This window comes from Aedes albopictus, chromosome 2 (genome assembly GCF_035046485.1).
Source record: "Aedes albopictus strain Foshan chromosome 2, AalbF5, whole genome shotgun sequence".
NCBI classification, from domain to species: domain Eukaryota; kingdom Metazoa; phylum Arthropoda; class Insecta; order Diptera; family Culicidae; genus Aedes; species Aedes albopictus.
The window spans coordinates 165,490,800-165,611,445 of record NC_085137.1 but is presented as its reverse complement, the minus strand read 5'-3'; the positions used below and the strand labels follow the sequence as shown (position 1 = coordinate 165,611,445).

Genomic DNA, 120,646 nt, shown 5'->3' with positions numbered 1-120,646 from the left:
GCTCTGTGCTACATCGGATGCAACCGTGGAGCAGCTGTTGCATTGATGACCCTGGGTATTACCTCGATAGGTGGTATGTTCTGCGGCTTCCTGTCCAACCACATCGATATTGCACCAAACTATGCTGGAACACTGATGGCTATCACCAACACTGCTGCGACACTGCCTGGCATTACCGTGCCCATCTTTGTCGGCCAGATCACCCATGGAAACGTAAGTATTTATGAGATATAGCTATTCATCGCGGCCCAGATAACTAGAACCCGTCTACAAGTTAGAGATTCCCAATCACTATAGGCGTGTAACACGGTTGTCTGTGATCCTATAATGATTACTTCAGCTAGTAACCTAACCTAAAACCTATTCTTTACAGCAAACGATCGGAGCCTGGCGTGTCATCTTCTTCGTGACGATCGGCCTCTACATCATCGAGATCTTCGGCTACACCTTCTTGGGCTCTGGAGAAGAACAACCGTGGAACAAGGGTGACAAGACCAATAATGGTGCCGTTGAAAATGGTGAGGCGGAAGCTACACCACTCAATACAAAGGAAACGAAACCCAGCTACACAAACCAAGAAGAGTAAAATGTGCTGCTCAGCTCAGAGGGCACGGAAACGAACCGACCCAGTGAATCAACCCACATGACAAGGGGATGGCATCACCATGTCAGGGTGATGTCAAAAAAGCGACAAAAACGATATCAAAGCTCTTGTTTCTTACTTGAGATTTTTCTTAACTTTTACTGCGAAACAAACTTCAATTTTAGAGTTACTTATTTTTGCGACAACTATGGTACTTTTACATATAAATACTTACTATATATACAAGAGGGAAAGTCAATTTTACTTAAGTTTCTCAAATAACAAGCAAAGATTTTTTAACAGAATATGTTTTGTTTTGAAATTTTAACTTATCAACAAAGAGGAAACCCATACCGCCGATCGATCCAAATGCTGCCATATGCAAACTTTCATATAAAACAGAAAAAAAATAACTTAAAACAGAAAACTCTGATGGACTTACAACCTTCGGCTGAACGGTCAGATCCCTCTAAAAACCTACTTTAGGAACCAAGCAATTAAAAGTTACTTGAAGAGACTTTCTATGAGCTAAATTGCAAGCATTTAGTTAAACAAATTAATAATCAATCAAAGAAATCTGTATAATGGGGAAAAAACATGTTAGGTAATACTACTAGGCGCACCTATGAAATGCTTTAACTGAGGAAAGGATATTTAAATGTTAGCGTAACACTGCAAAAGTATAATAAACACAATTAAGGGGGGAGCAAATATAAAAGCCAAAATCGATCAGAATCAAAAACGTACAAGGAAACGGTCTTATAGTCTCGAAACCGCGTTGAAATTCCGATCTCGGAGCATAAATAGGTGGTTTGCTCAAACGCTTTCTTTTTATTTTAGCCTAGAAAAAGATTTTGCGTTGCAACATTTTCGTTATGAAGTGTGAATTGATATCAATTACGCTAATATGTGTCGACGAATTCAAAACTGACTCCATAAAGAAAAACAAGTTAATTGATAAAGAATGCACTAAGATAAATTGAAAGAAAGCGATTGAGTTTCACGGGAAGATAAACAAAAAATTAAAAAACAAGCAAAAAATTGAAATGAAAAATGTAAAGCTGCTTAAGTGTAAGGAATAGTAGATTAAGCTCGAAAAATAAAAACAAATGAAACCCATAAAAAAAGAGAAGAGTAAAAACAATTGCATGAACCACGTTGTTATACCGTATATGAAGATACATTTATCAACCCAAATTCGTCAATAAAGTAAAATCTGAAAGCGGTTGTTTATTTTAATCTAAAAAGTATCCCAACAAACACTATTTAAGGAACTAGGTAAATGATCGGAAGTCGAAACTGTAACATTTCTCAATCAGTTGCTGAAAACCAGAATATTTGCCTCCACATCCATACTGTCGAAACATAGTGCAAGTGATCATGAGGAGAATCCTTGGCTTAATTTTTGTAGGCATCCTTTAAGAAATCCTCGCAGAAAATTATTCATTTTCAGTCCTGAGCACCCATGGTGGTGCAGAGGGCCGAATGGATCATTGAAGCCGACTTTTCCGCTACTCACCGCATCAAAACAAAAGCGCCACAGTATATGGACGGTAACACAGTGACAGCAATCGAGTTACGTCAAACACCCAAGGCTACGGTGGCGCTATCTGTTCATTTCATAGCGGCCGTTTTAGTTATTTTAGTGATCCATTGAAAGATCTCCATGCTGGGCAACTGCCCATCATTGCTTTGACCTGTGGTCAGGTCAGGGACTAACTGCTGCTCAGTTAGTAGCGGTTAGCGACGATTAGTAACGGATAAATGCAAACTTTCCGGTAAGAAAAGGATATGTCATTCCCCTTGGGTCAGGTCAAACTTCTGTCGACTTTCTTCATTTCTTGGTTGAAGCTGCACCACCTTGAGTCGCTGGGCCTGCCTTTGCTACGATATCCTGCTGGGTTCCAATCTAACACTTGCTTGCAGATTCCGTTTCCACCCCTACGTAGAGTGTGGCTGCTGTCGGATTCAGATATCGATGATGGAGATCCTCGTTGGAGCCACCATGGACGAATTATATACTGCAGGCATCTCTTGATGAAAATCTGCAAGAGTCTTTTCCACTGATACTGTCGGGCCGCCACCAAACCGGACTTCGCACAATCAAATCGCGACGCGACCCAACTCGCGACGTTTTTTAATCATGTCAAAAGTAGTGCACATCCTTCCCGTTGTTGTCAGCAACACAGCGCACTAGATGCGAAACAGTTGCGACACTAGTGAAACGAGAAAATGGCAATTTATGATTGAATGTCTGTCTTGATTCCAACCGGATAGACAATACATAGGTACCAGGTTTCACTGGCGTACAGCAGCACAGATTTCATGGAAGGTAATGCATGTGATCTGTCCCGTGAGCAATGCAGTTCAGACTTTAAACATGTTGAATTCAAAGCTCCCATATGTTCATTACAATCCTTGGCGCAAAACTAGAGTGCTGTCAAATTTTCAGCCATTTACCTGTTTTGCGGATGACATGGATATTATTGCTATACGGACAGAAAAGCGTTCACACTGAAACTGAAATAACGTTTGTTGAATTTACACATCGAAATTCTTTCGAAAATATTTGAAGCCCAGCTGTCAAAAGGTGATTTAAAAAAATCTGTTTGAAATTGATTTTAGGTTCCAAAATAAAGTTTTAAAATTCAATAAAAACCATAGTGGTTCAGATAAAGGTGCTCTTTCGTATAAAACCAAAAAATCAATACATTTTTCTAAATTTAAAAACCCAATTGGATTGTAAAAGCCACAATATTTAACATGAAATCAAGCAGAGTATTTTGATGCAAATTTCTTACTGATAAATCCCTCGGTCACTTCTGTCAAACCAAGCAGAATGTTATGTTTTGCAAAGCAAAGGTTATACTTTGCAAAATTTAATGCTAGAAAAAGGATAATTTTCAAGATATACAAAAGCTATTGTTAAACAAAAGGTTTAATTGAAAATTACTTCTAATTAGTGCGACATACAAGGTAAGGCAATTAAGAAAAGTTGTAAATTTGATTAATCAGGACTTCTCTGTTAGAATCTTTTTTCTTTTTTTTTTAATATAAATAATAACATCCCAGAGAAAAAACAAGCATGTTATTTTCCAATGAATATATCAATGAAAGTAAAAGAAAACTATTTTTGAATGCTTACACTATCAGTGCTTCTACCACCAAGTCCAAAAGTTTTTCAACCACACACAGGGTGGCCACACCGACTTTTTCCCGCATTGATTTTCAATTTTCCTGACTTATTTTTATATAGGGAATCGCGCCACTTGGGCGGTGGCTTCTATATTCGTCTGTTTCCCACTATAAATCAGTCAAATTTGAACCAATTGACACAACTTTTGGAATGTGGTGAGATAGGTATACAGTAATGTTCCGATTTTATCACGGCCTCCGCGCGTCAGTCCATCATTTTCCATTCATTTGACGTTACATTTGAGAGTAAGTATTTCCCCTCTTCTTTAAGATGAATGTTGAAGGCGTGTTTTGCAACGTTCAAAATATTAAAAATGCGTATAGATTTTGTAGAATATTTAAAAGAATTTTAAAAAATAGGCGTGATAAAATCGGAACAATACTGTAGTACCTACCCGTGTACAACATTTCAAGTCAATTGGTTCAAAATTGACTGAGTTATAGTGGAAAACAGACGAATATAGAAGCCATCGCCCAAGTGGCGCGATACCCTACCTGTGGTCCATGTAAAAAATCCAACATCCATGTGGAGCATGTAAAACATCCAAGAATCCAAACTTTAAAGTGGATCTGTAAAACTTACTAAAACATTTACAGTAGGGGGATTCACTTAATAGCGTAAACCGCTTATTAAAGATTATTCGCAATTTTGTGCAACATTTCAAGTAACAGAAAATCATGGCTTACGCAGCCGTTTAAATTGTTTAGTGAGTCCCCTTAGTGTCATTGTGATACTGTGACAATTTTGCAATATTTTGGAGATGTTAACATAAAAAAAAACATGTAACATAGACTTGAAATTTGTATCTTATTCTGGATGTCGTGTAACGTGAAACTATACTTGAAAATATTGTGTTGGAATTCCCAAAAGATCTTAGTTAACTCCTTAAGAAATCCTTGATGAAGTTCCAATAAAAATGTAGTCGACTAACTGAAATACTCTTTGGTGAATTCTTTATAGGAGTTCAAATCTGTTTATAAAACAAATAAGTTCTGTTCTATACGAGCACTAGCAATGAATTCCTTAGCGGAAATTTTCTCAAAAATTTTGCAATTAGCAGGGCTGTTACAGGTGGCGCGGATTTTGCGTTTTTCGCGGTTTTTGCGTTTCGCGCGGATTTCGCGCGTTTTTACTCATTTTGGCGCGGTTTTTGCGGAAATGGTTTTCAAATGCACTTTGCACTTACATTAAATACTTAGACATGGAGCTCAACCAAGAGCTCAATACAATCAGAAAAAAAAGAACATTTTCAAAATGGAGTTATGGAATTCAGTGATTGAGTAAAAATAATGGTTATAGTCCCTAGCTTGGAGTGCTAAATAAGTTGCACTGCACTAAACGTTAAATTAGTGAAAACAGAGAAGTTCCTCTTATGTACCTCTTGAATTCATTTCTGTCTTAATCCCGAGATTAATTTTGGCTAAAATTTTGAATAGAATTCAAATTTTGGACAGAAATATATAATGTCGGAGGTTCGAGAAAACACTGAATCATGGTAAGATAGGGTAAATGTACCAATAGTGGTGCTATTAGTAGCTCCTTGTAGTAAAATAATTGAATAAAATTGATAATACCCCAAAATAAAAATTCTGAAAACGTTAATCGGTAGTTTTTCACTTGAATTTGCTAGGAAAAATGTAAAAACCATTGTTTATTTAAGTTTTTGCTAATAAATTACTTGTACCAACTATAGGTACGCGGTTCCTATTATGGAGGTAAAATTTAACATTGGTTCCTATAGTGGCGCATCCCATTGAATTCTTATGGGATCCACCACTATAGGAACACTACCACCACTATAGGTGCAAAGGAGCAAAAAATTTAAGGAAAATAATTGTTTAAAATAGGTTTTTCGGCAAATCCTGAACACAAAACTGAATTAATGTTAATAATTAGTTATGATGCATCTATTAAAAATGTCATTTGCAAGCTTTTTGTTCGAAATAGTGCTAAATTGGCACTACCACCACTATTGGTACTACCTCCACTAAGGGAGCTTTTACCCTATCTGAAATAAATACTAGAGTTTCTTGGTGATCCTGAAACTTGATTTTTTGCGGAATTTGCACAAAAGAGATCACCGGAAATTTTGGATAAACATTTGGTTAAATTTTATAGTTAAATTTAATGGAATGACGTAAAGAAAATAATTGGTTTTGTAGACTGTGTGTCGTGAGAAATCAAAGTACAGTAGACGTTCGATAAGTGCAACATGTTTACGTTTCAGTTACCGAATGAAATTCGCTAACTGCAACGACTGACAGCCGTCAAATAGTTGTCAAATGCTGTTGGACGCAGCCAGAATGCACTCAAAAACATCGCAATGCAGCTGTAGTGCATCTGATAAACATCGCAACTCTGTTGACGTTTCGTTTTTGACAGATAGCGGTGCGATAACTGCAAAATTGTTGCACTTAGCGGACTTGCAGTTAAAAAGCATTGCAGTTAAACCGTTTGCACCGAGCGAACGTCTACTGTAAATGGTTTTATGACAAAGTATGTCGTTAAATTTCCGCAGTTCTTGAGAAAAGATACATGCAAGACGTCTTGAAGAGTTTTATGATTGCTTTCTTAGAGAACTCTAAGGAAAAATCTTAGGAAAAATGCTGGATAGAATATCAATCATAAGAAATTTGTAGATTTTATAACATGCAGGATTTTTTTGATTTATTATGAATGAGTTTCAGAGTAGTGCTATTGATGAAATTCCTAAATCTTTTGGAACTTAAACTGTTGTTGTTATGGTAAACTTTATCTTTGATTTCTAATCGGAGCATTCGTTGAGAGGAGAGTTGCGGGTACAGTTAATAGAAAGTTTTCTTGGTAGATTTTTTTTTGAGATTTTTTTCTTGAAGATTGATTGATTGATTTGTCTTTATAAAAGAGACTTTCATCCTTTCTTGAAGAATGGAAAATACTTGGAAACTTGAAGCTTTTATCTCTCTTAGATATAAAATTTATTGGTGCTTCATTTTATCAATTAAATTACGCTAGAATCAATTACTCTTCACAATCACAAAAAAAGTTTCACAATCTTCACAAAATAAATTTCTGTAAAAAATAATCCATGAATTCTTCGAAAAAAAATCTGAGAATTTTCTTACAATACTCTCGAACGATCTTTTGAAACTTACCACAAAATTAATTTCAGAATTTCTACCATAATGTTGGTTATAAGGATTGGCAAAAATGCTCCTTTTTCGGAACTATTTCTGGGAAGGAAATCCGGTTCTCGTAAAAAAAGTAATCACCCTGATTGACAAGTAATCAAAGACCTATTGATCCAAAACATTTTATTTATTCCAATTGAAAAAAAAACTAGCCTACCGTCGTGCGGGGCTTCTTTTTACACTTGTTCATGATTGTTCAACTTTATGACATTATAACTCCCAGAGTAGTGGATGGATTTCCACATTTTTTACACATAATAATTGTGAGTATGTATGTAGGATGTATGCAAAATTTGAACTAAATCCATCAATAAACAAAAAAGTTGTTCATACACCAATCGGGCACATTTCATATAGAACCAGATGGGGGCTACTTTGGACATTTTTATCTAAAACAAAATTGCATTTCAAATTCCAGGTTTATATAGAAAACTACTTTGTACCAATACTGTAGTATACTATATCAGACATGATATCAATAAATTTATGCGTTTGAAGATGGTTCCGTGCTACCTTTGGTATTATGAGCAGCGTGATATTGCTATATAAATAGCATGAAAAAAAGGACCATCAATCCTTTATTTGGGTGAAATGATCATTTATAATGTATAATGATACAAATAATCGATTGTATATGCTACGTTGATATATTTTGAATGAATTGATCAACCCTTTGAAATTTATGAACTGTAGAAACAATGCTTACAGACTAAATGTTCTGATACGTTATGTATATTTTATTGATTTATTCGATGTATTTTAGCGTCCTCCCAAGCAATAAACGGTCTGTTTGAAAAATAATTTCAACCAAATGGAGGGAAAACTATTGCTTCGTAATAGTCCCAAAGACATCAAACAGATTTGAACCATATTTCGAATTCAAAAAATCCATATTCGAAAGTGTCCAAAGTAGCCCAGCTTTTCAAAAGTAACCCCGCACGACGGTACTTGCAACATTTTTAAACTCTTGGTTGATGTAGAAGCTGCATTTCATGTCATTGATTAATAATAGTTAAAAATCAGTTCTAACATAAGCAATGATCTTCAGCTGGAGTGCAACAAAAGTCATGAATAGTTGAAAAATTCTGGATTTTTATGAGTTTGAGTCATCAAAACCATATATTTTTGTACTGGTGCGGATTTGATAACTTCGGCGCGGATTTCAAATGGCTTGGCACGGATTTTGCGGTTTCCAAATCGGCACTTTTGTAACAGCCCTGAATTAGGTATCTGGGGATTTTACAAGATTTTCAACTCATAAACAATTTAAATTTTGACATTTCTGCATTGCATTAATTTGTAAGGCTTTTTTTAATATTTCAGGAAAAAACGATATTCTGGGCTTACTTTCTATCTAATCCCATTTTTGAAGAACTCATTTGGAAGCTTGTGAATAATGTTTGATGGAAACTGATGCTTAGAGTGTACGTACATCTTAAAAAATGAGTGTAGAATTGATGATGATTAACCTGGGCTTGTTAGGGGAATATCTGTAAATAAAAGAAAATCGGGTTAAGTACGGTTCCTTTGAATTCCACTAAGAATTTGCATCCTTTGACAGATACGTATTTCGACCTCAACTGTAAGGTCGTCTTCAGTGTCTTGTACTTGACTCAAAGACAAGTACAAGACACTGAAGACGACCTTACAGTTGAGGTCGAAATACGTATCTGTCAAAGGATGCAAATTCTTAGTGGAATTCAAAGGAACCGTACTTAACCCGATTTTCTTTTATTTGAGTGTAGAATTAGCATTTCAGTTAAAATACACGTTAATAAAAATAAAAATAAAATCTTAAAAACAATGTCCAATTTCTCTTGGAGTTTAAAGTGAATCTAGTACAGCCGGTGAGTAGCATTCAAACCTTTGGATTAAATCATCAGACATACCTACAAGATGGGCTTATAATTATTTCCGTATAAGAGGTGTTCTTCTTACTTTTGACATTCACGATTTCAGGACAATGTTTCGTCAGCAAAACTTGTAGAACCCCCAGAAAGACATAAAGCAACCTTCACAATGCAACCTTTACAATGTTCATGTCTGTCCTAAAAAAATCAAGCTAGAAGCTTTTCATGTTTTCCATTGATTACACCAGGAATTCCTTCAGGAGGCAAGCCATACATTGAAAGATTTAATAAAAAAAATCAAGAGAATCCTGTCTTCTGGTTTTTAATTTGTTATTTTGCTTCCGTTTTGATGCCAGTAATTGCAAGGATTCTAGGTATCTATTTGTGAATTTATCCAGTAATTCTACAAAATGTTACACAGAAAACACTTAAACATAATTCCATAAAAAATCTACCAGAAACTTTTCCGAGCAGACTGAATTATTGATGCTTTTAGTAATTACAGTAGACGTTCGCTCGGTGCAAACGGTTTAACTGCAACGCTTTTTAACTGCAAGTCCGCTAAGTGCAACAATTTTGCAGTTATCGCACCGCTATCTGTCAAAAACGAACGTCAACAGAATTGCGATGTTTTTCAGATGCACTACTGCAGCATTGCGACGTTTTAGAGTGCATTCTGGCTGCGTCCAACAGCAATTGACAACTGTTTGACGGCTGTCAGTCGTTGCAGTTAGCGAATTTCATTCGGTAACTGAAACGTAAACATGTTGCACTTAACAAACGTCTACTGTATTAAAAAAAAAATGAAATGTCACTATACGAAATTGTTATCATTTTGGTGATTGCAGGGAGCTTTTCTATGAATTCATTCTGAAATTTTTAGAAATACCGTTAAAAACTCCTACAAAGCAAAAATTTCTGGGGTTTTCAGCTAAAATAAATTTCCTTAGTTTTTCTTGGCAGTAGACAGTCGAAACACTGCAAACTATGTGATTCCTCGATTAAATATACAGTAGACGTTCGCTCGGTGCAAACGGTTTAACTGCAATGCTTTTTAACTGCAAGTCCGCTAAGTGCAACAATTTTGCAGTTATCGCACCGCTATCTGTCAAAAACGAAACGTCAACAGAGTTGCGATGTTTATCAGATGCACTACAGCTGCATTGCGATGTTTTTGAGTGCATTCTGGCTGCGTCCAACAGCATTTGACAACTGTTTGACGGCTGTCAGTCGTTGCAGTTAGCGAATTTCATTCGGTAACTGAAACGTAAACATGTTGCACTTATCGAACGTCTACTGTACTAGAACTGGATTTCCCACAAATAGCTTTTGGAGATATTCTGTGGAAAATCATTGAAAGAATAGACCATTCCAGTCAAAAATTTTTATGTGCTCTACGGCTTTCCGACAATTTATTGAGCAAACTTTCCCAAAGAACTCATATGTTTTGAAGCCTCTAACTATTGAAAAACATTGAAAAACCTGCGAAGTAGCACTTTAGCCCTATCCAGCAATTTATGAGCGGTAATGGCCGCCACAATCATGCTCACTTTCTGGTAGGGATAAGCCGATCTGACGTTTGGCTTGTGTCGTTTGGCAGCTGGTCGATAAGATCGATCATAAAACTTATCGATCAGCTGTCAAACGACACAAGCCAAACGTCATATCGACTTATCCCTACCAGAAAGTGAGCAGGATTGTGGCGGCCATTACCGCTTGTGAATTGCTGGATAGTCTCCTATAATATATTTTTTCGCAAAACCCGATGAACCCCTATCTCCCCTACACGGAGAAACAAAAGTACCCAAAAGTGAGTTCAATCCACCCAACTTCGAGGTTGCGTGCGGGAAGCCAATTTTGAGTTGATGGAGTTGATGTTGAGGTAGGTAGTTTGCATTTAGGCGTATTCGGCAAAAGTACCTAAGTCGAAGTTTTTTTTACTCAACCGTCAGTTAAATTTACACAACTTTCGGTTCTATGTCACTTACTCAATTTTGGCTTCCCGCATCGAACTCTCAAAGTTGGGTTGTTTTGCTATTCACTCTTTGACAACAACAAAGAGAGCGAATGAAAGAGGATGCAAAAAAGAACTCAAAAGTGAGTTTAAAAATACTCAAATTTGGGTTTTCTTGTTTTTCAGTGTACGGCTTTCTCGGAGAGATGCGGAGAATTTTCAATCAGCTGGCTGTCAAAAATGACGTTTGATATTTTTTGTTTTGATCTGCCGGTCTGACCATAAAAAAAGATAAAAACTAGTCCTTTAGCCAGTCGCACATTCGAGTGTGGAACGTTTTCGCGAGCGGAACGGTCTGAGCGCGTGCTATCAAAACTCGTTATTTTTTGGGATTGTGTCGTGTTTTTGGATAGACATCCACGTGCGGAGTGTTGTGAGAAATAATTTCAATTATCGTGTGAAGAAAATAACTACTGATCGACATTGTGAACTGTTGTAAAAGAAAATCCAAGAGAAAAAGTGCTGTTGAAGAGAAAAAACATGGCGACTGGAGGAGGCGGCGGAAAAGACCAAAGTGAAATCGACGGAAACAAAATGGCGGACGATTCAGCACCTGAATCGTTCATGTACACGGCTAGGGATGCTGCACCATATCGTGTATACGTCGAAATAATTGACAACACGAAGCGTATCAACAAGTTTTCGGTGGGTTCGGTGCTGCGAAAGCTCGAAAAATACCGAAACCAGATCACGGAGCTGAAATACCTCGGACGGAGCAAAATCATTGTGTTCTTCAACTCATGGGTGAAGGCAAACCTCCTGGTAGGCGAAACTGTACTGGCGGAGAAAGGCTACAAGGCGTACATCCCTCGGCACCTGGTTTGCATTACCGGCGTGATTGGTGGCATTCCAACGGACATCGAAATGGAGGAGATCGAACAGGACTACGAATGTGCATATCCAGTAGTGAATCTGTACAGACTCAACAGATGGGATCGTGAGAAAGGAAATAAGGTCGCTTCAAACCGAGTCAGCGTAACATTCCGGGCAAGCAACTTGCCAGAAAAGATGAAGGTGTTCGGATCGTCGGTTAAAGTACAGCCGTATGTCCGAAGATTCGTGTTCTGCAACAACTGTCACCGCTTCGGCCACAGGGAGGAAAGCTGCAAATCCAAAAAGCGATGCGGCAAGTATGCACGCATACACGAGGAGGCTGAGGACCACTGCCCGAATGAAGTGAAATGTCTGCATTGTCGAAAATCGGATCACCGAACCACGGACCCAAGCTGCCCTTCCCGACAGCGAGAGATAAGCATCAAAACAATGATGTCGAAGAAGAACCTGATCTACGTGGAGGCGAGAGAGCTCATCGCTCCGCTTCCGATTCAAAATCAGTACGACGTTTTGGCTGACATCGCCGAATTCCCTGCACTACCGAATACGTTTGCAAGAATGACGGCTGGTCGATTCACAACGCGAAGCAATCAACCACAGCAGCAACGGAACGTCACTATCAACAAACCAGAAGAACGACAGCTGGGCGCTATCAAGAAACCAGCGAATGACTTGTCAGGCGGAGCAAAGAAGATGAAAATTGATGAGGAACGTCAGCATCTGATCAAGGATCGGAATGCGGAAAGAACATCCAGAGGAAGCGGACTGGAAAACCGACATGCTGTTAGCGAGCGAGAAAGATGGGACAACATCATCAAGAAAGCAAACGCTGATGCACTGGAAACGGCGAACCGCAACGTTCGGGGGGAACTCGCGAACTTCTACGCAGCTCTGATCCAATGCTCTGGGGTCACAAAAGAACTACAGGAAAAGATAAATGAATGCTCCAAAAAATATCTAAATCTTGAAAGTATAATACAGTAGACGTTCGCTCGGTGCAAACGGTTTAACTGCAACGCTTTTTAACTGCAAGTCCGCTAAGTGCAACAATTTTGCAGTTATCGCACCGCTATCTGTCAAAAACGAACGTCAACAGAGTTGCGATGTTTTTCAGATGCACTACCATAGACTAATTTCAAGACCTCGATGTACAGTAGACGTTCGCTCGGTGCAAACGGTTTAACTGCAACGCTTTTTAACTGCAAGTCCGCTAAGTGCAACAATTTTGCAGTTATCGCACCGCTATCTGTCAAAAACGAACGTCAACAGAATTGCGATGTTTTTCAGATGCACTACTGCAGCATTGCGACGTTTTAGAGTGCATTCTGGCTGCGTCCAACAGCAATTGACAACTGTTTGACGGCTGTCAGTCGTTGCAGTTAGCGAATTTCATTCGGTAACTGAAACGTAAACATGTTGCACTTAACGAACGTCTACTGTACTACAATTTACGTGTACGTATTAGCATGTACACGCACACAATCATGTTTTAATGTTACTGTGAATCGTTGAGGGCGTTCCAACCATGTCACCTGCGACAGGGTGGGAGCTGGCTGTCTTGTTATTAGCCGTCTTCGGTTTAACTTTACAACAAATATAAACTGCTTGAGCATTGTATGGGCAATATTGTTCGTGCAGTTGAAAATCGTAATTTTTGACACGCGAAAATCGATTTTTCTCCTAAACCGTGTGTCGGACGTACGTCGGGCACAGTGCGCTGGATAGAGTGCCAGGTCCGCTGTCCAGCGCACTACGTCCGACGTTAGGTTTCACGTATGGACTTTGAGAAAATTCGATTGTCGGGTGTGGGGAAACTTCGGGTTTCAACCGCGACGACAATATTTTCCCATTGTGCATCGTGTTCTCCTTGGAGCACCCTAATAATTTTTCAAACGATACGAACGCAGCCAAACAAACATACCCATTACCATTACTGGCAGTCTTGCTTTCCAATTGGAAATATATTCACCTCATTTCGCGACTACGAAGGTAAAAGAGATTCCAACTCTTTGTCGCTCTAATGAAAAACCTCGTAAAGAACTGTCAGAATGTGCGTGAAAAAAAAAGCAAAAAATATTTCCCTCTCGTTTTTTCTCACGTAAACCTTCACGCACATAAGCCATTTTACGAGACGTTTCGGATCAGCTGATCGCTCATTTCATGAATGAAAATTTGACAGGAGGTTGCGCCCAAGCCCGTGAGTGTTAATATCAATATCAACACTGTTGTCGTTTCGTAAAATAGACTATTCGACAACTTCGTAAGTCGCGATTAGTTTTCTTGTTTTGATCACCGCCGTTCTCCTCTCGTTTCGGCGCACGTGTGTTGTGATGGTTTGTGTCCGAATGCCGGCACGCGCAGTGGATATTTTTTTGTTATATAAAATTAAAGAACAATAATCAGAATAAAATTGTTACAATGCTACGTTCCAAAAGAGTGCTTCTATTCCTCATTAGATCAAAGCACAGCAAGACACATTGGGTAAGTTTATAATTAATTGGTTTAATTTCAAATTCCATTCAAAATTTTCCACCTTTCTCAGTCACAAGCTCAAAAGAAGCAATTCACCAAAGACCGCGCTTTGGAGAACTTTGACGATTTCTACGGCCAGGTTTTCGGAAAGCAATGGAAAAGTATCCGCGTGGCACTGCTAACGGAACACAAGTACATGGCCCTGGTAAATCAGTTCGGAGACAACGAAAAGACGACGGCATTCCTCCAGGCGGACGGGGCGATTAATTTGCGGGACATTTACAATGCTAAGAAGCAGTACCTGACGCAGGATGATGGCAAGATGTTCTCGAAGGATAAGATTTTCAAACTAGAGCAGAAGATTGAAGCGTTTGCCGAGAGTCAGCAGAGGCAGGAATTGGAGAAGTTGTACAAGGAGGATGTGCCTGATTTGGACGAAAGGGTGAAAGCGTCAAGTGAATCGAATGAAGAATTTGTAGATTATAAAAAATCTTTGAATCGGACCCTTCGTGATGATGCCGAGATGGACTTTCAACGTTTGATAGATCCGGAAGTGGGAACGGCCGGATTGCACGAGTTCATTCCGGCCACTAAACTGAAAGGAATGGAGGATTTTGTTTCCGAGTCGGACCACTACAAGTACTACAACAATAGCGCAGATTTCCCCGTTTCGATTGAAATGGAGCACGATTTCGAAATACCGGAAAACTTGCAAATATATTCCTATGAACGGGGCAACGTTTCCGATTTCCGTCCGCCGCGGAGCTGCTCGACCGGAGTGCTCTCGCACTTTCTGATGGACGGGGCATCGGTGCTTCCGGCTTTGGCGCTGGACGTTCAACCCGGAGATCGTGTTCTGGACGCTTGTGCTGCTCCCGGGGGCAAATCTCTGCTGATGCTGCAAACTCTTCGGCCGGGAACTCTGGTGTGCAATGATCTTCAGGAAAGCCGAGTGAACAGAATCAACAAACTGATGAATAGCTATTTTTACAATTTTCGAGAGACCATCCAGAAGCAGCGCTGTTTCGTCACCCAACAGGACGCTCGGGACATCAAGGAGTACGAGATGTACGACCGGATTCTGGTGGACGTCCCCTGCACGACTGATCGGCACTCGGTCATGGAGAACGACAACAACATCTTCAAGGCGAGTCGGGTGAAGGAACGATTGCGGCTGCCGGAACTGCAGGCCGGCATTTTAGCGAACTGTTTAAAACTTTTGAGGCCCGGTGGATCGTTGGTTTACTCGACGTGCAGTTTGAGTCCGGTGCAGAACGACGGAGTGGTGCACATGGCACTTAGTAACGTGTTCAACGATACGGGGATGACTGTGACTGTCAGGTGAGTTTGCCTAAATTTCTTACTCATAAAGTGGTGCATTACAAGCAGAATATTGTACCATTTTAGGGACCTGAGCCTAGTGATGCAACCATTCTCGGATATGTACAAATTCGCCTATCCGAATACATTGAAATACGGCCAACTGGTGTTGCCATATCTGCCGGCAAATTTCGGACCAATGTATTTCTGCAAATTAGTACGTAATAGTTAGTGACTTGGAAGGTAGGATTGTAAAATTTTGGTAAAACCATGTTGTATACTGCAGTATATATTGCATTTGAGGAAAGTTAGCCATGTCTTCATCATAGCATATCACAGGCCTGTTTTAAAGCTGTCTCCATTAGGTACTATAGTCTTACTGGTCAAACATGTGAATCGAGATCTTTTATTAGCCCCATCAGCCCTCACTCACCGATCATTGTTCTAGTAAAACACTGATTACCTATCGCTCCTGTTTTCTATGACTTTTGCAATGCAGATCAGCAAACTATTCGTCTTGACCTGTGTCCACTGGCTAGGTCAAATTTCTGTCGACTTCATTTATTTCTTTGTTGAGGATGCGCCTGCATGAGCCTCTGGGCCTGCCTGAGTTCCAATCTAACGCTTGCTTGCACATTTCGTTTCCGCCCCTGCGTAGAATGTGATCGACCACTTCCGCTCTGAATTTCAGTCCTATCGGCTTGTGTGATGACATCATCGATAGAGCTCCACGTTGGGGATCCAATTGTGATGCCACATGCACGAATTATATACCGCAGGCTTCTATTGATAAAGACCTGCAGCCGTTGAATGTTCTCCACTGATACAAACCAGGTTTCACTGGTGTACAGCAGCACAGCAACGATCAATCTTTGTAGACTTATGCAAAATGGTACAGCCCAAGTGGCGTTAGTCAAAGAACCTTACTTTCGTAAGGCAGGGTGGCCACTCAATTTTAGTTTTGGCATTCCCGTCTTTTTCCCGGTTTTCCCGGTATAATTTTTCAACTTTTCCCGGTTTTTTTTAAAGTGGAAATTTTTGGAGTATGTAACACCCAACTCTTGTTTTACGTAAAAATTGGAACAATGTAAAAAAATCCACTAAAATTATACATTTAACTAGTAAATACTAATACTTTTTCTCAATAAACCATATTAATGAACGATTACAGTTGAAAATAATTAACTGTTTTAGCACTGTCTTGCAACAACGTTCTAAATGGTGATAAGATTGTTTAAGCTTTTCTTCTACGTGAATTCTAACTTGCTTTTCACACTGCAATGAAGTACTCTACCCTCTTCGTCTTTCAAGAATGAACACCAACCAATGATTATAAATATTCTTTGGCAATGTTAGGTCACGCCCAGGGTTACGCCACAGAAGTTCAGCTTATTGGACGCAGCTTAATTTCCTCTAATTTCCCCTAATAAAACGGGGATAAAAAAAAACGTAAACGTAAACGCTGAAACCAAGTGTAATGCTGAGCAAATATGTTTTACTAAACTGCAGAATTTATGCTTATAAAACATTTTACATCAATCATTTTACATCAGATATGGAGTAATTAGAATAATATGCAATCAAGCGAGTCGATTTTAGGATCTTACAGTGTGACAGTGTGAGTAAAGTACTGTCCACGTACATACTGTAGCTCCTAACACTCATATTTTTTTTTTCTGTTGGAAGTGTATCGAAGAAATTTTTTTGAGGATACGATCTTGTTGAAGATAAGGTGAATATTTTCGTGGCATCGTAAAGTGAAAGTTGAGCAGAAAAACTTGGCTGGTACTTACGCTGCTTCTGAATACTTAAATTTTACTTGAACACCTTCCAGATATTTAAGTCTTTAAACGAGCCGAAATAAATTTATCTAATTTTAAATATCGATTCTAATCTGAAAACAATTTTGGACTAAAGACGTAGTCACGTGCTTGCTTCCAGAAATATATGAAGTAAAAATCTAATATTTCTTACGACTTTAAGTAGTCAAAAAAGCGTACCCGAAAAAAACCTGACCAACATTGGATTTTTTGATAATGGTTCCACTATTTAAACAAGTAGTTAGTAGTTAATCCAAAACAAATGGGGTTATAATAATATTCTGAAAACTATTACATCTAATTCCGTTTGTCTCAAGTAAAACTTTTTCGTTGATTCCAAAATTTTTGGCCAATTTAGAATGAGTTTTGTTCGAGCACTTTTTTTTCGGAAACGCATTTCTTGACATAGAAATAGTTGTTCTAAATATATTCACACATTCGGTAAGAACATAGCAAAATTTCAAGAATAGCAAGATTGTGCAGAATCTAAATCAATAATTTGAATTTAGCTGTTTGCTGATGACACTGGCTTTGTTGTATCCCATCTAGACCCAACAGTTGTCATGGACAAATTGCAACAAGCTCAACAGGCCCTCGAATCGTACCAGCAGCAGTGGAAAATTAGGATTAACCCCAACAAAACCCAGGCCATGTTCTTCACCAGGAAGCGCAGTCCAAGAAACCTACCTCAACGTGAAATCAGAGCTAACGGACAGTCGATTCCCTGGTCCGAAGCTGTGCAATACCTTGGTGCTACGCTTGACCAAAAATGAACTTTTCTCAGCATATCTCGAGCAGCCTGAAAAAGTGCGCCAAACTCACAAAAACATTGTATCCCTTGGTCAATCGTCGATCGACGCTCGATATACGAACGAAGCTGCTCTAGTATAAAACAGTTTTCCGGCCTACACTAACATACGCCTTCCAAGCATGGCACACTTGCGCTCAAACCCATCGCATGAAAATTCAACGCAAACAGAATCGTCTTCTTAAAATGATGATGAACCTGGAATTCTTACGACTATAATTTCAAAACCCCAAAATGTAGCTCAAATCACTACTGTCAGGACAATCCATCTCAGTGCGTAACTAAATGCAACAACGTGTAATAGGATAAGAATTGAAATAAACTTAATTGAATTGAATTGAATTTGAATTTAGCTTGCTTACATATACAGAATATCTATAAGTTGTATAAAATTCAAATATGTTCACCAAATTTCTCTCAACAATAATTTTCCCGGTAATCATCTCAAATTCCCGGCTTTTTCCCGCTTTTTTCCCGGTCGTTCTGAATTCCCGTCTTTTTCCCGGTTTTCCCGTTTTTCCCGGTTCGGTGGCCACCCTGGTAAGGGGAATTTCTATCTAGGAAACCTTGTGAATTCGGTGTTTGCTACTTTCAGTAAAAATGAAATGGCAAACTCACGTGTCATGCCTCGAGCATGTGTGCTTGTCAACAACGCAATCGTTGCTACACTCATCTCTGAACTAACTACCAGAGATGTATGTGCTATCACTGTGTGGAGCGGACCTGGTGTGGTGGTTAGAACACAAAACTATCACGCCGAGGACCTGGGATCGAATCCCACTCCCGACATCAGAAGGCCTGCTCCAGAGGCACGTTATCCTCCATTTGGGACATTTGTGCCATTAAAAACAGGAAATACGTCTATTGCAGAGGCGCCTCGTCCACATGTTCGACCTGTTCTTGGAACGGGTATAGGCTGAGAATAAAACTCGTAAAAAAATCTTTAAGAAGATATACCAAAATATATAATAAACTAAATTTAAAACTCCCACCGCACATACCCCATAACAACTTGCACACAAGGCGCAAACATCGTTCCTGGTTTATGAAGAACGAAAGACGACTCCAAGCCATCCACCGGCAGAAACCTGAGACGAGACTCGCGAAGAGGAAAAAAAGCAACGTCAAGTGCAGCCCAACTGAGCTGTCAGTTGTAGCCCGTTTACCTAAAACGAGGAAAATATTGCTATCCGAGATAAATTCTGAAGCCAAAATTCACTCCGAGCAGCATTTTCTTCTCCTGTACTGTCAAAAATAAATTGAAAACAAAATATTCCAATGATTACTTTGCTTGGCGATTGTTGGCGATGCAAAATTTCACCTCAACATGATTTTGTGCGTGAATGGGATTCAGTCACACTGCATGTGAGCTGATGCGGTCACGTACGTGTTTGAACCACCAGCCCAAAACATAATGTCAACACAGATAGGAAGAAGAAAAACCCAAATTAATCCACCTAGTGGTGATAGTGCCTTTCTCGTCGAACATGTTCTCACAATCTTTCCGACAACGTAAGTCAAAGTGTTTCTGAATCCGAATATTTTTATAGAAAAGCAAGCATTTTATCAAAGACATCTTTGAATTGAATTAAAACTTATTAATTGCACATAGTCCGGCGTTATGTTCAACGTATAAGCAGGGCTGAAAAATATCAGACTTCTCAGTTGACTGCTTGAGCACTTTGTTGAGTACCTTCACTAACACTGGAGGCTGATCAATATCAAGACGATACTAACAAGCTAAGCTATAACTCTTTACACAATCACAGATCACAAATTTTTTTTCTGAACATTTGGGCTATATCTTATTGACCGTTGAAAACAAAAGCGATAGGTAGTGAGTATAGTGCGACGTCTGTTTGTATGTGGGTTTAATTTGTAAGATTTTGTTCTCTTACACATATTTATCGCTTGCATTGTTTTTATTTATTTCGTAGTTCCGGCGAAGCACCAAACGCTGGTTGTGCAACCCTACCGGTCTGTAATGTGGTGTGAGCCTATTTTCTAGTTAACCGTTCCTCGGGTTATTCAAAAAGCCGTGATGTAATATGTTGCATGGTACATTTGGTTACTTTCGATGCGGTACCGGAACAGGTTCCGGAGCACACCTGGTCTCCCAAATATAGTCTGAACCCGAGCAGAGGAAAAAAGCTCAATAATAGCATATTTTGATATGGAGAACAAAAAGTGACATTTGTTTGTTTGAGATAAGAGGTAAAAGTACTGAAAATAATATCTCAATTTTACTCCTGGAACATCATCATCATAGCAGATTTAGCTCTTGGTAAGATCTAACCAATAGCAGTGAGCTATTTGATTGATCTTCAAATATCATATTTTGCTATTGGTTAGATGGTTCAAGAACAAATTTTTGCTATTTTTGTCAGTACTTTTACCTCTTATCTCAAACAAACCAATATCACATTTTGATTGTCAGTACTTGAACTCTGCCCGGGAAACTATTTCATTGCTAACGTTCATTAGGTTACCCAAAAAAAAAACACGATTTGATTTATCTCATGCATGGGTGGGTATAGATCACTTTTACATTTGACCACTTCCAGTGGGACACCCAGAACTGGTTTCGGGACACTACCGTGTGTCTAAAATATGGTCTTACGAATCGATCATCGTGTATTTAAAAAAGCTGCTATTTGATGTACTGTCAAACACTTATTTGTGCATTTCGCCAGTTCCGGCGAGACACTCGAAAGTGGTTCCGGTACACTACCGGTAGTCTTAAAGTGGCCTGAGACTTTTCTTGCGTTCTGCGCGTCATCGAAAAAGCCGATATTTAATGCGCGGTTTGCATGCGTTTGGTTCCGTTCTACATTTGACCACTTCCGGCGGAGCACCTGGAACCGGTTTCGGCACAGTATTGGCTTTCCAAAGTGTGGTCTATGATTGTTTCTCTTGTTAACTTTTCATCAGGTTACCAAAACAGCTATTTATGGGATTGGTTCTCCTTTACATTTGATCACTTCCGATGGGGCACCCTTAATCGGTGAGGAATATTACCGGTTGTTCCAAATATGGCCGGAACCTTTTTTTTTGCCAATCAAGATACCTAAAAATCCGCGATTTGATTTGTCGCATGGGTTTGGTTCACTTTTTTGTTTGGCCATTTCCGGCGGTACACCCGGAACCGGTTCCGGATCACTACCGGTTCAGATACATATGGTCTGAGAATATTTTCCTGCTGACTGTTCATCAGGATCTGAAACCGGTTCCGGAACACTACTGGTTCCGATATGTTCTGAGAATGCTTTCCTGCTTACTGTTCATCAGGTTATCGAAACAGCCGCGGTTTGATATGTCGCATGCATGGGTTTTGTGCACTTTTATGTTTGGCCACTTCCGGCGGTACACCCGGAACCGGTTCCGGGACACTACCGGTTTAGATATGGTCTGAGAATATTTTCCTGCTTACCTTTCATCAGGATGTCAAAAAAAGCCACTTTTTGATATGTCGCATGCATGGGTTTGGTTAACTTTTATACTTGGCCACCTCCAGCGGGGCATCTAGAACCGGTTCCGGAATACTACCGGTTCCAATATGGTCTGAGAATGTATTCCTTCTTACTGTTCATCAGGGTTTCGAAAAAGCTGCGGTTTGATATGCCGCATGCATGGGTTTAGTGCACTTTTATGTTTGGCCACTTCCGGCGGGACACCCGGAATCGGTTCCGGGACACTACCGGTTCAGATATGGTCTGAGACCATTTTTCTGCTTACCGTTCATCAAGTTATCGAAAATGCCGTAGTTTGATGTGTCGCATGGATGGGTTTGTAGCGTTTTCATATCTGGCCCCTTCCTGGGGTACCGATCCGGAACACCTAAATGGCCATAACTCCGGAACGGCTGGACTGATCTGAACCATTTTCAATAGGAAACAATGGGACCAGATTCCCCGTCGAATGAACCGTCGGTCATTAAAATCGGTTCAGGTTTACTGCCAAAAAGTGATGTGAGTTTTTTTTTGTACACACACATACACACATACACACACACATACATACACACACACATACATACACACAGACATCACCTCAATTCGTCGAGCTGAGTTGATTGGTATATGTGACTCGACCCTCCGGGCCTTCTATCGAAAAGTCATTTTTGGAGTGAACATATAGCCTTTCCAGTACACTTAGTGTACGAGAAAGGCAAAAAATAACAAAGTGGAGAAAAAGAAGACCGTCTTCGCGAGTCTCGTCTCAGGCAGAAACCATATAGACGAGTGCACCGATGAACTGAATTCATCGCGGCCCGAGAATTTTGACACTAGAGCGGGGTCGCTTCCAATCAGAAGTGAAAGATTTCCAATCAGAATTGAACAATTCTGATTGGGAACGACCCCGCTGTAGTGTCAAAATTCTCGGACCGCGATGAATTCAGTTCATCGGTGCACTCGTCTATAACAAGAGCATGCGAGAGCCAGCCTTGCGCAGCTCTCTCTTGCTCGACTCTTCGAAACTACATGCCACCGGTTCCCGGATTCATGCGAACGATGGATGCTGTTCCCAAACCAACAGTTTTCTCCCTTTTTTTGCCTCCGAATGGCAGTGTTCATTCGAATTCATTTCACTTTACTCTGTCGCTCATACGTTCCCTACTCGTCTAGAACCAGCAGCAGCGTTGTCAACGTTTCTTTCCATGTTTCACTTCCCACCTGCTTCTCACGCGTACACGCACGCTAAGCGCATTCGACTAAAGTCTTTAAAATCATGTTGAAAATTTACAGTTTTAGAGTGCTAAAAAAATGTATGTTGTATCGTTGTTGGGAATTAAAGGATTATTTAACAATATCTAAAAAAAATGGAATAACGAACATTGATTGCACAGTATTTAAATACTTTGCCAGCTATGCTTATCGATCAGGTTCTCAAATGTGTGTAAATGATTGTTAGCATGCTGCTCGGTATACTCTTTAGAGAAAAAAGCGATGGATACCAGAGGCACACAGCTAAACGCAAAGAGCTTCTTCAGTGGAAAGTTTACATGTGTGTAGCAAAACCAGGAATGAATGAAAGCTTACTGTGGCTTCTCGGTTTGTCGTTCTACGTAGGCTGAGAACAACTTGCGCAGCTAGAGCATATATTCTGGCACACCCAATGTTGTGCGCGCTTGTTATGCATTACATCCAGCGCGGATGGAGCTGGGGGGGGGGGGGGGGGAGGATGCCGAATGTGCTCTAGCTCGTTGGCAACGGTTTCCAAATTTTAACTTCGAGGCCATGATACGAGCTAAAACAATTTATGGAGGTGGAAATTTCGAACATTTGCGGACATGATTGAAAAAAAAAACAACTATCGTCGGTGTGTCAATAACGTTAGAAAATAACTTCCACCGAAAATGGATTTTTCTAAAAGTCTATGTGAGATACCAAACTTCGGAAGTCGCTCTAAGGCGCATCTGAATGCGAATCGCATCATTATTTGTGATAAAAATGTGGAAGATATTTTTCAGAAAATGGTTAACAAACAAGAAGATAAAAATCAGCTTATATTAAAAACCACAATAATAAAACCAAAAAAAAATCTAGCAAGCATAGTATCAAATAACTCTATAACTCTAATGTGTTTTCATTTAGTAAAAATCTGTAGAACAGGTCAGTCTGCTAGTCACGAGACGCCTCTGGTCTATTGTTCGGTTTATTTACCGCATGATGAACCATCCCCTACGGATGCTTTCAAACAAGTCATCGCATACTGTACTTCAAAAGGCCTTCCGCTAATTGTGCTAATGCTCACCATATCATCTGGGGCAGCTCAGACATTAACTTGAGAGGCTCCAGTTTGATGGAGTACTTAAGTAGTACAGATCTTGCATTACTTAACATAGGCAACCGTCAAACCTTCATGGTATCTGCTAGAGAGGAAGTGTTAGATATAACGCTTTGCTCTAGCAGAATTAGTCACGAGCTGACCAATTGGCAAGTGTCAGATGAAGAATCTTTATCTGACCATCGCTACATCTTTTTTGAACATTTAAATGTTACTTCGCAAACATTGCGTTTCAGGAATCCTCGGTCAACAAACTGGGATCTTTATACTGATTTGGTTGCAGCCAAATTTCATGGATATTCACCATCCATTGACACTCCAAGTGATTTAGATGATGCCGTTGATACTACAACGACCTTCATCATGGAAGCTTTTGAAGAAGCATGCCCTCTACGGTCTGTGAAGATCACAAGAGGAACCCCTTGGTGGAACTCTGATCTGGCGAAACTCAGGAAACAATGTAGAAAGAGTTGGAACAGACGACGTTCGGCTGGTTCGGAGGCTTTCAGGTCGGCTCGCAAGGCCTACAGGAAAGCTCTCCGGTCTGCTGAACGATCCGGCTGGAAAAACCTTTGTACAAATGTTTCCAGTTTGAGTGAAGTCAGTCGGTTAAACAAAATCCTTGCGAAATCTAAGGATTTCCGGGTGAACGAACTTCGTTTGCCAAATGGCGATCTGACTTCCTCTGATGAGGAAGTTCTGGAATGCTTATTCAGCACACACTTCCCTGGATGTGTGGATATTACATCTTCGGATGAACCTGATGTCTTTTCTTGTAGTTATGATTCTTTAGCTTCGGCTCGGAGTATTGTAACTATAGAATCGATTGAGTGGGCTCTTAATAGCTTTGCTCCTTTCAAATCTCCTGGGGCAGATGGGATTTATCCTATTTTGCTTCAGAAGGGATTTGATTATTTCAAACATGTTTTGAAACAACTACTTGTTTGCAGTTTTGCTACAGGGTATATTCCCAAATCATGGAGGGATATTACTGTAAAGTTTATTCCGAAAGTGGGTCGTGCGTCGTATGAAGAAGCAAAGAGTTTCAGACCTATCAGTTTGACCTCTTTTCTTCTGAAATGCTTAGAACGCATTGTGGATCATCACATCCGTGATGTTCATCTGGCCAACGTGCCTCTTCATGTGAACCAACATGCCTACCAATCTGGTAAGTCCACTGTGACTCTTTTACACAAGTTTGTTTACGATATCGAGAAAGCATTCGCTCAAAAGCAATCTTGTTTGGGTGTTTTCTTAGATATCGAGGGTGCCTTTGACAACGTGCCTTTCGATGCCATATTGGAAGCCGCACGGAGTCATGGTATATCTCCAATGATTTCCAATTGGATTCACCAAATGCTCAAAAACCGATATCTCTTCTCGACATTGCGTCTAGCAGGGATTAGGAAATTGAGTGTTTGTGGATGCCCCCAAGGGGGAGTCTTATCACCGCTTTTGTGGAATCTCGTAGCAGATACGCTATTGAGGCAACTCAATAATAGCGGTTTTCCTACTTATGGTTTTGCCGACGACTACCTAACATTGTTAGTTGGTATGTGCATCAGCACCCTTTTCGACCTGATGCAAAACGCCCTTCAGGTAGTTGAGGGTTGGTGTCGCCAATATGGCCTTTCGGTTAATCCGAGTAAAACATCTATTGTTCTTTTCACGGAAAGGCGAAACCGTAATGGCGTTCGACCTTTGCGTCTCTTTGATTCTGAAATCGATGTGACTGAACAGGTAAAGTACGTTGGAGTCATTCTTGATTCCAAGCTTTCCTGGACACCTCACATTGAGTTCAGAATCAAGAAAGCTTGTATGGCCTTCGGGCAATGCCGGCGTACTTTTGGTACAACTTGGGGTCTAAAACCCAAGTATATCAAATGGATTTACACAACTGTGGTTCGGCCAATATTGGCTTATGGATGTCTTGTGTGGTGGCAAAAGGGTGAAGTGAGAACGGTCCAATCAAAATTAGGCCATCTCCAAAGGATGTGCTTAATGGCGATGTCTGGAGCATTCTCTTCAACTCCCACGGCAGCGCTCGAAGTTCTCTTTGACGTTACCCCACTACACATTCATCTCAAACAAGAAGCCCTTTCTTGCACTTAACGGTTACGGGTACTCGGTCTACTAGAGGAAACTCCTGTGAACCGCACATCAACACACACCTCGTTGTTTCCACTTTTAGTGAATTGGGACAAAATTGTCCTTGCTCCAAGTGATCTTACAATTGCTTGTAATTTTCCATATAGGACATTTTCCACGAATTTCCCTTCCCGGGAAGAATGGACATCTGGTTATCTGGAAAGAAGTATTTCAGATGGCATCGTATGTTACACTGATGGCTCCCTTCTCGAAGGTCGAGCAGGTGCTGGTGTTTATTCTCGTGAGCTAAGGCTGTATCAGTCTTACTCACTTGGTAGACACTGCACCGTTTTTCAGGCCGAAATCTTTGCTCTTATGTGCGGAGTGCAATCAGCACTTCAGCAGCACGTAATGGGCAAAGTAATATACTTCTGTTCAGATAGCCAGGCTGCTATAAAAGCACTTGCTTCGGCCAACTCCAGGTCGAAGATAGTTATCGCTTGTCGAACTCAAATCGAGGAGCTGAACTCAGCAAACGCTGTTCACCTTGTATGGGTACCTGGTCATTCTTCCATCGCTGGAAATGAATTGGCTGATGAGTTAGCTCGCTCTGGAGCATCACATGACTTCATTGGCCCTGAGCCAGCTATTCCGATATCGAAGTGTTGGTTTAAGCTTCAGATTCACACCTGGGCTGTCACTCAACACAGACAATATTGGAATAGTTTGGAGTCATGTCGTCAAACCAAATTGTATAGTGCTGAGCCATCTCTACGGGTGGCGAAGTATCTAACTAATCTGTCTAAGCAGAATTGCAGCATGCTGGTCAAAGCATTGACTGGCCACTGCCGACTCAGCTATCATATGGCGAATATTCAGCAAGTTGATTCATTTGCCTGTGATAGCTGTGAATCCGATTATGGAACTTCGTATCATTTGATATGTAACTGTCCAGTTTTCGCGCAACTGCGTTTCCGAGTATTCGGTAAACACTTATTAAGTGAAACTGACTTCAGAAACCTGAATCTTCAGGACATTCTGTTGTTCTTAACCCGCTGTGATAAAGAGCTATAGGCTCTCTTTCGCTTTATGCGTTATTACAGTGCCCTTTTCAGGGCGCTGTTTGAACCCATTGTGGTACGCTCGTGCGTTAGTACCCTCTTCCAGGGTATTTTTTCCTATTTCCCTACCTGTCCATATCCCCATCCAAATCCTTTTTCCTTCCTTTTCCCTCAGGTAGATGATGAAATAGGCTGTTATTTTGGCGATGGCACAAATGTCCCAAATGGAGGATAACGTGCCTCTGGAGCCGGCCTTCTGATACCTGATACCTGCATACCATCTACGGCGGAGAGCAGATGGAAGACGGAAATTGGAGAAAACGAATGAACCACGAACTGCATTGATTACTGAGGGGACCAACCATCGTCAACACCGCGAAAATCGGGAGGCCACGGTGGACGGGTCACGTCATCAGGATGACCCGACTAAACTGGTTCTCGATTTGCGGCGCCTTCGTAGAGTGTGGAACTGGAGACACACAGCCATGGACCGAGTGGAATGGAGACAATTTCTATGTACAAGCAGAGATCACTCAGGCCTTCTTAGTCTGACCGGTAAGGTAAGTTCTGCAAACTAGTTCGTAAAAATAGTACCCGAAACTTACCAAAATTATGATAGTAGACTTGTTTTCATCATTAGTAACAAACAGTTCCTTACGCTAGTATAAACTGTTTCACGACTTCATCTTCTTTTTCTTCGGCTTGGCCGCAATCGGAGCAGGTGCTTTGAATACAGTGCTGTAAAAGATAAAGATCTAGTATAAGCAAAAATGTCCAAACTTCTATCAGCCCTTTTAAACTTACTGGCAAGTGGTACAAATGGGACTAAATTTGCAGAAAATGGAAAGACACACCGAGCACACGTAGCCGATGTCGATCAGCTCCCGGTGGCAGAAGCAAGCCGCTCGATAGTCTACTTTCACCGGTGGCGGAAGCACCAGTTTGCATCTCGTCAGCGGCTCCGGCAGAAAGACCCACTGAAATATAATAGGTAATTTTAAAGGAGGCTTTTAAACTTAATTTGCTCGTAAGCTACCGACCAGCAAATACTGCAGGAAGCCATCCAGTTGCGGCAGCTTAAGGTACTGTCCCCCGGTGATGTCACATCCCTGCTGTAGCAAACTAAGTGGTTTGTCCAGCGCACAAACGTCCAGCGTGACGTTTTGCTTCTGTGCGGTGAAAAATACGTTCATGTAGGTCATGTATTGCGAGGCGCACTCGTTGCTTCCCGTCACGACCAGTATCCGAGAGTTGATCTTCACCCCCGCGGGTTTATTGCGATTTACCTGGAAGAAAGGCGAAATTTAAGTGGGCGAACGTGTTGAGTTTGTTTCACTTGAAAATACCCTTGCAATGTAGCACAATGCCATTGCCATACTTCCGGCCAGCAGCGACTCCGTTGGGACACTTAACCGTGGAGCTTCGCCAATCACTTTGGCCAGCTTCTGCTTGATGGTTTTCTCGACCAGCGTAAACGCTTCGTACTGCCCGTCAACCTGCCGGATGTCCAGTGGCTTTCCCGGTGTTGGATAAAGGAATTCTCTGAAAATAACCAATACTTAGTAAAAGTTCCCCAAACCAGATGGTCCAGAGTCCGGCACTTACGTGGCATGATGATGGCACGCCAGGACGGCCAGTTTGTTCTGAGCCTTCTGCATCAGATGGGCATTGGCGAAGGCCACGATCGAGTCCAGGCATTGGGTCAAGTGATGAGGGTTTTCACGGATGATTCGCTGGGACGGGTTCGTGTCCATCACAATCACCAGCAGGCTGGCGTCTTTGTTTTCTGAAAAGTTATTGGGTATTTTAAACGTTTCTTAACAATGTTTCAGCAAAATTACCTTCCATTTTCAGCGCTGTCCGATGTTCGATAGAATCTGATGCAGTCGTTGTTTATAAATCTTTTTGCGATTTGTTTTTTGACAGCCGATGGCCAGTCGCGGCTTCGTGCGATTATTCACCATATTCACCACACCCTATCTCAAAGAATTTCATTATAAGAACGCAGCCGTGCAATTTTTGGAATTTTAATTGATATGCCAGCACTGCTCAGAGAAAAACACCAAAAAAGTCAAAAAAGCGTTGTCAATCGTAAACAAGTGGCTGGCGCCCGGCAGGACTTATTTAAAATTTGTTATTGCTTATCCAGAGAAATCTTCCAACCTGGCGGAGTGAAGAAGACAAAGAAGACCTGTTCCGCAAACGTCAAACTGCTGCACACTTCAAAAAGTATGCACACAACCTTGGAACAAAAATAAATAGTTGAGAATCTAAATTATGTTTAATGGCGTACAGCTGCATACTAAAGTGCTAAAACTACACCTAATATAGTTTAGAAATAAGTTACATGTTGTGACAGCAATTGCGACTACATAAACCATAAATGAAACAATTTTCATTATTTTGGAATTTTATGGCAACCAAGTGAGTGAGAGCTTTTTAGCGTGAACCGAGCACTTTTGACGTTTGCGGAACGACTGCGGCGGTCGAAACCACCGCAACCCCGTTGGATTTTTTCTATTTTACCGCAGTAATATTATACTGCCGTGAATCGCAAGTCAGTCCCATCTGCATTTTGGGCAAAAATGAGTTAATGATCGTTTTCGAGCTTTCTTCGGATGATCTTTCAGCTGCTTACAAAAAAATATATAGTTTGTTCAGTAAAATTGAAAAACAACACCAAGTCAGATTGTCCCATTATGAAATGTAATCGCAAGTCAGTCCCATTACGAACTTGTGTACCCTCTAGTGCAAAACCTAACACTATTTTAGCCAGTTTTATATTTTTCCCTGTAACGTTTTCACGCTTAAAATAATATGTGAAAATTTCATGATGATCGCAGAAGTTTTCAATTCATGGCGATTTTTGAGAATTTCACATGGAAATCGAATTTGAAAACTTCAGAGGCCATTTTCTCAATGCCTACTTTTTACATATGGGACTGACTTGCGATTCACGGCAGTATACAATTTACTAGTTTTCCTCAACTAAAAAGTGTAGTGTTTTGCTAATTGATTCATAACATTATTAAATCATAAATATCCAGTTTGTTCTTTGTGAATAATGAATATATCGACTGATTTTGGGCCCGATTCCGGTGGTCGCGTGAAGGTAAGCTTTCAGACAAAATGTAAACAACAGATATCGCACCCTCAGTCTTGTCCGTTTTCCCCGTAGGGTCTAACGATCGTGAAGCCTCTAGTGTACGGCAATGTAGCACGTTCCTTTGGCAAAAAGCGTGAAGAGGATGGCCACACCCATCAGTGGACGGTGTACGTGAAGCCCTACCACAACGAGGACATGTCCACCTACGTGAAAAAGATTCACTTCAAACTGCACGAAAGTTACGCCAATCCGAACCGGGTCGTCACGAAACCTCCCTTCGAAGTGACCGAAACCGGATGGGGTGAGTTTGAAATCGTGATCAAAATCCACTTTCACGATCCGACGGAGCGACCCGTGACAATGTATCACATCCTCAAGCTGTTTCAGTCGCCGATTCTAGACGGGGAGGTCAGCCATCAGCTGGAAGGGAAGAAGGAGCTGGTGTCGGAGCAGTACGAAGAGATTGTATTCCAGGAGCCTACCCAGTTGATGCAGCAGCTGCTGACCAACGTGCAGCCGGTCACGGGCGGCTCGTGGAAGCACGATACTGATTGTAAGTACCTAGTACATACCAATCAAATTTTGCAAAGCACGATCTGTGGTAATGGTCTAAAAACAAACTTACGAGGAAAGTAAATTGCGTTCCATTCCATGCCTATCCACTATGTACTTCCGAGCGTTCAGATGATAATTTTTATGGTCCTCCTCCTCAAAGCAGAAATGATACTTTTTGATTTGAAGCCATATGCAAACCAAGTCTTCAGAAAAGTTGTAAGGCATTATTATTAGCTTAACTTCGTACCCTCCCCGTGGATATTCGATCTGGTCGCGATGGGATCGATGGCTTAACGCATTAGCACATTGAGCGCAAGTTTGTCCGCTTCCGCATGAGTTTTAAGCTAGAGCTAGGGATAAATCTGGTTTACGCGTTTTGCAGAGATGAAGAAATCGGCCAAAAGTGCTAATGGGGATCAGAGGAGTATCCGCAATGAATTTATCACAATTTTCTAAGTCATGTCATGTTCCAGTTTCAGATAGACCTAATTTGGGATCATTGACCCTAACATAACGTAAAAGTGGGTGTGGGAGGTCTCTGCGTTACAGTCATCACTCGTGATTTGCATAAAACAATCTAGGCAATGATGCTAGAATAGAAAAAAAAGCATGTAGTTGAGCCTTGACGGCTGTTCGAGCCCGTATGAAGTAGATCATCAATATTAACTTCTTTTCTTGAAGAGACAAGCCAGCCAAGGGCTGAAAGTCTCTATAATAAAGATAAATCAAATCAATTATTTTCATGATCTGCCTAGATAGCTGTGTAAGTAGTATCGGTAGCGGTTGTCTCAATTGGCTAAGAATAACACCCGCCTGTTCCGGTGGTAAGAGTCCACTAAGCAGGTGACCCCAATTCATGATGTGATGCGGCTCTATGCTTAGGCACGGAATGAATGGCTAGGGGGTCTAATAAAAACCTAACGGAGCCTTATGTACAGCATTTTGCCCTTTCTGCGCTAACCGGATCAATGGTGCAGTGGAACTTGTGTTTCTCCGAGACAATCAGCTGCTCTTCTTTAGTCTCAAACTTAAGGCTAAATAAGGGCGGGATTATGAAGATGTTGTTGATTAGTTTACACTCATATGGTTTCGTATTATGCAATTTACATAGTGTATTCTGTGCATCCTTGCTTTTGGTGTTTTCCAATCGATTCCGATCTGGTTTTATAGCTGCTGTACCTTGCTGTACTGTGATTGTGAAGAGATTAATCTTGTGTAGTTTGGGTAGTGACTACGGTTAGGATAGCTCAGATTAATCTTCAGCATAAAGGAACATCAACGATCAATCTTTGTAGACTTATGCAAAATGGTACAACCCAAATGGCCTTAGTCCAAGAAACTTACTTTCGTAAGAGGAATTTCTATCTAGGAAACCTAGCGAACGCGGTGTTTGCTACTTTCAGTATAATTGAAATGGCAAACTCGCGTGTCATGCCTCAAGCCTGTGTGTTTGTCAACGATGCAATCGTTGCTATACTCGTCCCGGAATAAACCACCAAAGATGTATGTGCTGTCACTGTTGGAAACCTCAACAGGAAATATGTACGTCTATGGTTCGGTTTTGTTGAGAACCACTGAACAATCTCTCAACTCTCGCCGCTCTGCTTGCTCGCCGATGGCATTTCAATATGCGATCAGTTGAAGCACAAAGGCAGACATTAGATTTAGAAGTTCTGTAACCGTCATTGTATATACGTGTCGCGTCAATGTAATGTAGTTTTCATGTTCAATAAAGTTACGTTTTTAATGTTTTATGTTTACACCTGGAGTTATCATTACACTACAATGTGTCTCGGCCACCCCGAACTCCAGGATGTAACAGTGGCGACGAGAAATTCGTACCCGTGCGTGCAGTGAGGAATCGCGACGCGTTTATTTCACCGCGGAGGAGAAGATGGACGGCACAATGAACTTCGTGTGGAGCGATCAAGTCCAGCTCCAGCATCAAGCGGGTCAGTGGGTACATCCGCCGGTTCTTGAATCAACACACAAGAACCAACACGCATCATCATCAATTCCGTCTTCTTCATCATGTCAACCCGCGAACATTCAACCTCATCAGCACCATCATCACTATCAACTGTCGACTGGATTCAATGGGCCATTCAGCAGTCCGCCATTGTGTTATACGCAGCCAACAGTGGTACAAGAAACACCACTGCCACCTTCGACCGTCCAGTTTCCACCCGGTCAGAAGCAGTCGGAACAGTCCCTCCAGCAGATACGAGAAGCCAGTGAAAGGTACTTTGAAAGTAAAGTGACCAGATATATTTTGCACTGATGCGGGACACAGTTTTACACAAATTTTTGAATGATTCAGTGATTTCTCTACAGTGATTCAGTATTTTCTAAAAAACTGAATATTAAAATACAAGTTGCGGGCGTAACAATTAGAAAAGCTTAAATACCTACTTGTTAAATTTTCGAAAAATATTGATATTTTAATGAATTCGATTAACATGTTTATCAAATATAGATTATGCAAAACGAATCCTCAAATTGAAAAAAAAAACATTAATGCAAGACAACTTGACAAGATATTTTAAGGACAAACTTATTGGTAGAATCCCTACATTTCCACCATAATGGCCGACTTTCGACCTACTCATGATTTCAGGCACACTAATTTCGTGAAAAACAAAGACAACTCTTCCTATTTGAAGTGTTTTTCAAGTGAACAAGGTCAAAACAAAAATTGTGCTGTCGTCAGACGTTTATTTTTTTGGATTTGTGCATGTTGAACTACGATCCCAAGTCTTTTGTCCTTAAAATATAAGTTAGATATTGTACAACCAAAATTCCTCTAAAGATCTCTTCAAGAATTATTTTAGAGATCCTTGTGAATGAATTTACATCTCTTTTAGATTTCCTGAAATTCATCATTTAAAATTTTAAGAGAATTCTTTCGTAATGCCTGATTTTGTCGTCTTTTTTTGGCTCTCTTTGGGATATTTCGGCTTCGAAAAACTAGTGACACACATTGAAAGAAATTACTGGAGAAAATTTAGGAAAGAGTTTGTAACATTTAACCCTTCAGCGCGCGCGCTGTTGTAAAAAGTACAACACTACCAAAAAACCTCGTTTTTCGTATACAGCGCGAGCGCGGTGTAGTTTCGATTGCTTGATGGCGCGCGTCCTGGAAGGTTAAAGGAATCCCTTGATTATTTCTGAAAATCCCCAGGAATATCTGTTGACGGGAATCCTGGAGAAACCTTAAAAATGTATACAAATCCATGCAAAAGAATTTCTAGTGAAAACTTTGGAAAAACAATATTGAGGATTATTTTCAGGTATTCCTAGATGAATAATTGGAGGAGTTTCCGAAAAAAAAACCCTTAAAAAACAGGGAAAATCCTGTAGGAATTGAAAATACCATGTTTAATAAAATCGTGAAGGGACTGTAGCAAGTAATTTTTTAAAAACTTCAACAATGTTCTTCGAGAATTTTCCCTGACAGACATTTTTTTCAGTATTTCGCTGAAAGATTCGTATGTAACGCAATTGCACTTTTCAGGCATCACTCCAAAAATTCTGAAAATAATTCATTTAAATTTTCCTTTTAAAATTCATGCTTGCTTTAGAAGTTCTACTATTTTTTCCACGAATCCAGCAGCATTTAGCATGCTTCTTTTAGGACATTATCTGACGGGACGTTGATTCATGATGAAAAGTTTATTTTTCCTTTTTTGTAATTTAGATTTTTTTCGAAGTTTGCATTTAAAAAGAACAAAAGCAGTTGAAGATATTAGTTAGATGTATCTGTCAAGACAAAATATTTTAGCGATTGTTGAAATCCGGGACATTTCCGGGACACTTTACAATACGGGACGACTAGCTTGAATCCGGGACTGTCCCGCACAATCCGGGACGACTGGTCACTTTATTTGAAAGTATGCAACAACTGCTGCAGCTTCAGTATCAACATACCATGGAATCAATAAATCAGCAATTCCATTTGTTTTCGCTGTATTGGAGTACCCGGCAACAACCACATAATTCCCAACCGCCCATCTCGACCGTCGAATTAGTGCAAGATTCATCTCCACATCAAGAATCAGTCCAACACACTATCGGCGCTACGGTTGTATGTGAACAACAACCTTCAATGGACCAGCTGATAGTTCCCGCGCCGACGACGGTGACGACGGTTTATCGTGCTCAACAGCAGCAGCAGCAGCAGCAGCAAAAAGAAGGATCGAACATTTCTAATGCCGTACCTACACCCGGCGGCAGCAGTGAAAACGAATTAGAATACGTTTTGCAGAGCCCACCAGCAGCAGAGGTGTGCAATTCATTCAACGTTGGATCACGTCAGGAAGCAGATATTATTTTCGATCAGCGTCAACCGATCAACACCAAATGTATCGTCCTCGAGTTTGATGCCGCTACAGTTGAATCTATCATTAGCTTTCACCAAATTAATCCAAAATTCATTCAACACCTTTTGGATCGGTATGGGCATCCCATGGACTCAACGAGTGAACGTGCATCGGTTTCCAGTGATGTCTTCGTGTGGTTGATTAACCATGGTGGATTCAAAGTCAAATTGCGTGTGTGCACCACAACCCTCGATAACACGATCACCGGCCACAGCATCAACACTGTCCGCCATCATCGCTCTTCCAACGTCCGAAGACCGCTGCAATGGAAACACCGTCAACGATTCAGCGGGGGAGATGTTGAGAACCACTGAACAATCTCTCAACTCTCGCCGCTCTGCTTGCTCGCCGATGGCATTTCAATATGCGATCGGTTGAAGCACAAAGGCATACATTAGATTTAGAAGTTCTGTAACCGTCATTGTATATACGTGTCGCGTCAATGTAATGTAGTTTTCATGTTCAATAAAGTTACGTTTTTAATGTTTTATGTTTACACCTGGAGTTATCATTACACTACAATGTGTCTCGGCCACCCCGAACTCCAGGATGTAACAGGTTTATTTACCGCATGACGAACCATCTCCTACGGATGCTTCCAAACAAGTCAATGCATACTGCAACCATATCATCTGGGGCAGCCCAAACATTAACTTGAGAGGCTCAAGTTTGATGGAATAATTTAAGTAGTACGGATCCTGGATTACTTAACATAGGCAACCGCCCAATCTACATGGTATCTGCTAGAGATGAAGTGTTAGACATTAGAGCAACATTAGACAACAGATTAGTCACGAGTTGACCAATTGTCATGTGCCAGATGAAGAATTTTTATCTGATCATCGTTACATCTTTTTAGAACACTTGAACTTTACTTCGCAAACTTTACGTTTCAGGATTCCCCGGTCAACAAACTGGGATCTGGTTTGTTGCAGCCAAATTTCATGGATACTCACCATCCATTGACACTCCAAGTGATTTAGATGATACCGTTGATATTACAAAGGCCTTCATCATGGAAGCCTTTGGAGAAGCCTGCCCTCAGCGGTCTGTGACGACAAGAGGAACCACTTGGTAGAACTCTGATCTGGCGAAGCTCAGGAAACAATGTATAAAGAGTAGGAACAGACGACGGCTAGTTCGGAGGCTTTCAGGCCGGCTCGCAAGGCCTACAGGAAAGCTCTCCGATCTACTGAACGATCCGGCTGGAAAAAAACTTTCCAGTTTGAGTGAAGTCAGTAGATTGAACAAAATCCTTGCAAAATCTTTTTCAAGTGAACGAACTTCGTTTGCCAAATGGTGATTTCACTGCCTCTGATGAGGAAGTTTTGGAATGTTTATTCAGTACACACTTCCCAGGATTTGTGGGTGTTACATCTTTGGATGTATCTGATGTCCTTTCTTGTAGTTATGATTCTTTAGCTTCGGCTCGGAATATCATAACTTTGGAATCGATTGAATGGGCACTAAATAGCTTTGCTCGTTTCAAATCTCCTGGTGCAGATGGGATTTATCCTATTTTGCTTCAGAAAGGATTTGATCATTTCAAACATATTTTGAAACAACTATTTGTTTGCAGTTTTGCTACAGCGTATATTTCCAAATCCTGACGGGATATTATTGTTAAGTTTATTCCGAAAGTGGGTCGCGCGTCGTATGAAGAAGCAAAGAGCTTCAGACCTATCAGTTTGACCTCTTTTCTTCTGAAATGCTTAGAACGCATAGTCGATCATCACATCCGTGATTTTCATCTGGCCAATGTGGTTCTTCATGTGAACCAACATGTTTACCAATCTGGAAAGTCCACTGTGACTCTTTTACACAAAGTTGTTCACGATATCGTGAAGGCATTCGCTCAAAAACAATCCTGCTTGGGTGTTTTTTAGATAACGAGGGTGCCTTTGACAATGTGCCTTTCGATCAGTGGCGTCTCGTAACCTCACATTTTACCTGTTCAACGACCCTAAAACTTGCATTTGCGGAGAGTACAGGATCAGGATCAAGTTGAAAATGGACGGAAACGACTATTCTCGACATTTTCTACAAACTAAAAGCCAATTTGTTGAGAAAATTCAAGAATTTACATTCGTTGAACAGGTAGATATGAGGCTAGGGAATCGCCACTGCTTTCGATGCCATATTGGAAGCCGCACGATGTCATAGTATATCTCCAATGATTTCCAATTGGATTCACCAAATGCTCAAAAACCGACATCTCTTCGCGACATTGCGCCAAGTGGCGATTAGGAAATTGAGTGTTTGTGGATGCCCCCAAGGGGGAGTCTTATCACTACTTTTGTGGAATTTCGTAGCAGATACACTATTGAGGCTATTCAATAATAGAGGTTTTCCTACTTATGGTTTTGCCGACGACTACCTTAAATTGTTAAGTCTAGTACGCATCTGGTAAGAAAAGCACTCCAGAAAAAATCCCTCTAATTACCAAAGAAATTTTGACATCTGATTAGTATGGGAAGAAATGTCACTTTTCCTTGAGGAATAATTGAACGGAATATTTTTCCGCAAGGAAAAGTGACAGCTCCATTTGATTGGCCCGGCAGGCGTTACGAGCGTTGCACAATTTTCATTTCTTTCCAGCTGCGGACCGCTCAAGAAATTTTAACAGCGAAATCATTTCTTGACCGTTCCTTGGCCTATCTTTTTCCACAGTACTTATCAGGTGCGTACTACCCTTTAGTTGGTATGTGCATCAGCAGTGCTTTTCGACCTGATACAAAGCGCTCTTCAGATAGTTGAGGGTTGGTGTCGCCAATATGGCCTTTCGTTAAATCCGAGTAAAACAACTATTGTTCTTTTCACGGAAAAGCAAAACCGTAATGGCCTTCGACCTTTGCGTCTCTTTGATTTTGAAATCGATGTGACTGAACAGGTAAAGTACGTTGGAGTCATTCTTGATTCCAAGCTTTCCTGGACACCTCATGTTGAGTTCAGAATCAAAAAAGCTTGTATGGCCTTCGGGCAATGTCGGCGAACCTTTGGTTCAACTTGGGGTCTAAAACCAAAGTATATTAAATGGACTGACACAACTGTTGTTCGACCAATATTGACCTATGCTGCCCCTCTTCGCATGTCAGTCCCATGTTGTTTTTCGAGGTGCCTACGTTTTGCACTATAACTTCAATTGTTTTCAAAAAATGTATTCAAATCATCCATAAACTTTTCGTGGCACATTGAGCTGTGAAATGAGGGGAGAAAAACGGCTAATTTATTATGAATGAGCTCGTGAGAGACAAAAATATCCCTGTCTAAGAGTGATGGGATTGACGATGGCTTATCAAGCGTCGTCAAATAGTCGAAATCGATTTTAATAGTTTGTACTTGATTCGTTTGCAGGTTTTGCAATTTTTTGTCTTTTTAGTTCTTGATAAGTAAGATAGATTAAATATAGTAATGAAAATTAGTAAAATAGTTAATTGAATAGTGTTTAAAAATAGTTCGGTTAAGTGTTATCGCATAATTTCATTAAATTAAACTACAATCAAATCCTAGTTATCATATCATTGCCTATTGCATTATATTTATACGCTTGATTTGCCGTGCCTCCAGCATATGTTTAGTCGCTGTCGCATGATCTAACAACAGTTGACTACGCGCAGTGCTGGGGGAACCGACAGGGCTCACTACCAGCCTATACTAACCCTCTATTTACTAACAAGGCTGGGAAGCTAACAATCACTCATTGCACTGTTTAATTCAAACAGTGGCAGTCACAATTTTAGCGGCTGTGATCTGCTGTAGTTTATCATAAGTAGGTGTTATAGTAAGTACCAGTAGTAGTAGAAGTAGTAGTACATAGTAGTTAATACTAACAAGTAGATTGGTGCTATTCTATTTCATTTCCCTGAAACTATTTCTATTTTAACTAAGCATAAACTCAGGAGTGGATAGCATGACGACATTGATTGGAGAAGGGTCCAACTTTATTATGTAATGCAAAAGTGAGTGTGGGAGGTATAACTGCATTACACACACCGTGACATCACCTAATTCCGGTCACTTTTTTTCGGTTCCTAGTTCCGTTCACGCCATCCAAAGAAATGGGGTGAGCGGAATTGGGAGCCGAGGGGGAGTGATTGGGGTTGGGTGATGTCACATGTATTTTCTAGTTTAGACAGGGCAGGGTGATAACAAACTCGCGTTAGAGAATTTATAATTTAGATGTTGAATGCTATTCTCTCAAGAGGCTTGTTGGTGAAGGAAAAAAAACTAATAAAACCCGGGTAGACGTGAATATCATAATCAAATCTAAAAACGATCAAATTTTGATGTCATATCTTAATATGATATTGATAAGATATTCAAAAAGTTGACAAATATCTGATCAATATCTCATCGTGATATGATTTCAAAATTAGTACTTAATTTGATTTTTGGAGAGCCTTGTGCAACCCGCTGTATAAATGTCGAAATTTCTCAACATTGCGTATGAAAACTATTTTAAGTTTTCAACTTTCATTATGCGCCGTGCCCAAATAACGTAACGCTTCAGGAGATAGGGGTTTAATAAAGTACATAACTCTTCAGGGGAATGGGGAAAATAGCCTAGCGTTACGACCCATACAAAAATATTGGAGTTATCATACAATAACACATTATGGAGGCCGTCAGATTCTAATGAATCAACCACCGAGTTCAAAAATGTCGAATTTAGCGTTACGTTATAAATAGATGTTCCCTTATGTCCACCACAAACTTTACAAACGAGCACTGGGACAAAACATACCGCTGCAGCGACCAGCTTTTTGAGTTTCAACCAACAAATTGCGTCGTGAGTCAGCCTTGAGTATACGAGCAGACGACATTCGTGACGACTACGATCTCCTGAATGTTTCTAAAGCTTTTCTGGGCGACAGTTCACAATAGGGCACGTTCAGTGTAGTAGTAGATTTTAAGCTGATATTTTGATGGCTAGAAGGTAAATTCTCCGTTTCTGCAACGAAATTTTGTAAAAAGTGTTGATATTATGATTCATTGTCTTATTTAATATTGTTAGAACAAAACTTTGGGGAAAACTTTGTTGCAAGAAATGGAGAAAACAATAACACAGTTACCCAAAGTACCGCTCAAATAGCATTAAATTAGGCAAGGAATCATGATAGCCACGCTTTTTGCGTCACTTCATTGCAGAAATGAAGAATTTACTTTCTCACCATACAAAAATTCAGCTTGTTACGGCAATCTAGTTCTTCACTGATTGCGTCCTATTGGTGGAAGTTCGTCCTGTTTTAGGCGCGAAATAAACCAAACATGTTTCTACACATGTCGTTTTTAAAATTTGGATCACTAGATTTGATAACAATTCAGAGAATATGCATAAAATGTGATATCATCTAGAGAAATGTGCTCTCTTAGTTTAGAAAAAATATGCAATTCCTGATTGAGCTTTAATTCATTTTTATTTTCCATACTATTGCTTCAGTTTGCAAATTTTGGGCGAAAGCTGTATTATTATTATGCAATAGAACATTTATCATTGAGAAATCTGAAAAATACAGCTTAAGATCAAAATTAGCTCTTCACATTTCCATCTGCAACATCCAGAAATCGAAAGATCTGAAAATTACTGCTCAAGATCAAAATCAGTTCTTTCACACATTAATCTATAACATCCGAAAATTGTAAGATCTGAAAACTACTATTCAAGATCAAAATTAGTTCTTTCACACACTCATCTACAACATGGCGGGACCAAACCAACACAGCTACTGTGAGTCGCAAATACCTTAGAAAACGTAGAACATGATGCTCTTGTTATATCCTATTTTCAGATATGAGTCGTAGTGCAGTGGTAATGTCACTGCTCATAAATCACAAGGTCATAAGTTCGATTCTGGTCGCGGCCATTTTTATTTTTTTTTACTCTAATACATCTGTCAGATCATTTTATGATATTGGTCAGATGTGCTACAGCCCAGATACCCCCAGATATTAGTCTGATCTTATAATATCAAAATGAGATATTATCATGTTCTTCCTCATACTAGTTTTTGATCTTATTTTTGAACTTTTATCTCTTATGTCAAACAAAGCAATAGCTAATTATGATCTTGAGTACTTCACTGAGGAATATCAAATGATGTTTTTGTTTTGATTTTTACTTCTACTCGGGAAGTAGATTCCAAAACACTTTTTAATCTTTGCTGCTTTGTTGTACCTATATGAATGACCTTATTAGCTAATTGTTGATCAACAACGGTAATCTTTTCCTTATAAATGTTACAAAAAAAAAACAGAGATCCAGAAGTTATCACACTTAATCTGCATGAATAATCTCTAATATTGCATTCTTAACTCTCTTTTTTCCCTTTCTGATCATGGTACGCCGAGGATCTAACCGGATAAGCGAAGAATTCTCTTCGAAAACGGACGTAATAGGTTGAGTATAAAACAATAAGCACTCTTCAATTGGGTAAGTCAAACAACACAAAACAGCACGAAAAGGTTTCAGGCGATGATAGATCGATTAGGTTCTCAGCGCTGTCTGCAAAGCAAAGCAAAGATGTCCGTACACATCGTGGTTGCTGCTCCGTGATTGACCGGAGTAGTCGGGGTTTGCTACCAGTGAATAAGAGGCTTGGGACTTGGGAGTTTAACATTTGAAAGTCGATAACGGCGTCCTTGTGGTCGGCGGTAGGGGAAGAGAGTGTTGGTTCGGCAACCATTGCTACTGGAAGCCGTGGAGTCTACGGCGTACCCACAGCTGTCTCGCGAGGTAATGTTTGTTGGTGTGTCGGGTGAGGTGCGGATCTTGGAACCATGGTAGGTGATATGACTCACTAGGCGGGGATATACGGGAAATACGCGTCGCGGTCTCTGTTACAAGCGATTTGTTTTGTCCCGCGCATCTTGTGTAGTGGTTCCGCGCGTTATAAAGGCGAACGCGATCGATTGCTGTACGATAGTTACTCCATTATAGAAGCGATGCATGCACAGCAAAGAACAACACGATAATAAACTAAACACCCGCGCATCTATTGTCTGTTTTTTCCGCGCGCGACAATGGCGAACGCGATCGATTAGGCTACGATGCTCACCACATAGAAGCGATACAGGTACAGCAGGGAGCAACACAATAATAAACGCATAACACCCGCGCATCTATTATTTTCGTTTCCACGCGAGACAGCGGCGAACGCGATCGATTATGCTGCGATATTCATCACATACAGGAGCGAAGGACGCACAGCAGGAAATAACAATACAATACAGTACACAAATTGATAATAAAACGCAATATGTACTCTCGATTAGCTTCTCAGCGCGGTTCGGCATACAAAAACACATAGAGAAACGGCAACAATGGGAAACTTTTATTAAAACTATTTTTGTTCAACGCAGGCCAAAACAGTGTCGACTTGGGCCACGATATGCCTACGTACTTCTGTGTGTTGAAACAAAAATAGAGGCTCATAGAAGCAAACGTAGGGAAAGGGTGCGGTGTTAGAACATAAGCACAGTGTGCTACCGCCGTAATCACTATGAAAAAAAAAAAATGAGCTCGTGAGAGACAAAAATATGATTCGCATTAGAAACAACATGGGACTGACATGCCAAGAGGGGCAGTATGGATGTCTTGTGTGGTGGCAAAAGGGCGAAGTGAGAACGATCCAATCAAAATTAGACCATCTCCAAAGGATGTGATTAATGCAGATGTCTGGAGCGTTCTCTTCAGCTCCTATGACAGCGCTCGAAGTTCTATTTGACGTTTCCCCACTACACATTCATCTCAAACCAGAAGCACTTTCTTGTACTTACCGTCTATGGGTACTCGGTTTAAATACTAGACGAAACTCCTGTTAACTGCAGCTCAACACAAACCTCGTTGTTTCCACTTTTGGTGAATTGGGACAAAATTATCCTTGTTCCAAGTGACCTTACAATTGCATGTAATTTCCCATATAGGACATTTTCCACGAAATTCCCTTCCCAGGAATTGCGGCGTCTATGGTAGAAGAATATTATTAGAAAAAAAATCAGTATCGCTAAGTCACCCAGCAAATGAAAGCTAAGAGTTTATTCTTTCATTTGATGCTATGCGCAAAATATTCCGTCGGGGGTCATTTTCCCATACAAATTTTGAGTAAAAAATGAGTATTTATGGAAAATTTGTTCTAGACATCACGAAAAAAATTAAAATTGTTCTGGACAGAACATCTCCCTCTTAGTACCAAATGAAAGAAAAGACCCTGAGGTTTCATTTGGTGGATGACTTAGGGATACTGATTTTTTTTCGATAATGTTTTTTTTTTTATCACAGATACCGAGGGGAAAAGTGGACATCTGGTTGTCTAGAAAGTAGTGTTTTAGACAGCATCGTAGGTTACACTGATGGCTCCTTTCGAAGGTCGAGCAGGTGCTAGTATCTAATCTCGTGAGCTAAGGCTACATCAGCCTTACTCTCCGGTTAGCCTAGTGGCCAATCCGGAGACGGCGGGTTCGATTCCTGTTCCAGTCGGAAAATTTGTCTTTTCACGACTCCCTGGGCATAGTGTATCATTGTACTTGCCTCACAATATACAAATTCATGGAATGGCAGGCAAAGAATGCCCTTCAATTAATAACTGTGGAAGTGCTCAAAGAAAACTATGTTGAAGCGAGGCAGGCCAAGTCCCAGTGGGGACGTAGAGCCATACAGAAGAAGAAGTAGCCTTACTCACTTGTTAGATGCTGCACTGTTTTTCAGGCCAAAGTCTTTGCTCTTATGTGCGAGTTCAATCAGCACTTCAGCAGCACGTAATGGGCAAAGCCAAATACTTCTGTTCAGCAAGGATGGGAACACTCACTGGCAAAGAGTTACACTCACTTGCTTTTTTCCAGTGGCGTCGCGTAACCTCACTTTTTACCTGTGCACCGACCCTAAAACTTGCAATTGCAGGGGATTTATGATCAAAATCTAAATAGAGATGAGTGAAAGCAGTCATTCTCGTCATTTCCTAATTATTACAAGCAAATTTGTTCAAATAATTCAAGCATTTATACTTGGTGCACAGGTAAAAAGTGAGGTTACGCGACGCCACTGCTATTTTCTCATCTCAGAAGCGTGCAATCATGAAACGATGTATGGACGACTTTTGCCTTGCGGTTTTATCTAAAAGTTTGCCGAATAGAGTAGGGGTCGTACACGCATACCTAAGGCGAGAGGAAGCTGTGAAGGCAACTCTCCACGAGGTGAATGTGAATTACAGTGGAGATGCGCTTTCACAGCTCTGTCACGACTTTTTTATGTGTGTGCGACCCCTGCTCTATTCGACAAAGTTTTAGACAAAACCACAAGTCGTCCACACATCGTTTCTTGATTGCACGCTTCTGAGATGAGAAAATAGCAAGTGAGTGTAACTCTTTGCAAGTGAGTGTTCCCATCCCTGCTGTTCAGATAGTCAGGCTGCTATAAAAGCACTTGCTTCGGCCAACTCTACACGCTAAGAAAAAGTTACTCTAAAATGAGTAAGATTCACACAAAACTGAGCTAAACTGGAACAGCTCAAAAAATGAGTAAATTGCATTTCCAGCGATAGCACTGGCCCAAGTGCAAAAATCCAACTGGTTTAAGCCGTATAATATTCTTCGCATCATCAAGAATATTATACGGCTTAAACTGATGAGATTTTCGCACTTGGGCCAGCGCTATCGCTGGAAAAAAAATTTACTCAATTTTGAGTTGTCCCACTTTAGCTCGAAAATGAGTGAATTTTCTGACCGTGTAGGTCAAAGTTAATTTTCGCTTGTCGAATTCAAATCGAGGAGCTGTGTTCACTCTGCATAGGTACTTGACCATTCTTTCTTGTAGTTCTCATTTTTTTCGTGTTTCACATTCCTATTCGTGAAGTGAGATTTTCTAAATCCAGCCCTGGTTATAATCGCATTAACATTTCAAAAGGGCGTAACTGCTTTTGCAACCAACGGTTTCTCACTGAGCTGTGATTCGTAATGCATTGATCTAACACAATTTACATCCATTAAACAAAATATGAGTAACTTTTCTTTTTATTTGTGCGAGTGGATTGCTCGGGAGGGATGAGGTACGATCCATAGCTTTGTGAGACGACATTGTTGTTATAGCAGTTACGTTCTTTTGAAATGTTGTGTTTTTTATGCAATGTACAATTTTAGCTTCGAGTTCAATTTCAACCCCTATTTAATTATACAGGTTAAAACATGCTTGCTTCTACGCCGTTCCTAACGATGCTGAGATACGTAAGACAATGTTACTCTCCTCGTAAATTTGCATTCCCAACAATTGTTAAATGATCTAATCTGATGGTAAATCAATAAACGATTCTCGTCTTTTTTTCCTTCTTCTTTTTTTACAGTCGAAGAGAAAAAGGTTCAATCGTTGGAAAACATAATCGAGACCAAAGCGAAGGTCAAATCGGAGATCACACTGCTGAAAGACAAACTGAAGCTTGCCCGAGAAACCATAACCAAGTTCAAAGCGGAAATCGCCAAAGTTCAAGGACAGCAACCGGCCAGCTGAATAAGATCTGTAAGTATTTTTTCTTACTTTAAACTATTGTAATCTACATTAAATAATCGTACATGTACTCCCGATGGTGCTTATAAATCTGCCTAAAACACTCCGATCTTTCCATGATAAGGAGTGTATCGGAAATTAACTATAAACATTCAGGATGCTCTATCTCGAAGCATGTTTGGTCTTATCATTTCGGTGTTCTATCAAATCTTCACAATACAGTCAAGTTTAGAACAGCCTGAAAAAATTTGAAAAATGTTTAACCCTTTCTTTCCCACAAAGTTTTTTGACATTTAAAAATAGATAAAATGGTTTCTGAACAAATCACCAGAACAAAAGATGTATAGTTTTACTCCAAAATATCGTTAGAAATGAAAAATTTGATTTTTGTGGTGGATCACCTGTGATCCTGTTGGCCGACCACCGAAATGAGGAACTCTCGCTCAACCGCAAAAGAAATACTACACGAAATAGTGATAGGAAAGATTGTATATTGAAGTTTCTTGTGAAACGGTTCTCTTAATACTAAAAGCTAAACATAAACAAATCACAACATACACTCGGATGTGTCTTCATTCGCTAATGGCAGTGCTGCCAGTTTATCTAAATGTAAGGCGATCACTGCACACTCAACACTCCTCCTCAGTGTGAGCCCTGTCTTTTACATTTTCTTCCGTTGTCAACACATACAACGCATTCTACAATACTCATTAAAATTTGGTCACATTTCTCGCTTCCACATGCCTCCTCCTATTCTGGAAATCTTTCTAAATAACTTCTTGACAAAACGTACGGATACAGTTTATTGAATAACGTATAACCCATTCTGTTTCTTGCCTACCACTGTGATACTACCTTCTTTCTTAATAACACATACATTTGAGCTAAATTGCACACTAAAGCCCTTTTCCGCAATTCTGCGTACGGACAACAAATTTCTAGCCAAACCGGGTACAAAAAACACTTTTTCAATCTTGACCATATTTTGTGTTCCGTCTTTCTTGGTAACTTTTAGCATTCCTGTACCTACAGCTGTAGCCGAGATATTTCGCCCATCAGCCAGAACGATCTTCTTGTCACAAGCTACTAGTCCTTTCAACAGTTCAGCCTTTCCAGTCAGGTGCATAGTGCATCCAGAGTCCAAACACCACTCTTCTTCTTTGATCTTATTCGCACTCTGTTCACGTCCTCCAGTCGCAGCAAAACAAATATTCCGCTCATCATGAATCTGCTGCCGTGTCTTGCGCGCCATCGACACTTTTGCTTCTTCTTCGTCCTCTTCGTCGCTCACATGAAGTTTTGGGCAGTCCCGCCAAAAATGTCCCAATTGTTGGCAACAGTAACACTTCTTCTTACGCTTCTCATTTTTATCATAGCTTTCACCTTTTGTACGAGCTCCCCGGCCACGAACAGCTGCTTTCAATGCCTTATCATCGGCCATGTCCGAATCCATATTTTCGCTCTTCCGTTTCCACTCGTCCAGCAGCTTACCCTTCACATAGTCCTGTTTCAGCTCTTCTACTGGACGACTCTCCAACGCTGTAATGAGAGCATCGTAGCTTGCAGGAAGACTTGACAGAATGATGGCCACTATCCAGTGCTCCTGTAGCCCCTCGCCTAAAGCCACTAGCCGGTGCACTAACTCTGCTACTTCCATCAAATGCTGGGCCATGTTTCCGCCTTCCGCCAGCTTCAACGAACAGAGCTTCCGGAAAACGTAAATTTTGTTCGTGAGAGAACCGCGCTCATGATATCCTTTCAACGAATTCCACATATCATATGCCGTGGCAGCACCCATCACATGGCACAGCTGATCGTTGTCCAACGCCAAACCGATCGTAGCCCTTGCTTTACCATCTCTCGTTGTCCATCCGGCGGGGGGCTCAGCTGGCTTTTGCGTCGTCACCACTTCAAACAAATCATCTTTTACCAGCAGCAACTCCATTCGAAACTTCCAACTTGCCCAGTTGAAGTTATTTAACCGTTCGAATTGGATTTTCGCCTCCGCCATTCTGTTGTTAAACAGGGATTCCTCCAACGGTCAACGCGAATATCACTATTTTCTTTTCGATTCACTGCAGTTTCCTCTCACTCGCGCCGCGCCACTGGGCCCATTACCTGTTGGCCGACCACCGAAATGAGGAACTCTCGCTCAACCGCAAAAGAAATACTACACGAAATAGTGATAGGAAAGATTGTATATTGAAGTTTCTTGTGAAACGGTTCTCTTAATACTAAAAGCTAAACATAAACAAATCACAACATACACTCGGATGTGTCTTCATTCGCTAATGGCAGTGCTGCATTGGGAAGATGGATGCACTGAAGGCACATATATAAATTTTGTTTTTTTTTTGTATATTGTTTTTTTTTAACTAGGGTGCGGGCACCGGTTTTGGCCAGTCTAAGGGAAATCATTTTTATAAAAATAACCAATAATCCAATGAAAACTACCAATGTGTTAAATAAAAGGCTTCGATCTATACTTTATTAGAAAAATGCAAAAATCAAGCTAATACTTGATTTTAGTATTAAAAGTGGCACTGGCCAAAATAGAAGTCTTGCCGCAGTTTTGGCCATATTCTTAGCTTTGGTTTCTATTTTGGCCAATCACGTGTATTTCTTATGGGAGTGGCCAAATTAGAAGCACCCTGGCCAAAATAGATATATGGGAGCTGATTTTTTAAGAAAAAATGTTTTTTCTTTCAGTTTTTAATCAAAATGTATGGTTTTAACAGCTGCAATCATATTATTATATTAGAATCTACTAGTAAAAAATAAATTTATGCCAATTTAGATCGTTACAGCCTGAATACCGCACTATGGCCAAAACTCCGGGCTGGCCAAAACTGAAGCTTCTACCCTATATATTTATAAATCGTATATTTCACCTTGAATTTATCTCGAGATTCTTATCAAGCCCTTCGGTAAAAATTAATGAAACTTGTGGGACTTCTTGCAGTTATCATAAGTAGTTAGGTATTTGGACATGGTCCTCTTCGAATCTATGGCTTCTCTCCTCGTACCATATAAACCTTCCTGGATTCATATGCGACTTATTGCCGGCGCTAAATAGATTACATTATATGGAATAATGACATTTTTACATGAAACACTATTAATAATGGAAAATGTCTTGAATGTAAACAAACATGGTAACAAGGAACAGATTAGATCAGGAAGGATAAAAATGTCGTTTTGTTCCCAATGGATCACTGATGATCCACATGTTTGTTCATAAAATTAGTGTTTTCTCGTCAACTTGTTTGTGAAACGGTATTTTATTGTGCTAATATACATATTGTAGGGCATGCTAGTATTTTTTTCCAATGAAAATAATGTTCATGTTTCGGAATATTGGATATTCAAATTTTGTTTGAATTAAAATAGAAAAAATACCGACTTTCGCTAAATGATTTAGCTCTAGAACAAAAACGAGCAGAGAAATTTTGACCAAACTTGGCATAATAGTTCATTAAACGTATACAAACATCTGACGAAAAAATGGAAATGATCTAACTTATCCTGTATTTGTATGAACAGTGGAAATTAGTGGATCACCTGTGCTACCATGGGAAAGAAAGGGTTAACATTATTGAAAATATTGTAGAATGAATACATCTCACAAATTAAAGTTTTGGACAAATTGTTGTTTTTTAAAAATTTTTCAGCGTTTCAATAACCTATAGCGAATAAAACTTGTACGGCGAAAAATCCAAAAAATATTAATTATTGTTAGCAGTTATGTACACATAACATATCACCGAACACCAACTTAAAAAACAAATATTTATGATCGAAAAACCCTCAACATTTAAAAAATGACCTGTCCTAAAAAACACTAATTTTTTGTCGAACTTTGACAGTCTGTTTTAAATATCTTCAAAGGTTATACAATTCCGTTCTCTACTAAAGCTACCTCGTCGTTGAGTTTAAAAACATTTCCAATTAAAAAAAAAAATGAATCATCAATTTGATGTATTTTTTATTTGCGTAATCGTGCTTTGAATAAGCATCAAAAAATAGGGTCCCTGAAAAATTACCTTTTTTCATTTTTAAGAATTGCGCTAAAATGGAGTCGAATTTTTTCTTGAAAATTTTTTTTTACCTATATTATGAGCAATCTGGGAAAGAATATAGGGGAAATTACCTATTCTCGGCCGTTTTGTTCTCTTCGTCTTTGGGGTTTTATTGAAACCTATTGAACTCAGACTTGGTCTCAAATCCTTCCCAACTAAGCTGAATTATATGGCCAAGTTTCAGGCAATTTGGCTCACAAAAAACCCCCCATGACGAAGAGAACAAACCTGCCGATAATACCCATTGTCACCCTATTTGCGCTAAAATATTTTCAAAAATCAAAAAAATTTCCATTTTTTCCGCAATTTCAAATTTTTAAGAGGTGTCCAAAATTTCAAGATCATGGGTTTAAACTTTAAGATTGATGACCATGTAAAATAATTATTTTTACAAAAGCAAAAGTGCCATTCCTTTTTCTGAGGATTTATTTAGTACCTCGAAAAATAAAATTATTTATAACTTGAATAAATTATTTTTTAGGATGTTTTGAACATATATAGTTAATTTCCGATACAGTCCTTACACCGTTTGTTGAGTAAATAATATGCTTGACTTCCCAAATTGAAGTTGTTGGAGTGGATTAACGATCGTTGTGGTACATACATTCCCTTTCTTTGGAAGTGACGCTGAAACTTTATTTAAAAATAATCTGATTTATTGCATCATTTTTAATTCACATTAAAATTATAAACATCCAGTTTTATCACAATTGCTTACAACTAAGTTTTGAGTTTTTTTTTGTATTTTGTAATTTTGTATGCAGTAAGTATGTGTTTATTTTTGTATTTTTGTTTTAATCATTAAAAAAACAATTACTCTCTATCTTATTGATAAGATAAGCTCAAAAGCTGATAATTGTCCTCCTTCAGTTGGAACAAATTGCAGTCCTGCTCCATCCGTTGGCAGTGTTGAGATTTGGCACTGTGAAGAATTCTTGCGATTGATCATCCTCAAATGAAACCTGTCGATAGATGAAGGACACATATGAATTACATAGTTACAATTTTTTAAATTTACTTTATAAAACCTACCCAAGTATTCTGCAGTAGTTCCCGATGGTCTTTGGAGCAAATCTCCGCAGTCAAATCCGAATTGAAATCGATCAGTAAACTCTTACTGTCGGTCTCGTCTCTGCTTTTACTACTACTGCTGCTACTGCCACTGCCACTATCAGCCGATCGACTAGAACCATTCAGTTTGACCAGCTCTTTGCGCTTCCGGTCCGCCTGGAACTGCTTGTTTTGCCAGATTTGATAAGCGCGTTCAAAACTGCGAGCCACTGTCAGCGTAACGGTTTGAGCCATTTTGCGCTTCTGGCACAAGAAGGCATAGCAAATCAGAGGGCCGTCGAATTCCACCTCTTCGGCGTCCTTGCGGAAACACATCTCTTTCACTTCCGTTTCCGGATTGTGTACGGTACCGACGAAAGCAAACACGTGATCATGTGCTGCATCCGCTGAACAATAGGAAATGTTGTAAATGGACACCTGCAGCAGGGTTTCCCCGGTGGTAAGGTCTATCATTTCGATGCCTTTCGGTGAGATGGATAGGGTCACGCGCTGAAGTTTTTTATTTCCTGTAGAAAGATAAAGAAAGCATAATTACCGTTTAGAAAATAACACTTCACCGTCTACAACCAGGAGTTGTACAGACTGAACAAACACTAACATTAGGCAACAGACAGCACATATAACACCCATTGACCCAGTGTAAAATTTTCCGTTTGACGAAAAGTTTTTCCTGACTAAAGCGGGAATCGAACCCACACTCCTAGGATTACGAAACGCCTATACGACTAACTCCCTAGCCACATGGTCACAAAGTCCCTGTTTACGGACGAAGCGGTAAGGATGGCGTTTGCGTACGTCAGATCCATTTTTTGTCTGTATTGGTGAGAGGAGACTTCCAGCCCGAACAGATCCCATTGAGATCAGTAGCCTGTGCCCAGCAACTCCTATCCCTACCACCAAGTGACACCGGCCGAACTGTGAGCATCCTCAGAGAAGATCGGGCAACCAACCCCGGTGGGAACTTTGGTCGCAGGCTGACAGGGAAGGGGGGGGGGGGGGTTTGCTTTGCAAACCTGAGCGTCTGTTCTTCAAAAGGAGTGGCTCACAACAGCGTCTGATCCCCATGTTAGGAGCGCGTGATCAACTTCCGAGTGCCAGGAAAGGGCTCTAAAGCAACTGTGCACTATGGTCCTCCAGAAAGTAGAGGGTTGGTGTCAGGCCCTACGAGCTAGCCGTAAGAAAACCAAAGCAACAGAATAATACGAACCGAGACCAACAGTAACGACCCCAGCGAACAAAAAGGACTTGTGATTGGAAACTTGGTACGTGAAACTACAGATCTCTCAACTTCATTGGGAGCACCCGCATACTCGTTGATCTACTGAAGACACGCGCGTTCAGGATCGTAGCGCAGGAGGTGTGATGGACAGGATCCAATGAGCGAACGTTTAGAGGCAATCATACCATCTACCAGAGCTGCGGCAACACACGCGAGCTGAGAACAGCTTTCATCGTGATAGCCTCCCTTATCGTCACACCTGGAGATCACCACAGCAGACGGAATCGCAAATCGATCACGTTCTGATTGACGGAGGGTACTTCTCCGACATTATCGACGTCAGGACCTATCGTGGCGCCAACATCAATGAGCGAACCCTTCTGTCAAATCAGCGTAGACGCGAACCTCTTCCTATATGAACACACGGGGGTTTGGGATCAAGCTATCAAACCAACGTGAACCGTTATAGAGGTGGCGATAGTGTTCGGCTATTTTTCATCATGGCGTCGCGGACAACAAATTTGAATTTGTTTGTTCTAGCCAAGGTTCTAGCTGTCACGTCGATTCGTCGGTGGTCAAACTGCGCCTAAAACTCTCCGTCATCAACAATGTACGGTACCGGCGACCGCCACGGTACAATGTAGAGCGACTAAAACAATCGGATGTCGCCTCAACATACGCACAGAATCTCGAGGCCGCGTAGCCAGACGAGTGCGAGCTCGATGAGGCCCCTCTCGAGGACTACTTTAGTACAATGAAGGCAGTAATCAACGAAGCAAACGAGAGCACCATCGGCTACGTGGAACGGAATCGTGCAGAACGGTTTTGGAGGAGAAGAACGCAGCGCGGGCAGTAATGCTGCAGCAAAGGACCCAACAGAACTTGGAACGTTACAAACAAAAGCGGAAACAGCAGACCCGCCTCTTTCGGGAGAAAAAGCGCCGCCTGGAAGAAGCGGAGTGCGAAGAAATGGAAATGCTGTGCCGTTCCCAAAAAAACACAGAAGTTCTACCAGAAGCTCAACGCATCCCGCAACGGCTTCGTGCCGCGACCCGAAGCACTTTAATCAGCACCTGAATGGCGTGGAAAACGTGGGCATGGAAGGCTACGACTACGCCAGTGCAGCGGAGGCCGGAAATGAACCAACTCCCACGCTGAGGGATGTTAATGATGCCATTCATCAGCTAAAACCAACAAAGTAGCTGGTAAGGATGGTATCGCAACTGAACTCATCAAAATGGGCCCAGAAGAGTTGGCCACCTGTCTGTACCGGTTGGTAGTCAGGATCTGGGAAACCGACCAGCTACCGGGGGAGTGAAAAGAAGGGATAATCTGCCCCATTCACAAGAAAGGTGACCATTTGGTATGTGAGAACTTCAAAGCGATCACTATTTTGAATGCTGCCTTACAAAGTACTATCCCAGATCATCTTCCGTCGTCTGTCACCTAAAACGAATGAGTTCGTTGGAAGTTATCAAGCCGGCTTCATCGACGGCCGGTCGATAACGGACCAGATCTTTACCGTACGGCAAATCCTCTAGAAATGCCGTGAATAGCTGGTCCCAACGCATCACATATTCATCGACTTCAAAGCGGCTTTAGACAGTATCGACCGGGCAGAGCTATGGAGCATCATGCACGAAAATGGCTGTTTTGGGAAGCTGACTAGACTGATTAACCCTTGAGCAGTATTTTCGAGCGACGCGTGCTAAGAATGATCTTCCGCGGTGTGCAGGAGAACGGTGTGTGGTGGAGAAGGATGAATCACGAGCTCGCTGCACTTCAGGGTGAACCCAGCATCAAGAAGGTGGCCAAAGCTGCAAGGATATAGTGGGCAGGGCATGTTGCAAGAATGCCGAATAACAACCCTGCAAAGTTGGTGTTCGCTACTGATCCGGTTGGCACATGTCCGTAAGGCTTCCGTGCAATCTTCCCTTCAGCGCAACATTCGCAGGTCCGGAAAACATTTCTTGATAGCCACGCTTTTGCCAATCCTTCACGAGCAACCCACAGAATAGCGTTCGGATCACGGTGTCCTAGCTTGCGATGTCAAGAATGGATGCAGTCTTTCATGCGGTGAACAGCCTTCATGCTTCGCTCGGCGCTAGTCTCCAGTTGATACAGTCCATTTTTCTTCTTTGCAACTGTTGCTACCACGCCACGCCTCCGCATCGAATCACGTAGCCTCGGGTTTTCTCAAACGTAAATTCGGCTCCCTTGTTTACGAGGCTCCCAGAACGGGAATCAAATTGAGTTCCAAATCCGGTACATAGTAGACATCGCTGAGGGTGGTCTCTCTTGCTGATCTCCGTTCTCATCGTAACAGAACAAGTGACCGGAACCGACATCTGTCTCGTTGCCATCAGCCAGAGTGATTACCACGCCCATGGTTTGCTTCAGTTCATCGAAGAATGTTCAGTTGCAACACATATTCGAGACAGAAACTCTGTGTTGAAACATTTGGCAAGTATTGTCTATCCGGTTGGTATCAGGACAGACATTCAGTCAAAAATTGCCATTTTCTTGGTCTTGTCGCAACTTTTTCACAACTCTTGCGCTGTGTTGCTAATGACAAGGAGATAGATGCGCACTACTTCCGAAATGATTCAGAAAACGTCGCGAGTCAGGTCGCGTTGCAACTCAGTTGTGCGACGTCCGATTTGGTGGCGGCCCGACAATAATAAACATCGTTTGCTAATTCAATACTGCATAGCCGTTTTTATTGATACATACACGGTAAAAATTCTGCACGCTCGCTTCAAGGAAAAAATCCTTCAATTTGCCCAATTTGTCCAAAGTGAAAAGCTTCGGATGATGATGAGTGCTTGGGCTTGAAATTAAATATAGATGGCAGGTGCACATTGGTCGGACTCCATACAAAGGGGCGGCCAAAACTCCCAAAAAACGATCACATTCGTTTGAAACTTTATTTCTCCTTATAACAAAGTTAATGTATTGTAGTTTTATGATTCTTAATTAAAAGCATACCAGCTTTTGTATTTCAATGACATTTTCACTGTCAAAGTGGCCTAAGTTATAAAATTGAAAAATGAATCATTCGAAAAAAGTAAAATATTAATATTTTGAGAATGGAATATATGATTTATGTTATCCAGCATATGAAAGATTATTGTTGGGCAGTTTGAATGCACGTAAAGTGCAAAATTAATATGTCACAAAACGTTTCAAATTTTCATATATTGTACCTTGGGAATTTTGGTAATTTTTCAGTTAATCGCCGCAATTTCGAATAGTACATCTTAAACATCATGCTTAGGGTTGCATAAAAACGTTTAAATATTTTGCAGAAAATTGCAATTTTTCAAATTAGAGCTTTTTAAAATAGGCATGTTTTTTCATATATTTTACGTTATTTTTCCATTTTTGACTGAAATAAAATCTATCTTCCCACATTTTTACACGTTTTGAAAAAAACTTGATTGGATTTGATCGAAAGTTGATCAAATAGGGAATCGCGCTACTTGGGCGGTGGCTTCTATATTCGTCTGTTTTCCACTATAACTCAGTCAATCTTGAACCAATTGACACAATTCTTGGAATGCGGTGAGATAGGTATAGTATCTACCCGTGTACAAAATTTCAAGTCAATCGGTTCAAAATTGACCGAGTTACAGTGGAAAACAGACGAAAATAACAGACGAAGAAAACCACCGCCCAAGTAGCGCGATACCCTAATTGAATTCAAATTGATTTTCCAACAAAAAACGCAAACAATGTGAGGTTTACTGACTCATACCGTTTTTAAAATTATTGAAGTTAGGTAATTTTTGAATACCCCTTTTAAAACACCAAAAATACTATATAACATATGGGACTGTTCATAAACCACGTAGACCAAAATTAGGCCATCTCAGGACCCCCCCCCTCCCCCTTGTAGACTTTTGTCCATACAAAAATTTTGAAATTTGTTTGGAGAGTAGACTTTGGCTAGACCCCCCTCCCCCCAAAAAGTGAACGGTCCCAATCTAGGCAACCTATAACTTCGATTAAACACATAAAAAGAGTTTTGACCGAACTCCATTGTTCGCGCAACACTACAATATATACAATTACCCTACTGAGTACCTCACACCCATTGTAATACACATCACACACAACTAGCAGTCTAATAAACAGTATCAAGTATGCCTCCGCCATGGCTGGACGGGAAATAACTGTCGTTTCATTTATTCAACCACAACGTAGGAAATATCCCTGTCCGGTGTACCAACATAATTGCCAAAACCTACGGTTTTCAATCGAGAAATTGTACATTGGCGAGGGCAACACATACAGGTACAGAAATGGATGCAGAATATCACCAACAGATGTAAAACAATTCCAGCTGCTTTGAAGCTATTGTAGACTGATGCATTGTGTCTTCTCTTTGCAATATGCGGATAAACGCGATGAAAATACGGCAAACGAACAAGAATCCGAGAATCGCACTCGCCATTTCATGAGATCATGTTCCTTGACCAGAACTGTCCGTAGTTCGAGGCGAGTCAAGAACGTACATGATCGGCCAGATGGCTACCTAGATGGGCCACACCACCGTAGCTGGGAGTCGAACTGGTTGCTTGCTGTTGACGGCGTATCTAACATCACTTTTTCACTATCATCACTTGCTTTGAAGATGCTGCAGGCTACATTGCAATTGAAATTTAACCCAAAAGATCGCGTTATTGGTCACGGCACCAATTATGTTGGCACACCGGCCAGGGATATTTCCTACGTTGTGGTTGAATAAATGAAACGACAGTTATTTCCCGTCCAGCCATGGCGGAGGCATACTTGATACTGTTTATTAGACTGCTAGTTGTGTGTGATGTGTATTACAATGGGTGTGAGGTACTCAGTAGGGTAATTGTATATATTGTAGTGTTGCGCGAACATCCATCTTTTTCCGACCATTGTGAGGTGGTAGAAAGTGTTTTTATTTGATTCGCACCTGTCCAAAAGCAATGATGCAAATTATCACCTCACGAATGCTCATTCAACTTATCTACTGTATTTTTATCGCTTGCGATTGAATCACACTGCTCAGCAATGACCAGAGGCAAAGAGGTGGCAAAACGAACATGATGTAACTCACAAACGATTTTGCACACATCTGTCAGTGCCGCCACATTGACCAATCCAAATTCCTGTGTGGTAGTGGTTTGTTTTCAGATTTCTCGTGTTAATCTATCTGTAAGAACTTTGTAAACATCTTTTGTTCTCACGTATATGGATAGGCTTGCAGTAGGTTTCGTGAGACTTTTTTTTGTCAACTCAATAGAGATAAGTGACATTTCAACACACGAACACTAGCGCAAATTTTTCCTCACACAAAAGTGCACGCCGATTGAAAGGCTACTCAGATTGCATATGCAAATATTACCCAATCGATTTGGGTAAAACGGGTAAATAATGATAAAACTAACGTCCGGGGCAAGAGTGCAAATATTTTCCTCGCAGTTTCACAACTACATCTACAAAAAAGGCACGCATACATTTGAACGTGATTACCTCTATGCTCACCCGAACAGCCGAACAACACCAAATGGGTTGGTTTTAGAAGCTACGGCACGAACGCTCGACACGCACACAGAAGCAACATTCGCGTGTACCGACACCACACCAATAACGTTTCCAGCCTACGATGCTTTGCGATAAGCTGATCGAAAAGCATCGAAAGCGATGAAAAGACAGGCTTGGCTGTAACACAACAGCTCAACGGCGAAAAGGAGCAGCCAACAATGCTGATCAGCGTCGAGTCTGTTCGTGTGCTATTCGTACGGGAGGTCGGTTTGATAAAGCGAGGAAGGGTGAAAACGTATTGGTTATCGAAAGCGAATCGCATCATTTCGCGAATGTTTTCATCAAATAGCAAGCTTGTCCAACAGATGTGAAGTAGTGTAGTGGTAGAACAAATGATCATGACTTGAAATCAAAACTTTTTCAATAACGAGTTGAAGTGAAGTTCCATTAATATTGAAGAGGCATTGGATCTTCTTTTCCAATTGATATTCATTTGATATCGAATGTATTGAACAATAATGCGAATCCAAATGCCAATCAGTTTATATCAGCGTGCAGAATTTTTACCGTGTATGCAGTTGAAACGATAGTAGGCCTCCACTAGATGATTATTTTTACATCGTAAAAGTGGTTCAGAGTATCATGGTGAGTCCGTCTTATCTCCAGGGGTGTAAGGTCCTACCCTCTACGCCCACCCAAACATGCTTACCTGCGCGCCATCTACTGTTGGTACTAATTTGTTAACATCTTTTGTTCAATGGTTTTATAAACATCAAGAGAAACACAAACATCCGTGTTTTTCTCTCGATTTAGATGCTTATGATCAGTGCTTTCGGTAATTATCGAACTTTCTTGAGTCATAGTGTTAAATTATCCTCTCATTTGAGAAAAATAATCGACCAGGGAGTTTTCAATTTATAGCCGATTTTCGCACTCCAAACAAAGCAACAACAAAAACAAGCGAGGCTAATATTTCATAATGGTAAAAACAGAACACTGATTTTTTCGGAATGGAATTTTTCAATCTAATATGCTGAATATAACAATCTTTATGTTCAAATCACATACTGAGTTGCTTTTAGCATGGTAAAACGGTATTAAATTCAGTTTTGCAATCGAAAATAGAACTTTTATTGTTTGGTAGTTACGTCTTTTTACTGGTTCTAAAACATGTTAGAGGGTAGGCGGAATTTGTCCCCAGTTGACAGTCAACTTACACCCCTGCTTATCTCACCTTAAGTTCGCTAGTAATGGAAAGTTGGACTTAAGCTGACTTGTAGTGTCACTTATAGTAAAGAGAAGATGCGTAACCAATACCCAGGCACTATATATGTATTTAATAAAAAAAAAGAAAATTATTGGCATACGTTATTCGTAGAACTTGTAGCAAACAAGTATAGCTTTCAATTTGTGCCGAAAGAATTAAGTTTTGACAAGTTTTAGTGTAATTATGATTAGTTGAAGTTCAAAAATAGTCGCAAAACACAAAATTGATTTGATGCTTCTTTTAATATCAATGGATTTGGCTGAAATTTTGACCGGTTACTTTAGGATGCCAATCAAATATGGGGGTGGACTTGAGAATCAGAGAACATTTTTGAAAAGGTGGACAGGCCTAGTATTTGTGTGTTTCCCATATCCCGCAGCTTCGAGCATATCTCGTAGATAACCAGAACTGTCTCGGAATGTATAGCACTACTGTTTGTGAAGTTGCCAACGATCCTCCTGTATCTGACAAATGGATATTACGAGCTGAACTGCGACATCAAGATCATCGGAGTTTACATAGGATGCACCTTCATCCCACTCTGGAGCTCGAGCACATCGATAAGACGGCGTTCATACGTGTAGTTGGGGCAGTGTGATCTCTTATCGGAAACAGAAAATTTTAGGGTAGCAATCCAAGACCGTGTAATTGCGACGGAGGGGATCCATTGCAGTACACGTCGTGATAGACCGTCGTAGGAAGTACAATTCAGTTGGAGAAACGATCGAGCATGTCGTTGCTGTCAAGTGTTAGCTGGTCCTGCCAACCTCAACCATCACTGCAATGTAGACAAGATTGTACTTTATCAGCTTGCTATAAAGTATTTATAACATGGTGGACAAATTTGTACTTTACTACTAGTACTAGTCGGATCCGGTTCTGCAAAATAGTTGCATGAAGTTCTACTAGAATCGAGAGAACAATATGATCGTACGTCCTTATTCATGGCCACCAGCACGACATTGTGATTTACGATAAAAGGATCAAGCTGTTAACCCTCACCGATGTCGCTGTACCTAGATTATAATGCTCAATCAACATTTACTGAGACAATAACGATCGAAATTGTCCCAAAATTATTAGTAAGATCCCCAGATGGAATGGAATTGAACAATGGCCTGAAGAGCATTCAAAACGGGGTGTCCTTTGAAGCTGAATCCCTATAAAACAACTCTTACCTTTCGCAGCAGTGATGATCTTCTTCACCGCCTCCGCCGTGGAGTTCTCCGAACGGGGTGTCGCTATCGTCGTGTTACCCAAATACTTCACACTGTAGGTGATCGCCTCGCCAAAGCCATCCTCCAGCTCTTCGTGGTTGTCCGAAAAGTCCCGGATGTTGTTGGCGAGTGCCAGCTCCTCGCACAGCTCTAGAAACCAGAGAGAACAAGATCGAACGATGCATTATAATCTCACCTTTTAGTGTGGCAATTGATATCAGAATCAGAAATTGTTTTGCATGTGCAACCGAACGCTCGCTACGCCTAGTTATCATTCGAATTGGAAAACACTTCAATCGAGTCAAAGCGTGCTGCCGCTCGCTCTCGACATGGTTTCCTTCGGACATAGACGGGGCGCCCTCTTAAGATAAGCATGGCTGCTGCACTTTGCTGCAGCAGTAGGCAGATACCTGGGAGCTGCAATGCATTGATTGCCGTTCGGCAGTTATGAAATGGACCACGCCTGGCCGGCGTTGTCGACCGGTTGGTGTCGGATGGTTGATAGAGAATAATTATTTTTAATAATAGCTGATCGCAGAACTGCACGGCCCGGTGGTAACAGTAAGGACAAGCAGTTTCAAACGATATCGTTGTGTATATTGAAATGAATATGTAAACAGATTGATATTGCATGCTGGAGTAAGTGTGCCACGGTTGACCTCCGCCAGGATAGGACCGGTGATAATTCATGACTTGCTTCGGGTTATCATAGTACGAGGCAGGGCACCTTTCCAGAATCAGTGTGATATGGTGTTCATTTCATTGAGGAGAATTATCAAATAAAATTAATTTCAATTAATAACAACCAGTGATAAGTGTGTATAACCTAGATCCTGAAATCAATCTCTTAATTGATACCTGAGCTAAGAATTCAAAGCTGAAGAGTTTATAAGTAAAACAATCAAAGTTTGGTAACCGAACATCCGTCTCGCAATATTTTCGTCATCAAAAAGATGCAAATTAACATACTGAGAAAGTTTTTAGAATTTCAGAACCCGAGCAGGAATGAATAACTGACTCATAACTGGAGCATACCAAAGTCAGGTATCATACCAAGGCATTGTATTGGTCGGTTATCCAGGTTTTGAAAATAATTTATTTTGATATTTTATAGGTATTAATAAAATACCTCAACGAGTTATTGGTTTGGTGTTGAGGACTGCTCGAGGTATTATTCAATTATGGAAGTTTTAAAGAAATTGCGTGTACTGTAGAGCGGACCTGGTGGGATGTTTAGGACACATGGCTGTCACGCCGAGGACCTTGGATCGAATTCCATTCTCTAAAAGCTCTCAAAATGTGGGTTCTTCGATTCTTCCTTCGGAAGGGAAGTAGGGTCGTGGGCCCCAAGATAAACTAGCCACACATTGAAAATCTCGTTATGTGACCGACAGGCGACAGGGTACCCGGGTACCCAGCACCCATTTGAAATACACGGTGTAGAAAAAATCAAAAAGTTTGTCGGACACATAATTAAGATATAGCGCATCGCTTATATTAAATTTCTTACATATGACTTACAGTTATGTTCCGTTTTTATTCCGTCGGGAGTACCGAAAATCATCTAATTTGGTCTTGCATATCGTATAGAAAATGTGGTGCCTGAACATCCTGTAGCCATTACACTTCGCTGAAGGAACTCCTGAAGGATTCATAGGAATGATCCCTAAGAAAATCTCAAGATAAGTGCCTGAAGAAATCATGGAGTATTCTTAGATAGAGTCTCGGAAGAAATTCTTGACGGAATCCCAAGCCAAATCTAGGAAGAAATCCTGAGAAGAATCTTTGAAGCAATCCCGAAAGGATTCCTGGAAAAATTATTAAACGAATCTCAGAAGGATTCTCTGAAAACAAAGATCGGGAGAAACTCCTGGTGGACATCTGGGTGATCGGGGGAAACATCACTGAATAAATCCCTGGAAGAATCCAGGAGAAATCCCCGAAGGAATCCCTTAATGAAACTCGGAAAGAATACCGATACCTGACAAAATCCTGAGAAAAATTCCTAAAGAAATCTAGGGGAAATGAAATGAATGAAGGAATCCCTAAAAGAATCTCGGGAGGGATCGTTGAAGGAAACCGAGAAGAATCAATGAAAGAATCCTGGGTGGATTCAATAAAATAATTTTTGGAGTAATTCCGTAGATCCTGAACGGGATCTATAAGGAAAGCCCGGGAAAATTCCCGAAGGAATCTCGGGAGAAAACCCAGGAAAAAAATTAAGGGATCTTGGCAGAAAGTCCTGAAAAAATCCTTAAAAGAATATTTGAGTAATTCCTGAAAGAATCCCATAAGGAGTCTCTTTGAACATCCTGGAGGAACCTCTAAAAGAATCTTGAGAGAAATCTCTAATAAGAGAATCTTGAAGGAATCTCTGAAGAATTCCCGAGAAAAACACCTGAGTGAATAAATGAAGGAATACCTGGAGGAATCCCTGAAGGAATACCAAGAGAAATCACGGAAGGAATCCCGACAGGAGTTCCTGAAGAAATCCCAGGAGAAGGAATCCCGGAATTCCTAAAGGATACATGCAAATGAATATCGAAGGAATCTTGGCAAGAATCTGTACTGCAAACCTGGGAAAAATGAATGATGTAATCTAGGAAACGTTCAATGAACGAATCCTGGGAGGAATTCCTGGGGGAATCCTGAAAGGAATCGCTGGAAGAACCCCATTAGAATTATCAAAAGAATACTTTGGGAGAATCCCGAAGGAATCCCTGATGCAATCTAGCAAATAATCCATGAAAGAATTCTGAGAGGCATCCCGGGATAAATCTCGACAGGAATCAATGAAGGAACCTCAGCAGGAATCGCTGATGAAATGCAGAGAATTATTCCTGAAGGAATTCCGGGGGAATCAATTACGAACTGCCCGGGAAGAATTTCTAACGGAACTCCAGAAGAAAAAAATCCTGGAGGAATCCTTGACCATAGAAGAATGCACGCTCCAGCGATGCGATTGGGTGGTTTTGAAATCCTAAGAGGTTTGGCTGGTTTTTGTTCAGTAACACACACATCCAATCCTTCTGGTAATTTGGTCGGTAATTCGTCACCCGTATAGTTTTCCGCGTGTGAAATAATGTGTTCCGCATGGATTCGAAGAATCAAAAATTAATGAATCCCTTCCCATTTAATTAAAAAAAAATTTCCCTATAGATCAAACAGATTTTTTATTCCTTTTATTTGATAGACAAAACTCTTTACTTTATCTCGTAAAACCTTTCCAGTGCCTCCCAGTGGTAATTCGTCGCGAAAGATGACTCCCCCTCTCAGATGTTTGTAATCTGGAAGTTGTTCATTGATCGTCGTCATTATTTGTTCCTCTGTTAGTCGGGATCCTTTATCCCTTACAACTACCGCGGTTAACAGATCTGATGCCTCCCAGTCTTCCTCTGGTACTCCCACGACACAAGCATACTTGACCCCTTCTATCGTCTCAATTACGCATTCCACACTACCCGGAATCACCAACTGGTTCCTGTAACTCAGCAAATCCTTCTTTCTTTCGCTCATGTGGAAATAATGCATCTCATCGAAATAGCCGCAGTCTCCCGTTCGTAGCCATCCGTCGTCCGTGATCAGGTTCTTCATTGCTTCCGGTTCGTCGAAGTATCCCAGGAACGGCTCACTCTTTTTCACCTGTAGCTCACCATGCTCTCCAACGTCCAGCGGTTTACCCGTTCCATCGACTATTCTCGCCTGAACTTGCTGCGCTATTTGACCACTTGCCCCAGGTCTACGCCCGGTTGCATCATGCAATATCATACCGCATTCCGATAGGCCGTACACATTCATGGTTCTGCCATTCGGTAGGATGGATTCTATCTTATCTCTGAGTGAGTCTGATGGTAGACTCCCAAAAACAACCCACGCTTGAATGCTGAAAAAATCTGCGTTGGCGCATCGTGGATGACAGAGAACTGATTTGCTGTAACTGGGTTGCAGAAGAACTGTTCTTATAGGGTACCTGGCCAGCAGATCGAAGAACTTATCCTCATTGAAGGCGCTTCTAGTGAAAAGTCTCGGCGTGCCATTAACAATACAGCTATAGAGATTACCGAAGCCCGTTCCCCAGGACAATGGTGAAAAGTGAAACATAATTCCTCTGTTGACCTGTAAATAGGCATTGCTCCACGTGACGACTTGGGCATGCGATAGTCGAACTCCTTTCGGCATACTGGTAGTTCCGGAAGTGCTTAAAATAACCGCTACAGTTGATCTGGCATCTCCCAAATAGGGGGCTCTGAATGTGTACTCTTTCCCGGTTTGCTCCAGAAGCGTTTCGAACTTTAGCACATCTGGCCTTTCGCTTTCCAGCACAAATATCATTGGTTCTTCCGTTACATCATTCTTACAAGCATTCACCAAATCTCCGTAATTCGCCTCATCACAAAACACCACCTTCGGTTGGTACTTCTTCACGGAATGCTTCACTTCGTCCAGCACGAAATAAATCGGCATTAGCACGAATTGTGCTCCGATCGCCACCAAAGCCAAAACCAACGGAAACACGTTCTCACTATTGCGACAGGCTACCACCACCATTTCTCCTTTTTTCAAGCCATAATGCACCTGCAAGTTCTGCACGATACGAATAGCACGGAGCCGGAATTCCTCGCAGGTCAATTCCCGTCCCGTGTCTCCGTCAATCTGAGTAACCCTCTCGGGAGTGCGTTCCAACATGTTGAACATAATTTGTCCAATGCTGATCTGCGGATTGAACAGCGGAGGTTGCACTGGGCCGTGCCATACTCTTGCGACCGGGTCGTACCGTGACATCGTTTTGATAATTCAAGCGACAAACTGAACTCCGATCAGACGGCGCATAAGTGGTTTATATAGCAGCGTTTATCTCTGCTTGGAAGTGTTGATTTAGAACAGTGTTTCTTGAATGACTGGTTTGTGAGCCACTGTTGCTGGCGAAAGACTTGATGTTTGCAGACATGGTTGAATTATGGCGTAGATCAAAAACATTAGATCTAAATCATGAGGTAAGAATATTGGCTTGTTTATTGGTGTTTAGATTATTTGTCCTGCATCTACGGTCCAAGTCAATTCTAAGTAATATATTTGTGTGTTGCCTAGTTTGCCCATATGCACATGAACTGCCTCTTGGACTTTCAAAATATCACTGTATCTGCAATTCAAAAACAATAAACTTCAAGGTTAACACTAGAAGCTCAATGTTTTCGAGTCTTAGTTAATCTACCCTAACTAGAGTGTACAAGTAGTCTTGAGATCGATTCAAAGCCCAAACTTCTTTCAATCATGCCATACATTTGATGGGCATCAAATGTGGACCAAAGGTTTATACCATTTCTCCTTTACATACTGCTTATAATTGATAACCACTGTCATCTTCGCTTGTGGTGCACTGAGACTGCGAGAAATTATATGTGTTATTATCGTAAATAACAGAAGATGATGCCAGTGCAAAGTTGATTGCACTATTTACTGCTGGTCTTGGTAGACCGTATACGTAAATATTCCACGAAGTACCTAAGATATTGCTATCAGAGCGATGAATTTAGCGAAGAAAAATTCAATTACACTTATTTTACGTTAGGGTTGTATCAGCCAAAGCAGTAAACGCAACACAAACTAACGAAAAATCTCACCGTTCAGCGAATACTAACGGATTCGTTTAGATTGTAAAGTGAACAGAGAACGTTGGAATGGCCCCGTGGCCGGAGTTATTCCGGTAAGTCACTAGGTTAGATTCTTATAAAAGGGCTGTTCTTGCGTACACAGCGTGTTTTCAATATGACCCAGATAGGCACGATGAACATGCACTACGCCATCGTGGTACACAAAACCTAACAAAACAAAGTAGAAATATGTTAATTTCTACAAGAGTCGCCATAAAACACTGGATTGTTAAATCAAACAGAATTTCACATGGATTTCAGAAGGGTTAAATTCTCTCTATGTACAGGGGATAGACTAAATGATCGGGACAGGCAAAATTTTTACTTTTCAAACAATGGTCAACTTGCTGTTACTATTCGAAAAGGTCATCAAAAATTCATCAAATTTTTACTGTAAGTTGGTCAACTAGTTTTCTATCAATCGTCCAAAATTGGGAAAATTCTACATGAAATTAAAGAGATTCTAGTAAAAGCCGTAATTGTCCGATAGCCAACTTTGAGATGTTATATCTCCGGATTTGATGAGTCGAATGTAATGAAATTTTGAGCATTCACGACTTATATAAACAACTTTGAAAAACGTTTGACTTAACTTAAAATTGTTTATACGAAAAAAAGTTATATCGATTTAATTTTTTTTTTAAGTTAATTGGACTATTTTTAACATGCATCCTATAATTTGTCTCAATTTCATATCGGATATTTTGTTACTTCCTTTCAAGACATATCTATTCTCAAGTCAATTTGAGAGAATATAACTGAACCCCCCATGACGAAGAGAACAAAATTGCCGAAAATATGTAAGTTCCCCTATATCTTGAATTTTGAAGCGATGTTGAATTTTTGGCTATTTAGGCGTTTTATTAGAAAAAATAATCTAATCGCTATAATGTTCTCACGGTGCCCCCACAGACCGTTATTATAAAATAAAAATGTCCATCAAAACTAAGTTCAGGGATCGATTCCTGGTACCATTCTGCATCTCTGGGCAAATTTTTAAAATAATCCCTAGGAGGAATATCGAGAAATCTCGATTTGATGTTTTATACTGAGAAATTTTAAAGAAATCCATGCTCAGATTGGACAATATTGCTTAAATACCTACAAAAATTTCCCAAAGTGTTCAAAGTTGTTTCAAACCAGTATATATTTATTAACGTTACTTCAATTACATATTTACTACTTACCCAATTCAGTTAACTGATTAAACTGACTTAAGAATGTTATGCAAAGCCATACACTAGTTTTAACGAACGCACTAGATTTTTTTCATCATTGTTCCATAAACAAATTTTACTTCCAAATGTTATACATTAAACTTTCCCCAACTCTACAACATGTTTGCAATTTGCATTCCAATTTTCATAGCGATATTAGCGTTCTCTGTGGAGTTATGGCAAAAAATGTGAAACAGTGTTGAAAAATATTTTTCCTACAATTTTCTACTGAGTTGATTAGGTGCGTTGTGGTATATACGATATACGATCTTCAAAATCAGAATCATTTCTCAGTTTTCTTAAAATAAATAACGCTTTCAGTCACAATAGTTATAAACAAAATTGTTCTTTTTTTCGATATTGCTAAGCATTTTGAACAGGGGCGCTCAGTGTTTAGTATTATATTGTTCCTTGCTGTAAATGCATCGCTCCTATATGAGGCGAGTATTGACTTATAATCGATCCGATGACCGTAAGGACGTGGCCAGCGCCGTCATTGACTTTCAAATGTTGAACTCTCGAATTATGCACATTAAGAATGATTAGCTAGTCCCAAGCCTAACACACATTGGTACTCTGTGCAACTTCGATTGCTCTGGTCAATAACGGAGTAGCAAATACGATGTGTACGGTTATCTTCGAATTTAATTTCTTTGAAATTGCCTAAAATTTTTAACATTTTTTTGAATGAAAAGTGCTACACATTCTTGCACATGAACACTAGAAAATCACTGAGAAATAAGTGTTAAATAAAGATCTAATAGTACACCAATTTTGGAACAACAGGAAACTACGACGTATAATTAGTAATTACATATTTAATACGTTGTTGTGGATTCATGTCGAAGTAGAGTAACATCTTCCAAATGATATTTCCTTACAAACTAGGATACCGTGATTTCGGGTGAAATTGATCACTTTTCGTAGTTTTTGGCGAAAATTTTTTAAACAGTTACCGATATGGTTAAATTTAATGCTTCAAAACAAGTACGACCATGGTTTTCATCAGTCAACGAGGTTAAAAATTCTACTGCAAATCATTTTATTACAAAAAATAACATTTGAAGTAAAAAATCTGATATTTTAATTTCGGGGTGAAATTGATCAGTCAGTGAAATGTTTTTGTATGTTCTGAAAATAATTTTTCCTTCTGAATTAACCACTCCGGAATGCGAAAATCTATGCCAAATTTCTACAAGTCTACTAAACTTTTATTTATTTAAGTTTTTAGTTTAATAAATCTTAGGAAAACGCCTGAAAGTATGCAATTTCCGTACTATATATGTTATAACTTCCGAAAAAGTACCTATTTTTTGCATTAATTTCAATATTTGTAGAACTTTTAATGACAAAATCAGGTTAAGCGAACATTTGGCAGCTAGAAACATTCATTCGAATATTAATTACATTAGTGATACAGCTACGGTAACAAAAGTTTGAAAGTGTCTTTGAAATTCGCCTGACAGGCAGTTTCAGAAAATATTGATTTTTAAACAAAAAATATGTGTCTAATTGACTGTAAAACATGTAAACTCATCATTCAATAACTCTTGAGCCAGATGATGAACATTTTTACAAATTGTTTTAAGCTTAAAGCGTTATTTTTAACAAATAAAAAAAGTCCTCTCGTCGATCAATTTCACCCCACCGATCAATTTCACCCGAAATCACGGTACCACTCGTAAACATTTGGCGCTATTTCTATGCAAGTTGGCTACATTTTTGAAAGAATATGATTTACGCGAAGAGAAATACGATGCAACTGATTTTCAATTCGTACCCAACTTAAAAATTAATATTTATTTTTTCAAAATCACTTAGGTTTTCCATACATTTGGTTGATTATATACAGTCGAGACTCCTGTTAAACACTGCCACCCACTTTATGCCCACCGCAGTTTCTCAACTGTCTTACATCCAATTCAGCTGATTTTTTAGTGCGACTAGTGCTTACTATATACTCGCATCATATACAAAAAATGAACTAAATTGGTTAGAGGACAGCCTGGGAAACGCAATGGGCGTAAAATGGGTGGCAGTGTTACGTTTTAATTTATGTGTCAGTTGAACAACTCATCAATTGTAATGAAAACTAGTATTGTACTCGTAATTCTGAAAAAAAAAACAAGTTTTGTAATTGTTCCGCGCGCTGCCATTGGAAAACCCCTGTCATCATTCTATCATCAGCCCGATCGGCCGCGTGGTCTGGATACAATTACACTCACAGCGGTACGACGTCTACGATCAAACACCGATCGAGATCAGCCTGTATTGATCAAGGGATGAGTGACTCCTGCTACCTGATCACCTAGTGTGGCGCTTACAACATCGGTAATAGCAATTATACGTTGGAACGCGTTAAATTGGGAGTAGGGAGAAAGAGCATGAGCACCATCGACGTGCTAACCGGTCTCGGCGATCGCGATCGTCACTTGGGGGTAGCTCGGTGCCTCCAACGAGTGAGCATGTCGTTGGGGAGTTCAGTTCAAGCTGGACAAGGCAAGAGTTAACTTGAAAAATCCCGTGACATACTACACTCGCACGGTAGTTGCTACGAATATCGAAGATTGTGTGCTGAAGAGATTTGCCGTAGTCCCCGAAGGATGGAATGGGACGTCGAGAACCCGTTCGCCAAACGGACAGTCGCTGCCCGAGGAAAGCTGGAGGAAAGGTCTTTGACAAAGTGGTGACCACGCGGTTAGATACGGGAAATAGGGAAATTGGCGAAACCACGAAGAAGAATGTTAGGAGAGCCAAGAAGGTTGAATGGAGGGATCTGGATGCGCCTCTAGAGACTAGAAAAGTGTAATTAGAAGATGAAATAAAAAAATGATTAAAAGCAGTTCTTGCCTTTAGCCTATTCTTAGTAGAGAGCTTCACCAAAATTCGTTACAGCAGCTTCTAATAGAAGACCCGACTGTATATTGATATTTTGATTGGTTTTATCTCAACGGAGCACAGAGGCACACCACAACGCACTTAATCGACTCAGTAGAAAATCATAGAAAAAAAAATATTTCAACACTTTTTCACATTTATTGCCATAACTCCACAGTGAACGCTGATATCGCTATGAAAATTGGAGTGCAAATTGTAAACTTGCAGTAGAATTGGGGAAAATTATAATGTATAATACTGGGATGTAAAATATGTTCATAAAACAATGGGAAAAAAATCAAATTTTTAATGCTTACGTGAAAACCGATGCATGGCTTAGCATAACATACTTAAGTCAGTTTAATCAGTTAACTGAGTTGGGTTAGTAGTAAATATGTATAATTGAAGTAACGTTAATAAATATATACTGGTTTGAAACAACTTTGAACACTTTGGAAAATTTTTGTAGGTATTTAAGCAATATTGTCCAATCTGAACATGGATTTCTTTAAAATTTCTCAGTATAAAACATCAAATCGAGATTTCTCGATATTCCTCCTAGGGATTATTTTAAAAATTTGCCCAGAGATGCAGAATGGTACCAGGAATCGATCCCTGAACTTAGTTTTGATGGACATTTTTATTTTATAATAACGGTCTGTGGGGGCACCGTGGTTCTTCCATGCTAACAATTTTAAGTTAGGCCAACAGTTTTTTGAATTTCATTATAAGTCATTATAAGTCATAAACACTCAAAATTTCATTACATTCAGTTCATTGAATCCGGAGATATAACAGTTCAAAGTTGGCTATCGATTAATTAAGCTTTTTACCAGAATCTTTCTTACTTCATGTAGAATAGCCCGATCTTTCCCAAACTTGGACCATTGATAGACAACTAGCTGACCAACTTACAGTAAAAATTTGGCAAACATTACAGCTAGTTAACCATTTTTTGAAAAGTGAAAATTTTGCCTGTCCCGATCATTTTGTCTAACCCCCTGTAAGTCCATTAAAACTAACTAACCATGAAATTTGTTTGTAAACAGTCTTAGATCGTCTATGAACTACCGGGTGTGGCCACCGAACCGAATATACGGAGAAATCTACTTCTAACTATATTCTCAAATCCGTATGTTCAAATCCGTAATCCATTTTTTTTGTGGCCTCAAATAATGACTTAAGCGGTATGGCATCTTAGAGAAAAAAAATGTTCTGCGTACTAAATTCTTTATTTTGAGATTATCACCTACAGTCGGTGACAAAAGTTAGTAATCGAATGCTGATTTCCATACAAAATGCTCAAGTTTGGAACCTTGTATCTTAGTTTACAGTGACCCAATTGAGCTGATTTTTTGACCACAATCTATAAATAACGTAAACTTTTGTTTGACAGGATTTCATTCCATTCCGACTGGGAGTAAAAAAGTATCAGAGGTTGGTACGGAGATAAAAGTAAGTATCCAAAGGAGTTTTCAATTATGTTAGGTCAAGTACAAGACACTGAAGACGACCTTACAGTTGAGGTCGAAATACGTATCTGTCAAAGGATGCAAATTCTTAGTGGAATTCAAAGGAACAGTACTTAACCCGATTTTCTTTTTATTTATGTTAGGTTACTTACTTTTGTCTTTGAACCACCCTCTGAAACTGATCACAATCCGGAACGCAATGAAACCCCGTCAAACGAAAATTCACGTAATTTGTTGATCGTGGTAAAAAAATTAGCTCAATTGCACCACTCTTCACTGAGATACAATATTCCAAACTAGAGCATTTTGTATAGAAAAAAGGGCATTCGATTATTGACTTTTGTCACCGATTATATGTGATTGATCTACCTAGAAGTAAGATAGAAATTCACTTTTTTCATAACTGAAGGTAGAGTATTGGTGTCTTTTGCAAACTTGTAACAAATGTATTGGTGAAAAGTGTACTGTTACTGTTACAAATTGAGCAAATACAATTCGGAATTAGGAATTTTGCCTCAATTTTAATGAAGGATCCCTAAGATATTTTTTATTTACGATCTCTCAAACACGCTGAAAAATCTACGGTAAAATTAATCATATTTGACGTAAAGTCAAAAGGAATTTGACATTGTTTTGGCCATAATGAGAATGCTTGATTGTTTTTACAATCCTGTATTGTTGTTCCTCAATCGGAAATCTTTTTGAAATAACAAAAGTTTCAGGCTTTTGACATGGTTGTTAGGTTTGACATCTACAATATTATGGTAGATTCAAAAATAGTTTTCTTTTACTTTCAATAATATATTCATTGGAAAACAACATGCTTGTTTTTTCTCTGGTTTAATATTATTTATATTGAAAAAAAAAAGAAAATAAAAGATGCCCACAGAAAAATCAGGGAACTTCCTGATTACAACAGCTTTCCATAACTTGAAAATTATACCTTCTCCAGCATTTACAAAGTTGTAAATGCTTTACAAAGCAAAACATTCTGCCTGGTTTGACAGAAGTGACCGAGAGATTTTTCAGTAAAACATTCGCATCAAAATACTTTTTTTTTAATTCTTAATCACTTAATCTAATTTACAGCTCTATTGTCCACGGGGGCACTACGTGAGCAATTTCTATTGACAGCTGCACTTACATTTTGTACAGCGCCTAGATTCTATGCTACTTTATCGAACTGGTTGCCTTTCTGCTGCTTTCACTTTTTCTACTTTATATCTAGTAGAATCATAGGCGCCAACTTAGGGGGGGCAAGCATGGGAAAATCGAAAAATCAGTAAAAATCGTCAAATATTGGGGGGGCAAAACCATGCTTGCCCCCCCAATATTTGACGATTTTTACTGATTTTTCGACTTTCCCATACAAAAAATCAGAAAAACCAGGCTTTGCCCCCCCAATAATTTGACCAAGTTGGCGCGTCTGAGTAGAATGATGAGCACAAGGATGATGATGGATGGCCGTTGTTCCTTTCCAGTTCGATTGGGGGTCCATTATGAGTAGCAGTTCGCCGATGTCCAGGTATCCGGGTCCGTTTGAGCGATGGGGCTCAGAAGAGGGTCATTGTCAGTTGCTCTCGGGGGAAAAGCAACTGACAAAAAATTGCAAGTGCCGGGAATCAAACCCATTACTTTCCGCATATGAAGCGAACGTGTGACCAACTACGCCACGGGCCCCGGCTCAAAATACTTTGATTTCATGTTAAATATTGTGGTTTTTACATTCCTCTTCGACGCCGAGGGAATGATCAGTTAAATTGATTTAGAAACAAAGTAGAAATATGTTAATTTCTACAAGAGTCGCCATAAACCACTGGATTGTTAAATCAAACAGAATTTCACATGGATTTCCAATTAGCAAATCTGTTTGAAACTATATGAATTCGCATAGTTCTAAAATAATTTCAATGTTTAAATTCAACAAACGTTATTTTAGTTTCAATGTGAACGTTTTTCTGTCAGTGTAGCAGTAACGCGTTTTGTTATGAATAATATCGTTACAGAACCCATCGGGATCCATGCATCTTTTGAAATCTTGATGATACTTTTAAGATATTTCCCTTGAATTAAGAACTTCAAGTCTACGTTTGTAACGACATTATTTCTCCCTTTTTAAGAAAGACCTTTTATAATCAATCATATTCACCAAATTGATCAACAGTAAAAGACAGTAAAATCTTTTGGGGTGTACAAAGTTTTCGGGAATCATTCAAAATGTATTGCTGCAAAGCCAGTGTTCATGAACCTCTTGAAATCTCAAGCATCATTCCAAGACACTTTATATGTATCTCACTAATCTGGAGTTCTTTCATCTACAACAAGCCTGATATCATGCCTCGCTTCGCCGTAACTTAACCTTGACTTCACGTTTTCTACATTTAGAGCTCAAAAGGCTAAATTTTGGCATGATATCATGCCGCATGTATTCTGAATCATGACGAAAATGTATGAAATCATATCCTTTATTGGTGAAACTAGTATTTGATTTTTTTATGATTTTGGTTCGATGGGCAAATAGCGGAAAATATAATCATAATCATAATCATGACGAACATTTAGGAAGTCATAAGCCTCATTTATGAAACTTGTGCTTATCATTTATGATTTCTTATTGATGTTTGTACTTTTAAATTTATGATTGTAACCGCTTCTAATTTCGATTACTGTTGATTAATTCTTAAGGAATGCCGTGTTTTTTTTATATCTTCCCTCTATTCTAATGATTTGCTTTGCGATTTCAATGATGAAAATTTCGATTTCGCATTGATGTGGCTAAAAACAATCAGATTATGCACTTCAAGTGAGCAAACACAGGATTAGTTACTAGTGAAGTAGAACATGAGATCTTAGTAGCAATAGCTGATATTTTCACCCCATTCAGTTCATCCTTACGTTCTTCTTCTTCTTTATGGCTCTCTCTTTAAGTCCCAGTGGGGACGATGCCCAGGGAGTCAAGAAAATTTTCCCGACCGGAACGGGAATCGAACCCGCCGTCTTCGGATTGGAGATCTATAGCCTTAACCACTAGACTAACTGGAGACCCTTACGTCCGATTTCTCAATTAATTTTAAATGGTCCGAAAGGAATTCAGATCCACAAAACCGTGATTAAAATTAGGGACCGTCATGTTAAATGAATCAAAATATCTTTTCCGTCAATTTTAAATTTTATATATAAAACAAAAGCACTTCTCCTGCAGATGTTATTCAATTAGATTTTTTCTTCACACTACTGTTTTGGAAACTTTGCATCACAAACATATTGTTAGTAATAAGTTTAGAGTTTTGAGATTTTTACACTTCTTAAGTAGAAATAATACTTTCTTGTCATATTGCGAAACACCGTCGATCAGACCGGGCATGAAAAATAAATTGCTTCACAGATTTGTGTAATAAGTAGAAAGCTCGCACCCGCATGTTTTGAAATTGACGGTGCTTCATGGTTTCATTACTCACCGACATGGTTCAATGACTCAGAATCATGATGTTTGATAAATAGATTTGTTTGTCCATGACTTTTTTTTATTAAAAGTGTGAGATATTTATGATAATTTTCGTTTACGCCATGACATCAGAAATACGGTAATGAGCTAGGTAGTGAGTATGTGTAAACTCAATGGCGTAAGGAGTGGGTAGGGCAGGTAGATTATGTTCTTTATATAAAAATGCTGGATAGGACATTCCATATATTGTCCTACGCATGTTTTTAGAGAAACTCAAAGAAAGTTATTATTATACAGAGGATAGACAAAATGACCGGAACAGGCAAAATTATTACTTCTCAAAAAATGGTCAATTAGTTTTGAAAAGTGCATCAAACAATCTCAAACTTCCACTGTAAGTTGATCAACTGGCTCCATTGATTGATTGATTTTTTTACCCTTTGTCTTTATTATAGAGATTTTTAGCCCTTGAACTGGTTCAATGCATTTTTCGTACCCACGTGATCGCGCCTCTGTGTAGACTAGACTAGACTAGACCAGAAAACTGTTTTCAAATGTTCAACGATGACGACGACATGTACAGTATCGGACAATAAAGACTGTTCAATTTATAAAACGGACAACTTGACAAGGCTATAAAAAGAAGACGCGTAGTTAAAATTTGACCACCCTAGTTCCATTGTTCAGTACATCATCTTTCATTATAGTAATGATTTTTGAATCGGATAAAAATAGTTTTATTTCATAGAAAATCAGCCAGATGTAAAATGAGGTGAATTTTACGATTGCTGAAAATTGAAAATATACACAAAATTACTGATCACATATGGTATATCGTTTTGATTACCAGAAAAGTATGTGTCATGCTGCAGCACCATGAGTAATAAACATTCTAGTGAAGTTTAAACTCAATTGGAAAATTAGTTGTTGAAATATTAAAGTCTCAAGTGAGATTCGATTTTTTGATTAAAATTTCATTGTAAAGCAAAAAGGACATGAACATTTTCAAAAAACAATTTTTTTATACATCCAGTCAAAAGTAGGAATAATGTGGTTTCAAATGCAGAAAACTGCTTCGTAATAGCATTGCTGGTTTGGTTACTGTGTACCATTACAGGCACAGAAATCAAAACAGCTTCGTTCTTTGAAGGTTCTTCCAAATAACAATGCAACCTAATGCAAATTTTACATAACAATGATGTTGGAAATATAAAATTTTACATCCGATTGTTTTTGAATAAGGTGTACAATAACATAGGGCCAACTATGTTGAAAATAAATAATAACAAGATTCGCTAGAGTCGAAAATTGGCATCAATGGAGCAAAAAGTATGCATTTTTTCACATTGACCATCTTTATGGATTAAATTTTTGATGAAAAATGTCATTAAAAGTAAATTTTTCTTCTGTATCATCCAGAAAGCAGTATTCTACTGCTCTGGACAAATTTTGAGCCGAATCCGTTGTGCAATTGCATCACAGGACTTAAATAAATATTTTTTAATAATTTCTTTGTAAACAAGGCAACTTACTATATCAAGCTAGAGGCTGCTTGGTGCGTTATTACTTACCAGCTATTGAGCTTTACCTTCAGTAGAATAGTATAAGATCCCAATACATTAAAAATTTCATGAAAATATGCATGTTTAGTATGTGGAAAGTTATGTCGAATTTGAGAAATGCGTTTTTATTGATGTTTTACGAAAACCGCTTCAGTTAGACAAAAAAAATACATTTTGCCTAATGTTATATTTTTCCTACATTTGAGAACAGCTATAGAAAGTTATGCAAAAAACTGATAATGATTCTATTGAAAAATAAAAAAGATATCGCACAAGCGAGTTGTCCGTTTTATAAATTGAACAGTCCTTAAAAATGCACCAACATCATTTTCCCATACAAAATAGTCAACTTTAGATTGCCATATCTCAGTTATCTCTCAACCGATTGTTTTCATTTTTCTGTGACGAACTACAAAACATTTCAATTCTCAAAAACTATTGAAAAAGTTTGGTGATAACTATTGATACAAAAGTTACAGATAGGTTGAATTTTGACAATAAAAATGCACCAAATCAAAAAGTTTTATAACAAAAAATGGTTACGCCATAACATTATGGTGTCTCTGGCAAATATGATTCTGGTGTAATGACGAATACATTTGCTAAATAGACGAACATGATTATACGTGTTGTTCGTATCTGCCTGCATACGCACGTTATTTTCATTCGCTCTGTTCTGAACGGCTAAAAGTGCAAATTTGGTTGACGAAAAATCACCGAAATTGAATGTGCTTATTGATTAGTGACTAGACTAACTCTTCATCACGAATTTGCATTACATTCAGCAGTGATAATAGTTAATTTACGATTGATTTGGTCATATCAACTCCGTTCCATTACAATGGATAAAAAATGCAAAAAGTGCTCACTCGCTGTCAACGTTGATAATGACCTGTATACGGTGTGTGAAGGGAATTGCGCCAAATATTTCCACGCTGCCTGTGTCGGTATCACCGAAGACGATCTGTGTGCGTTATCCGGCAATATTATTTGGATGTGCGATGCCTGTATGGCGCTATTCTGTAGGATGATAGAGAGAATGCATGCCGATGCAAGTACGAACACGGAATCATCCCACGAATCCGCCCTATCGGTTGAAGATCAGCTTAACGATGTGAAATGCGCAGTAAAAGAAAAGGGCCGACATGCTTTCAAAAGTTATTCCGAAGCCTAATGCACCTGCTCCGATTTGTCAATCTACGCCTGTATCTTCTCCCAAACCTCTCGACAGACCAAACGATATAATTACTGGTGAACGAGCACAGCCCGAGCCTGAAGTATCGCAGTGTTCCATGCAAATGCCTCAGTGTGAAACTTTTTCGTTGTACCTAAGTAATGTCGATAGTAGTGCCACAGAAAATGATATCAGTGTGTTAATTTCACGTTCTCTAAATGTTCCTTTATCGTGCTGTAATGATGTAGTAAAGCTTGTGCCAAAAAACAAAAATGTATCAGTATTAGAATATGTGTCGTTTAAAGCTGTATTGAGAACGGATTTGAAACCTTTAGCATTGAGCGCATCTACTTGGTCTAAACGAATTAGATATCGCGAATTTGTAAATTGAATGAATGAAACTTGGAAGCCCTAAATACGAACTGAATTTGTAAAATGATGTTTAATTGATTAAGTGTTTTTATGTTAATTTAAATGACCTTGAGATGAATGTTTTTATATCCGCGTTGATTGTATAGATTGTAATATAATGTATGGAATTGTTATGTAATGTTAAAAATTAACTGTACTGTAGTGAAGTAGTTATAAATATGTTTTGTTGTATTTTAGTTTTAAGAGGTTCAATAAGACCATTACAGGTCAGTTGGGCGTACCGAAATAAACAAATAAACAAATAAACAAATGACTTCAGTATTTCTTGCTCTGCAACTTTTTGTCTTGGTGCATTTTTATTGTCAAAATTCAACCTATCTGTAACTTTAGTATCAATAGTTATCACCAAACTTTTTCGATAGTTTTTGAGAATTGATATGTTTTGTAGTTCGTCACAGAAAAATGATAACAATCGGTTAAGAGATAACTGAGATATGGCAAACTAAAGTTGGTTATTTTGTATGGGAAAAGGCCTTTGGTGCATTTTAATTGTCCGATACTGTATCAATAACGAACGGTGGAAACTTGTTAATCCCAAGCCAGGCTTGACAGAAACTCCCTCGCGAGAAAATGAGGAAGCGATTTCAGCGATTTTCTGAGGAGTGAAAATAAAACTCAAAAATCACAACGCAAATCCTCAACAGCAGCGAGCGCGAGCTTGCCGCGCAGCGAGGAGTTCGTCCAACACTCATAATTTCTTGTTGTGTTTCTCACGTCCACTCCCACTCAAAAAGCTCTCGCGAGTTCCACTCCCATACAAAGGAAGACTCTCGAGGCGAAAATCGCACTCAAAAACCCGAAATAATCATCGGCTCTTTTTTCGTTCCCCTCTTCCTCGCTCAGTTTTTATTGCCTCTCTGTTTGGGGATCGTTCGCTCCCTCGCGACGAGGCAAAAGCAAAACACCGCTCTAGAGCATGTTGCAAAACTCTTTTGATTTCGAGGAGGATTATCAAGCCTGTCCCAAGCTGATATCCGTTCATTGCTTGTGTTAATTCAGCTGAACTATAATAGTACCTACGTTTGGTTTATCAAATACATGCTAAATCTTTATCCCTCTCTTTAAATTTTTAATGATCCAGTAATATGAAGCAAATTGATATATAATAAGATTGACAAAGTACATTTTCCAGATTTCACAAGAAAGCTAATCATATTGGTGAATATTATGTACGTAGCGTGTAAAACTGGCACCTGAACGTCATTAGCCGGCGTCGTTTAGCTTAGTTGCATAATTAATTTCATGCAAATCACTAATCGAGATTGATAATTGCTTGCATGTACTAACACGACCGTGGTTGATCCACTTTCTAAACGGCTGCAATGCACTTGATAATTGCACACGCTCGTCGTCAGTGCACTCGATATCAATCACCCAAGTGTGAGCGCAAACGAAATATTGGTACCAAAATGCAAATTCTGAGGATCGATAACCCGACGACGACGCGAACGGATATCGATTGTGACGCTTTCCGTAGGCGGATGGGAGGGATTGTCCGGCCATGGTGCATGCGATAACTTTCGAAAAACTCGCTAAATATCGATCATCTTTGCGCTTTGGTGTAAAAGATGGGCGGCCATCAGAGGTATTTCGCTCAACAACAATCTCCAAGATCGACGATCGATGGCCAGCCCCCTGACCAGTTCGGTACCGAGGGTCTAATTTGGCCAAATTTACATTTTTGATTAATTGTTTGATTGCGCAAAACCGATTGTTGTGCATCGGATCCACAAACGAATCGAGCAAAACGGATCAACGATTATGGGTTTGTTTGAACGCTTTTTGAACGAGGGCTTCTTCGGTGGAACGAGAGCAAAAGTGGACTTTGAGGTTCTTTTTTTTTCAAACCCAGTGTTGTACATGTGTACCAAAACAAACCACATATACCTAGGAATGTACACAGATCTGGCGCTCGGTCTGCACTGCACTGCATCATCGTGCATTTATCGAATTTACTGAATGAATCGGACTTCGGCTTCGAAATCATCAGGCGTCCTTGTCCGGCGTGCAAAATTGTTCAAATCAGGCGATTTTGATGTTCTTTGTCAGAATGTGCGCGACGCGTCCGTCGCAAGCGAAGAGCTAAATTGGACGAAAACGGTTGAAATGATGATGTTGGACTGAATTAGTGACGATGAGAACCATACCGGCACCGCGGTCATGCTCAGTGAGCTGAAGAGTTGAACGCTCGTCTGTTGATTTGGTATTGTCCTGATTGGAGAATTAAATTGCTTATTAAATTAATAGCTAGTGAGAGGACGAATCTTTTGTGGAAATGGATCTCCGTATAGGAAGAGGCCATTTGATTTCATGTTTATTCTATTTTGTTGATTACTTTAACTACTCGAATAAATTTTGGGGTAAACCACAATGTGGTCAACGGTTACATGGCTATTTTTACAGTAGACCTCCCCAGCAAAATCGTGAGTCAACAACGTAAATGGAGCATCTAACATAGCTCTGGTCATCACAAGTTTTCAACTTCATGCTTCCTCGGGTCAAACGTCAATATGAAACATATAATATGGCGTCCTCAATGAAAATTATAGGAAAATCATTTACCTACATGCTTGCCGAACATCACATTTTAATATTAAGCTTCTGATTCTAAGCTGAATTATAGACATACAAGTCAAACGATTGCACTAGTTTACAAAATAAAATGAAAATCGTGAACTTCTGTCAACGATAAAAATTTTTGAAGTATAATTTAGCGCTGATTTCGAAACCGTGCTTCAAAATTTTTTAAGTACAACGGTTTTTGAGTTTTAGGTCAATATCGAGTTTTATAAATTTTAAAAATATGGAATTTAATAAAATTCAAATATCGCGTTTTGTTCAACCAATTTTAAATCTTTTTCCATAAATTAAAAGCTGAATACTATACCATTCGATCATCTGAATGCAGGTTTTGCGTCAGATTTCCAAAATATTGACGAGATTTGGGGACGATCTTCGTAAATTTTAGCAAAATTTCCAAAAATATACACTCCCGTTCAAAAGTTTGGGGTCACCCCCTCAAAAACATGTCATTTTTTTAGGCCCTTATCTCCGCCAATTTGCGTCCGATTTCAATACCCTAGGTTTCATTCAAAAGATAATAAGTCAAAGAAACTTTGAACATGATTTTAAAGAAACTTTTTCAAAAAAAATTGTGTGTAAACTTAACCCAAAGTTGCCAAATTTTCTAAAAAATGAATATAAACTTACGGCAGTGTCGCTGGAAATTGGGTCGACCAAATTTTAGGATGGGAGCGGTAATATGACCCATTTTCTATTAGCTTTCAACTGCTTTTTACAGAACTTAGCTAAAAAATCTAGAAAAAAAAGTTATTAAGTAAATTAATCCTTGATGTCATCGACCAAAAGTTTGGGGTCACCCCTCAATATGATGTATCGGCCAAAAGTTTGGGGTCACTATCGTAAAATATGGAAAAGTGATTTGGTGATATCTTCGTCATCTATAGTTCAATTTTAATTATTTTTGGCTCATTTCAAAGATAATTAACTTAATTTACGTTTGATGTATTTAACTTAACGTATTTAACGATTTTTGTATATAAAAATGTTATGTAAAGTTAGCACATTTTACCACGCTTCAAAAAATGAGGCAACTTTACGTTAAGTTTTAGTATGTAAATTTCAACAAATATGTGTCGTTCAATGTCTATGCAGTAAGTATCATTCATTTTGTTTCAAATAAGCCAAGAAGAATTAAAATTGAATGAAAGATGACAAAGATATCAACAAATCATTTTTCCATGTTTTACGATAGTGACCCCAAACTTTTGGCCGATACAGCATTTTGAGGGGTGACCCCAAACTTTTGGTCGATGACATCAAGGATTAATTTACTTAATAACTTTTTTTCTAGATTTTTTAGCTAAGTTCTGTAAAAAGCAGTTGAAAGCTAATAGAAAATGGGTCATCTCTCATCTTAAAATTTGGTCGACCCAATTTCCAGCGACACTGCCGTAAGTTTATATTCATTTTTTAGAAAATTTGGCAACTTTGGGTTAAGTTTACATACAAAATTTTTAGAAAAAGTTTCTTTAAAATCATGTTCAAAGTTTCTTTGACTTATTATCTTTTGAATGAAACCTAGGGTTTTGAAATCGGACGCAAATTGGCGGAGATATGGGTCTAAAAAATTGACATGTTTTTGAGGGGGTGACCCCAAACTTTTGAACGGGAGTGTATGAAGAAATGTATTTTTTTTCAATAAGAGAAAAACAATTTAAAAATTCTTTCTCAATGTTTATTTGACATATCATATGTTACATATCATGCGAGTTACAGTAAAAAAATCAGCTCAATCGTAGCATTGGTTACGGAGAATGAGATGTATGAAGTGAGCGACTTTATTTAAAAATAGAACAAAAATCGATTTCAAATCATCAACCTTGTATGGAAAATCGAAAAAATTTCCGCTCTACTGCAATTTTTTTCCTTCTCGTTTTCGAACTCAGGGCATGATTCTACACCAAAAACGATCATCAGCTTACCGAGTTCAAAAATGCTGTAAACTAGTGTTGTCAGCAGTGGCGTCGCGTAACCTCACTTTTTACCTGTGCACCAAGTATAAATTCTTGAATTTTTTGAACAAATTTGCTTGTAATAATTAGAAAATGACGAGAATAGCTGCTTTCACTCATTTCTATTTAGATTTTGATCATAAATCCCCTGCAATTGCAAGTTTTAGGGTCGGTGCACAGGTAAAAAGTGAGGTTACTCGACGCCACTGGTTGTCAGATGATTCACAGCATCATTGCTGCTTCTTTTCATTGATGAGACGTTCCAATTGGAACAGAGTCGTATATGATCTCGAATAGAATGATATTGAATACGTGCCTATTTAACCTGGTGTATAATGTACGCATATCGCCTTCACTTTAGCATTCTACATACATTTATTTACACAACATCACATTTAGGATAGCACATAAAAAATATACTCGGTTTGTGGTTGCTATTCTCCACTGAGCGAAAAAATCACTTAAATTTTACTGGAAATCTTAAGTAGATTTTTTCCATCTAACTTAACATTTCAAACTTAAATGATTAGTAAGTGAAAATATTCTACTGAAAAAATCCTATAAAATTTAAGTGATTTTTTTTACTGCCAAATCATATGAATTTAAAATATTTCTTAGTATAATTTTACTAGTTTTAGCTATTATTATTATTTTATATTAAGGTAAATTCAAATAAAAATTGGTTCGTCTCCTTGTCATCGGAGACCACCAAATTGTTCCTTTGATAAAGAGGAACATCTGAATTTACAGAACATATTGCCATCATCACACTCATGCATGGTTCGTTAGTGATGGGTGACAACTACATGCTTTTATTTTGCATACTTTCGACTGCAGTAAAATCCACTTGAAAACCATATACAATTTATAATACGATACAGTGCGAAATTTCAAATAAATTTTCTTTGGGGATTCACTATACTTTCAAGCGGGTTTCACTTAACTCATGTGAACTCACTGAAAAATTCATTTTGGAACGGTTACTTGACTTTTTCCAGTGAAATCAAAATGAAATTTCCTCTCAGTGTAGCTTAATCATAAATAGTCACCCACCAACTTTTTCGTCGTACTCTTTGTTTTTTTGGAAACGAGCGACGCGGGCCAAGCGAACGCCAACAAGGAATAGCTTTTATTGGCGTTTCAGCACTTACGTTGGTGTGAAACCTCACTAGATCAGTTGGTAAGAGTGTTGGATTGGCAATCTAGAGGAGGCAATCTAATGGAGTACTTAGGTAGTACAGAACTTGGATTACTTATCATGGGCCAGTGTTGCATTTGAACGCGATCAATTTGCGTTCATGTTCAAATTCGGCACGCTGCGATCAAAACGATTTGAACATTGTTCAGTTCCAAATTTGGAACGCGAGCGAGCTCGAAATTGAACGCACCTTGAACAATGAGCAAGAACTGCACCAGTAGGTATAATGCCACCATGCTAACATGATACCCTGGTACCCGCTAAACTGAAATGGTCATATTTCTGCCATTTTTTCGCCAATTCTAGCAAACTTGCGGGCTCATTGGATTCAGAATCTGACCTTCTATTGTGAGGGGGAACCGGTCCGGTCACCGTGGATTGCGGATAATTCGTATTTCCGTGCAGAATCTTAATGCCCGATGCCACAATGTCCTAGGTCGTATGGCGCATTTTTCCGTGCAACAACGAGTGTATACAAATGCGTCACAAAGTCCTAGGAGAGAAGGCATATAGGATATGATGACGCATCCAAGCTTTTGGACGTTATTTCGCATAAAAACGCGTCATAAAGACCGAGGCGTTGTCACCCCGGACGATTCGATCCGCTCCCTTCCCAACCCCGCAATGCTATGTATGTACGAATTACTGATATGGTATTATGTGGTACAGTAAAGGGCCATGCTCCATGAAGTCTTATTTCTACGGAACTCTCGACGACTGGACCGATTCATTAGCTTTACCTACATAGCGATAGAATGCATTAGAACTTTGAGCCGAATGGGGATCTGAACGGGCGTTCTTGAGCAGTGAAAAGCTCTGACACGCAAGTTCAATGTTTACTGCGTTCACGTTCAAAAAATTGAACGCGTTCAGTTCATTTTTGGCTCGCGTTCAGTTCAAATGCAACACTGTATGGGCATTGGTCAACCGCCTAACCTTCATGGTATCTTCCAGAGAGGAAGTGCTAAGTGCCCCACACAATGCATACGTTTGCGGGTGTGTGACAGTAGTTTTACACATTTCCCTTGGGAAAACTGTCAAAAAAACGCGAACCTCGACGGAACGGACGCTATGTGTTCCAGGCTTTAGACATAACGCTTCGCTTTAGTAGAATTAATCACGAACTGACCAATGCAATTGGCATGTGTCAAATGAAGAATCTTTATCTGACCATCGCTACATCTTTTTTGGATATGTAAATGTGACTTCTCAAACTTTGCGTTTCTGGAATGCCCGGTGAACCAGCTTCGATCTCTTTACTGATTTGGTTACGGCCAAATTTCATGGATACTCACCATCTATTGACACTCCAAATGATTTAGATGATGCCGTTTCCCGTTGATACTACAACGACATAGAAACTTTTGGAGAAGCTTGCCCTCAACGATCTGTAAAGATCATAGGTGGAACTTTTATCTGGCAAAGCTCAGGAAACAATGTAGAAAGGTTGGAACAGATGACGTTCGGCTTATTCGGAGGCTTTTAGGTTGTTTCGCAAGGCCTACATCATAGACAAACCTACATCTTCGGATGAATATGATGGCTTTTCTTGTAGTTATGATTTTCTGGCTTCGGCTCGGAGTATCATAACTTTAAAATCGATTGAGTGGGTACTAAATAGTTTTGCTTCTTTGAAATCGCCTGGAGCAGATGGGATATATCCTATTGAAAAAACTACTTGTTTGCAGATTTGCTACTGGGTATATTCCTAAATCTTGGCGAAATATTACTGTAAAGTTTTTCCGAAAGTGGATCGTGCATCGTATGAAGAAACCAAGAGTTTGAGGCCTATCAGTTTGACCTCTTTTCTTCTAAAATATTTAGAACGCTTTCTCGATCATCGCATCCGTGATGTTCATCTGGTCAACGTGCCTAATCATGTGAACCAACATGCATACCAATCTGGAAAGTCCACTATGACTCTTTACACAAGGTTGTTTACGATATTGAGAAAGCATTCACTCAAAAGCAATCTTGTTTGGGTGTTTTCCTAGATATCGAAGGTGTTTTTTTGACAAAGAGCCTTTCGATACCATATTGAAAACCGCACGGAGTCATGAATTATCTCCAATGATGTCCAATTGGATTCTTGGAATACTAAAAAAACCGACACCTCTTCTCGTCAAGCAGCGATTAGGAATTTGAGTGTTTGTGGATTCTCCCAAGCGGGAGCCTTGTGAAATTTCGTAACAGATACGCTATAGAGGCAACTCAATAATAACGGTTTTCTACTTATGGTTTTGCCGACGACTACCTAACTACGATGTACAGGGGATAGACAAAATGATCGGGACAGGCAAAATTTGCACTTTCAAAAAATGTTCAATTAGCTGTAACTTTTCGAAAAGTGCATCAAATATTCTCAAATTTTTACTGTAAGTTTCTCAACTAGTTGTGTATCAGTGGACAAAATTTGGAAAAGATCGGACAATTCTTCACGAAGTTATAAAGATTTTTGAAAAAGGTAAAATTATCCGATAGCCAACTTTAAGCTGTTATATCTCCGGATTCATTGAACCAAATGCAATGAAATTTTGTCCATTTATGACTTATATAATGAGCTATGAAAAACCATTGACTTAACTTAATACATAAGTGACCCGATTTTGTCAGCCCCTTTTCAAAACATATTTTTTGCTTCCCTCGAAAACCTAAGCAAGTTTTCAAACTTTTTATTCCCCTATACTCTGCATCTCAGCTGTAGTTTGATGATAAACATGAATGAATTGATTAAAATTTGACCGTAAGATAACGAGAGCAAAAAGTTTGTCGCAAAATGGGGCTGACAAAATCGGGTCCTTACTGTATTCTTAACACGGAAGAAAGTTATAACGATTAGATTATTTTTCTAAAAAAACACCAAATTATCCAAAACATCAACATCGTTTCAAAATTCAAGATGCAAATTATAGTTAATTTAGTTTCCCTCTAATTGACTTATATATAAATGCGTGGTGGAAGCAGCACTTCGATCTGCACCTGAACGGCGTGGAGAACGTAGGCACGGGAGCCCACGGCAACGGAAGGAACGACGACGCCAGTGCAGCGGAGGACGGAAATGAACCAACTCCCACGCTGAGGGAAGTTAAGGATGCCATTCACCAGCTCAAAACCTACAAAGCAGCTGGTAAGGATGGTATCGCAGCTGAACTCATCAAGATGGGCCCAGAAAAGTTGGCCACCTGTCTGCATCGGCTGATAGTCAGGATCTGGGAAACCGAACAGCTACCGGAGGAGTGGAAGGAAGGGGTAATCTGCCCCATTCACAAGAAAGGCGACCATTTGGAATGTGAGAACTTCAGGGCGATCACTATTTTGAATGCTGCCTACAAAGTGCTATCCCAGATCATCTTCCGTCGTCTGTCACCTAAAACAAATGAGTTCGTGGGAAGTTATCAAGCCGGCTTCATCGACGGCCGGTCGACAACGGACCAGATCTTTACCGTACGGCAAATCCTCCAGAAATGCCGTGAATACCAGGTCCCAACGCACCACCTGTTCATCGACTTCAAAGCGGCATACGATAGTATCGACCGCGCAGAGCTATGGAGAATCATGGACGAAAACGGCTTTCCTGGGAAGCTGACTAGACTGATTAAAGCAACGATGGACGGTGTGCAAAACTGCGTAAGGGTTTCGGGTGAACTATCCAGTTCATTCGTATCTCGCCGGGGACTGCGACAAGGTGACGGACTCTCATGTCTACTCTTCAACATCGCGCTGGAAGGTGTGATGCGACGGGCCGGGCTCAACAGCCGGGGAACGATTTTCACAAAATCCGGTCAATTTGTGTGCTTTGCGGATGACATGGACATTATCGCTAGAACATTTGGAACGGTGGCAGAACTGTACACCCGCCTGAAACGCGAAGCAGCAAAGGTCGGACTGGTGGTGAATGCCTCAAAAACAAAGTACATGCTGGTAGGCGGAACCGAACACGACCGGATCCGTCTGGGTAGTAATGTTACGATAGACGGGGATACTTTCGAGGTGGTGGAGGAATTCGTCTACCTCGGATCCTTACTGACGGCTGACAACAACGTGAGCCGTGAAATTCGGAGGCGCATCATCAGCGGAAGTCGGGCCTACTACGGGCTCCAGAAGAAACTGCGGTCGAAAAAGATTCACCCACGCACCAAATGCACCATGTACAAAACGTTAATAAGACCGGTAATCCTCTACGGGCACGAGACATGGACCATGCTCGAGGAGGACCTACAAGCACTCGGAGTTTTCGAGCGACGCGTGCTAAGAACGATCTTCGGCGGTGTGCAGGAGAACGGTGTGTGGCGGAGAAGGATGAACCACGAGCTCGCTGCACTTTACGGCGAACCCAGCATCCAGAAGGTGGCCAAAGCCGGAAGGATACGTTGGGCAGGGCATGTTGCAAGAATGCCGGACAACAACCCTGCAAAGCTGGTGTTTGCAACGGATCCGGTTGGCACAAGAAGGCGTGGAGCGCAGAGAGCACGATGGGCGGACCAGGTGGAGCGTGACTTGGCGAGCATTGGGCGCGACCGAGGATGGAGAGCGGCAGCCAAAAACCGAGTATTGTGGCGTACTATTGTTGATTATGTCTTGTCTTAATGATGTGGAACAAATAAATGTATGTATGTATAAATGCGTTTTGAAGGAAAGTAACAACATAGCCGCCAATAAATTGAAAAAGTAATGGGATGCATATTAAAATAGACCAATTTACTAAAAAATCGTGAAAAAAAAAATCGCTATAACTTTTTCGCTTGTTAAAAATTTCAAGTTAAGTTAAATGTTTTCCAGAGCTCATTATATAAGCCATGAAAGGTCAAAATTTCATTGCAATCGGTTCAATGAATCCGGAGATATAACAGCTCAAAGTTGGCTATCGGATAATTTTATCTTTTTCAAAAATCTTTATAACTTCGTGAAGAATTGTCCGATATTTTCCAAATTTTGTCCACTAATACACAACTAGTTGAAGAACTTACAGTAAAAATTTGAGAATATTTGATGCACTTTTCGAAAAGTTACAGCTAGTTGAACATTTTTTGGAAAGTGAAAATTTTGCCTGTCCCGATCATTTTGTCTATCCCCTGTAGTTAGTCGGTATGTGCAATGTGCATCAGCAGTGCTTTTCGACCTGATGCAAAGCGCTCTGCAGATAGTTGAGGATTGGTGTTGCCAATGTGGTTTTCCGTTAAATCCGACTAAAACATCTATTGTTCTTTTCACGGAACAGGTGAAACCGTAATGGCGTTAGAAATTTGCGTCTCTTTGATTCTCAAATCGATGTGACTCATTCTAAGCTTTCCTGGACACCGCACATCGAGTTAAGAATTAAAAGAGCTTGTATGGCCTTCGGGCAATGCCGGCGAATCATTGATAAAACTTGGGGTCTAAAACCCAAGTATACCACATGGATTTACATAACTGTTATTCGACCTTTATTGGTCTATGGATATCTTGTGTGATGGCAAAAGGGCGAAGTGTAGGGGAGACTGGGGAGACTTGATCCCTTTTTCTTAATTTGCCTGTAACTTCAAGAAAAACACAAAACTTGATCCGTTTTTCATGCAGAATGGAAGGTAAACATCTCTTGCAAGTTTATATAAAACAGAAGGACTTTAAATTATTGTTAAAGTTTTCAAAACTGTGTTTTTATGGAGGCATGTCTTATGATGTATTTTTCAAAAATGGGCCACAATTGATCCCCTTTTGAGCACATAGTTAATTTAAAGGGAAAATAACTCCAGAAGCTTCCTATTCATTTTCGTTTCAAGTTTTCTTGTATTTTTGATGAATATGGTGCATTTGAAATTATAAAATTTCCCTCAATTGTTAAGGTTATGCTGTATTTTGAAAATGGGGAGACTTGATCCCTCTTTTAACGGCGTATAATAAAATAATAATTATCTGACAAGTTTTATCATTGAATACACTATAATTCCGAGTAAATAGAGGCTTCCGAATAGAATTTTATTTTCACATGTATAATGTGTGTGTAATCCTCGAGGGATCAAGTCTCCCCATGCCAAGCTGCATTAATCAAAATATTTATAAAACAGCCTTATTTGAATAAATACTTTTGATAGTGTTTTATTTACACTATTTGCTGTTAAATTTTGACATGATTTGGTTCAATTTTTAAAAAGTTATTGAGATTTTTCGGAATCGCCTAAAAGATTTCTGAAGGACTGAAAACAAACCATAAGTTATTAAAAAATAATGCAACGTACAATCAAACTCAATTGTAACCAAAACATTGTCGTTTGTCAAGATGTAGTTTTGGAAAAAATATGCTAGAAGAAAACTGTTTTTGATTCCGAGAAAATATGGGGGGAACAAGTCTCCCCCGGGATCAAGTCTCCTCAGTCTCCCCTAAACAATCCAATCGAAACCAGGCCACCTTCAAAGGATGTGCTTAATGGCGAAGTCTGGAGCATTTTTTGCACATCCCACGGCAGCGCTCGAAGTTCTCTTTGACGTTGTCCCACTACACATTCATCTTAAACAAGAAGCACTTTCTTGCACTTACCGCTTATGAGCACTCGATTTACTAGAGGGAACTCCTGTGCACCGCAGATCAACACACACTTCTTTGTTTCCACTTTTGGTGGATTGGGACAAAGTTGTCCTTGCTCCAAATGGTTGGCGTTCAGTCAGAGTGGACTACGCGATTTTTCGGGCAGGTAAAGATAAGCTGAGGAATGTGTTATACCTGAACTTTTGGACGTCATTTCGATGCAGATGTGCCATTACATAAAAGAATAATAGTATTTCTGAAAATAATGTCAGACATTTGAAATTTCAAGTGCTTGCAGGACATTTTCTCGAAATAATTGAAAAACAGATGATCCGGTCTGACTTAACGCCAACCAAATGATCTTACAATTGTTTGTAATTTTCCTCATAGGATATTTCCACGAAATTCTCTTCCCAGAAAGAGTGGACATCTGGTTATATGGAGAGAAGTATTGCACACGCCATCGTATGTTACTTACACCGATGATGGCTCCCTTCTCGAAGGTCGAGCTGGTGCTGGTGTTCACTCTCGTGAGCTAAGGCTGCATCAGTCTAATTCACTTGGTAGACAATGCACCATTTTTTAGGCCGAAATCTTTGCTCTTATGTGCGGAGTGCAAACAGCACTTCAGCAACAAGTAATGTGCGAAGTTATATATACTTATGTCAGGCTGCAATTAAAGCACTTGCTTCAACCAACTCTAGATCAAAGTTAGTTATCGTTTGTCAAACTCAAATGGAGCTCAACTCAGCAAATGCTGTTCACCTTGTATGGATACCTGACTAATCTTCTATCGCCGGAAATGAAATGGCTGATGAGTTAGCTCGCACTGGAGCATCACATGACTTCATTGGCCCTGAGCCAGCTATTCCGATATATCGTCAAACAAAATTGTATTGTAATGAGCCATCTCTATGGGTGGCGAAGTATCTAACAAATCTCTCAAAGCAGAATTGCAGCATGCTGGTCAAAGCATTTCCTGGCCACTGCCGACTCAGCTATCACATAGCGAATATTCAGAAAGCTGATTCATTTGCATGTGATAGCTGTGAATCCGATTATGGAACTTCGTATAATTTGATATGTAACTGTTCAGTTTTTGCGCAACTGCGTTTCCGAGTATTCCTGAAACCTAAATATTCAGGATGTTCTGTTGTTTTTGATCCGCTGTGGTATGCAGGCTCTCCCATTCCCGTTCTGTTACGCTTATGCGTTAATGCCCTCTTCCAGAGTATCTTTTCATATTTCCCTATCTGACCTTGTTCCCATTACATCCTCTATTTCTTTCCCTCTCCTTCAGATAGATGATGAATAGGCTCGTCGACACACTGATATCTGATACCTACCTGATCACTTTTTTTAGTACATATATAGAAAAGCATCAATTTTGTTAGATTCGCTATATAAAACCACAAATAATAAGTAACTATGTCATAGTAGATTTAGTATATATCAGTAATTTAGAGCTAAACCATTATCCAAACATTTTAGCTGAACCTTGTAGACTTCTAGGCTTTGTATTTTTTTTTTGCCAAGTAGAGTCTGGACCATTTGGGCAGGGGGACCTATTTTGGGCACTTGCTACTATAACTCAGTCAATTTCAAACCGATTGACTTGAATTTTTGAACATGACTAGATGCGTACCTAATCATGTCCCAGAAATCAAGTCAATCTGTTTGAAATTGACTGAGTTATAGTAGCAAGTGCTCAAAATAGATCCCCCTGCCCAATTGGTCCCAAACCCTATTTTCAAAACAAAACGAAAGATGGTTTTAAATGCCACTTATCGCCGCATTAGAGGCATGTCAATAGTCCTGTTCAAATGTAGATTTTTTGAATTGATGTACACATTAACTCAGGGAAATCCCGAAAGGCAAAATGTTAGTTATCAATAGCTTTCAATGGGAAACCCCATTTCTAAATCAAACACAATGTTTCAGTCTTAACAGTGTTAGAATCAAATTTGCTTATTCCAATCAAGTCCGAAAATATATTAGCTCATAAAAATAAAATTGAGTAAACACTCTGTACTCAGATCGCTGTGAAGATTCATATAAATTTGCTTCACGGCTTCACAGATTTAGTGAAGAGTATTTACTCAGATTTATTCACAAGAACTGTCATTTATTTTGCAATGCTTGTAATTACTACTTACTCTTGTGCTTGGAACCATTTTTCCAAATGCTCTTGAAGAACGCCATCGTTGCTAGCACCTTCTCGTTCCGGAAATGAAAATACAGTCAAACCTATCGATTGTAGGTAGCTAATCAACAATCAGTTCAATCCAATTGTCTTTTTCCGTTTTCCACCTAGGTATAGGTAGCTGATCACGTCGTCGCTCAACTTGTTCGAATTAGTTAGTAGTTCAGCTTTTCCATTCAATTCACACACTTGTACAAATCGTACCGCTTATTATGCTCTGCTGCTGTTTTATTATTCTACGAATGCAGTTCAATTCGCCGCACTACTACCGCACCGCGATCAAATGTATCGATCACTACTGGGAGGCCGTCAAACCCTACAAAGATACAAAGACCAACCGTGTATCCGATAGGTACGCTGCGCGAACTGATACTCAATCGAGCACACTTTTCCAGAGCTGACCACGCGCGAGCGCGAGTCTCAACCCGCAGAGTTTCACTTTTAATTTATGGATTTAATTAATCGCGCCAAATATCGCACTACCTAATGGATTGATGGCCTGTGGCGGCGGGGTGCTTTGCTGTGGTGGAAAATAGAATTGTAAAAATAAATAGCGGCAAGGTTGACTGACAGATGACGGTCTCCGGCTGTACCTCAGCAGATCCAAGATTTTCCGAACAAACAAAGGAAGCCTTCGCCAAGAAGAGATAGGCTGTGATGTACTGTGGATGGTTGATCGCTGATTTTGAATGTTGCGCGCTACTTCACGTGGTGCGTTTCCTTGTTCGCCGCAGCTGAGTGGCACTTTCAATGCATCCACTAAACTTTTTCACACGCGCATTACGTGAACTTGATAGCGCAGCTAAGCCTAACAACCAATTCCGCGCGATGCGCACGAAAGGAAAATAAAAGCACACACTATTCCTGGTTCCAACCAGAGCACGTTAGTCACCAACAACCGCACCGACAGCGGTGATAGTTTATGGTGGCGTAATGTTTGCGTTTTGGATGCGTTCGGTCGTAACTGGCAAACTCGCGTACCGCCTGAACAATAATTAGACACTATCACGCACGGAAACGATGCGGAGGGAATCGCGAAACTAGATCAGAACAGGATCACGCTTCTTTCGCTAAGCTCGTAGATCGCGATCGCGACTGTTCATGGTGTGCACACGGGAGCCAATGGAGGTGAACACGTCCGTCTTGGTCGGCGATCGATTTTGCAATGAATGGAAGACGGAGTTGCAGTTTTTTTTTTTTCGTTCCTTCAGTTGCTCTTTGGGAGGGTGCCACTGTGCACTAACTGCCACCGCCGCCACACGTCCGTCGTCAATCGTCGCGCTACCGGGCGTGGATCGTTCTAAATCTTTGTGTATAATTAGGGCAGCTGCTGCGCTTTTTTGTTTATATTTCCACATTAATAGATCATTGAAATTTATTGCATCTATTTATATTAAGCATGACTGGTAAATTCTTCCCATGCTATTATTGCAATTTTTTATCTTGCAAATAGTATTCCTGAACATTGCAAAATGTTAAACAGACGACTTGGTAATTGATAAATAAAATTTCGAAAAAAATGTTTTTGTAAAACTGAAAAAAAAATCCACAAGAACAAAAAATCAGAAGAGATAGAAATGGGTCCATCTCGGCAGGGCTTGTTTTTGGCACTTTTCCGCTATAACTTAGTAAATTTTGAACCAATTGAATCAATTGGATTGATTTTTTGTACGTGGTAAGATACGTAGAAATTAAAATCAAATGTCTTGAAATTAAACGAGTTATAGCGAAAATGTGCCCAAAACACCAACCACTGGCACTGACAGACAGATAGAAATTTATATATAGATTATTAAGACATACTAATAATTGTTTAATGTGTTATAATTTTAATATTTGCCTGAACCCTATAAATGTGCATTAAAATTAGGGAAATATATACGAGTTAAAATAAAACATAACACAACATGAAAAGTATAACACATTAAAAAATATTTAGTCTTATTAATGTAACAAATATTTATACCTATAAAAATTTTCCTTACAAATTCCTTACAAATTCTATGAGTACAGAATCAGAATTGACAGAAGACTCTTTATTGGAATTTGTGAAGAAATGTTATAAAGTTTACCGAAAATGTGACTTTCATTAGCATTACTCGAATCCCGGAAGAGTATCCTATAGAATCCTTTACGGTAGTATTTTTACGGCAATATTAGACAAACACAGCTCTATTTTAACGAGAATGTAATTTTGGGAGATTTTTGGTAGAACCCTTGGAGTACTTCCTGAAGGAAGATATGTTGAATGTCCTCGAGATATTATTGCAACTCGAAAGTTTTTCTATAAAATTCAAAGAAAATCGGTGTCATAAGATTTTTGATTCATCGAGTAAATCATTTAAAAAGAAGGTAGAAGCAGAACAAAAATTTACAAGAAGATTTTCAAAAAATGTAGTAAAAAATTGATACATGTTTTTTTTTTTTTTTTGAAGATCAGGTAGTTCACCAAAAATGTTGATATTTTTTCCACCGAATTTTGTATGATATTCGCCAAAAAATTCGCGAAAAAGTCAGGCCCAGTGACATGAATTTCAATTCTCCAGCAACTCCTCCTAGGATTTCTCTAGAAATAATGGAACTTCTATTAGTATTCCTTCAGGAATTCTTGGTTGTATTCAAGATCATCTTCCTGGGATTCTTACGGAAGACCCTTCGGTGATTCTTCCAGGAGTACCTGCAGAGATTTTATCCAGGGATTTCTCAAGGAGCACTTATTGGCCTCCCTCCTAGAATTATTGTTGGGATTCCTCAAGCACTCCTACTGCGGAGTATCCAGGACTCATCCAGAAATTCTAACAGTGGTACCTTCAGAAATTTTACTAGGAATTCCTCTGAAGATTTCTTCCAGCATTCCTGATTCTTCCAGGCAATCTTCAATCACAGTTGGTGTTCGAACAGCTGGTAGTTTTACAAAACAACAACGTTAGCTACATATAGCTACATTAGCTACAGTAGCACTGCTTATGAACAAAGCTTGCTAAAAAGTTTATCGACATGAATAAACGTAGCGGTAATGATTAATCAAACATTGATCAGCTTCAATGTTGATCTAGACAATATTTTTGCCAATTAATAGGTACAGTAACATTGAAAAAACGTTTAAGATACGTGTTTGCAGCATTTGTTCTACCCAATCATAAAAAAGACATGATACACGGTGTGCCAAAAACCGTTATTAACAAATAAAAATGTCCACCAAAATGGCAACCGGCATTTGAAACATATACTATTCTAGTATCTCCTCTGAAAATTTTGAAAATGTTCCATCGAGGGAAACTAAAGTTTTTGTGATTTGAAGATTTTGAGCCGTTTCTATAAGATTTTCTTATATGAGTAAATATACGCGCACGGTGTGTCTGAAACCGCTATTAACAAATATAAATGTACACCTAACTGACACCCGGCATTCGAAAGATATACTATTATAGTATCACCTCCGAAAATTTGAAAATGTTTTATGGAGGAAAACCAAAGTATTTACTGTTTGAAGATTTTCCTCTATTTTCATAGAATTACAGTCAGGGTTCGTTATACACGGTGCCACCCACATTACGCCCACAGAAATTTCTCTGTTGTCTTTCAACCAATTCCGTTCATTTTTGGAAGGTAATTAGCTTACGATATGCCGCAACTATATACAGAAAATGAGCTCAATCGGATGTAAGGCAGCCGAAAAATCGCGGTGGGCGTAAAGTACCACCCATCGTGTATAATGACTGTAGCTCATATATCGGTCAATCCATGCTTTTCATATCATAAACAAATAATATCACTGTTCGACAAAATTTAAAAAAAAATCGTATTATGAAATGAGAAAAAACAGGGTTTTGGAACCCTAGAAGTGTCATAGTGAACGAATTTTGAATAAATATTGAAACGGGACTTTACAGTTTATGACCAAAGTTCGAATTGAGAACTTGGGGTGTTCAATTGATATACGCATTAGGGTTTCTAGGGTCCCAAACCCTTATTCTTTTTTTTCTCATCGCATAACGCGAACTACTGTTTAACGGTGTAATGACATTCATAAATTCCCAAAGTACAATATTTAAACTACTTCTCCGGAAATTTAACAATATTTCATTGAGAGGAATGTAAATTACCGTGGTTTGAGAAGCTAATTATTATTTCATAGTTCTACCTGCTACTCGAATACTCGAATAAAAATGTGACACGTCGTGAGCGTTGATTACATAAACTTTCTAAAAGTTTGGCATGATATCTTGCCGGTGAATTTGAAAACGTTTCATGGTGAAACGAGAGTTAAAGTGGATTCACAGCCCAAGGTTTTGGTATTCCTAGGAGGCTTTGTAAATCGTTGGTATAATATTTAAGATATTGAAGCTCTTAAAGTAAACCTAAATGCTAATCGTTTTGCTAGCAAGCTTTTATACGTCATGCTACCAACGTGTTTTCCGTGAATTGGGAGGGAAATATTTCATTTGAATGATCATCAGTAACAACAATTTTAAGCTTTGATTCCAATTTCATTGGGAATGTGCAAACTATCGATTTGTCTATAAACATGTTGAAAACACCTAGGGTGGAGCGGGGCAAGATGGGTCACCTAAGGATGGATCACCATAACTTTGTATATACAAATCGTATTGGTTTGTATTCGTCCGCTACTCTTTAATACACTAGTTAGCTATGCTAAAAGTCGATAAAAAGTTCATTAAATACAAAATATGATGTTAAACAAGTAGTTTTAAAAAGTGATCGATTTTGCGCCGTGAAAAAAGTGCGGGGCAAGATGGGTCACCTTTTAAGTAATTCACATTTTCTCAACGAAAAACGTCGAAATATAAGATTTGTTCCGCATTCATATATGCTCCATATCCATACTGAGTAAACAAGAGCTACTAGTAAACATTTTATAAATTTATTTGGAATATAAAAAACTTTACGATTTGAGTGGCCCTAGGCCCTACTTGAAAATCGATGTTTTCACTAAAAAAATATCATAATTTTATGTTATAATTTTGAGCGTTCATTCCGCTTGATTGAAGTCATTTATGAGATAGTCTTATAATAAAAAATAAATAACTTTTGAATGCTCCAAAAATACGTTCAAAATTGAAGGTGACCCATCTTGCCCCGCGGTCGTTTATATGGAGATTATATGGAATGTATCGCATAAGAAAAATGGCTAAAAACCATTTTATTTTTTATTTCCGATGAGAGTGAATAATTTTTCAATCAATGCCCCAAACTTTTGTATATTCATGCTGGTCATCTAACAAAATTATTAACATAATCAAAACATGAGTAATGCGCCCGAAAATGGCACTGACCCATCTTGCCCCGCGACCCATCTTGCCCCGCCCCACCCTACTTAGTTTTGTAACAGTATCGCAAAAAATTGGATACATAAATCAAAGTTTTAAATGAGTTACAAGATATATATTGATTGCGAGGAATGATTAACATGTGAAATTGAAATAATATTCTATGAAGTTACTACATTTTCGATACACTTTATCATATCTTATATTTTCAAACCACTGTAATTTGCGATCGTTACAATGAAATGTTGTCAAATTTTCAGATACAAGTTGTTTGAATGTTGTGTCTTTGGAATGGTGTTTGTGAAACTTAATAATATTTGCTTATGATTTGAAGAGCCAATGAAACACTTTATGCCAATGTTGCCATATATGAGCGTATTTCGAAAGTTTTTATTGTTTGAAAATTTTCCTCTATTTTCATAGAATTGAAAATAGATGAAATTTCGATTCCATCGATGCAACATTTTCAAAATTTCTGAGGTGATGCTAAAATAGTATATCTTTCAAATGCCGGGTGTCAATATGGTGTTTGTTTTTATTTGTTAATAGCGGTTTCAGGCACACCGTGCGCGCATATAGATATACTCATATAAGAAAATCCTATAGAAATGGCTCAAAATATTCAAATCACAAAAAACTATAGTTTCCCTCGATGAAACATTTTCAAATTTTCAGAGGGGATATTAGAATAGTATATCTTTCGAATGCCGGGTGCCATTTGGGTGGACATTTTTATTTGTTAATAACGGTTTTCGGCACACCGTGACGTCCCAACCAACACTGGGACGACCACGGTGATGGGGCTACCACCTTGGATCTAGCTGGGCGTGATGCAGCATTTCTTAGTCAGCCGATGGATGCCGAACAGACGCTGCTTGAGCCGCACCTCCTTGGTGAACAGACGATCGTACTTCCTCAATCTAGCTGAAGTCAGAAGGACAACAGTGCCCAGGCTGCACTGCCAGCTAAGCACACAACTCTTAGCTGGCGGTCTTTGTCATCGCTTGACCCGTGGAAGCATGAGGTAGGAAGTTGTGAGGATCAGAGCTATGTTGGACGCTCTCCTTATCGACTTACCGTTTTGCGACCCCCAGTGAAATGCCGCATGACAGTATTGGAATATTTTCAAAATTTGGCCTCGAAACAAGACTCCGGAAAATCAGTAAACCGATTCCAAAATCGCCAAATGTATTCTAAATGACTGATCAGTCATCGTGATAATATGCTATCACTTTCAAAATCATGCTGTCCGGATAATACAAAAACAACTCAGAATAATGTATCTCAAAAAATGTCGAAGTTTGAGGTGCTGCCTGAGGTTCCCCGGAACATCCGGAAAATGGTTCCAAGCAATTTAGTGACCGGGATGGACTTTCAGACATATTTTTCTATCCACTTTGGTCTGAAAACTAAACTGTTCTTATATCGAAAATTCATATTTTCCTACATAAATGACCACTTCAAATAACTCATTTTGATTCCGGGATACCTCCGGAAACAGGTAGCTATTCCAACAATCCTTATCAAATCCCTAAGATAGAAGGGTATGCGCTTCTTGTGTCAAAATTTTGTTGAAAAATATCGAATAACAAAAGGTTAAATCGAAAAGAGTGTTTTTTCGCACTCTCATGAGGGGGGTTGGAAACGAAAGGGTTAACGGATTTTGAATGTTACACGCTTCCAACCCTGTAGCTCCAAACGCTCTCGAACACACGCTGGATGATGGTGCTTGATCGCTTACAGAGTGCGGACCTCTGCTAAGACGAAGCGATGCGATGGGTGGTTGTTGTGGTTTTCCGCAGTCTTTGTTTGTTTCGATCATTGATAAACACTGCTCTATAATAGGATTTAGGATAATATTAAATGTGTAACGAATAGGGTACATTACATTTATTGAGTCGATGAATTTTATGGATACGCTTCTCAAAACATGTGTCTTTATCAGGGTCGAAATCAATCAGTTACGCCGTAATGGATGTTCATTGTTGATACGTCTTCAAGATCCGTGTAACAGGATAACTTTTAACCTTAAAATCTTAATATAGACATTAGACACTAAAAAGTATAGTTTTTTTAACAGACACCCATACCAGAACCGTACCTCACTAATAACTATGTACAATTCAGTAATTTGCATAAATAATTAATTTCCGAGGCTTGCAGAATTTGAAACAATTGTATTACAATCATAAACATAAATAACTTCTTATGTTATCCGAATGATTTGAACACAAAAATCTATAATGTTACTGTTACTGTTTACAATGGTATGTTATTTTTTTTTTAAGAAAGATTATCGGCTTGACCGACCTCATGAAATATTCAAACTAACATTTTTAATTGAATCAGTTCCTGCTAACGAATGGTATTTCGTAATCTGATATTATTTAGCTATCAATTGATATAGAATTCATGAAAATTGGATTCCATAAACATTGAAATAAATCGATTTTTCCTTTCCTGTGTTTCGTAAAGCAATGAGATACATTGTCAAACAATACAATATTAGGTTAGAAATCATTGTATAACTTCAATATGATATCCTAGAGTTAGATTTAATAAACTAAACATTTATGAATATGCTCTCTTTCAATAAAATAAACGATTTAGTATGCTATCAATTCCTTAAGCCAGTGCCTACCTTTAGGCGTTATTCGCGGTTTTGAAAATTTGAATCCCAAAATAACTCAGATAGTACAAAACTTGTAAGAATTTGAACAACATATTTGAAATCAGATACCTCAAATTTATTTAGTAAGCAAGGGTATTTTCAACACAAACGAACATTGATCACTGGCATGATCAATGTTACCCCAAATCAACAAAATCAAAAAAATAGATTAAAAGCCTAATTTTAAAGTTTCACAATATTTTTTAGATTAGCTTAAGCTCTCTGAGTATGTAGAGGGCCAGTATTTGTTTTAAAAATATAAAACATGTAACGTTTACTTTAAACAAGAGAATTATTGAGCTTGAGCTTGATTGACTGCCCGCAGTTGCTTTTCCAGTATCGCCAGATCAGCTACAGTCACACAAGGAACCAATGAGATAGATGCTTGGGACTAACAGGCATCTTCAGTGTGTGAGCGTTGGTTGTCTTGTATTTTTAGGCGACAATGGCGCCTGCTGCGTCAGGTTGCAGGTCAATGGGGAAGGGGAGGGAAGTGATGATTGCAATCGCTTGCCCACATCAGGCCGTTGAATCCTCTGCGCCTGCACAAGGTCATGCGGATGTTGGTGTGTTGGTGGGAAATGTTTATGGCACATGGATCATGCTTCATGCATTAATGCAAGGGTGCCAGGCGTAAAGCGATAGATTGTGTGAAGATTACTGTGAAGCGGCACAGTCCGCTTGGTTGCATAACTTGTAGGCGTTATATGATAGATTGACACTGTGCTGATGAAAGTTGGAAGGAAGGGAAACGGTTTTTTTTTCAATCCGTTTCTGGTTCAGGTTTTTTACGTGGGGGATACGTACCGCGTAAAAATAAAACTCAATTCAAAATTCAAAAAAACCGCGTAAAAAAAGTCTCACCATTTCTTGACGAATCATGCAATAAGACGATGATTTTTTTTTTGTATAGCACGCGTAAATGAAAACCGCGTTAAAAAGACCTGACTGTAGATAGAAAGATACAAAGTAGGAGGAAAGGGACGAGTCAGGGTTTGAATCCAGGACCTTCTGCATGTGAATCAGAAGCGGTAGCCACTAGACCACCAAGCTCGTCACTTTAAACAAGAGAGTTATTCAAGAAAAATCGAAAAGTTTGATCAATGTTTCACCGGATTACGGTATTCAGTTCTTGATCGTAAGTGAGTTCGTTTACAATTTTGTATCCAATATACTTCATGACAAGGGACGTAGCTCTTTTAGCCTTTCTGTAAGGCGTGTTAGATATAGTGGTTTCTTTTTAGTTCTTTCACCTGTGTAAGGTCATAATGCTCATCATTCTTGCATATTCAATCAAGTTGATGGATTGCACGATCTTTTGTCTTGATCAGAACCGCCAACACCTGTACAGCGATGTCTCTTTTGTCCAAGATAAAGAACTTTCCTGTCACGTCAATGATGGGTTGAGTGTGCCGATACGGTGATCATGATGCATATAAATTAGATAGATATGCCAACTCCACTATGCGGTGATAGTTTGTTGAAAGCGAACCATGACGATAGATCAAACACCCAGGCGGAAACAAAAAAGGCAAATGAAGAAACATGCTCGATGCAAGCGGGTGTCCAATGTCCATTACGACGCCGGGTGCGTATCTAGGTACCTACTTACATGTGCTTCGCACCGGTGTAACAACATATGTAGGGGATTCTGGGGTAATACGCACCACTTAAGGAAGATGCGTCCAAATGCATATAAAAAGGCAATAATTTATTGGTTTAATGCATGCATTCATTGCATATACTTTCATTCTAAGAGAAACCAAACAAAATTTCAGCCTTAATACAGTTCAGCTCTTGAAAATGACGTTTTTTGTAAAGACTAACATTACGGCTTCGTATGTTTAGAAGTGTAGAATTAGCATAAGTTAAAATACACATAAATACAAACAAAAAAAAAAAAAATTCGTATGTTTATGCGGGGCAGTATGCACCCTTGCTCGGGGTAAAATGCACTACAACAATGGGGCAGGATGCACTCAAACAAAGGGGCAAGACGCACCACAACATTGAGGCAAGATGCACCGTCGAGTTTAGAAATCTTTTTACTTCTTAGACAAAATGCTTGTTTTATAAGGTTTTAAGACAAATAATAGCTCAATTTTGTTTGCGATTACTTACAGAGCACTCATAGATATTATTACAGCTTGTTTTCTATAGGTGCGTTATGCCCCAACCAATGGAGTGCATATTGCCCCAATCAATAGCAAAAAATAAAATAGTTGTGACGCCGGAGCTTTACGGTTTTCGGATGTAGAAAACATACACTGTAGAACTGTGGTCTAGAACTAACTTTATTACTAATGCTAAGCCTTATATATATGAATGAATGTACAATACATTCTACCTGATTTGACTCATTATCTTTTGGGTCCCTTTCTTATTATCTCTACTTTGTTATCGCCGCCACTATCGGTGCGTCACTATTTTCATTACAATTTATGGGTCTCTTTCTTGGTCCTTCGTAGAAGATTAGTTTATGACGTAATTGTCTTGGGTAGCAGAGAATTATCAACTATGCGCATATTGCAACTAACAATATGCCATGCGGTGCGCTGTATAACTTAAGGAAAATGACAACTTGAGTTTGAAATGCAAATTGATTGATTCGCGTTCGTTACATTCCGGACCCCGTAAATCTACTAGATTTACAATAATAATTGTCGATAAGCGATTTATTACTTATTATATGAAATGATATTAATATTGTCTTTTTACTTAGGACTAGACATTTGTGTTGAATTTTGGATACACATTTCCTCTATACAGGTTCATTTCTGTTTCTTCTGTTTCATTGTTTGGTTGTTGATTCTCTTCTGAACATCTATTATTTTCCATTTTGTTTACCGTCTCCCTTCTAATGTTTTTATGCGACAAAAAATTAGTTAATGAGTCCCAGAATGATGCTATTAGTTTCCAACTGAAACCATAGATGTCATATAATATCTGACTATGTATGATTGTATCAACAATAAATTTTAAACCTCGAGCGAATAGGTAAATACCGATGAATGTTGACGTAGTGTTTCCCAACCATGTGCTCCAAGACAACACTTTGTTCCAGTACTTATGTATTGCACCATCAATTATTTTCTCAGATAATAAAGCATCAAATCTAAAGCCTTGAGTATTAGGATTTTGTCCAGCTAAAATTTTATAAACTACAGAAGATGCTACACGTCTTTCGCCTTGTTCATATATCATGTTCCTCATTTTGACCAAACTGTTGGAATCATAAACCCCACTCTCCATTAAGTTTGGCAATGGCGTGTATGACCAGCTGGTAACAATATCAGTTGATAGTTTACTTGGCGCAGTGGTTTCTCGTAATCTTCCATCTGTGGTGTACCATCTGCTCCCAAATTTGAATTTGGCAGGAAGTAGAGGAGTACACTCTATTTCTGTTCCTAATGTTTGTAAAACGCGTGTAACTGGAGCTAAAAACATTGACACATTATTGTAAAAAACGGGAATTTCTTGATAACATTGCTCAGTAAATCTTGGTGTAATGTAAACAGGTTTACACTCCAAAACGTGCAAAACTTCGCCAGCGACTACTGCTGTGTAACCATTTCTCTTCATTATGCTGCTGACGAATTCATTCGGGTTAAGCCTAGCCAGTGTAAGCTTAGTTTCTAAAAGAACTTTATCTAACTTACACATTTCAGCCATAACCATATTGTAAATATCATTTAAAGATTGACCAATATAACTTTCTACAAGAGTAATTTTGGAATTAAAATAAGTAAACAAATCCAAATTTTTCCACTGTTTGCTTTTCGTGTAAATGGAGATCTAATACTCTCTGTTTCAATTATTAAAATTCTAGGATGATCAGTAGTAAATCCGTTGTAACCACAAATGCGAGTATCTTCTCGTGTTTTGATCGAAAATACTTGCTTTTCTGAAATAGTGCTGTAAACCACTGAATGAGTTTGCTTTATATTACCCTCTAAACTTGTAGTTTTATTGACAAGTCCTTCATAAATTACTTCAAATTCAGTTGTTTCACAGGACTGATTCAAGTCTACATTCCAGGTCAAATAACCTTCTTCGGAATCTAGACATGTTCCAATTGAATACGAACACATTAAACCATTTTTCAAATATATCTGATCATTTTCAAGGTCAATATTTGCAATATAGTCGTATAGAGCAATCTCGTACTCATAATAAACTAGTGCCCCAGTCCATGTATAGAATGGTGTACTATATGTGCCTCCGTTGCATGAATTTCCAGTCACGCTACCTACAATAAGCGTTTCACCCCTTGTAGTGGAATTTAACTTCAGCTCATTAATTTGTCTGTCATGAGTCAGCGATACAATTCCTAAAGCGTGTACCTTTGTACATTCTTCTGAATTGAACTCTTTGACGATGTAAGAATATCCATACTGATAATCTGAAGTATGCGAAAATGCTCCACAATGTCTTATGGACCTTCGAATTATTACCTTACATTGAAGAACTTTAGTTAAACTTTTTACATTCCTTTGTAAAACCTGTATTGTTATTTCTGTTGAACTCAAATTACTTTTCTGAGGAATACAAGAAGCTACATCAAGAAGCGAGTAACTTGTCATGTTTACCTCTGGGTTGGCACAATCAAATGCTATCAATCCTCTAGTTTCGAAACCAAAGATTAATGTAAACATGTATACAAGCAACATAAACGATATGAAGTTACTAGGATTTTTTGTTCTTATGGTTTTATTCGAACGTAGATTGCACATTTCTTCATGATCATCTTGATTCGGGATTAAATCTGGTGAATCTAGTTTCTTCGGTTCTGAAAGTGGAATTGTGTCATGACTTCCTTGAAAGTTTTGAGTTTGTTGAAATAAATCATCATTTGTTTCTAAAGATGGCTTTGGCTTTTGAATTTTCCGAACATCTAAAACTGCCACTTTGACGGCTGGTCTTTCATAAATACCTTTAGATGTTTTAATTTCAGCAGATCTTACTTGTCCATCTTTAGCCATTCTAACACTGATTACTCGACCTTTCAGCCATGTTCCAGGAGGTGCCTTATCATCAGTTATTACAACAATATCGTCAACTTTAATAGGTTCAATTTGATTAGTCCATTTATTTCGTTTCAACAATAATGGAAGGTACTCTTTCGTCCACCGATCCCAAAAATATTTCCCATAGTTTTGAACCTTTTTCCAATGATGTTTTTCTAAGTGAATTGCAGTTGGATCATAAGGTGGTACATATTCTCCAGCACGACCAATTAGAATATGAAATGGTGTCATTATTTCGTCGTCGATATCTTCTACTGGTATGTGTGTTAATGGACGAGAGTTTAGAATAAATTCTACTTGGATCAGAGCAGATCTTAAAATTGCTGGTCGTGGTAAACGACTACCATACTGCTTCAGCATTTTATATAGCGATAACTTTATGATTTTAATAAGCCTCTCCCATACTCCGCCGAAATGGGATGCCGCGGGAGGATTGAATGTCCATTTTAAGGCTAATGCTGCCGCATCACCGTTTCTCATTCTTTTATCAATATTCACAATTAGTTCTTTTAATTCATTGTCAGCTCCAACAAAGTTGGTGCCATTATCGCTGTAAAGGTGCTTAATTTTTCCTCTTCTGTTTTGAAAATTACGCAAACAGACAATAAAAGAATCTGTATCTAATTTCTCAGCCATTTCGATGTGAACTGCTCTACTAGACATACATGTAAAAATCACACCCCAACGTTTTTCTCTTGATCGTTTTACTGCAACTTCAAATGGACCAAAGTAATCCACTCCAGTATGCGTAAATGGATACAAGAAAGATTCGGTCCGATAATCTGGTAAGGGTGCCATCATGGGTGGTACTGGTTTTGCGTTAGCAATAATGCATTCTTGGCAATATTTCTTGACCTTTTTTCAAAAGTGACCTTTGTTTAATAATCCAAAACTTTTGAAGAATAGCTGCAATCACGACATTGTCATTCTGATGCAAATACCGTTCATGATATGTCTTTACAATTAAAAAAGAAATATTATGTTCATATGGTAATATAATTGGCTTTCTTGCTGATTCGGGTATGCTTCTTGCGTGTTCCAATCTTCCTCTTGCTCTGAGTACTCCATGATTATCAAGCATTGGACTCAATTTTCGTAAGTTGCTGGATTTTTCAATTTCTTTACCTTCTTTCAGTAATGTTACTTCCTCTGCGAAACAATCCCATTGAGCTTTTTTGAATATCGCGTTTTCAACCCATTTTACATCATCATAATTAGTGCTACGATCAAAATCTGTTTTATTTTTAATCCAATCGGTAAACTTTTTTATTATTAGAGTTCGCTTAACCAAACGCCACCAGTCCGAAAAATAATCGTCCTGAATAAAAGAGTAAGGATGTATTCTTTGATGAATGTTTACATAGTTTCTCAGCTCTTCATCAGTTTCCATACTTACTGTCCAGTTTGGCCAATAACTTTCTGATTTTCTTAAAAACGATGGTCCATTGAGCCATAATGATGCTCCCTTTTTAATTTTTGTACCTTCATCAGCAGGGTTTAATGATGATTTTATATATCTCCATTGATCCATTGAAGTTGTTTCTAAGATTTCAGCAACTCGATGAGCTACGAATTGCTTATACCGCCTATGCTGACTATTAATCCAGGCTAGGACAGTTTGACTGTCTGACCACATGACGCATTTTGAAATCGAAATTCTTAATTCTTTCTTTACGGTATTCAACAATCTTATCCCTAATATTGCTGCTTGCAACTCTAAACGTGGTATGGATAACATTTTATTCGGTGAAACTCTTGCCTTTGCTGACACTATATTCACATCAGTGCCATTTGCAGTAACACTTCTCAGATACACAACGGCAGCAAAAGCATTTTCCGAAGCATCTCCGAACATATGCAACTCATAAAACAATGCATTTTTCAAGGTCATACATCTTGGAATCTTAAAATGGGTGACAAGTTTAAGCATATCTATCCAAGAGTTCCAAAAATTTGATAAACTATCTGGTAACTGGCTATCCCAATCAGAAGATTCTTTATGCCATTTTTGTAAAAGAATTCTACCATGAATTGTGAAGTTCGAAATTAACCCTAAGGGATCGTAAATACTCATTACAAACGAGAGAGTTTCTCTCTTTGTAATCAACCTTGTGAATTCCAATCGATCAAGTTTTAATTGAAATTCGATCAAATCAGTTGTTGTATTCCAATAGATACCCAATACTTTATCAGTTGGTATTTCTTTATTCTCGAACCATTTTATTTCTGAAACATGAAGTCTTTCTGAAGGAATAACGTTGGCAAGCTGTTGCGAATTTGTAATAAAATTTCTTAGATGAAATCCAGCATACTGTTGAATATTTATAACACCCTGAACAACTTCAGATGCTTCTTTAATTTCATCAAAGCTATCCAAATAATCATCAACATAAAAGTTATTTTCAGAAGCCTCAGAAGCCTTTGGAAAATCATCCTTAAAAAGCTGTGCATTATAATTTTTCACTGCTTGAGCACAAGCAGGAGAACACGTTGATCCAAAAATCATTGATTCCATCACATATACGCTCGGATCCCTATCGGCCTCACATTGTCTCCAAAGGTATCTTTGTGCAGGCTGATCTTCCATAACAATTTTTATTTGCTGAAACATTTCTTGTATATCCCCTGTAACAGCGATTTTGAACTCTCTGAATCTTAGCAAAACACCGAACAAAGATTTTACTGTGTCAGGACCGGAAAGCAGTGCTGAGTTAAAAGATACTCCTTCTACTGCTGCAGCTGCATCAAAAACAATTCTTGATTTAGGTGGGACTTTGTTTTTATTTGTCACAATAAAATGAGGCAAATAATAGGTGTTTGGATGTTCCTGTAGTAGCTCACGTGGGCTAAGCTTACGGGCATAACCCTTTTTAACAAATCCTTCAAATGACTCAATTGCCCATTTTCTTAGCTCTGGTTTCCTAGCTAATGTCTTCTCCAATATTTCCAAACGTTTGAAAGCATTATTAAAACTTGGAGGGAAACTCATGCTTTCAGTTTTCCACAATAATCCTATTGAGTAATGTCCGTTTTCATATTTAATTGTATTTTTAATAATTGATTCAGCTCTTTCTACTTCTGCTGATTTTGGTAATTTATTAACGACGTTGACTCCAAAGTTTTCAGTAGAACAATAATTTTCAAAAATTGCTCTTAAATCTGTACTTTCATGCTCTCTAATGCAAAAAGAATATGAAGGCTCACCTCTATATACCTTACCGAAAATCAACCATCCTAGTTTGGTACGCGCTGCCATCGGCGAGTTCTCGTCACTTATCCTTCTGTCGGTCGTCAACAACAAATGAGCGTGCTCCATACCAATTAAAATCGTGGGCTTGGCGTTGACGTATCCCTGAACTGGAACATCAGCTAAATAAGTGAACTCCTTCTTCATGTGTTTAATATCCAATGTTTGCGTTGGAAGTTCAATGTCCTCGATGGTCCTGACATCCTTCATTGAATAAGTTTTTCCTCCATGTCCGCGTATCCACAGCTGTACTCTTCGGCTAGGTGATTCCTTTGAAACGTTCTGCGTCCAGGTTAATTCCAGTGGTTCTGACCGTCCATGGAGCCCAAGTTTATCCGCTACCGATTGATCCAAAAGGCTTAATGACGAGCCGGGATCAAGGAAAGCGAATGTTTCCAAAGAGAGGTTTCCATTCTGCAACGTTACTGGTACTATTTGATAATATACCGTTGATTTTCGACTTCCATGATGATTATTGTTAGTTTTGTCCTTCTCCAGATTTTGATTTTCCTTGGGTTTCTCGACGGCTGCTTTATGCAATAAACGATTGTGCATTCCTTTGCAACCGTCTATTTTGCATTCTCGCTTGCTTCTGCAAAACTTACTACCGTGTCCTTTGTTCAGGCAAGAAAAACACAGTTTCAATTGTTGAATTCGTTGTTGCCTTTGCTCAACATTGAGGTTTTTCAATATGTTGCACTTGAACGTTTGATGCTCATGCTTACAAATGTTGCACTGCATTTTTGAAGGATTGTTATGAATATTGATTCTGGGCTTTTGTTCCTTTCTTGTAGGTGGTGCTAATCTCCGTAATGTCGTTGCGTGAGTTTGCAGCCACTTATTCAAATCATGGAGAGTTGGCTGACTGACATTTCTTTGAAGCGCTTCTGTCCATGTTATCTGCATACTAAATGGTAGCTTTGATACTATGTCAGTAATTAACCGATAATCATGAAGGAATTCTGGCTTGGCCAATGTTTCCATTGTCACAACCAAATCGTCCAATGCGTTAGCAATATCGATAGTATGGAGTCTGGGTTGATTCAATGTTTTTATCAGCTCGTTCAATAATTGCTGATAAATAGCCTCCGGTCTCCCATAAATTTCTTCAAGCCGTTGCATTATTCTAGGAACATTAGCAGCCCCTATCATCAAATTTGACACGCTCTTGGCAGCTTGGCCATACAGAGCTTCTTCCAATCTTGATAAATTTTCGAGATTGGTAAATCTACCTTCGGCAGATGTGTCCTTAAAAATGCTTTTGAATTTCGGCCATTCACGAGCCTCTCCACTAAATTTTGGAAGCTTGATTAATGCTTGCCTCGTCGCATTTAAAGAACCTTCAGACTGACGTCTGTTTGCCACATCTTGTTGAATTTTCAGCGATTCATTTAGCTGGTTCGCTAAATCAAACTTCACTTTTACGTCCAATAATGTCGCTCGTTCGATTTCCAGATATTCGCATTTGGCGCAAAGGAATCGCTCTTCTTGTGACGGCGTATGCTTAAGGTGCACACAACTAAGGTGGAACCACCTATCACAATCGTCACAAGACACCATATTATCCTTGGTGTCAGCTTCCTTGCATAAACGGCAGTTTCCGTTCTTATTTTCCACGAATTGGAACATAGCTTTTGATTTTGCCATCGCAAATGTTCACTTTACTCTCACCTGGTTGTTTGCTGCTACTTTGCTTCTCTGTTTCCTTTTGCCGGATCTGCGCGTTCACTTCTGATGACAGCTTCTAAAGGTATTTCCAAACCTTTTTGTTAATTCACACACTGCAGTTTCACTATTTTCAAAAATGTCCAATGTCCTAGTTTCACTTGAATTACCACTCTGGGTTTTAATATTCAACACACAAGGTATTTTAGACACGATTCGTGAATATCTATTCACAACTTTCGAATGTTTGCCACTATTGGCTCAAGATTTGTAACAGTTAAATTTTGTGACAATGCACAACACTCAGACTGCACTCCTGGCGACAGTAAACCACGTTACAAAATCAATCACTGTAGCTATTTATTACGACAACTTTTTATATTGTCGGAGTCCTTTCCACTTATTCTAGTTGATCTCCGCGCGCCGGTATCACTGCACAATTTCAACACAACGTCGCGAGTACTTTCCTCTCTGGTAGTTCACCAAAATGTGACGCCGGAGCTTTACGGTTTTCGGATGTAGAAAACATACACTGTAGAACTGTGGTCTAGAACTAACTTTATTACTAATGCTAAGCCTTATATATATGAATGAATGTACAATACATTCTACCTGATTTGACTCATTATCTTTTGGGTCCCTTTCTTATTATCTCTACTTTGTTATCGCCGCCACTATCGGTGCGTCACTATTTTCATTACAATTTATGGGTCTCTTTCTTGGTCCTTCGTAGAAGATTAGTTTATGACGTAATTGTCTTGGGTAGCAGAGAATTATCAACTATGCGCATATTGCAACTAACAATATGCCATGCGGTGCGCTGTATAACTTAAGGAAAATGACAACTTGAGTTTGAAATGCAAATTGATTGATTCGCGTTCGTTACAATAGTTTAAAACATATAATTTACGTAGATTACTGTTTAGGTTATTTTTCCTATGCTGAGCATTGCTTTCAATGAACTGAATAAACACAACAGCATTAGATGTTTGGTCGATTTTCACCATCAAATCATTCGACAAACGATCGGGAAAATTACATCAGAATCGTGATTTTCAATTTTATTCATTTTTCTCACTAATTACGTAACGCAGATATGTAAAATTTTCCAGATGCTCATTTATTAAGACGTTCTATTAGACTGATAAGGTTTCAAAGCTCTAAAACCGATAATCCCTGAAAAACAAAGGGGGTGCGTTTTGCCTCGACAGTGCGTATTACCCCAGATGCCCCTACCTTTAGCTAGATCAAGTGCGCGGTGCAAGATACTCCTGCGAAAAGAGGCGGGAGGCGGCACTTGCACTTGTTTCCCAACCAACTAGAAGTGAACCCACTATTAACGGATCTCGTGCAAGGAGTGATACTGTAGGCTTCAGTCGAGATTGCATCATCCATCAGTTTAGTTAGGTGGATAGGTGCATCATAATTAGTCACTGCATGGAGGCGGTGGGTAGAAGTCGATATTCATGTCGGTAAGCAGCTGATGGGTTCAATGGATGGATTGCATTAGCAGATTGCGTATGACATTTTGTATGGCGACTGATTACATCAGAAAGTTGCCCTATGCAGGATGTTGATTTGTCACCAAATTGAAGTACTGGAAAATTCCATTGTTTTTAACAATCTTAGATTTTAGGTTTAATCACTTAATTATTATTTACATCTGTTTGTGCAATCTGAATCGTTTGATTACAGTTTATCATCACTGTTGTGACATATACGCTTTTCTGTTCTATTGATTTTGTCACTACTTTTTTACCATTCTTGCTACACGATGATGCTTCATTGTTTGATTTAGCTATATTATAGAGACTTTCAGCCCTTGGCTGGTTCGTCTCTAGCATGATGCTTCATTATAATTTAGTTAAATATGGCCCATAGTTTCGGTTATTCAGTGGAAAATCTTTACATCTAGACATCCACTTTGTCTTTCACCATCCAGATCTCATGCAAGTTTTTTTTTGTTGGGATATGATCAACTGGGACCATTACTTAGATCTATTGTAGTATCTATGCCCCGTTAAGTTTCGAAGTTTTAGGACGAGTTATCATTTAGGGTTGATGACGTTTGATCATGCGAAGTGATTCTTAGGATAAAATCATTGGGATGTTTTAACCAAATTTCAAAAAAGATTAGGAATATCTTTGTTTCAATATTGTCTTTCTTGTACAAATAGTACGGTCTTCAACAACTTGTGACATGTCTCCACATAGCTTTGCTAAACTCAAAAATACCAAGTGGAAGGTTTGGTACAGATTGTGTCCGATCGGTTTTACACCGTCGTGATGCGGACAATCTCGTACCTATCAGGTGATCTAGAATTTTGTCCCTGGTTTTAGAATCTTCCAAAAGCAATAATGGTAGGCAAAGTTGAAGACATGAACCCGACCACTCAGCATCCTGATTGCCGACAAACTTCATGTCTCTCCTGGACCTGTTTCAGAGAGGGGCTAGTACACATCGTACCCTAAAAGTTAGCTGCGTATACGTATACGGCTACAGCCATGCAGTAACGAACATCGATCGCTTTGGAGAGTCCACCGAGGTAGTTCCCGAGTGGTCCTTACAACTCCATTTGTCCTCTGAAAGCGGCAGGATCAACCACCACGGCTGTACCCAACTCACTGTTCTGCAAGCATCGAGAATTGAACCTACCAGATAACACCAGAAGGAATTGCTGATAAGGGGTCCTCCACCAGCCCCGGAACTGACCAGGGACCTCTTTCTAACCACGGGCTCGGATTCAACTCAGTAGACCGACGCCATGTATTTCGTCTGAACTAGCCATTCTCCGAGTCCACGCGTCACCTCCTCTGTAGCTCCCAGACGATGTGGGTGAAACGGCATTCCAGCTAAACTCATCCTTACACATCCTCCGGACAAGATTGTCCAGAGTTATGCCCTCTCCGCATGTGGCAAGCATGCGGTCACGCATTATGCGAAAACGCGGGGACACGAACAAAAAGTGTTTCGCTATTTCCTTTAAACAAGCACAAACAGGGCATTCGGGAGAACCCGCATGCCCGAAACGGTGCATATATTGTCAGAAGCAACCGTGGCTTGAGAAGACCTGTGTCAGATTGAATGTTACTTCCTCATGGGCCTATTAATCCAACTATCTACCCTCAGAATCAACCCATGGGTCTACCTTACTTTGGTAGAACTGTCCCACGCACGCTACCATTTAACCATGGAGGCCATCCTGGCAGTCCTGCGTATGCCTCTTGTGCCGCGCATTTCGAAGCACTCTAAGTCCTCCCTGATAAGGATGTCGATAGACACCATACCAGTCAGTGATGACGCAGAGTGCATCGTGTGACACGGTACGGGAGGCGCTCGCAACCCTCATGCACATCAGTCTATAGTACTTTCTAGTTTACCACGGCAGCTTACGGTACTTAGCGCCGTACCCCACGCCGGGCTGCTATACCTTAGTATGGACGTAGCGACACTAGCCAGAAGCTTGTGTTTACTAGAATAAACCTCAGCTATTGGACATTATCCGGGGCAGTGCCACTGTGTAGTGGAGGCTAGTCAACGTGACTACCTGTGGCTACCAAAGATAAGCTTATTGTCGATCATGACTCTCAAGTGTTTGACGGAGCGCTACACTGATCACCGTTTGCTGTTCTTCACAACCACCTCCTCAGTTTTGTAGTAAGCCAGTTCCAGTTTCCTGGAGCTCATCCGATCGATTCACTGTGGTAGACCTGCAGAGTAATGTCGTCACCGCAGCGGTCCAACTGGCGCTATTGAACGCATTCCATTCATCCAGAGTCACTACTGCATAGGGGCTGTCCATTAATTACGTAAGGGTTTATAGAGGGAGGGGGGGTTTGAGAAATCTTACGCGCCATACAAAAATATTTGGGTTCTCATACAAAAAATCTTACAAAGGGGGGTGGGGGTGTCCAAAAATCGTAAAATTTCCCTTACGTAATTAATGGACAGCCCCATAGTAGCGAATCCTCCTCCTCTCATGCTGGAGCGCTATCTCGGTGGTCTTTGTAACCGACTTGATTAACGTCTACGATCGACTTTCCTTTACGGATGCTGAACTGGTTGCTCGAGAGGCGCCGTCCACAAATTACGTAGCGTTCTATGGGGAGGAGGGGGTACGGCCGAGCGTTATGGCCCAAACACGAAGGGGGAGGGGGGGTGGTGTCGGAAAATGTCGTAAGCGGTACGTAATAAATGAACGTAATATTGCTGGTTGCTTTGAAAGATGGATTTTTCATGCACTTCATCCACATAGAACAGACATCCAAGTCCAGTTCCGGAACTGTGTAAGGAATTTAACGGCCATTTGAAATCGGCAACACAAGTGGCAATAGCGTGGCGCTGCAATCGGTTAATTTCCCATACTAATTTAATTCACCACTTGAAATGTTTCAATTCACCACTGACTGTGGCAATATGGTGTTTGGTGGCGTAAGTGTTGTCATCGTGTATTGGTTTGCAACCCTACTCAAGCAAAGATTCAAATCCTTACACATCTTTCCGAATGAAATTTGTTCTAGCCTGGATGTCTGTTCTCTGTGCTTCATCCATCACACTATTTTTGTGCTCCAGCACGGTTGCCGATATCAATTTTATAAATTACACATTTTATGATCTTTTTCTACAAGAGAAATGCATAAACCTGTATAACTGGCCACCCGGCCATGACTCTGGGTGAGAAAAAAGAAAGAAAGCCAAATGCGCGGGTTGTCAGATGGATGCCACGCAAAAAAATATTCCCGTTAGGTGTACGTGAATCATCACTTGAATTGAAATTTGATTTCCCTATTCCTGATTTATCTGATTCCGATAAAATCCACTCGTGATCTCTACGTGATATTCCAATCCGAGTCATATATTAGTATATCCATGGTACGTGATTTGTCACATAGCACTTCAGTGTATGTGACTTTCCAGTGTGAAAAAAATAACATGGCTTCGGACACCTTTGCAGACTTGGATTTTTTTCGTGTTTTGCTGGAGATTTTTCATAGTAAGTAACTAACATTAATCGTAAAAGCACATTCAAAAGAACAGTATCGTTTTTCAGTATCATTTGGCATCCAATTTGTTATGCAGCGAAAGTTCCAGCGGAAGAATAAAGGGTATACTCGCCGTCGGTCTCACTGAATGAACTGCATGGTTCGCAGTTGGAGAAAAACAATACGGTGACGGTTGGTAATGTGTATCTACATTTTTATAAGAGTAAAGTGATTGATAAAACTAAATAAGTAGTGTAAAAATGATAAATAAATGAAAAGAATTAAAGCAAATAATATCATGGAAATGTATTTAAATTATATCCGCAAAATCCAATGTAATGTTCTCAAGTTTCACGTCATATTCATCTGACAGCTAACAAACAAGAAAATCACGTATCTATTATCTGAAAACTGTTTATAATGAACTAGAATCTGGCTAGCTTTCCGTTACCGGACCATGCAGTAAGCTTTACGTGAAAAGTACTGTGGAAAAAATCTATGTATGCTTTCACGTAAACTTGAAGTGAATATTTTTTTGGGTGTGAGAATCAAAACAAAATCGAGAAAGAAACAGGCGAAACCACCAGGGTGCGAGGCCGCCATTTTTAAGAATCCAACATCTTGTATGTAAACATTTGTGTATCCACAAAGAATTCCATTGTGGATACACGATAGATGTTGTCAGATGCATTAGGTGGGCGAAACACACACCATGTGCTTATTTGTGACATTTCTCGACGTCAAAATGCTGTCAGAGAACGCGGTTGCACTTATCGTCACACTTTTCAACCGTCACACTTTCATACTGTGCAGTTCGATTTAGTGGGAACTGTGCAATAAATGAATCAAGTGTCTGCTGAGCGTGATCTTCTTGAGCATATTCCCCGCCTTGTCGATCATGCATATTGGTCTATATGCCGACGGGTCTCCGGGTGGTTTCCCCGCTTTCGGCAATAGTATTTAACTCAGCCGCTTCTAAACCTATGGGAAAATTTCCTTATCCTTGCATTTCTGCATCGAAGATCTGAAAATCGCGGGAGCATCTACAATAACTACTACTATTAAGGCCAGGTTCGGAACTCCATTCGGTCTTGAGTCCTTATCTACGCTAAGGGGTTTTGCAAACCCCATAATTTCCTCATCGCCAGTCCCAGTCTCCAGTTATCCAAGGCAAGGATGCCAAGGACTATGATGATGATGCGGAGAGAGTATCACGATCATCCCCTTTAAAATCTCTGGAGATTGCTCTATAGGGTCATTACACCTCTCGCCCTCTCGCATTACAGGCATCACCCCACGGATTCGGATTGGCACTTTGATAGAGACCCTCAAAACGGACCTTTTTGCTTGCCCTTATCTCGGTCTTCAGCGCGGCTTATGCAGCGAAGAACACCACCTGCCGTTCCTTTCGCTCTTCCTTAGTTCGTGCTCGCTGCATCCGCCTCCTGGCCTGTAGGCAGGCGCGAAGCTGGTCCGCAATTACTTGAGTCCGTCCGTAAATAGGTGGTCTCCCATTTCTAGGGTAGACTTGCCTAGCATGGTCGCATCGCACGCACGCGAGAGCACCGCTACCATCTCGTCCCCGCTTGAACCTAGTAGGTATCGCTCACGGCGAAGCGCCTCCCTAAATATCTCGCCATGAAGTTTGATGTCTTCCACCTACGAGGGCTTGGCCTTGGCCAAGTCGCCTTTTCCTCTACTCGCTGCCTGTGGTTGCTGTAATTGATACTGTTGCGAACCGCTAAGTGATCGCTGTGAGTGTAGCGATCATCAAATTTCCCAAATAGAGGAGAACGTACCTCTGGAGCCGACCTACTGATACCTGACTGGGTCTACCCTCCAGTTCGAATTACTTGTTAGGAAAGGATTACAAAAAGTAACATCGAATGTCGACTCCGCTCCGTTTTGGCTAAAGGTCTTTTAGTATCGACATTAGCCACACCTAGCATGGCCAGTGCCTCTAGCAAAATCTGACGGCTTTCCTATTCCATGACCCAGGCATTGAAGTCACCCACTATTACCACCGGCCTTCGCCCTGTCAGTCGGTCATCATACAGTCCATCATCTGTGTCGAACACCGCGGAGGCGCATACCAGCTACAGAAAAAGACCCCGTTTACTTTGGCGATCACGAAGCCATCATAGGTAGTAGACACCAACTCCTGGGCGGGGTAGTTTAGTACCCGTCGTCCATATAGCACCATTTTTCTGGATCCATCCGCGACCCAATTGCCGGTGCCGGCGGGTACTCGGTATGGGTCCACTCTGATGGCGATATCCGTCCTCCACTCAGAAATGCCAGACAAAGCAGTTGCTGAGCTGCGTCACAGTGGTTCAGGTTCAGCTGCGTTACCTGCACTGTGATTTGTTCACTGTGGCCGGGCACCTTGGATGCCTGTTGTTCACGGATTTCCCGGTACAGATCAGACAAATGGGTGGACTCGTGCAGACTTGTCCTTATGGCCTTCGGCGTCGCATCTCCTACACAGTTTGTTCCTGTCAGGGCCTTTGCAGTCCCATGACTTGTGTCCTGTTTCCAGACACATGAAACAAATCTCCATACATAACTCCAGACATACGCACCATCCTGCCTTAATCCTCCCGACTTTAATGGACTTTTTACGCCCGCCATAGGTAGCTGAAGCAAAGCTACCTGTGTGCATGCCGGCCCCTTCCATAGCCTAACGGCTGTGGCGGCCACCTGCACCTACCGCAGTGCCGTGACGAGCTCTTCCACTTCGGTGACCTCGTGTAGGTTTTTCACCTCCAGAGTAGTCTCTTGTGTGAAAGCCCTCTACCCCTTCGCCAAGGACCTCTTGCGACAAACTTTTGTATGCGACGCCCTTGCGCTCCTTATCGCGCTTCAGCTCCAGGATAATTTCGCCTGTACGAGTACGTCTGATACTGCGCACGTCGGCTCCCAGATCCATGAACTTGGATTCGGTCGCTTCGCATCGCCTTCAAGGCGTTCGAGTACTTCGAATGTTCGGTCTAGATGACGAGCGCATCGCCTTTCTCGCGCTTGGTACTTACTCTTTTACGCCTTGGTTTGATGACCATAGCTTCCTCGACCAGCGGCTTTATCTTCTTCTTCTTCCGCTCGATCTTCGTCCAAGGGGGTCCTACCTTGGTTCACCCACTCTGTGGTTGCTGAGGGCCTAACAACGGTTGCAACCCATCCTTCCGGGATGGGCCAGCCTTTTCAGGCCCACCCTTCCCAGCTTTTCGGGACGCCTGGCATTACTGCCGACCTTCGGGGATAGTATCCTCCTGGCCTTGCGAGCACCGCCAGACAGCTCGTCACCTGACAGCTGCCTCACCCGCTTCTGCGAGTGCTTATCCCAAGTAACAAAATTAAATTTATAATGCTTTTGAAGTATTCTTCAACACCTGTTCTTTAAAACCATGCATAAACCAAATTGTTCTACAAAACGACATCAACTCAACCATAAACCCGCCATAAGACCAAAGAGGCCCATCCTAAGATGCTCTTGGAGAGTTGTTTTTAAATTTCTCTTAAAACTTGTTGTACTTCCCAAGTTGTCTTCAAGGCCAATTGCTCTCTCCTTGTAGAATTCTTCAAGTGCACGATAAAACGATAATAAATTTGTCAGTGTTGCTGCAGATGCAGCTTTTATGTCGACAGAAAAGTTTGATGAAATAAATTGAAACTAAAAATACAATGAAAATGTCACATTATTGTAATCGGGATTAATTTATTACACAAATTGGAAATATCTCCGTGGTGTAACAAGGATGCCAAATGCCAAGCGAAATTCATCGTATATATGTTGCAAGATACTTCCAAAAATTGCAACTCGCTTCCATTATAACGCACTAATAAAATATTTAAAAATATTATTCCTGGTCATGCGAACATTGCTCATGAGTTTTCTCAACATGGCTTCCATTGAAATCTAGGCTGGTGGTCGGTCCATCATCGATGGTTTTAATTAACATCACCATAAGATCATCTTAAATTTCGTTCAACTCATGCCAGAGCTAAAAGCATAACTCAAGAACACTAGGATTTATAACGTTCTCAATGCAGCCTAGTTGGCCTCCATCAAGAACGTCTTAAATTTATTTCATCTTATGCAAGGGTAAGAAGTATTACTCAAGAGTACTCAGGTTTATAACGTTCTTGAGTTAGGTTTATGCAAACTCCGCCAAGAACGTCATAAATCATGTACGCCAAATTGTAAACAAATAATAAATTATCGCACCGCGGTGCATTTTGTGAATCTCGTCCGATGAATTTAATTATCAGCCCGGTACCGTTGCCAACCAGGCAGACCTTTTTCGATAACCGGCCTTGATGAGCGGTGCAGTGCCTCATTCCTCCGGTCAGCACTTCCACCAGGTAAGTAGTTGTTGATTTTGAAGATCGATAATTGGAACCCCGATTGCACGGGAATCGACGTCCTGGATGACCATACCCACCCCATTTCGGATGCTGCAACCGGAGGAACTTATTGGCACTGCACCGCGTCGCGGTTGGGTTTCCGGGTAGGTGTTCTTGATTGGCAGCAATAATGGAACGACGAGAATCAAAATCTGATGCTTGAGTTTTTTCTTGTATTTTTCATGTACCAAACTGTTCTCATGCGAGAACAGTTGCTCTTGGCCAAGAACGGATGATTGAAGATAGCTACAAGAACCTTATAAAACTGAAAATAAGTTCAACAGTTCTTGTTGTGTTTATGGTTTTATGAACTGAACCTCAAGTATTCTTGGAGGTGTTTTTAAAACCACATATTGACGAATAATAGTTGTGCTCAGCTGAAACTCCGATAAGATCAACTAGAATATGCAATGTTCCGATAAAACTATCATAAAAACAAATAAAACCAAATAGAATTAAGATTGTTACTTGGGATCACAAGCAGTCGCATCCGCCACACTTTTCGAACTTCTTGCGAAAGCGAAGCCCTTCGCCTGGGTAGACTTCGAAGCCTTTGCTTTCACCGGTTCCGTCGCTGCTGCAGTAATCTCGAGTCTCATGTGATCCTGCTTGGCATAGTCCATCGACATACGATGTCGCAACAGGGCCGTTTTCAGGTCATTACTTATGGTGGACGCAATGTCAATGATTTTGCCAAACTGCTGCTCAGTCACCTCGATCGCGGACAGTCCTTCTCTCTTTTGGTTGTCGACCCTCATCAACCACGCTCCGTCCAGTATTTCCACCGGCTAATTCTTATTTATTGAATTTGGTTTTGTTTGAATTGTTTTCCATGCTTAAACCCACCAGTTGCACGGGAAAAGAGGTCCACCACGCCAGAGCCCTCATTAACGCGATAAAGGGACGAAATACTGTGGGGGTGGGTGGGGGGTTGTTTGGTGCCCAGGTACCCCACAGGCTCCGTTAAAGATCGAGCAGCTTGTTCACCCCCTCGATCACTCATTTCTCGGCCCGGGCGCTTGACACCTTCAATTGGGGTTACCCCGTTTGATGGACTCTTACCACCGAAATAGATCATCCGTGGCTCTATTCCTAGCCTGAAACTACACGGCTGAAATCTCGTGTACTCTAAAAGATTTGTACACAGATTATAACGACAAAATGCATTCACCTTTACAA

The 120,646-nt window shown here is 39.7% G+C and overlaps 8 protein-coding genes across 10 annotated transcripts in view; 4 read left to right on the top strand and 4 right to left on the bottom strand.

The window, feature by feature from the left end:
- Positions 1–6: 6 nt before the first annotated feature.
- On the top strand, positions 7–1,805 carry LOC134285946 (putative inorganic phosphate cotransporter). The gene is made up of 2 exons (XM_062847503.1): positions 7–213; positions 374–1,805. The coding sequence occupies exons 1-2, from the start codon at positions 46–48 to the stop codon at positions 584–586; spliced, it is 381 nt and encodes a 126-aa protein (XP_062703487.1). The 5' UTR covers positions 7–45; the 3' UTR covers positions 587–1,805.
- Positions 1,806–12,076: 10,271 nt separating this feature from the next.
- LOC115258479 (uncharacterized) lies at positions 12,077–12,631 on the top strand. The gene has a single exon (XM_029858595.2). The coding sequence runs from the start codon at positions 12,077–12,079 to the stop codon at positions 12,629–12,631; it is 555 nt and encodes a 184-aa protein (XP_029714455.2).
- Positions 12,632–13,990: 1,359 nt separating this feature from the next.
- LOC134285945 (5-methylcytosine rRNA methyltransferase NSUN4-like) lies at positions 13,991–15,689 on the top strand. The gene is made up of 3 exons (XM_062847502.1): positions 13,991–14,128; positions 14,190–15,460; positions 15,527–15,689. The coding sequence occupies exons 1-3, from the start codon at positions 14,066–14,068 to the stop codon at positions 15,669–15,671; spliced, it is 1,479 nt and encodes a 492-aa protein (XP_062703486.1). The 5' UTR covers positions 13,991–14,065; the 3' UTR covers positions 15,672–15,689.
- An 11,915-nt stretch (positions 15,690–27,604) lies between these two features.
- Positions 27,605–28,943, bottom strand: LOC134285944 (general transcription factor IIH subunit 3-like). Its single transcript, XM_062847501.1, has 6 exons — positions 28,845–28,943; positions 28,609–28,789; positions 28,350–28,545; positions 28,044–28,289; positions 27,808–27,980; positions 27,605–27,741 (listed from the first exon to the last, which is right to left on the bottom strand). Exons 1-6 carry the CDS (start codon positions 28,849–28,851, stop codon positions 27,678–27,680), a joined length of 867 nt encoding a protein of 288 aa, XP_062703485.1. The 5' UTR covers positions 28,852–28,943; the 3' UTR covers positions 27,605–27,677.
- Positions 28,944–29,979: 1,036 nt separating this feature from the next.
- On the top strand, positions 29,980–45,610 carry LOC109407063 (YEATS domain-containing protein 4). Its single transcript, XM_019680091.3, has 3 exons — positions 29,980–30,115; positions 30,182–30,662; positions 45,375–45,610. The coding sequence occupies exons 1-3, from the start codon at positions 30,068–30,070 to the stop codon at positions 45,536–45,538; spliced, it is 693 nt and encodes a 230-aa protein (XP_019535636.1). The 5' UTR covers positions 29,980–30,067; the 3' UTR covers positions 45,539–45,610.
- A 3,605-nt stretch (positions 45,611–49,215) lies between these two features.
- LOC109407043 (low density lipoprotein receptor adapter protein 1-B) lies at positions 49,216–93,354 on the bottom strand. 3 transcript variants are annotated; one of them, XM_062850683.1, is made up of 5 exons: positions 92,287–92,651; positions 92,133–92,223; positions 59,873–60,061; positions 50,647–51,191; positions 49,216–50,576 (listed from the first exon to the last, which is right to left on the bottom strand). In XM_062850683.1, exons 2-5 carry the CDS (start codon positions 92,176–92,178, stop codon positions 50,481–50,483), a joined length of 876 nt encoding a protein of 291 aa, XP_062706667.1. In that variant the 5' UTR covers positions 92,179–92,223; positions 92,287–92,651; the 3' UTR covers positions 49,216–50,480. The 3 variants fall into 3 exon arrangements, with proteins under 3 accessions (XP_062706667.1, XP_029715308.1, XP_062706666.1); XM_029859448.2 differs by adding an exon at positions 92,663–93,354 and having other exon boundaries at positions 49,219–50,576; positions 92,133–92,495; XM_062850682.1 differs by having other exon boundaries at positions 49,219–50,576; positions 92,133–92,650.
- Positions 63,065–64,889, bottom strand: LOC109398708 (luciferin 4-monooxygenase-like). The gene has a single exon (XM_019671088.3). The coding sequence runs from the start codon at positions 64,691–64,693 to the stop codon at positions 63,065–63,067; it is 1,629 nt and encodes a 542-aa protein (XP_019526633.2). The 5' UTR covers positions 64,694–64,889.
- A 24,699-nt stretch (positions 93,355–118,053) lies between the features above and the next one.
- The window catches only part of LOC109407088 (nicotinate phosphoribosyltransferase), a 45,469-nt gene continuing 42,876 nt past the window's right edge, over positions 118,054–120,646 (bottom strand). Inside the window, exons 7-8 of the mRNA XM_062847848.1 lie at positions 119,976–120,255; positions 118,054–118,184 (exon numbers count right to left, since the gene is read on the bottom strand). Of these exons, the coding sequence (XP_062703832.1) occupies positions 118,054–118,184; positions 119,976–120,255 (411 nt within the window). The remainder of the gene's footprint in view (positions 118,185–119,975; positions 120,256–120,646) is intronic.

Bases quoted from the DNA above. Each gene is read 5' to 3' on its own strand.
- LOC134285946 (XM_062847503.1), top strand. From the start codon at position 46: ATGACCCTGGGTATTACCTCGATAGGTGGTATGTTCTGCGGCTTCCTG. The intron at 214-373 runs GTAAGTATTTAT...TATTCTTTACAG, and splicing joins GCCAGATCACCCATGGAAAC to CAAACGATCGGAGCCTGGCG.
- LOC115258479 (XM_029858595.2), top strand. From the start codon at position 12,077: ATGATGTCGAAGAAGAACCTGATCTACGTGGAGGCGAGAGAGCTCATC.
- LOC134285945 (XM_062847502.1), top strand. From the start codon at position 14,066: ATGCTACGTTCCAAAAGAGTGCTTCTATTCCTCATTAGATCAAAGCAC. The intron at 14,129-14,189 runs GTAAGTTTATAA...CACCTTTCTCAG, and splicing joins AGCACAGCAAGACACATTGG to TCACAAGCTCAAAAGAAGCA. The intron at 15,461-15,526 runs GTGAGTTTGCCT...GTACCATTTTAG, and splicing joins GGGATGACTGTGACTGTCAG to GGACCTGAGCCTAGTGATGC.
- LOC134285944 (XM_062847501.1), bottom strand. The intron at 28,546-28,608 runs GTAAGTGCCGGA...GGTTATTTTCAG, and splicing joins GCGTGCCATCATCATGCCAC to AGAATTCCTTTATCCAACAC. The intron at 27,981-28,043 runs GTCGGTAGCTTA...ATTATATTTCAG, and splicing joins GCTTCCTGCAGTATTTGCTG to TGGGTCTTTCTGCCGGAGCC.
- LOC109407063 (XM_019680091.3), top strand. From the start codon at position 30,068: ATGAATATATCGACTGATTTTGGGCCCGATTCCGGTGGTCGCGTGAAG. The intron at 30,116-30,181 runs GTAAGCTTTCAG...TTTTCCCCGTAG, and splicing joins ATTCCGGTGGTCGCGTGAAG to GGTCTAACGATCGTGAAGCC. The intron at 30,663-45,374 runs GTAAGTACCTAG...CTTTTTTTACAG, and splicing joins GTGGAAGCACGATACTGATT to TCGAAGAGAAAAAGGTTCAA.
- LOC109398708 (XM_019671088.3), bottom strand. From the start codon at position 64,693: ATGTCACGGTACGACCCGGTCGCAAGAGTATGGCACGGCCCAGTGCAA.
- LOC109407043 (XM_029859448.2), bottom strand. From the start codon at position 92,178: ATGGCGTTCTTCAAGAGCATTTGGAAAAATGGTTCCAAGCACAAGA. The intron at 60,062-92,132 runs GTAAGTAGTAAT...TCTGGTTTCTAG, and splicing joins AAATGGTTCCAAGCACAAGA to AGCTGTGCGAGGAGCTGGCA. The intron at 50,577-50,646 runs GTAGGTTTTATA...ATCTATCGACAG, and splicing joins AACTACTGCAGAATACTTGG to GTTTCATTTGAGGATGATCA.